Source organism: Phalacrocorax carbo, chromosome 10, assembly GCF_963921805.1.
Source record: "Phalacrocorax carbo chromosome 10, bPhaCar2.1, whole genome shotgun sequence".
Taxonomy (NCBI): domain Eukaryota; kingdom Metazoa; phylum Chordata; class Aves; order Suliformes; family Phalacrocoracidae; genus Phalacrocorax; species Phalacrocorax carbo.
In genome coordinates, this window is record NC_087522.1 from 12071051 (window position 1) to 12192946 (window position 121896).

Below are 121896 nucleotides of genomic sequence, written 5' to 3' on the forward strand. Positions count from 1 at the left end.
CTTTCAGAAATTTTAAATATCCATTGCTTTTATTAGGGCCTACTTTCATATTGATAAATGCTATTCTAGTTCCTTTATAAAAAATATTATCCTTTCTGTTTGTTTAAATTTATTTATATGCCACTGAGGCATACAACGAGGGAGGTAGTAACTTTTAGGCTTTGAAAACTCAAGTCTTTAAGCATGCTTTTATTAAGTAATAAGCATAATCAATACATGACAACAGCCTTTACAAAAAAAACCTCTTATAATCTGTTTAATCCCTAATCAATATCTTGAATAAGTCCCCCTGAAGTTTTCTTTGCTGTGTATGTAAAGAAAACCAGTATCCTTACTTGAAGGTGCCTTGCTTTAGAGCTAAGACGAAACAAAGAAAAATGTAAATTTTCTAAATAACTCCCATGCTATGTTGTGTCAAAACTACATTTTAAAAGTTGAAATTCACCCAGTGAAGAGTACAAACATCCTATCAAAGACTTTTTACTACCTGTCAGGCAAGATCTCATCTGGTCGCATATACCAGTTAAATATGAATACAAATCACTTCTTTCGTAACTATTTATGCAAATTAATTTTTCAGTTGGGTATGAGATGCTTATATTTTAAGCCTACCAAACTGATTAATGACTTGGTCAGCGTAAGTCCTGGTTCACAGGCAAAGCATCTGCAGATAAATACAACTTATAAAACTGTATTTATGCTTCCACCCTGTGCATGCTGAATGATGATGACAGTGGCAAGCGAATCAAATGGGAACTTTACGGCTTCCTAAATGCCACAACCTGAGAATATTTCATTAGTAATATTTACAAAATTATTTTTTCAATCTGGGATCTTATTAATTTCATAAGGAATATCCAACTTAGAAACAAAAGCAACACACTGCTCTTGGAAAGCATAAAAAAAGACATATGAAGTCAAACTGCTGGTGAACTAGGTGTAAGAAGAAGTTGCAGTGGAGGAGTTACAGCAAGGGTCAGTGGTGAATGGTGCTAGTTGAGACAGAAGTGTGTGCTTAATAGAACAGTCATTTACAGAAATTGCGTAGTCTGCAGTGTCCTCCTTTCCTTCCTAGGACACCTTTGTGTTCTATTCCATAGGGATCAGCACACATTATGTACAGCATAGTGGGTCAGAGAACTGAAGACGCCTGAGCTAGAGCTCTGCAGCTGAATCACAGCTGTATCAGTGTGAGTATGGGTGACACAACTGAGCCAGTTACATAGTCCTAATCCCAAGGAACAAGCAGAACAGGGACATGAAAAGGACAGTGCTTAAAAGGTAGGATGAACATGAATAATTAATTTTCAGGGAGTGCGAAGTGATGTGATCACCTTCAGTTTTCCCCATCTGTTGCTAAGCAGCATTCTTCAGTCACAAGCTTTGACTTACAAAATGAACAGCAGCCTCCGCACGTTTTGCTATTTTTACATTTTAAACCGTTCTTTTGCCAAGCTTTCATTATAACTGTATTTCAAAATGCTCTAGAACAAAATAAGATGAGCACTGAGATATCTGCATCCCTTGGGAAAAGGTCTCAGCTACTGCCTGGGATAAGTAGCCCATGGACTCTCCAGTCTCCAGTAAGGAATTAGGAGAGCTGCCATCTCCCATGTACCAAAGTAAGGGCTTTTTGCCTCTCAGGCCTGAGCTTTACATGAGAAATTGAATGTGCATCATGGAAAAGGCAAGAGTATCATACACTTTGTTTTGTATATCCATCATCAGTTTCAACATTCATTAAAAAAATCCCAGAATTTTTCCTGTGGTGGTGGTGAATTAATTGTATTAGTTCTTTCAATCTGTACCAAGGATGTTGTTCCAATCATCAGACACTCGTTTGATGCTCCGGGCATTCTGACAAAATTTAAAATTACATCAGCTACTTCTCTGTGTGAGAAATCATCTTTCTCATTTAACTAGTCATAAAGGGGTGGCTGCCAAACATCCCCACTGCAAACACCCTCTCCTCAAATGCTTTGATGCAGAACCAGAAATTTCAGAATTTCTTATTCTTGAAGACCAAGATAAGCAATTGACAGAGTTCAGGATCTTCCACAAACTGTGGGCTACTAATAACCCACACTTAGCTCCCACGTGTCTGCAATTTAAACACACTACACTGGTAACTTGCTTAAACAAAATGAGTAATCATTTTAAAGTGTGAATTGACCATCAGCTCCATCTTCTTTGATATTAATGAAATTAACAAATCATAAAGTAGAATAACATTGGTGGTCCCATAGAGTTTGTGGCCTGGAGCAGAAGATACCTTCCAAGGAGAGAAAAGACGTGTTCAATAGTTACAGCAGGTCTTTTCCTACATCTCTACAGAAAAGGCAGAAGGTTTTTGCAAGGTCTGCTAAACCACCACCAAGGTAATAAATTATACTATCTTCTTGCTAGTTTCTCTACTGGATAGCAGTAAATCAGACTATAGCTACCATCATTAGGGCTTCTTTATTTTGTTTTGTTTTTCCTCCTGGCAAGGGACTGACTAGAGATTCTGGAGTCCTCTGCTGAACCACAGAGGGTATCTTCAGCTCTCTAGAAAAACATTTCCCAAAGGGACATCCCAAAAGCTTCCCAAGTCTCCTAGGCTAACTGTAGTAGCATTTAGAGCCACACAGCTAACAACTGCTTCTCACACAGCACTGGCCCAAATCCACGCACATTAGTCTACATCTTTTTGTGTCCTTCTGGATGCCTCAGCACTCACAGAAGCAATTCTACCTAGCCTAGCCCCATCATCTAGCTATACCCCCCAGACTTTGAGCAGCTGCACTGTTCTGCCACTGTTTAGGCCACCACTGTTTTGGCAAGGAGTATTACCTACTGAAGAATATTTTTGCTTCATATAAATTAATATATCAGCAAAATAGCTTTAACAACCTGGGCATTTATATTCACCTACTGCCTGGGAATTACAGTGGACTTACACCTTACATCTACATGTTCCAACCCAAATTTTTTGCAGTAGTGAGAGTCAAAGGTGCCTTTCTCCCTCTTTTTGGTATACCTGGAGGAAAGGGAGAGGCTGGTTTTTTTATCTTTTTTCACCTCTTTTTTCCCTCCACCAGCTGCTGAATAAAAGGACAGGAAGCAGGCAACAAAACCTGCAGCCTACGGGTAGATAGACTCCTGTTGCCAACTCAATGTCATCCCTGCTAGCTTCCAATTTCTGCAAAACTGCAGGACTATGGCTGAGACATGAAAGAAGAGCAGTCTCTGGCATGCTTCCTGTTGCTTAAAGGCATGAGGAGGCAGCAGAGATGGAATACACGCATGTTCAAAAGTTGGGCTGCACCTTACACAAGAGGAAAGGCAGAAGAGTCTAATGCAGGCAAAATGGGCTCACACAAGGGATACAGGTACCCCATAGGAAGAAATAACTAAAAAAAGGGAAGCTGTTAGGAGGATTACAGGAAAGAAAAGAATGGAAAGATTTGGGTAAACTATATATCCAGACTACATGTACAGCTGGCAGATCGTACGAACCATTTTTGTCAAGCCATTCTTCTGTTTTTTAGAAGATAACATGTAACATTTCTACAGCAAATTACAAACTCCATTCAAAAAATATAAGAAATTGCTGTGTATGGTAATATTTCAAATACTACAGATACATCTTCTGTTAAGGGACTATAGAAAAATCTAGCTATAGAAAAAGTTTGGCCAATTGGGTTACAATTGATGACAATGACTGCTTTTTAAACAAAACACTATTATAACAACCTGTGCATTATTATCACCATTGAAAGCAGATCAAGTGCAGACCTCAGTACTTTTCACAGGTTAAGAAAAGGCTCAAGAAGAGTATTTATTTCTACCCTTAACTTTGAATTTCAGAAGATTATAAATATTTTCAGTCTTTCAGAAACAGAGACATTTAATGAAGGTTTGCCTTTAATGTTTGCTACTTGGTTTGTTTGCTCTTTAATCTGGGGAAAGTAAAAATACAGGTTCTAAACTTTTAATCTTAGCATCATTAACATTCAACCATCAAACACAAATGGAAAACTACAATTTAAATGCCATTAATAAATATCTATTTCTTATGACAGACTATTCAAGCTTCAGTGCAAGACTGAATTTGCAATTGTTATAAATAACTGCTGTTTGCTAGTGCTACAACCTAATGTCATAATGGCCAATGTTGATGAGTTATAATTCTCAAATGTAACGCTAAGTGTAATATTGTTTCCTTTTACAAGGACCCACTGGTGACCTCCAGTGAGCTCCATGCAACAAGGTCAGTGTGACTACAGTTGGCAATGGAGACTAAAACTGTTTGCAGGACCACTGCTTCCGGACATCAGGTCCTTGCTGTAAAATCACTGGGCTAAAATAATGGTAACTTTCTCTAAAGAACACCAAAAAATTATGGCAGAGGTAAGGTCAGCCTACTGTTTCTGTAACATGGCTGTTTCAAATTAATAATGGTTTATATACTTATTTAACCTACTAATTTAACCAGTTATCTGGTGGGAGGTTTTTGTCATTTTTTTTGGTTTTGTTCTTAGCTAATTTGTTGATAAATGCTGTCTTTTTCTCTTATTTCCTCGTCATGCAGAGATAAGAAATGGTACTGCGGTTTTCGCTAGAAGTCCATCTAGATCAACATCCTCCCTTTAAGAGTACCTACAATGAGACATTTCGCATAAACATTCCCGTCCTCTGTTTCCTATGGAACTATGGAAGTTGTTCCTTCCTATGGAAGTTGTTCACCTGTGAGAGAACCACCCCTTTTTAACTATGCTGCCATTTTGTAAAAGCCTTTGTAACAGGAGTGTTAGAGGCTTAATCAAATCCAAATACCACTGTATCAAGAAGTCATCTTATCCACATTTCCCCTCAGTTATTTGAAATAACTCAAAAAGACCTTTGGAGAAAGCAGTAATTTTCACATTGTATAGCATGTTTTGTAAATCTTATTTTGACCTCAGGCCTTTGAGGAATATAATGGAATGTAATAATTACTGCTCAGTTTTAAGCTAAGTGCACTACTATTCTGTAATCCTGCAAGTTACACAGCAAAACTATATTTACTCTATGAATTCTACCAAGACATGAAATATCCTGCATCAAATATGTAGCTGACACTTGGCTTTGGGAGCCAAGGCTAATAATTGCATTGATTTTTCTGCAGGTAGTCCAAATCTTTGAGGATATAACCTGCCTAAAATGATGAAAGAGCACAGATTGTATATATTTGCAAAAGACAACAATATCCCCTACTTTAGGGCCTACTCAAAGAAATAGGGATTTTTCTCTTTGGAAAGTGAAAATAAGGTAACCACTCTGCAACGTTACTAGAAAGTTTCCCCTATATCTTCTTTTACCCTCCAGCTTGGACATGATCAGAATTTCCTAACAACAAGCAACTCCTGCAGTCATACCCCATAGCTGAACTTATCTTGAGCTTTGATGTTAATTGTTGCTTTGTGGATTGTGGATACTACATAGATATGCTGGAAAAACTGGAACCTCTTTCTGACAGAAATACCTGGAGCAGTGAACAAGTATTACAAAACGCTTTTCTCAGCATCTGAATTCTAATGACATGTAATTAAACCTCTTAAATGTTAATCATTCAATTAACATTCATGTTGAGCAAAAAACCTCATACCCTATGTACTAACTGCAAACTGAACAGAAAAAACCCAAAGCGCTTCCCTGGTGCTCTCGGGTAAAGGCAGATTTACAGAAATTCTCTGCAATGCTTCATTTTTAATCTCATTTGCAGAAATTGATTTTATGTATATGAACATATTCTTTTCAGTACTTCAGTAAAGGTATATTTCAAACATGTTGTAAAGCAGCATTTAAAAAATTCTTAGCAGCTTCAAGATATTCTTATACCCATAAATAACAAAAATAAATAAAATTTCTTATGTTTAATATAATTAATTTACATGGCATTTCTGTTTGTAGAGAGGTATAATTGTATGATACACTTCATCTGAGTTGGTGACAACTGTGGTTGGCAAGGTAACATATGAGTAAAAGCTTGTCTCTGAAATCGCATAAATTTGGCCATGTTTTAAACAAAGTACTTCAGTTATTTGGGTTAGCAGATACAGGCTTCAAGTGCTTTCTTGAGAAGGATGTTACAAATGAACATCACAGTCCTGAAGATTAGGAAAACAAAAAAAACACTACTTGAAAATGTACACTAACATTTTTTAACACTTTTCGCTAGCGTTTACACAGAATGTGGTTTTATTGAGTGGTGTATATGAATTTCCTTCCCAGAAAGCTAGCTTGATTCTTGTATATAGTTACCAAATATTTATATATCAGAAAAAGAACAATAGACCAGAAGCCCTGCAGAATACACGCACTGTAAGACAATATTCCTATAAACAACAGTAGCAAGTTATTATTGATAATTAGTCAATCGGATGCACTGGCTAGTGCATTAACAGCAGTGAAATTCCATGTTCATATGAAGCTATACATACAGGCAGGAGTGACAGCAAGATATTCTTAGTATTTCTGGACAACAATGTCTTCTCTTTATCTACCCATATATGGACTTGTTGGTCTAGAAGACATAATAAACCCTCTCTCTTCTAATATGCTTGAGAAAAGAGCTGAGCTGATGGAAAGCTTTTGGAAAAAATCCGATGACTTTGGGGTGTCATATACAAGATTTTTACAGATACATCTCAGACAAGTACACTGATGATTTTACTACTACTTCTTGTATTTGATATGAGTTTGACATGTAAAACCACACAAAACTGTATGTGTGGATTTGATAATTCTTGTGCTATTTTAAAATTAATTGCAGAATATTTTAATTGTATGTTTTAAATAATGAATTGTCTTTCTTTAATAACAAATTGGAACACAGTGTTTACATCTCTAGAACAACCAAATTCTTTATATAAAGCCTGTACTGGAACTGAAAAGCATCTGTAGTTTCTGAGTAATTTCTAAAAAATTTTTTGCATTGTTTCATTAAATAAACAATCCTTCCCTAAAATATACAGCTTACAACTGCACAATGAAGCACATATTTATTATAAATCACAGCAACTATTTTAATTTGGGCATTAATTTGGCTATTAAAATACTGATACTGTGTCATTTGTGTTTTTTCATGTTTAGCAGTTTCTAATAGCAGGACACTAGTTTGAGAGCAACAGAGAGAGAGTCAGGTCCATCTTTTCGAACAGTAGCATTACTCTAGCAGTTAAAACGATTGTACCTGTTTCTTATGCTTACTTGTATTGTAAGAAAGGGAATATAGAGCTCATTGTTATTCTTGGAGGCAAATGCTGAGTGCTGTAGTTGAATTTTTCTGTAATAAGAAGGAAGTGTTGTACATGTTCATGCCCAAGACAGGAAAGGTGGTGCTCAAAAGACAAGAGCTATTGTGTGGAGCTGGACAATCTCCATAGAGTGATTTTATGGGAGAAACTGTTTTCAAGTAGTTATATGCTGCTACATTAAATGCATCTTCCATTTCACAAGCTATTATCACCATGTTGTTTTAAAAAGCACAAATACCTTCAAGAAATGAGTACCAACTGTGTTTAATGTCAACCTGTTAATACACCTTTGCCTCTGATACTTTTTCCCCAGGTTTTTAGTGTTCTATAGTGTTCCTTGTCACAGAATAGTCAAAGTAATTTCAATTCTTATATACAAGATAGAAATACGATTTGTATGTTATCATCACCTGAAATCACAGCCAATCTTCTTATGTTTCTGTTTTTTAATTGTGTTGGCTAACTTAAAGGAAAAAAAGGTGAAGAGGCAGATTGAACTTTGTCAACATAATCTCTCTGTAGTGATGTCTTGTGTTTTCAGGAAAACAAAAGAATTCTTTGTGAAAGGAAACCATTCCAAGAAGATTAATACAGCAAGTATTCCTGTTATTCAGTGCATCTGAAGGGGAAAAGAAGTCTTAACGTAATTTCTTTGGCCTAATTATCTGACATCTCATCTTCAATACCATTCACACCCAGAATTCTTTGCTAGAATTTACATTATAAATCTGTTTTCCCCCAATTACTTTCAGTTTTGTGTGCACTATTGAATTTGTAGGTGAAGATTTTTTGTTGTTGTTGTTCAATTATTAGTTTTCCTAAAACTCTCTAGACCAACTTTTTACTCCCAAAACATTAAAAAATTACATGTTATAGGAGAGGGCAGCACCAAATGTTCAGTCATTTTGAAGGATAATATGCATGTTCAAGGCATGGTCATTGGAATGACTTGATGAAGCCTCCTTGATTCGTTCTTAAGAGACTAAATGTAAAAAGTAGAGATGTAGCTATGTTTGGTTGAATCCCCAGTTTGTGTTTAAACACAAATACTGCTGAATAAAAATCCATTTGTAAACATCTTTAAATAATCCCTAAAAATTTCTGACCACGTTAAAAACCCATTTTCCATGCAAAAAAGCCTTGAACTAATGGTATTCCAATTGTTGTTCGACTGCACAGTTCTTTTTAATTGTATCAGTCTCACCTACTTCCCTAACATCTCTATTCCTTTTTCTGCTGTTTTTGTTAACAGCAATAGCTGTTTGGTCTTACGTAATAACCCCTCCTGAATTTAGAGTATCATTTCTCTCAGTTTGAGAAAATGATATTTGGACACAATAGACATCCACTGAATTCATATGTTTATAATTTCTCTGCCTTAGCTACAAAAGTTTTAGGACCCTCTCCAAATAACATAATGGCAAAGCAGGGCTAAGATCTTAATCTCTGTGCTATTATAATGCTTTTTTCCATTTTCTTAAAAAGCTGAAATTTCAGATATAAATTGGTTTTATGCAATTTCACTTTGTTTATAATCCTAATTTGATTAATTAAATGCTACACAGTAAATTGAGTACTTGTAGTTGTTGATATTTCTGGTTTTAACAGCAGACTCACATCTGAACTATTTTATTTGGAAGGTGACAGAAGTAAATCTGGAGCAAATTAGAGGTCTTAATGAGATCTTTACACAGTACATGGCTAAGTTTCCGAGTCACTGCTGGTTTTAGTTTGTTTCTGAAATCGGATAAAATCTGATTAGCTAACTGTCTTCTAGAGGAGTGCAGGAGATATGTGCCCTCTTTTAAAAAGCAAACCAAATAATAACCCTTCCAGCCCATCAAAATGATTTGAACAAGTAATTCTTTTAACGTCAAAGCATTAGTCTACAATCATATCAGAATGTTGTTTAGCGTCTTAAAACCGTAAGAAATTAAAACCTGAGTGTTGGTTTTGTTGTTTTTTTTTTTTATGGCTGCATGTGTTACATATGCCTGTGGTTTCACTTCTGAACAAACATCGAAAAACCCTTTGGAGTAGGGAACCATGTTTTGATTTGTTACCATGTAGCATAAGCACAACATAGTCTCCTAGCAAGCTCCTGGACACTAGTAAATTGCAAATAATAAAAAAGCTATATTAGAATGTTTCACTGAATGGCAGCTCCGTTCTTAATCTGTGAGTTAAAAAAATACAAACTGAAAGCAGAGTTGCATAATTATGGGCATGATGCAGTATACTTACAGAACAGTACTAGTATTAGTAAAAGTCTGTTCATTGGCAAGATATTCACTGCTGTGTGCAGTGTTGCACAACACATGCAACAAATTATTATGTGTGTGCATGCTCATATTCTACTTACAGAATAAATGCATATTTTTTCTATTGCACATTGTCAAGAGTACATCATCAGGTTTCTAAAACCTCTTCTAAGAAATGCATTTTTGTCCTCCTGATTTGTTTGATGTTTGATCGAATTCAATCACCTCAGACATTTATTGCCAAGCCTGAAGGGAAAAATACATGAGTTATGAGTCCCATGTTGTTTCCGTGTGTTTGCAGAGCCGAAGTTTGAAGCCGACCTTAAGTTTTGCTTCGAATTTCAAATTCGTGCGACTGCAGCACCTGAAGGAGAGCTCGGTGGGAACCGCCCCGGGCCGGGCCGCCGCGGCGGGGAAGTGTGCACCGCCCACCCCCGCCTCACCTCAGCGCTGCAGGAATCCCGCCCAACCCCGGGGCCCTCGGCCGGGCCCCGCCATCCCCGAGGCGGGACACGGGGTTAATCTGGCGCGACCCTCCCGCCACCAGCCAGGCGCCTCCAGAGGGAGGAAAACAGGCGGCGCCACGGCCGAGAAACCGCTCCGATGAGGGAGAGGAGCTCAGGCCCCGGGGACAGACCCCCAGTAACGTTTTCGGAGCAGCTCCCTCGACGTCCGGAGGCCAGTGGAACAGGACACAAGAGCAGCAGCAGGGCCGAAGTCACACTCCTCCCCGCCTGCCCCCTCAGACGACCCTTCGTTAGGGGACGCCGAGGGCCTTAAGTGCCCGGATGCGGCCGCCCCGCCCCCGCCCCGCCTCCTCACCCCCCGCCTCCCACACGTGTGAGGGGCCCGCGGAGCGGCAGCGCGCGCGGCCCTCCCGCCCCTGTCCGCGGGCCAACCGCCGGGGCGCGCTCCCGAGGGCGGTCTCGGCCGCAGTGCTCGCGAGAGGACATGTCCGCGGTGGCGGCGGCGAGCGAGGGTGAGCAGGCGGGGGAGGGGGGGGGCAGGCAAGCGGTTGTTCGGTGCCGCCGCCGCTCGGCCGGGCTCCTCCGCGCGGGGTCGGCGGGGGAGCGCGCGTCACGTGGCGGGCGGGGTGGTGGCGGCTTGCCCCCGGCGCGCGGCGGGATGGCAGCAGTGCCGCGCCCCCTGGGTCGGGCCGGCCGCCGCGGAGGGGACGGGGGGGGGGGGGTGGCGAACGGCAGCAGCCGGGCGGCCGCTGCCACCCGGCCCGAGGCGGGCTGCCGCCTCGCGCCGCCACACCCGCCGGGGGCCGCCTGCTCGCGTCGGGCAGAGCCATCTTACGGAGGCTGAGGCGTGTGAAGGGGAGCCCCGCTGCCCTGGCTCCGCTCCGGGAGGGGCGTCCGCCCGCCGCGCTGGGGGGGCCTGGAGCGGCGGCTGCCCCTCCCGGCCGGGGGCGGGCTGGATGCCCGCAGGGCCGGCACTGCGGACCTGGTCGCGGCGTCGCCTCAGCCCCGGCGGGCCGCGCTGCGGGAGCTCCCCCGCCCGCAGGTGGAGGCAGCCCGGGGCGGGGGGGCTGGTGCCGGCACCGCTCGCATCGCGCTGTGGGATGTGTCTGCCCTGGAGCTCTGCCCAGCCCGGCTTCTGCCGTGCTCTCGCTGATAGATTTTCCTTGTGGTGCGCTGCGGTCACGGATTTTTTAGCTTTTTAAAATTTTCCTAAGTAAGGCACGCAAACTCCTGGGCGAGGTGCGGGACCCGTGAATAGAAATGCGTAACTGCAGGGCCTGGCCTTAAAAATATATATATATTGAAATGAAAGTTTTCCCTTGTTCAAAGCGATGAATCTGAGACCTCTGGCCTTGATCACCCAACTTATGCAACTACAGTGTAGGTTCACTTACCTGTTAAAAGAGCGTCTGTGCTTAGACCAGGGACTGTTCAGGGGTTTGGTGTGTCATTTGTGAAATAGGTAGGTTTTAGATGGCACTGGGTTTATCAGCTTTGTGGGTGAAATAACAAGTGTATCTGCAGCAATTGTATGCACAGATCTGTATCTCAGATGCATATAAATCGGTTAACACTTGTGAGAGCAACATCAGTCAGAAGGGAGGGAGCGAGGTGAAGAGCTGTGCTGCAGTGCCTTTCCCCTGTGCCAGCAGATGCATTTGCCTTTATTCTGTTTATGTGGGATTTGTATTGGTTTCGAAGTATGCAGTGCAGAAAACTGCTGTCATGCTGCCTCAATGCAGTTGGGAGAGGTAATACTAGGATTTAATGGCTGCAGCAGGCAATATAGCTGAAATTAAAAACTACAGGATTTAAAGTGAATAATTGGTTTAATCATGAAATAAATATCAGAAACTTTTAATGCATATTTCACACACAGCACTGTGCAATCTCATAACTTTGCTGTCAATATGTCTGAAAGATTTAGACTAACATCAGTCAGCTTTGAAGAAAAAAACCCCACCTTACACTGTACTGTGGGTACAGCATGTTCTAAAGTACATGTTTATGGGGAGGTGATTACACTTCTTCCTCACACTATAGCTTTCCCTTTAAGATGGAAAAATGCCCAGGTTTTGAATTAATTGATGTTTTAAAGCTCTCAACAAAGGGACAGCTGGCACTTCATAAGATTATTTTCATAATGTTTGACATTTTATCTAGTTCCTTCCTGAAGTTTTCTTTCCTGTGCAATTAGTTAGGGCAAACTGTGATCTTTGTGGTATAACTTGCATTTAAAACTTGACAGAGTGCTGTCTGGTAATCACACCAGTTATTAAGAAAATAAAAAGATCTGGAAGCTGAAAATCCGTAGTACATTGTTGGAAGTGCAGAATTGCAGAACAACTTTCACGATTTAGCTGCATTTGGAGAAATGTAGAAAATTGGACTTAATGATACAGGTGAATTGTTAGGAGTCATACAGTAATGTGACAATCACCTTAATATTTATGAATTTCAATTCATGGGATTCTGTTGAATGAGTTATTAAAACCTTTACAACTGGAGGCTGCTATACAGATATTCAGCCAAATTTAGTGCTTATATGTGTAAAATCCTCAATAAATTGGAGCCCTTGCTTGTTAGCCTAGAAATAAAATTAGATGATTGATAAAATTATGAATTAATATGCTATTGGATAGATAATATATTTGATTGTGGCTTTGGTTTTGGTTTTTATTTTAAACAGCATTTAGATTACTGATTAAGTAATTATTGGAAGGAAGAGGGGAATACCTTTTACAGTAGGCCATTTCTTTTTTATAGGCCTTTTGGCATTTCTACCTTGTCGCTTTTTCCTCTTATGTGTGTTGATTTTGATTTGGTGTTTTACATGTTTAATTTTTAACCTCTTTCACTGGTATGTATAGAAACAGTAACATCAGCTTCAGCATGTAAAAACAAAAGCAACGCTGTGTGGCTGAGCAAATGTATGGGGCTTTTTAGGTGATACCTATGGGTTCAAAGCCAAAACTGGAAAACCTCAGTAATGTTGTATGAAACAGCATTTAATAAATGCCAGCCTTAAAGATAACTGTGGGGATTTTTTAAACTTTTCTAAATTTAGTATGCAGTGTGTCTGTATATGCATGTATGTACACACACACTCTAAAATATATATGAAAAGTTGATGGCAGAACAAGTATGTTTGTGTTGTCACAGCAAAAAGCCAAAATGCGGTTGTGAACAGTTCCCTTTTCTTTTTCTTTATCAAGGTTCCTTCATATTGGAATCTATAGAAAACTAAAACATATTTGTATTATCAAGTGAAGTTATAGTGTACAGGTGTAATTGGCACTTAAACTTCCAAGCGTGAAGACATTTCAGCTCTAAGGGATTATGCAAGCTGGTCTTGAAGGAGCTAGGACTGGTCTTGTCTACTGTAGTTGAGTTAAAAAGGAGTGGGTAATGCACCTCTAGCACTATTATTCTGGCCAGAGGTTACTGGAAAGACAAATAATTAGTGTGTTAGAATTTGAGCAGTAATATGAAAGCTGCTAAAAATTAGCTTAGAGCTTATTGAAATTACTCTAGGGATTTTTAACCTAATAAGATACTTGAACAAAACTGCAAAAGCTGAAAAAGAGCAGCTTGTATTCTTAAGGTTTTGATTCCTGAGGTGGAATAGAATATGTAACTTCTAAAATACAGAATCCTTGTGACATCTTTGTGATTTTTTTGTTTTTCCTATCTTTACTTTCCAATTGACCAGAAATGTGCTGAAACAGACACTATAGGAGGAGGCTGGAAATACAAGGTAAGTGCTATATCTTAAAAGAATTAAAACTTTCTAAATGCAGTGGTTTTTATAAAGCTGCAAAGTTTTCCATGAGCAGTGTATTGCTTTAAATTGTGCTGGTTTTATAACCCTGTTAACACGAAAGGTTTTCCAAGAGATACGTTCTCATCCAAACAGGAATTTGAGGATATGCAGTACCTTTGTTACATAAGCTAAGAACTTGTTATTGTGATGTTTTTTGCTTTGCCATTCAATATGAGTGGTTTTTAATCACCTCCTAGAATTTTGACTTAAATATTCTTACTTTGATTAAATAATACTTTCTCTTTTTTTAAAAAAGGACTGTCACGCTTGCAAGCCTTCACAGATTATGTTAGACTTTTTCTAAATGTACATAGTTTTGATATTGGTAGGTAAAACTTTGGCCTATATAGCATTTTATTTTTAAGAACTATTCTGCAGTGACTCAGGCTAGCCACCAGCATAGCGCCAGAATGCTTAACAGCACAGCACTTCCAAAGCACCACCAGTGCTTTGGAACCCAAATGCGTTTTTTCATTAAATAAATCCAGTTATAGATGAGGAAAGGGAACTTCTTTCTCAAAGGGAGTGGCTAAGAACATTTAGTGGGCGCTTACAGAATTGTGTTTCAACAGGTTCTAGGAAGGGACTCAGGCAGCTTAGTAAAATAAGGAACTTAGGTTATGTCAACTAAAATGTTCTCAGTTTTGGAACTGTGTGCCTCTGATGTTCAGCTGGTACCAAAACGTTGGCATTTCTGATACTGCCCCCTCCCTCCCCATCTTTTGTACGGGAAGAAGCACTTTGTTGGGGAGGGTGGGAGGGATTGTTTTATTTTCAGACTAATCCAGACAGAGGATCAAGCTTAAAGCCTCCCTGAAAATTTCTACTGAGGCCCCTCTAAGATGAAACAGCATTGGCTCCACTTGTACAGAAAAAGCCACGCTGTACACAACTTCCATGGTTATGAACTGCTCCAGAGAATGGAAGAAGAGCAAAACGTACAAAACTTTCTGGGTATACACAGAGGTGGTATGTATCTGGAGCATTGATGTATTCCAACAAACCCCAGAACTGTAGTGTTAGGCAAAAAAATCAGCACCTGGAAACACTTAAAGGTAGGGGACCTTCCTTTAACCTGAAGGTAAGGTGTGTTTCAGGGTTGCATTCAGGCTACATGAAGAAGAGCAGGTCTGATTAGACTTGGCAAACCAGTTCAATTCATGTCCTGGTTTAGTAAATCTGCAACCTTTGTTCCTTACTGGGAATATATCTGCTACTTTTTTAGCAGAATGCCTAAAGAAGAGATCAACAGCTGAAATTAAGTCTATTTGCACTTGACAGCCATGAATGTTTCATGTTTGCTTCTTTAAATAAAGTTGTTCTGTGGCTGGATTGAGCATAGTGAACCAGTATTCCTGGCATTGTTTCTTGAGCATTTTATCACCTGAAGTTTGAGAGCCTAAATTGCATAATATTAATTATGGAATAAAACTTTCTCAAACTTTTCTGTGGTAAAGATTGACAGCTGTGTAAAACTACTCTTCAGTGTTGTTGAGGCTCTGGCGAAGCCACAGCCACAAAAATCTTCCATATCCTGGAACTCCAAAGCAAATGCACATTACAGAATTTATTAGTGTTCAGATTACTGTTATTAAATCCAGATGTTAATGTAACAGTTTTGCACTTATGCAATAAACTGAATCTCTGTGATCGTTGTCTCAGTAGACAGTATTTTAAGATTTCATATTTGGGTACTTGGCTAAAACCATTAATTAAATGTTTGAAAACTGGCTTAAACCTGGGCATGATGCCAAAAGCAACAAAGTGAGGGAGAAGTCACAGTTAAGCTCATTTTTGATGTCTACGCCGACTAGTGAAACACAAATTTACAAAAGACTAAAAATGAAGACAAAAAACAAAAAAACCCTGGTTTTCTACCCTTCTCAGACTGAATTTCCAAGATAATTAGCCCTGATTTATATCCCTAAAAAGGACAGACAATTGTATTTTTATTTCCACATGTTGTTTCTAATGTTAGAAGTCTGCTGGAAGGCTAGGGAACAGTTGCTGAAAACTTGATAAAAAATTGTACATACATTAAAATTAGTTTGCCAGTCATTCTTTATTGTGTAAATGTAAAAGGTAGCTCATAAAAATTCAGCAGAGGGAGTTCAAATTGTTGGTGTTTTCCAGTAAAGTCCAGTTAATAACCATACAAGTTCTTATATTTCACAAAGTAGCAAGTTTCTCAATATTTCTGTGTGCTGGTTTTGGCTGAGAAGGGGTTGATTCTCTTCACTGTGGGGGTCGGGGACCTTTCCAGCTTCTCATGCTCTGCTGTGTTGGTGGGAGGCTGGGGGGGGCGGGGCCACGGCCGGGGCAGCTGACCCTGACTGGCCAATGGGATGTTCATTCCATACCATGTGACACCATGACCAGTATATTAAGGGGGGCAGTTTGCAGCTTGGAAAGGTGCGGTGTCGGGTTGGTGGGTGGTGAGCGGCTGCATTGCATGCCTCTTGTTGTTTTCCTTTCCATTGCATTTTTGTTGTGTTTATTTATTTAAACTGTTCTTAACCCATGAGCGTTACCCTTCTGATTCTCTCCCCCATCTCACCGGTGGGGGAGTGAGCAAGTGACTGTGTGGGGCTGAGTTGCCAGCTAAACCAGGGCAGTCTTTTTTGGCACCCAACCTGGGGCTCAAGGGTTGGAGGTAACAACAGCTGCTGGTCACAACACCATGTTGTCCTTTTTGCAGTTGGTGTTAAAGATTGGTGTTCGTTTGTTTAGTCTGCTGTGTTCTGCTGTGATTAGTAACATTTTGCCTACGAGATTTGTTATGCAAACACTGATTTTTAACTTTATCTGGTATTTGGGGTTTTTGCTGAAACCGTTACTGTACTTTGGATACCACCTTGTTGAGGCGATTAGCAATTCTACCTTCTCCTCTGAGAGGTTTTACATGGAGGAAATACAGAATGGTATCTTTGCAACTTTTTTCTATGATGTCTCTGCCTTTATTACAACAACCTTTTTGTATCTTGAACATCCTTGGGTGGTTAAGGTGCACTTATTTTTAGCTTTTGGGCATGTTGTTTTGGTTTTGACTAAGCAACTTAAGAATATCACCCAGAAATCTGCCCCAAGGCTTGACAGTTTTGAGTGGCAGGGCATGTGGGATAGCATGGGAAAATACCTAGGGCAGTGGGCACCCTCAGTGTTTTGGAGTTTCACCCCTGAAGAAGTGCAGAATCCTGAAAAGCTAGTAGAATATTTGGAGAAAGTATGTTGTTGCGCTGGGAACTCCAGAGACACACAGATAACTGCAACGTGATGGGGCCTGGCCCACGTGTACCGAGCCCTGCTCAACAGTATTCAGTGTGCTGCCAAGGGGAAGCGAAGGTCTCTGGATTGAAAGGCAAAGTGACAGGCACTGCGGCTACTCAAACCCCAGGACAAGCACTGCGGCTACTCAGACCCCCACGACAAGTACTGGAGCTGACTCAGAGAATCAACCCGTGCCAGTATCAGTCGCCCCCATGCACAAGACAAAATATTGGAAGCGGACGTCAACTCGTTTAGAATGGGATGATGAAAAAGCAGGGCAGTCACGGGGAGAGGAGAAAGAAGTCATAAATGAAATAGAGACCACCTGATCCCTATCCTTGAGTGAGTTGCGAGATATTCAAAAAGATTTCAGCTGTCGTTCAGGTGAGCACATTGTGACCTGGCTGCTCCGATGCTGGGATAATGGGGCCAGTAGCCTGGAATTAGAGGGAGAAGAAGCCAAACAACTGGGTTCCCTTTCTGGGGAAGGGGGCGTTAACAAAGCAGTTGGAAAAAGAACACAAGCCCTCAGCCTCTAGAGGTGACTCCTGTCTGGAGTGAAGTAAGGGTATCCCTTTAAAGAAGATCTTACATATCGCCTAGGCAAATGGACAACTATGGAGAAAGGCACCCAGTATCTAAGGGAATTAGCTGTGTTTGAGGTGATTTATGGTGACTTGGATGATCAACGGTCATCCAAAGATCCAGATGAAGCCAAGTGCACACGACCCATGTGGCAGAAGTTTGTACGGAGGGCACCATCCTCGTATGCAAACTCATTGGCAGTAACTTCCTGGAGAGGGGACAAGCCACCAGCGGTGGTGGAGGTTATTGATAGGCTCTGGGATTACGAAGCAAATATCTCTTCCTCGCTAGTCTCTGCTGTGGAGAAACTATCCTGAGAGGTCCAGCAACTCAAAGAAGATATGTCCTGCTCCCCACCTCTACAGAGTGTAGTGTCTCAGCTGTCAGGAATAAGCATCCTTTTGCTCAAAGGACAGTCTGATCGTAAGCCCTCTCTATCAAGTGACCTGGAAGAAGAATGATTTCAAATGGGGCCCTGAGCAACGACAAGTCTTTGAACAGATTAAACAGGAGATAGTTCATGCAGTAGCTCTTGGGCCAGTCTGGGCAGGACAAGGTGTAAAAAATGTGCTGTACACCACGGCTGGGGGGAATGGCCCTACCTGGAGCCTCTGGCAGAAGGCGCCAGGGGAAACCCAAGGTTGACCCCTAGGGTTCTGGAGTTGGGGATACAGAGGGTGTAAAGCCCACTATACTCCAACTGAAAAAGAGATATTGGCAACATATGAAGGGGTTCAAGCTGCTTCAGAAGTGGTTGGTACTGAAGCACAGCTACTCCTGGCACCCCAACTGCTGGTGCTGGGCTGGATGTTCAAAGGGAACGTCCCCTCTACACATCATGCAGCTGATGCTACATGGAGTAAATGGGTTGCACTGATCACCCAGCGGGCTCGAGTAGGAAACCCCAGTCACCCAGGAATCTTGGAATTGATCATTGACTGGCCAGAAGGCAAAGATTTTGGATTATCACCAGAGGAGGCGGTGACATCTGCTGAAGAAGCCCCACTCCATAACAAACGGCCAGAAGATGAAAAGCAGTATGCCCTGTTCACTGATGGGTCCTGTCACCTTGTGGGAAAGTACCAGAGATGGAAGGCTGCTGTGTGAAGTCTTACACGACAAGTAGCAGAAACTGCTGAAAGAGAAGGTGAATTGAGCCAGTTTGCAGAGGTAAAGGCCATCCAGCTGGCCTTAGACGTTGCTGAATGGGGAAAAGTGGTCAGTGCCCTATCTCTATACTGACTCCTGGATGGTGGCAAATGCCCTGTGGGGCTGGCTGCAGCAATGGAAACAGAGCAAGTGGCAGTGCAGAGGCAAACCCATCTGGGCTGCTGCACTGTGGCAAGATATTGCTGCCTGGATAGAGAACCTGGTTGTAAAGGTACATATCCCGTCCCCCATGCCACTGCCCGGAATCCTATCCTGGGCCTGGAAAAACAAGTCCTGTGGCAACATGGCACCCCAGAGAGAATTGAGTGAGACAACGGGACTCATTTCTGAAATAACCTCATAGACACCTGGGCCAAAGAGCACGGCATTGAGTGGGTGTATCACATCCCCTATCACGCACCAGCCTCTGGGAAAATTGAACAGTACAGTGGACTGCTAAAAACTACACTGAGAGCAATGAGGGGTGGAACATTCAGGCACTGGGATACACATTTAGCAAAAGCCACGTGGTTAGTCAGCATGAGGGGATCTGCCAGTCGAGCTGTTCCTGCCCAGTCAGAAATCCTACATACTGTGGAAGGGGATAGAGTCCCTGTAGTGCACGTAAAAAATATGCTGGGGAAAACAGTCTGGGTTCCTCCTGCCTCAGGCAAAGGCAAACCCATTCATGGGATTGCTTTTGCTCGAGGACCTGGGTGTACTTGGTGGGTGATGCAGGAGGATGGAGAAATCCGATGTATGCCTCAAGGGGATTTGATTTTGGGCAAAAACAGCCAATGAACTGAATGGCACAATGCGAGCTGCTATATAATATTGCGTGTCACCTCTGTGTGAGGTGACACCTCTATCAATGATATCATAGTATCCTCCCAATCCATGGAAGATGAACTTTGATGAAACAAAGTGCAGCAGTGATGGAACGATGACTGACTTGGTATGCAGCAACCCTATACCACACACACCATCTCTCCCATCCTGAAAGACTGATATGACAGATGGAGCCCAGAGTCATGGACTGGGTGAACTCAATGGACATTTTTATGGACATTTTACAGGGAGGGTCCATAGACTAAGGGAATGATGTCTGTGTATTACGTTAAAGGATGGGAAGGGGAGGGGTGATGGTTGGTAAGGTGGTATTGGATCGTATGGGACCTGGGCATGGTGTAAATGGTATGGAATAAGGGGTGGAGAATGTGCTGGTTTTGGCTGAGAAGGGGTTAATTCTCTTCACTGTGGGGGTCGGGGACCTTTCCAGCTTCTCATGCTCTGCTGCGTTGGTGGGAGGCTGGGAGGGGCAGGGCCACAGCCGGGGCAGCTGACCCTGACTGGCCAATGGGATGTTCATTCCATACCATGTGACACCATGACCAGTATATTAAGGGGGACAGTTTGCAGCTTGGGAAGGCGTGGTGTTGGGTCGGCGGGTGGTGAGCGGCTGCATTGCGTGCGGTTTGTTTCGGTGGTTCATCCCCCTCCCCCCTCCAGGGTTTCAAGCCTCTTATTGTTTTCCTTTCCATTGCATTTTTGTTGTTGTTGGTTGTTTTTTTTTGTTTGCTTAATTTTAATTATTAAACTGTTCTTATCTCAACCCATGGGCGTTACCCTTCTGATTCTTTCCCCCATCCCACTGGTGGGGGAGTGAGTGAGCAACTGTGTGGGGCTGAGTTGCCAGCTAAACCACGACAATTTCATATTTAAAAAAAAAATTATAGAGGCATAGAATTCCCACCAATGACATTCTGTCTAACTACATTGCTGGCACAATCCTTAATTTTATTCCCCTTTTTTAAAAATGGGAATGTATTGTTTGATGAAGTTGTGATACAGCAAAGATTTAAGCCTGTGTTTTTGAGACTAAATGAGTTGCACAAAGTTGAACACATGCTTAAAGCTTTCCAGGATTTAGAACCACATGTTATTAAAGCTTTAGGAAAGTAATAGTTGTGACTTAACATAAGCAAAGAAATCTGTGTATGAATGTCATTGGGGTGGATGTATTATTTGCATCACAGTGTTCCAGACACAGTGAATTTAGTGTATAGGTTGTCTCTTTAAGACTGATGGGTATTCGGTGTAAATTGTGAATTATGTTCTTAATGTTTATACTTAAATGTTATCTGAGAAAATGTGCAATGTCACCATTAATCTTGCATAAGTTGTGTTATCAGTATTTTTGTATGTTGTGAATTCGCCGTCTTTCTCAGCATGTTTCATTCTTGTATGTAGGTAACTGGAAGTGCGAAAGCAAAGGAGTTTTATCATCTTTGGTGGTAATCAGGCAGATGAGGGCCACAGAATGTCTGTATTGTGAAAATGGAGCTTGTGGAATATGCTGAGATTACTATATAGAAGTTAATGGGATCTTTATGTTCATTATGGTTGGTCTGAGTTGTACCATTTGTGTATTATTTTAGGAGTGTTTGAATGGACTAACAAATTTCAGTCAGCTATTTTGGAGCATTTGTTTTTTCATTATGGTACCATGTTACTTGATAGGTTATTTTTTAGGATTTCCTCTTTTAAAAATACCATATTAATAATATATTTTAATAGAAAATACAACATAAGACAGGTAACAAAAAGAAATGCCTTGATGTTTTGCTAATGATTTTCAATGTGTTAAGTTGTACTCTTTCTACAGCTGTACTCTTTATGAGTATACTTAGTATATTTATAAGGAGTTTTTTAAAGGCTCATAAAGTGTGTGAATCAGGAAATAATTACAAAAATCTTTTTGAATCTGCTCTTGACACCATTGAGTAGTGATGTGTCAGATTTTATATTGATTCAGATGAATTTTCTTGGAGGGCAGTATGCTTGTTCATACATTCTCCTCTCACAGTTACACCTCTGCTTGCTTCATATCCAACAGAAGGAAATAAGTTTATGTACATGCCTAGTAAGAAAATTCTGAATGTAGATAAATTCAGGCTGTCATTGATTTAGTATCACTGTGCAGCAGCATTTGCTATGAAATTGAATGCAAAATTGACAGTGAGGCTGTGAGTCTGTATGCCAGTTTTCAAAGTAGTTTTTCATTATTACATAGTGGGTTTTGTCTTTTTTTCTTTAGTAAAATTGCAGAATTTAATTTTTGTACTCCAGAGGAGTAGATGAACTCATCCTGGTTAATGTATTTTTGAAAACCGTGAAGTAAGTTTTTTCAGGTAAGAAATCCAGAATTTAAATACAATTTGCAAGTAGTGAAAGTCCTAATAATACTTGCCATCACTCAATGCTGAGGAATTGCTCCAAAAGCGAAGTTGATCAGTTAACAAATCATTTGTTTGGGACTTGCTGTTATTTAAAAACTTCCAATGTTTCTGTAGTTTGGGTTATCTAGTTTAGGTAAATATTAAGAACGATCACAACATCATCATACAACTGTGTGTGAAGTTACAGGAATGACTGAAAACATCACCATTTTCTAGTTAATATATTACATGCTGTAATGTCATTTGTAGTTTCTGTATAGCAGAAGGATTTTAATATCTACTTTATGAGGAAAATGCTTATTTCCTGTGCTTCTAGAAATACTTAATTCAAGAGAAGTTACCACTTTATTATACAGTCTTTATTTCTGAATTTGTATGGGTTATTTACAGTAATGCTTCTTTACATTCATGTCCAATAATACCTTACCTCAAGTGAAAGTATTTGAGTGCTCTTGTAAAGGGTTTACCAAGCAAATGCTATCAGTTTCTGCAAAATGTAAACCATTTTTATGGTTATAGGAATTACAAATCTTCCAATGTGAATCAAGCTTTAAATAATTTCACTCTACGTCTCTAGACAGTTTCAAACAACTTTCTTTGCTTCTGTGAATAACACAGGGTAATTGGTGATTTCTTCTAGAATCAGATCAGCATTGTGAGGCAAACTGTTCTGGCTGCGGTAGATCCAAGCTGAGTGGCTAATGACTCCCTCCTTGCTCTGCCAGATGTTCCACCCTTCCTCTGTTCTGCTGGTTTAACCATTCGCCTGCTCTTTTACCAGGGCCTGTAAAATGTGCCTGACTTTAAAAGCTTGTTGCGCAGAGCTGGGAAAATAGAAAGGAGGAATCTCTGGGAAAGGGTGAAATGCAGATGGTAGTAACCTACTTCAAACGATAGCTCATCTTTCTCTGCCCTGAGAAAGGCCTGAGCAGGAGCAAAGGTGGGCAACAAGGAGACAAACTAGAAATTTGAAATGGAGGATGGATAGAATACTAGAAGGTACTTACCTTTCTCTTTCCATTCCTGCAGACTAAATGAGATTGATAGTTGACTGGAGGCCCTTGAGCATAGGCAAAGTCAAACATTTGAGGCAGTAATGGGGCCAGAGGGTAGTCCAAAAGGTAGAATTCCATAGTGTCTCTTTGATCTGTCTGTGGGTTCTTGACATCTGTAGGTAAGCTTTTGAAAGCCTAAGCTGAGCCTTATGCTGGCTGGCTGAGGAACTTGGTCAAGAGAAGAAAAGGTACATTAAGGAAGGATGGTGTACAGAGTAGTTTCAATGGGTAAAGTGAAAGCTGAGCTGAGAATTGATTGTTATACATGGAGGATAGACAAAAGAGAGAATTCAGGAAGAGGGATTGAGGAGGAGAGCAGGTACTGAAATGATCTGCAGAAGAAATGAACTATGATTTGATGCCAGAAAAGAAATAATGAACATAAGGCAAGAGAAACCTGGGCTATAGTAATTACATCTGGCCAGATAATATTTAATACCTTGTTTTCATCCGATTATCAGTAGTTTTCCAAGAGGGGTTCTAATAAAATATTGTATATTTTTTTAGCGAAAATATTATTAATACTATTTAAGAAATGTCTTTGAGGAAAGAGTGGGATTGCATAGATTTTCCAGCCTTTTTAAACTTTTTTTTAAATGATTAAATACATTGTGTGTTTTAGTGTTAGTAAACGGATTTAACCAAAGTGCTTTGAAACATATCCTAATAAGTTACATTTGCTGACTGTTAAACGGGAGAAATAGCGTATCAGAAAGAATATTAAAGCAAGTATGTTTTCTGTTATGCTGCTGAAACCCAAAAATGTCTAGTATACAAATAAAACTGTTATGTAGGAGAGAAATTATGGCTTGAACTATTTTTAGGCTCATGAGTTTGTAAATTGACTTATTCTAGCTGTGATGTGTTCATGAAAAGAAATGTTCAGTAAGAGCTTTCTCATTAGCATTATGCAGAAGGTTATTGGGAAAATATACTACAAAATATTTCACCCTGTGTTTTAAGTTTGGGTTTTTAAAAATTTTTTTTATTGCTTACTGAAGCTCAAGAGGTATACTCCACATTTGAATACATTTTCAGCTGAGAGGGGAACTGTTCAGCCACATAACTTATTGAAAAACAATTAAGATGATACACATTGTCTTTTGGTAGAACCTCTCATTCCACCCATGTCAGGGATTTTTGCCTGCTCAGGTTTGTTCTGCTGAACTGTTTCAGTTCATGTTAGCCAAGTTAGCAAAGGTAAATCAGTTGAAACTTGTTAAGCTGATTGAGCTCTCTGTGGATAAGGACCGCCCATGCCAAGGGCTGACCCAGCAGTGTGGACAGGACCATCATAACCAGAAATTGGGTGGGGAAAATCATCAGACACACAGGTAATTTTGCCTGCCATTGCAATTACAAGTGGACTTGGTGGTTCTAACAGAAATGCCCTATATTTAGTTGCTATGCCGTTGGACCTAATTAGTCAATAACTATAATATATTTTTTTTAAACATTTGAAGTCGATACCTTATATGTTGAATTAAGGAACAACCTATATTAAGAGCTATTTAAGCTTTGTAATAATAAGGCAGTGTTGCACAGGAGCCTTCTATCTTAGTATAGCAGATTTTATTAATGGTGTCCCTTTTTAATGCAGAAATATCCTGTTCTTTCAATTGGGGGGGGGTGGAAGGGGTGCTGTAACAAACCCTGCCTGTTTGTCTTTTTTCTTTTTTTTTTACACTCATTGTATCAGTGTTAAATTGATTGTTTGTTTACTTTCATTATAAATTTCTAAATATTATTTTCCTTAAACATGATATTTGGAAATAATTAGTCTTAATTGACTGAAGGAAATAATTTATTGCAGTCAGGCTTCCTGATTTTTAAGTCTACACGTGTGAAATTTATATCTTTGAATACTAGAGGCCTTTTTTCTATGTTTGTTAAATTTCTGTTGAGTGGTTCCTGAGATTTTAAACATTTCAGTTTCTTTCTTCATCAGCTTGTTCTTGGTTACTGCCATTTCTGCATAAACAGGACTTTTTTCTCTCCTTTATAATTGAGGGAGATGAGAATGATGATTGTTCTATAAGGGGAAGGTTTAATGGCTATTAAGAGAAAATCCCAAGAATTACAGAATTTAGATGTGTTACAGCTGTTAAGTGTAGCAATTTGTGCAGAAATCTACTGTAAACAATTTTATGGTTACCATCCATCTAATTTTTATTTATTTTTAAACAAGCAGCTTTGTAGGGAATGAAATATTGGAACACACAATAGTTACAGATAAGACTTCTTTGAAAGTGGCCTTAGGCAACACAGACTCTCCTGACCCGGAGTTTCTGCGCTATTAGTCTTTAGCTAATTTCAGTATGGAAAATGGAATTCAAATTCGTTTTAGCTTTGGAGATCGTGAGAAATTGGTTCTTAAAGCATGGAGGGCATGGACTTGTGGATTATAGCATTAAACTGTTCAGAACATCAGAGTTTTCCAGCACCGTACTAATAACATACTTCTTCTGTTTATTTTAGAATATGGGTGTTGAACTGGGGATTAAGCTTGATCACTTATAATTTTGGTTCTGTACTTACAAAGAAACAGTAAGTGATATTCCTTCCTGTGGTCTTAACCCTGTTTACAGAGTGTATTATTGGTCTTGTTAGAAGTGTACTTAATTTGAGAAGTAAAAGATTTTGGTTTGGCTTTAGTTTAGTAAAGAGTGTTGTTTTGGCTTTAACAATTTTACTAATTTTTCTGTTGAAGTCCTAATATGATGTTTGTGATATATCTTCACACTTAATTTCCCATGTTGAGGAAGCTGGGGGTTGAGGTTTTGTGGTTTGGGGTTTTTCCTACTGAAAGCCTGTGCTTAAATGCATAGAATTTAACTTTCTTTTAGTATGCATCCTTATTGTATCTGTTAATTAAAACCCCCCCCCCGCAATCGAAGAACAAAAGCACTTCAATTCTTGGGAAGATACTGCAAGGTGTAAATCTGTTACAACTGCTATAATTGCATTCACATTCTGACCTTTTGTTATTGTTGTATAAACGATTAGCTCACTTAATATGACGTGGGATATGAGCAGTTGAGCAGTGGTTCACTGTTACCAAAGGTACCATGACACTTCGTTCTGTTTGCTTCCAGGTAAGGTGTAATAACTTTTCTTTCACCCCGCCATATCAGTAGGTGTAGCTTGGAGAAAGGGTCAGTTGAAGACTGAGGAGGGAAGAGGTGGTCCTCCTGAAGCCGTGAATCTAAATGATAGCTGGTATCTAAGTGATGAAACAACTGTGGTTGGTCCCTTTTAAGTGCTTTTTAGTTTGTAATAGAAAGTAATAGTTTTAAGCCAAGCAAATAAACATACTTGTCCAGTTCCAGTAGTAGCTTTGGCTATAAGAAACATGAAGTATATTGATTTCATTCTGAGTCTAGGGTAATGACAAATAGAGTGGAGAATAATTTATGTGTATCAAGTATCAAGAGCATGAAGTGGTATTATGGGACTACCAAATTTTATGTCACAGCCTCTGTTTACTTGAGAAAGATGGGCATTTCTACCCATACAGCATGCATGTGATGAATACATGCATTTAATATAGCTAACTGGGTTACCTTTGGGAGCACTAGGGGAGCCTTCAAAATCTTATGGCTGTAGCTCACCCAATGGTTTTGTCTAAGCAGGACAGCAGCACTATACAAATTAATCTTAAAATTTCCATCATCATCTTTAATTAGCCCTTAATTTTAATTTTAGTGCTATTCAAAATGTGTCACATCATCCAATGTATATCCAATTGTTGAAAAGAAGATATGGTCCCATGAACTTGTAAGTCAGACATGATAATTGTTTGTTACTAGGACTCTGTTTTCTTTCTAGTTAAATGAAATAGAGGAGAAGATTAAATATTTCCAATAACTTGCAAAGTAAAACCAGTCATTTGGGGCAGTTAAATACATATCATAATGCTCTGCTATGCTTTCTACAGGGAGGTTACGTGATCATAAAAGAGATATTTTAGATGAACTCGAAGCACTTAGTGTAAATCAAATAACGCATGGTAAATAGCTGCTGATTAAGATGTCCAGAATATTGATTGTTATCTTTTTTATTTAAACATTAATCTGTCACCTTTTAAGTTTTTAATTTGTCCATTAGTGGGTTAAATTTTACAAGTTCTAGTTTCAGAAGTTAAGAGTAACAAGTTGTCTGGTTTCCATGGGAGCTAATTTAAGTTATTGTTTGCATTGTTGATACCTGAAAGTAGCTCTGTTGGTACAAGTCAGTATGCAGCGAAAGGTTTGTGAGAGATTTTCTGAGTCGTCCTAAGGTTATGAGTAGGGACTGCTTAACTGAGTGTCATCTGCATGTGTGCACTGAGTTGCAGTTCAGGCATAATCATTTTGATATCTGCAAGATCCCCTAAATTGAAGTTGCTAGTAATCTGAAATTTTACGCTATGTTATTTTGAATTAGTGTCTAATTAGTATTTAGTTTATTGCTGAACATTAATAAGTGAAATTCTGTCCTGTTGAAGTCAATTGCATTTTTTTAAGAGGTCAAATATCAGTCTTTAGTACACCAAATACTATAATAAAAGTCTGCTAATCTCTGTAACTGTAAATAGAAATAAAAAGAAGCAAAGTATATCTTTTTCAATAAATTTCATTTTATAGAAATGATTGTGTAATGATCAGTCATGCTTATGAAGGAAGGTAGAAAGTAGAATGTTCAATGGGAAACAGTCTTCAGTTCCTTCCTCTTTGACTTGAATCCTAATGCTTTCCTTGCTTTGTTCGGTTCAAGGGCTTGGTTTACAGGCACTAAAATAAACAGAATAGCACCTGCAGCTTAGTCATAAATGAGGACATCTTGAAGTAGCTAAGCAAACAAATGAAATCATGGAGTAATTTAATATTTTCCGAAATGCCTTAGATGCTCTACCAACATTCATTTTTTAAAATAGATCAGCGTTTTGGCTATCAAAGGATTTTTAAACACATAAAGGAATTGTTAAAAATGATGATCCAAATTATTGATAAAAGTTACTAATTGATTATTTTCTGAACTGTCAGAATACCTCTTGTTTAAAGCTCTGTATATTTTACCTTTTTTAAATAAATGCCCACTTCTAGGATGTGACACCAAAATGTTTAGCAGTCGCATGATGTGTTCATCTAAATATTTGACTTCTACTCCAAACTTGAGCACGTTTGTGTGTTGATTTTTTTTTAAATACATTGTCAACTTCAATTACATAAATAGATTCTGCTGGCTACACTGTCTATGTTTGCTGGCTACAGGAAATGATGGAGCACATGTTATTTTATTAATTCCTTCCACAAAGTTCTGTCATGGTCCAGAAGAACTGAACTTGCTTTTTGGCAAGTCTAAGTTGATCTTGCAATTACTTGAACACTACTGCTAAGCACTTTGTATTAAAAGTGATATTAAGAACTTTTGGATTTTCTTATTTGGAATTCAGATAAATTCCTCCTTAAATGTTGTGCTACTTATGTTTTATTGGAAAAAAGAGACTTAATTTAAATGTGTACAGATCAGTAAGGATGAGAAACTGGAAGCATCATTTGTTTGCACACCAATCACATGACTAATGATGTGGTTTCTTGTTGTTTCTTTGTCTTGCTATATTTATGTATTATAAAATTGCCCTTGTGTTGTTTTCTAAGTTGAGTCTAAATTTTGTTGCTGTCAGTGTTAATACAGGCGTTTTAAATTTTAGTAGAGTATTAAAGCAAATTTAAAATACTGACAATCCACATCTTCATAGACTGCAGAATAGGAATGTCATGTTTAGATTTTTCTGAGCATTGCAAATGGAGTATTTCTGTGCATGGTGTGTGTGTAACATCTAAACAAGATATTACTTTGTTTTACCTTTCTAGTTTAAGGTATTTTTATGAAGCTGTTTATTTTATTAGAACTAGTGAGGGTATGTGCTGTAACAGCTTCACGTTTATTTAATCAAGTTAATCCAGCTGAATGATTTAGCAGTGCCTCAATATGAGCATTGTGCATTAAGATGAGATAAAATCAAATTATGTCTGCCTATAAGGTGATTAAAAGTATAAAAAAAAAAAAATGTTGAAGACTATCTGGATGTCCTTCCCTTATGACAAGTTGTAGGACAGTGTTTATTATACTTTCAAGTGTTGCTGTAATTCTTGTTACTATTAAGTGCACAGGTAGGGGCTGTTGGGAAGGATGGACTTAGTTGTGAGTGAAATAACATACTTTTTATTGTGATTCACAGTTTTCAACATGACTTAAGCCGTTATGAACTTTCAGCGACAAACAGTACTGCGCTGTAAGTTAAGTATAATGTGGCTACTACTTATACGGCATTGTGTCTGTAGAAGGTATATTAAAAGATGTTCTGGATTATCCAGAAAGACTGATAGATGCTAGCTTTGATGCTCATTTCAGATAACTTGCACAGCTACCTACGTGACCATCTCTCTCTTTCACATGATAGAATAGCAAAGCAGTTTGTACCCTTCTTTTAAGAAGGTTGTTGACTGTGGATTATGTTTAAGAGATAGCTAATCCTAGACACTAGTTTTTCATTTGGTCCATCAGACTGTTTGTTGATTTTGGTGCATGCTGTGAAGTTACTTTCATAACTGTGTCTTAAAGGAAGATGGTATATTTGAAAAGTTCTATATAATCAGTAAACAATGTAAACATTTCTTCTGTCTGAAGGGATTAGTTTTGTTTTAGTGATGTGAATATTATGCATATTGAACCTTGGCTTGCTTTACTTTTATAAGAAATCTAGCATCTTGGGTGAACTTTATTAATAACCATTTTAAAGCCCACAACGTGTGAACACAGGAGATAATGTAATAATCTACTTAAAACATTTTTATGAGACCTTGAAGTATTTAAACACTAAGCTTTACAACATTTGAGTTTTATCCTTTCTACTGAAGGGGTGTGTGAAGCCCAGATTTTACCAACAGTTATTTGAATAGGTTAGTTTTGAGAAGGCATAATATTAAAAAAGAATAGCTGAATCATCTGTATGGCCCTACACAGCAACAGGCTATGCTTTAGCTTCCCCACGCTGTGGGAGGCTGCCTCTGTTCATCACAGACCCCCACTCTCTGCCTGGTAATTAATTTGCACTTAGCAGGCCACATCTCCCACTATGAATGAGGTGCCTTCCCCCTCTCCCGGGGACAGAACAAGAGGAATGTATCATCTGGTATTCTGTTGACTCATCCTCTGCCTCTGTCCAGATATGAGTAACTTTCTGTACTTTACATAGTTTATGCTGTGCTTTTGCTGATGTAGCTTATTTCTTTTCAGACTTTAATCAGTCCAAAATATTAATACTTAAAGATTTCCTTCTAAGAATTGGTAAAGAGAATTTCAGTGTAGCATTGTCATCAAAATATGCGGAAGTGTTACATCAGTTTCTGGAGCGTCTGCTCAGTGGTACTGATTTAGCTACAGTTGACAGTTACAAAAATTTAATCTCAATAAATGATTAAATAAGAGAGGAAATTTATCTGAAATGTTCCTCAGTCTGGTCTTGACTCCATGCTCCTTAAGAAGCATGTCATTCCGATTAGTGGTATGGTGAGAAGCCTGATAGGACCTCAGTTCTGTCATATACTTCTGCACATTGTTTTTAGAGAAATGAATAGTAACAATGAGTTTCTGCTAATGCATAATCCAAGCTGATTACTCATAGTTAGTCAGCCATCGATATTTCTCATCTCTTTCTGCTTTTGTCTAAATTACCTTTGTAAAAATAGCGGTATGATTTAAGTCCTTGTTGCTGTGTATTTTACCACAAAATTTATCTTCATTAATTAATATACCAACACTGTATTTTAACTGCAGGATTGCAGTTTCTTTCGATATAATAATTTGATGTCAGTTTTAAGTTCAGAGTTCATATACTGTATCCATAATACTTTTAAGGAGAGAGGTTGTGTGAGGAACCAACCGCAGAAATTGTAAGCAACACCAAGTTGTCAGTAGTGTTGAAGCTGTCTCTCTTCGGGAAAAGGAACAGCATCACAGTGTGTGAAGTGGAAATCTAAAATGGTTGAATATTTTCTTTCATTAAAACTGTCTTGGTCTTTTAATCCACTGTGGAATACACAAAATGAGGGGTCCAAATCTCAACAGAATAAGGATTGTTCTTGTAACAGGCAAACTTAATTTGAGACATTTTCTCCAATCAGTGAAATTATGAATGTCAAAAATGAATTAGATTAATGTATTCAGTTAACTTACTGATAATCTGGATGATTATTAATAGCAAGTACTTTCTATGTCTATGTTCATTTTGTACTCAGTCATATATTCGTCTTTACTGGTTCTAAATGCTGTTTCAGTAAGTGCATTTGAAATCCACTGAGAAGATGAAAAACTAAAAAAAACAAAAGAACTTTTGTTAAAATTACAGTGCTAAATGCAAAAGGCTATTTTTTGGTTTCTACATCTTTACTACTTTAGAAACACCAATATATGATACTTGGTGTAAAAGACAGGTTAGTGATTTGGAGGAATAGTTTTAAGTGGCTGTTAGGTACTTTGTAAGTATTTCCCAAGCTTTTTTTTATTACTATTATTTATCTTTCAATATTGTAATGAAATATAAGTAGTCTTTAGAGTTTGGGGAAAAATTGTGTATGGACATGCAGAAAACCGTATTCAGAACAATTATAAAGGGAGCCTCAGTAGCTTTTCATGTAGGAATTTAGTAAGATCTCAGGCGTACAATAGAATGTTAGCACAGCTGAAATGAAATTGTGCATATATGATGTGTGCTAGTGTCTACCAAACAGAACACGCTGCATTTTAGAGGTCACAGAGAAACCATTGTATACGAGACTGAGGAGCATTATTGTCTGTGTAGCAGACACCTAGATTTGGTATTGCTCCAGGAGCTGACTTGAGATGGATTTCCTCCAGCCAACACTGCTCTGTGTTTCTTGGTTTTCTTTTTACCCCTCGCTGATCGGCAGCATGTCAAGAGGAGTCATCTTTTTGCATCTTTTCCTCTCTTTGAAAATGGGTATTTCATCCCCAATTCTTGTCTCTGGGAAGTTACTCTCTCAGCTTACCGTTACCATATTGTTCTGTGAGCTAAATGTTCCTGTGTATTTTGAATGTTGATGTCCAAGTCCTACTTGTATTGATTCTTTGGAAAAAAATGAGGTACTGAGCATTCCAAGGGTCTGACCACTGGGAGGTCAGCTAATTTGAAGGTAAGCAAGGAGGATTGTGTAGGCATATCTGTGCTCTTGATAGGGCCAGCTGCATTCTGAAAGGATAGTTCTTGCCCTTTTCTGAGATGGATAGAGGAATTGCCAAATTAGCCTCGTATCATAATATGTATAATATAATATGTATAATATAAGACTGGTAGCTGTTAAGCCAACCTGCTGGATGCGGTGCTTAAGCATTTTTAGATGTCTTTTTTTACTGTTTCCTGACACATTGGAAAAAAAAAAAGGCCAAAACCAACATTTTGCAGTTCTGGTATTCTTCCCCCTAAAGATTCTGATGTATCTAAAATTTGACTAAGTTTTATAAATGGAGAAACTTAAACCTAGGTGATTTGACTGCTGATGTTCAGACCATGATTCTGTAATAAATTCTGTACTGGAGCCTGGTTTTTCTAATACCTAATCTGGTGTGACTTAATAATTTGATACTGCACTGTGTATTGTGATGGAAGATCCTTGCCAGTGTTAGAGTGAAGCAATGTTGAGGTCGGCCATTTGACTGGCCAGGGTTTGAATGCAGTGTAATTATTTAACTGTTTTTTTCCAGCAGATTTCTAAAATAAAAGCTGATTTACTACCTAAGTATCATCCAGATTTCACAGTTTGTGCCAAATAAAATACCAGTTTGAGTGTCTCATGTGGCAGGGAAGTATATATTTTCCCTCTTCTAAGGTGTTTTCAAAGGAAATATACTTTGTCTTTTGAAGATAAAATGTTTAAAAATAAAAGAAGCGTTTGTCTTCAGCAGTTAAGAAAGATAGCAACCACCTACAATCTGTGAGAACACTTACATAAGACTCATACACGGTACAAGAGTTCTCCTCTGCCAGTACTGGAACACTGTTTCTATGGAGTTGTCAGATAAATGTGAACCAAAGCCTTGCTTGCAGTGCTGTTACATGTTCTGTTTTGATAATCTGTTCTGAAGGCTAAGTAGGAAAAATAATTTTGTTCTAGTTTTCACTGTACTACTCTTAGGTTCAAGGAAGGGTGTGGAAACCCCTGAGGTGACAACTGACTTCTGTCTGTTAGATTAGCCTTGTATAAAATGGTGCTTTCTTGGATTATGCGGACTGGAATATTGAGACTTTAATAGTAGATACTTTTTAGTTGTAGTTTTCCTGTACATATTCTTACTGTTGAGTTTCAGTTATGTTTATTAATACACTTTTGTGTATAGCTCTGCTTAAAGGCAAGGGTTACACAGATAATGGTTGCCATCTGTAAATGCAGATGGCAAATATGAAATAATTCTTCAAGATTGAGGAGGCCTCAAAGAAATGTGAAAGGAGAGGCAAACGTGTTATCTTTAATATAAAATATGATAGTATCATGGTACATGAAATTATAAACCAGAAGTTTCCCACTTTTTTGCATGATGACTGGATAAAGCAGATATTGTACAAGGTTTGATTTTAATCAAGGTGAACTAATGTTTTCTCCCACTGTGTTTGGACATCAGCAATACAAACACAAAAAAATCAGTTATATTAGAATTGTCAGAATGAAATATGGGGTTTGAAAACTGAAGATAGATGGGAGATGTTCAGCGTTTCTTAAGTCTAGTTTCATGTGAAGTAAATGCTGCTGTTTGTAACCTCCAGCTGATGATAAAGCAATTGTATGCATCTTCTCTAGCAGTTAAAATGAGTGTGCTAAAAAATAGTAGTTGCTTTATCTCATACATAGAACAGTGTAAAAAGATGCTGTTTACATAGAGATGTCTTTTTCTTTGTCTATTTAATTTTCTTTTTTTAAGTGTTTATCAAAATGTTTTTTATTTTAGTTTCAGAATTATTTTTGTCAATCAATAATGAAAACCTTATGCCTAAGACAAGCTAGTAATTTCATGGATGCTAAATTTAGAAGTTCTTTTTAGAAAGTTGAACAGCTGAATTCTCCTTTAGATTCTAATAGAAGAGAGAAGAATCCAATTAATAGTTTTAATTTTATTTTTGCAAGTCTTCAATTTGCCATCTTTATAGTATTGTTTAGATGTTCTGTTCATCAATTCAGTGAGGAGCTCTTGTTGATCATAGCGCATCTAAGCCAGATCTTGACGATGTAGGTCGCAGAATTCCCTCCCCCCCAAAACCCTTAATGTTGGGTGGATGTGCCTGTACTTTTTTGGGGGAAAGTCAAGAGAATTCTTTGTTCTAAGCTCAAAAATATTTCTGTAGTCTGATACGGTAGCAGTTCATCAGTAAAAATGAAAAGAAATGAGAGCAAATTGTGATTTGAGATATGACTGAGGAATTTATACTTTCTGGAAATTCTAGAGTGCCTTTCATTTAAAGATGATGTAGCAGCATAGCAACAGGGATGTTACAGTTTTAAAGGATCATTTGGGAAAATACTTGAATTTTTAACAGCCTATAGGTAAAGGGGCTTGCAGCACCCTTGCAGCAAGACATAAGAGGGCCTTCAGTGTGTAACAGTGCGTAGCAACCTCATCCTGCTCTGTCCATCAGTATAGCCAACTGCTTGAGGAAACAAAAAGGCATCAGATGTGGTATTTTAATATGCATGCTACAGCCTGTTTCAGTTTTGCTTCCTAGAGGCCTGTTCCTGTGAAATTCCGTAATGGTAAAGGATGGTAAACTGATAAATAGTGGATGTTTAGACTTGCAGCAATTTTTTTTTAAATTAACAACTTCACAGTGATTTAATTGTTTATCTGAAAAATTTAAGACAAGGAATCTGCAATATCTGAGACTTTACTGTGAATTGGAAACTTTCAGATTAGGTTGAGAGTTCTGCATTGGAGAACTTTTGTTTTAGGTATTTCTGAATGATCAAGTTTGTGTACTTGTGTGAAATCGCAGTAAAAACTGGGATCTGAGACTCGCAATCTGCAATTTCATCTGTTCGAGCAAAACAGCAAGAGGCAACAGTCACAGGTTACAGTGGAAGAAATACTGTTTGAAGTGGGGGGGTGGGAGCGGCACGGCATTCACAGTGGGGTTCCCCAGAGGTGGTGGAATCACCAGGTTTACAGGTTTCTCAGAACCTGACAAGACAAATCCCTGAGCAGCTGGTAGCCCTACTCGGGACTGGGGGATGGACTAGATGACCTCCAGAAGGTCACTTCTAACCTGATTTGGTCGGGTTCAGACCACAGATTAAGCACATTTTATGTGAGAAGTCAGCTTGTTTTGAGTTGTGCTGCAATCAGTGTCATTTAATATGTTGCATATAATTCTTGTGTGCCGTGTTCTTCATTGAATCTGGACAATAAACCCATATTTACATACATTCCTGAAACAAAAATTAAGAAATGGACATGTTTAGCAGTATGTTTTATTTAGCAGTATGTTATAGAAGTGATGAAAACTAAGCTGGTTTAATTTAAAGCAAGTTATTTAGTTATCTGTAGTGGGGAAAAGTGTTAGTCAAAGCTAACATGCGGCATAATAAAGAAGGTGTGTCTCCTAATTTCATCTGGATTTAATGGCATGAATACAGCTAATGTGGCTTACTCTCTTTGAAAAGTGACTCCAAGGCACAAGTCATAGCTAAAATTTGTGGATAAAACGCTGTGAATATGAGCAGATAAGCAGCTAAATTTTCCTTAAATTCTGCTCTGAAGAGACTTGCTTGGTTAATAATGTACTTAATTTGTATGGGTGAGTGGGAGTTTGAGGAGAGTGTAATGTCAGGAAATCGAATGAGAGCTGGATAAATTATGCTTCTAAAAGCTAAGAAGAAAGAAAAAAATCTTGCATAACAGTAAGTTAATGTGTCTTCATTTAATGTGAAAGCACCTATTGGTAACTATGGAAAATAATGGGAAAAAAAGAGAAGCATTTAACTATCGTAATTGTTCTACTGAGATATATATCAAGCAATCTTCTATTTCTTTCTTTTAAATTGGCATTTACAACAACATGATTCTTTAACCCATTTTGTAGTGTGGGCCGTTCTTCGGTGGTCATTTGGACATGATCCTTTTTTGTCACCTTGATGATTTTTAAAATATCAAGTAATGTTTGAAAGATTTTGGGTATGGTCATTGAAACACATGTTGCATTTCAATAACCTTTAAATACACACCCCAACATGTGTGGTATTTATTTTCAGTATACTTGAAGACTGAAATCTATGGCTGAGTATGGCCAGCAGTAGTGTTTCTTAAGAAAAATAACTAAAAATAAACAATTTAGCAATAATAAGATATTTCTTTGGCTTTATCAATCTTCATGAATTGTTAATATTTCATGTTTGAGTTTCCAGGAACCTGGGGATGGATTTAATTGAAGTCCATATTGATTTATTGAATTTTTAATGACTTTATTGATAGAGTTCTGTGAACTACAAAAAGCCTGTACCAGTAATTCACACTTACGGCTCTCCTCGCTGTAGATTAAGTACCATGTTAATGATAGAAAGGAAAGAAATACTAAATTGGGACTTATATTCCACTCTGTAGAGTATTTCACAGTAAGTAGCTAGTATGCAATAAAAATAATTTGAAAAAAACCATGGCAAAAAGTCTTCCTTGGTGGAGAGACTAATGATGAACTACTTCTAATATAGTTCTTCGGTATTAATGCAGGACTTCATACGACCGAAGTTGATTTTTGATCCAAAGGACAGTTGTGCAGTGCTTCAAAATATTAAAAGCCATTTGTATGGTATCGTATATTAATTCAGCATTCTCTAATAAAGCTACTGGAAAAAAAAAAAGAATGATTTGCTGATAAACAGGCCATGTCACTTTGTAGAAGGTATGGCATAGGAGCTTCTGGACATCCATACTGAGAGTTAACACTGTAATTTTTCTGTCAAAGTGAGCAGAGAAACTGTCCTGCTTCTCAGAACCAAATTACTGTTAAATTGCTTGTAAATACGTTGCTTAACTATATCTTTGCAAACCCGTAATATTTGTGGGAAATTAGTAGATAATGTGTATATCTTTAAAGTTTAATTTTGTGTGCAAAGGAACTAACCAAAACCAAACAAAAAAGTAATGTAAGTGAATTTTCTTTTTTTTTCCCTTGATTAGTTTTATCAACTACAGTGTGATTAAGAAACCACTTCCTCTCCCTATCTCCAGACGACTGAACACAATGGATCACTTGGGGACCGCAGATGCTGAGGACGATTCCGGAGCACTAGCCCGGCTTGCTCCTAGTCCACATAGCGAAGCAGTTGCCCATGAGTTTAAGGAACTCTCACTGCAGCCCAATCAGTACTTACCTCCCCTCAATGAACGGAAGAATGGTGAGTGCAAAAGCGACTGTTCTCCTTGCCTCTACATTGCTGAAATGTTTTCTGTGGGAATGAGGATGTATGTTTGCTTTCTTCAAATAACATTAATTGATCCTCTTCGCTTGCTCTTCCCAAATCATGTTATGTAGAGTTCAAGTGCTGCTGTGTTTGTTATAAAATCTGTCCTGGTCAGCTTCACCTGTCATGGCAGCTTGTAAGTCAGATTTTAAAACCCAAACTGGAATACATGGTTGAGGCATATAGAATGGAGTTGTTTATAGTTTTAAATAGTTCTAAAACCACAGCTAGTATTAATTTATAATTTTATTGATTTTTATCTATACATAAATCAATAAATGTATTACTTGAATATTTCTGAGAGTTGAAATAATTATCAAGAACAGGTTTTTTTCCTACAAAAATAATACAGAATTAAGTTTCACATTGTATCCCAGAAAGTTTAATTCACCACATAGTTTAGGGTTGAACAACAAAAGAAAACCAAGATTTAAATTTTGGGAATCTTTCCCGTATCTTTCCTCATTGTTGATGTTGGCATTGTGACTTAGGAAAAAAGTGTTTCCACTGTTACAGTAAGGATCAGGAAGAATTAGGTCTGAATCCAAATATATGCTTTATTTTTATTGGGGAAAAGGCAGGAACTTTTTTCTGGTGTGTGTTTTTTTTTTTTTTTTTTTTTTCTTTGGTGGTGTGTGCTTTTTCAACTATCATCTTCTAACAATGAAGACTTGTTTTCCAGTATTTATAGTAAATAGTGGGAACACTCAAAGTATGTAAATTAATTATTTGGGTTTTGAGGCATTTTTAAAAGCAGTTTAGCTATTAATTCAGCATTATTAAATAAGAATAAAACTATCTGAATATCCCAGCTTTAAAGCAGAAAAAAATGGGGATATATGTTAGTAGGCTGTATGTATATTGAATACCTGGGGACAGGTCCAAGTCATGGTATTCTCCATTTCAGAAAGATGTGGAATGTTGTCTGTAACCAAGATGCTCCTGTTCACACAATGAGGGACTAAGTCTATGATGCTTTGTGTACATACCCTCAGCATTAGACAGCACTCAATAACAACGGAATAAAGAGAAAATATGGCAGGAGCGAGACTTAGGCTTAGCTTATATAAATGTGGAACTACAACTTCTCTCAGTACCTGAGCTTGTCTTTTTAAATTGCTTCCTTATTTTTTTCCATGTATGAAGATCCTGAAATACAGAATACATTAACTGATATAAGGTATTCAAAGTATTTTAAACTAAGGGACCTGTAGCTAGTTTATTAATATTTTGTCTCTACATCCTTAAAAATTATTTTTTGTAAGGCAGAAAAAAGATTGTAATTTGGGAGATGGGAGTTTTTGTTGGCTCTTTGATGTTAAATAGGTATGTCTATACCAGAAGCTTGTTTTAAGATCGTTTACAACATTTTACCTATTTTTCAAGGAAGCAAGAGAAATATGTATTTAAAGCAAGCTATTTCATAGTGAAGCAAAAAATGCCAACAAAACTCATAAACATAATCAAAAAGATAATGTCATGGGGGTTTTTGCATCCTGTGTGTAATTACACCTCTGGAAAATTTGTTTGGTTTTAATTGCCTTTAAAACCAAAATGTATGACATGGGTGTCTATGTTGAGGCTAAATACGTCAACCTTTTCATTTCTGAAGGCTACTGCCACAAGACCACACTAAATTAAACAGGAATAATCCCTTAGAAGATGGCAAGTTTGTAAACTTCTCTTTTGACAAACCTCCTTATGCCTGTGTTAAGTACCTATTTAGACCCTTCCCTTAATTTTATTGTTTTGTAATCTTCTTCCTTTTACTAATAAAGATAAGCTGACAAATGAGCAGTAAAACGAGGCATGCAGCTTCAGGTGCTAAACTTACGTTTGCTCTTTAGTCTTTCATTTTTAGTTCTTCTGCATTGGACAGCTGGTTCTTTTCTTAGGTATTCTTCCCATAACTTGAAAGTATTTTTGTGCTTTCATGAATTAGTGAAATAATTTATAGGTAGGTTTTGTATTGCCTTCATATATAAGCTGCTTCTTGTTTACTTTCAAAATAAAAGGCAGTGGCAGGAGATTTTAGTGCTTAAGGGCTCTGGCTTCTTGAAATAACAGAAGAGATTTTCATAAATAAAGTGGTGGTGGGAAATGAATCATTTGAGAAGTTGCTTCTCACTTCTCTGTGCCAGTTGACTTAAGAACCATTGCCCTGTTACTCTTCTCTTCATTATCTAGCAGAATTCCTGTTATGACTTAGGATAATTTTGAGCATTTGTCCATAGTAAGTATCAGACCTCCCACAAATATTTTAATGCCTTCTGTAAGGAAGAGATTGTATGAAGTTCACATAATGGGCTGTGGCCTCACTTCATCTGGGTCTTTTGTGACAAGTCTAAGTCATCTGGCTGGGCTTGGCCAAAAGATTAGGCATCCTTTTCAAGGCCATTATTAGCATAACCCTATTGCTTTTGAAAAGGAAAAGGCTCAACAACCTGCAAGGCAGATTGAGAAATTGTATAATAGGAATTTTTAGAGGAATACAGTCTGATAGACATGATAAAGAAATATTTGATGGACACCAGTGTGATTTCCTCTCTTTTCAGTTTTATAGATCTTTCTAATGTTGTTTAAGCATCCTGCTGCTGAGAGAATGCTGCTTTAGTAGTATTTAAATAATTTCTAAATTCACTTAAGAGGAGCCTCCTAGTTCTTTTCCGGTCCATATGTGAAAAATCTGACAATATCTGACTTTATACTGGCTGGGTGCTTTTGTTCCTATATGAAATGGACATTTGTGTTCAAATTGCTTTCCTAAAACAACAAAGAGAGCTTTGGGCACTGTCATCCTCCAGAGCACCCAAACTATTGTTCACCTATAATTTCAGATTTAGTTAATTTCATTAAAAATAATTTTTTGTGGAAATTATGACAGAAGAAAATTTGCAAAAGTGCAATTTGAACATGATGGATTCATATTAAAAGTAGCGTTAATACTTAGCCTTTGTTTTTACTTTTTACCAAAACCGGATTTCTTTAGGAGTATTTTAACAAGTCACAATTTTATAAAGTCTGTAAGCATAAGAGATTTTAATAGACAGAAATACAACGGCAGCTAATACAAAAAAATAAAAAAAATTTAATGTTTTTTGTTGAATATTGTTATGCAGGAAGCATATTTTTATGCAGTAAGCATTATGCTTACTGTGGGCTTCAGTAGTGATCTTTTAAACCTTTTGTTTACTTGAATAAGTCTTTTGGCAGTAGTCCAGTAGAAGCCTGAATTATTCTAGTACTGTTCTGCATAGTGTTGTTAAGCTGGCTTGCACAAGTCAGTACAGAAACTGTGTTTCAGGCTTTTCCAATGACACTAGAAGTGTGGGAGGCTTATGCTTTGGTTTGGTTTTGTTTTTCACAGAGGTAATCACAGCAGGGTAACAGAAATGTACAAAGAAATTGCATGTGCATGCCTGGTGAGCCAGGAGTTATTTGAGATGTTATTACTTCATCCTTTTCTTATATTTTACTCCTCTTCCCCTGCCCACTCTGCCCTCAGAGATCACAGTTACAGAGCAAAGATAGCATGAGTGTTCAGGTGAGCATAGCTCAGTGGTTTTTTGGTGCAGAATCTCATGGTTTAGATTAAGCTCCACTGGACCTGTTGTCCCTTGAGTTACAAAGGAACACTTACGTGCTCGCCAACTCTGAAGGGGTTGTACTTACAGTACAGGATCAATAACAAACAATTGGAGGGCAGCAGCATCTTAAGCTTCTCTAGCCATTTACTACATGCAGGTGTTTACTCCCTGATTAAAGACACATGTATAATTTTGTTGGGGAGCGAGAGAGAGAAGGGCAGCAACGTATTTTTGTTGTCTCAAATGTCATTTTTCAGACAGACATCTTCCATCATAAAAAGCTTGTGAAACACAAATATGAACCAGTTAATGTTTCACATTTTAATAGCAGGGCAAGTAATGGGAGTTTTCAAGCTGATTTGCTAGATAAAGCAGGGCTGAAATACTTCAGCTGAACCATTTCTAAAGCAAACACTTTAATTATTTGGGGTTAGAACAACAAACCGATTATCAACGGTAACCTTGTGTGTGTGTTTGGGTGTAATAATAATGAATCATCTTCCCAGGTTGTTGTAATGCTGGTCTTCCAGACTGTCAAAATTTTAAGATTTCCCTTTTTCTTTTGAGCTGTTTTCAATTCAATGGCTGTGGGCATTACTGGTTTACTAATGAGATTCATTTCAGTTTCTCATTAGTCTGCATCTTTCTGGATAATTAAGCAATACATACAATGCATTGATCACATAAACTTGTGCCCTTTTTTTTGCGTATTATCGTGCCTGTTTACTGGAGGCCAACACTTGTTCCACTTGCCAAAAAGCATCAAAAGTTACCTTTTCATTGGTTCTTGCTTCTCTTGTTGCTTTCTTCTTACTTTTCATACTTGTCAGCTACTGAGCAGGCACCAAAGACATGCCTGTGATTTTGGCAGTCTAATGGCAACCACTGGTGTATAGTCCCAGTCTGTCATGCAAGGAGTTGGGCTCCTCACATAAATGGAAGTTGGGAAACAGCATGCCCTTAAGAAGCTCTTGGTTTGAATCCCCGCCTGAAGGACCCTAGGTTGTGTGTGCTGTATTTGCTTTTTTAGTCAAGCTGCTGTGTCCTTAGGAAGGACAGTGGTTGGGGGAGGAAACAAATGACACAGATGAGGCGCTTCTTTAGGAGCGGGAGGGAGAAAATTGATGACTAGATGTTGTTTAGCTGGACTGCAGTGGAGGACGAATGAGAGACTAGCAGGCAGCATGGCACAGCTGAAGTACTAGTCGGAACAGTATGCTACCCACGCACTGTACCACAGTTTCACAAGCTTCTGTCTGAGAGCCAGGAGGTGGCAAGGGAGGGAAGGATAGGCTGTCTGCTGCTGACAGCAGGAGAGTGGATGGGAATGATGCTGCTTGCAGCCTTCCAACCTGCTGTTTCAGAGCCAAAGGCTGGGAAAGGATTGCACACGCAGATACCATCAAAAAAAGGAAGCACTGCATGAGCAAAGCTTTTTGCATGCTGAATTAGTACTTTCCCAGAATTGGTGATCATGACACTTTGGCTGGTAGAGGTAGGTGCGAAGGTCTGGGTGTCAGGAGCCATGCAATCATAGTTGTTTCCAGGTATTTATAAAATGAAAAGGTCCTAGCTTCTGTGTTTTACAGCAATCTCTCTTGGCTTTGCAGTGGCTTTCTTGACTATCCCACTGTGCCAGAATCTCCCTGTGACAGTGGCTACTAGTTTCTAAAAAAGAGATGTGCAAGTTACTCTTGTGCAGTCGTCATTCACAGATGAGAGCCTGGTTATATTCTTATAAAATGGGTAGAGAATTGATTGTCTCCTATACAGGCTATTGAGTGTCCTTTAGCACTCTGTAGGCCTGCTTCAGCTCTTTGTTGTGGCTATAAATCCTTTCAGATTGTGAGTGTGCCTGTTCTCCGTCCTCTGCATTGTGTGGAGAAACAGTTTTGTTCTATCTAATGGAAGCCTATGGGTGTCTGCTTCTCTAATCTCAGAACCAGAGTAGATATGGGATTGCATTCTGGTTCTGTATGTCTTGTACTGGAGGAGGGTAGAAAAGGCTGTGATGTGTCTACCGTGGCTACCTGCTAGGATCTCCCTCTTTGATGGCTAGGAGCTAATATTCTATGGCAGATTTGAGCTGAGAAAAGAGTTAAGAGTCCTGGATGTTTTGTCAGGAAAAAGGACTTGGGACAGTGGACATTTTAAAGTAAAAGCAAGACTGGTAAAAGTTCTGTTAGAAGCCCAAAGAAGCGAGTACCTCTGGCTGTGTAAGAACAGTGACATCCAGGAGCAAAGACCTTAAGGCACTGAAGGTCAGATGAGAATGACAGCTTCCTGTGGGGCCACTAGAGCTTGTGGGTACCTGTAGTGAATTAAGGTGAAGATGCAACACCCACCCCACCCCCAAACCAAAACAAAAAAATCCCCACAAACCCAAAAACCCAAACCAAAATGAAAACAAATACTCCAAATGGTGTATATGGAGTCCTCCTAAGAGACCAGTCGAGCCAGCTGGGAGACAGACAGTTCTCAAAATAACTGAGTGAAATCTGCATCACACTTAACCTAATGATACTACCTAAATAATTTGATGAACAAAGGGAATTTTTCTGGCATCTCAGAGAGTCATGGATGTATTAATTTGCCTGTTATCTCTTATCTTCCGTTCCCTCATTATGTAGCATTGGTAACGTGCATTCTTGGCATAGCTTTATGGCTTCTGAACAAATTCTTAATCCTCTGTGCAGTTAATAGATTTGAAGCTGCAAATTTGATACTAGGGAACCAGGTGAAATTTGTTACATTCTCCTTGTATCTGTGTACTACAGGTTTTTTTTTTTTCCACTCTTCAGATCTGCAGTTAGGCATATTTTTCCTTTCCTAACAGTACATAGGTAGGTTACTGTGCTTAGAAGTTATTTTCTTGAGAGTTGGGAGAGATAAGATGGAGCAAAGATGGCTAGTGGGAAGACTAGACAAATGGAAAACTTAGTTCTGATTAAAGTAATAGATTGGCACAGAAAATAATTGGAAGTGTGAACTTAAATTCAGCAGTTTTGTAGTCACTAAGTTGAAAGTAATGAGATCTGGAAAACAGCATACAGATATTCTGATTAAGAACACCACCCCCAAAACACACACACAAAAAAACCTCCAACCACACCCAAACAACCCTGAAGTTAAGTACATTCTAAAAAACCTATCTAAGTATAAAAGTGTACAATTTATATAAGTTTACAATAAAAATAGATATGTTTGTGTCTATATATATAATATAATGTATATATAATATGTGTGTGGAAGAATCATTGCTCAGAGAGGTTGTAGAATCACCATCCGTGGCAATATTAAAAATCTGACGGGGCAGAGTCCCGGACAGCCCATTCCAGCTGACCCTGCTTGTGCAGGGCGTTGGGCTAGGTGATCTCAAGAGGTTGCTTCCAACCTCAGTAATTCTATGATTTGTCTTTCCTTTAAGGTTTTAATAGTCCCAGTGTAAATATGCTACTAAATATTCTTTTGTAAGAACACAGAGCATATTGTAATTGGTATAAATTGTCTCAGTGTTTTGGGTTAGGTTTTTGGGGGGTGCTGTGGTTTTTGGGGAAATTGGTTTTGGTTTTTTGTTTGTTTGGGTTTTTTTAACAAAAAATGTCAGTAGAAGACACCAATGCCTCTTAATGTGTGGATTCTTTTGGTCTCCCTGTAAATATCTTATCTGTTATGAGGTGAGAGAGCAAGCCAAGTAGGTACCGATTTCCCAGTAAGTCTGTCTTTGTCATTGGTACTGCCAGTTCCCACAATCCTAGCATTCCCAGGGCATCAGTCAGTGTCTACAAGGAACAGTTTTCAAATATTAAAGCATGTGAAAAGACATACAGGCCAAAACTCAGAGCTCTCTAGGGACTGTGACCTCTTAAATGGAATATATTCTGACATTTTCACAGGCTACATGAAAGAATTCCAGCAGGGTCATTCCATTTGGTAAACTTCTAAACAAACGTTCTGTCATTTTAGTTTGATTTATAGATTTTTATTTTTTTTAATTATCTGCTTATTGTGAAGAGATTAACATGAGAGACATGACCTGTGACTGACTGAATTTAAGGCATCTGGTATATATGAAAAGATCCTGTTAGAGGGCTTGGCATTTGAGTGATTACAGGAGATAGGGAAAGTATGTTTTCCTTTAAAGAGATCACTTGATCAAACTCTCTTCTTCTTTTTTTCCCTGAAATTCCTTGTGTATAACTAAATGCATAGCTAGAAAAGAATGTTAATTTTAAATTCCACCGTATAATTGTTTTAAATTGTTAGAAGTAAATCCTAGCTGCATATATTATTGTTGAAATGTTAGCTTGTGACACAGCCACTTTAAGATGTAGTACAAACGGAACTGGTAACTGATGTGCAGTACTTAGTGTGAGCCTTTTGCAAATCATAGGTAGCATGATGGATAACCAAATATTGTCCTTTAAAGTGTTGTATTTTTATACCTGGTTAAACATGTATACACAGTTAAACATATATAAACATATTTTTATGTATATTATATATATACTTTTTAAACATTTAGGTATTTATTTAGATGTCTACATGGGCAAGGCTGAATGGTAGGGAGTTTTCATTTAAAAAGTGAACACTGCCAACGTATGTCCTCCCATAAAAGGAATTTGTGCAGATTTTTAGTGGGAGAAGTAGAGCGTGCAGACTTACAAATGTAATATCACTGTAAGTGTTCGGGATTTTTCTGGGAAGAGTAACTGAGGTAGATGGTGACCATAACATGGATTGGGTCACTGTGACCACAATGGTGGAGAATAAGACAGAAGCCTCCAGTCCTTCTGAGGTAATTCCTTAGTCAGCACAGACTACACAATCCTATTTCAGAAATTACTCAAACGTTTCATTTGCCTGTTGGAAAAAACAAATATATACTTGATGCTTTACTAGCAAAAGAATATGAAGATGAGAGACTTGAATGCTTTGCGTTTTGTCTATCTTAAATACAAGCATAAGACTGTATGAGACTTACTGCTGAGTTTTTTGACAAATGTCTTAAGTGTTCAAAGCAAAGAACATATGTACTGGTATAGACAAAAAAGGCTTCTTTAACAAAACAAGGAGGCAGAATAGAAATCTATTTTAAGTGGCAGTTGCAGGGAGGAACAAACAAAAAACCCCAAAGCAAAAACCCCTAAGTTCACAGTTTGAGGTAACATTGTTACTGTTTAAAGAAGTAATAGAATAAATTATAACAGATTATTTAAATGATTGTTTTAGTTTGTCTAGTCAGAGCACTATTTTCCTATGTGAAGAAATTTTTGTCTAAAGTTTAAATTCATTTGTAGTTTGTTTTTTTTATGGGATTGCAAAGGAATGAGCTCCATATGATGTGAAGTGGAATGTACTATTAAAGCAGTTGTTGCTTAGTTACTTCATGTTTAATGAGATTGTAAAGTTGCTCACAGTTAGTGATCTCACCACATCACTTATATTGAAAGGTAACAGTGTATTCGGAGTGGGAGAGGAGCAGGCACTGTGGGCAGGGTACAATGTTGCTGCATTGTTCCTTCCTGCGCATTATCACTTTAGTGAATACCTATTAGGCACTTCCTCTTTTTAAATAATGCTTTTTCTGTAGCCTGAAGGTTGGCAGAACACTTGAAAGTCTGTGTTGTAGGAGGATGGAAAGAAAAAATATTAATTACCTTAGATGAAAAGCAAACAAATGTTTATGAAAAACTTGTGCAATACATTGCTATTAAATGAGATGTTACTGAATTTTGATTTATGGAACTGAGAGGGATGTTCCATTGTGAAGCCATTTTTCTTCATTTCATCCACTTGTATACAATATATACAACTTAACTTGTAATTCAAATGAGAGGTACTTCCACCCTCTGAAGGTGATGTGAATTCCAACGGAATTAATTTTTATTGAACCAAAAAGCTTGTTGTGTTTCTTTTACTTCAACTTCTGCTTTTGTTGCACTGATGCCATTTGTAATTGGGTTTAAACCTGTACAAATAGATACACCTGTACAAATAGACGCCCAAACCTGTACAAATAGATATGACATGTGCTGCTTAAGATTTTTCTTTTAGCCTAAAGAGATACTTATGTTTTGTTGTTTGATAGAAACTAGTGTTTCAGCCACAACTTTGTTTCGAGCTCATTACAGCTTTCTGTATTGTCCTTGGTGACATTTAGCTATTTGCACTGTTAAAAAAAGCTCTTTGGAAACAGGTACGTGTTCAAATCAGACACATTATACATCCAATATTTACTTTGGAAATATTTTGGGATATTTGGAAGTATACAGCAGCAGAAAGTTGAGATGAAAATTCAGCAATTGGAAAAAGTTTTTTGGCCTGTTTTTTAATGATGCCATCAATTTCAAACTACAATCCAAATCACAGCTACCTTTTAGAAACTGAACACAAGAGTGTTTCAAACTGAGTAGAGTTGAAAGACACCAAGCTTTTTTTGTATATATTTTATATTTCATGGATTGTGTTCTATTTATTGTGTAACTGCTACAATAAAGACAAGGCTTTAAAGAGTAGTCAAAGAAAAAACAAGTTGCTGTTGTTTCACTAGAACTTATTCTAAAGCATTTTTTTGTTATAAGACAAAATGGGTAATTTGAATGGGGAAGTATTAAGTTCCCACCATTTGAAGTCTTTCACCAATTCTTTTAACATACATGTGGAATTAGCATTCTTTAAAACCAACAGTGAAAGCAATGGCTGTACAAGGCAGTTTTTATATGTCAAAACAATGACCTTCAAGACAGATACTTTCCAAACACAGGAAGTATGTTTAAAGTATCAGCATGGTGTTGATGGCTGATGACCAGGCTTCTGCTGTTTTGCAAGAGCTTAAAAAATTGCTTTCAGATTTGAAAGTGCTGAAGTAAATCTGGGAAGTGGGTATGGTGCTTTAGCAGCCAAAGGTAAGAACATATGCAAACCTTTCTAGGAGAGTTACAAATTTATTTTATTTAGCAGGGAGAAGGGAGCTCTTAAACGGCAGGTGGATTGGCTCTCTGGGGATCGTGAGGAGGCACTTTGCCCTGATTCACATGGGACTTGCTCGTGACTGGAAGATGCCTTTGAACAACTGAGTATTGTTAGTTAGCAGATTAATTTAGTACTTGGATGTGCTAACAGTGTTTCTATTCCTTCTAGTACAGTTCTTAGGAATGTGAGAAAGTCGCTCATAAAAACTCGCACTTTTCCCATGTTAGAGTGCTGCAGCCACAGCTACTGAGCGGCAGTTGTGGGATGCCCCCAGGTGCCTGTGAAACTGCCTCAGAATTTTAGACTTTTCTAATAGACATGTTGAGACATGGTGATTGTTTGAAGTGTTATCACTAAAAACAGAACTGTACTGTTGATCACTCAAGTAACTGGTATGTCCAAATTACTAGTTGAGCTTGGATTAATATATATTCAAGGCTGCTGGGAAAACCAGATGATGTTGGAATATGAGTCTTATTATAATGCTGTGGGAGATAAATGTTGTTATTCTTATAGGGATTTAAGAGAAACTGTTCTGTGGGCAGAATGTCCAGGCGTTCTCAATATTCACAGTGTAACTGAATCTGAATAAAAACTATTTTTTTTCTTCCAAGGTATCTTTTCTTCCTCTTCACTTGTTATGGCTGCCCTCACCCCAACTATTCACTATTGTACAGCATTTATTGGCAACTACAATATTTGGTTACATGGAAAATATGCAGCGTCACTTTGACCATTGATCTCTCCTAATCTGCACAAGAATTTAATGATTCTAATTTTCCATAAATTCTGTGACTCGTGCTTTTCTTCATAAAGTAATTTGCAAATTACTGTTGAGATTTTGATCAGACTTCTCATCTGTTTTAAAATATTAATCTGTATGTTAGCTTGTATTAAACTGGAAAATGAATTTGAAGCAAAATATTAGGCTTAACTCCAAGTGGCTGAAGCACAAGCATATTCATTTCTGTGAATTCTGCTGTGGCATGGGTACCCTTAAAAAAGGGGAGGAGTGGATAGCAGGAACTCCATGCTGCTAAAGCTCATCTTCCTGAACAGGTGAGAAATACTCATGAAGGCTTGAACTCCTGTTACTCAACTGCTGTTATTGTGATCCCAGCATTCACTTGAGCACTGGACACTCTCTAACTTATATAAAGCACTACAAACAGATAGGAATGGATAGAACTGCCTTCAGAGCTATGACATTTGAAGGAAAATGTATTACCCCTTGGGTTCTTCAATTACACACTTTCTTATTAGTATGTTGATTTTTTAAATTTCAAAAAACTCTGTTCTCTGAATCGTTTTGAAATTGCTTCAGACCAAAGTACCACTTTTTCAGAAAATGTGTGAAGTTCACTGTACCCTTCCTGTAAAACCATGTCTGCTATTACATATTGTTACACTGTTAGAATATAATAAATCCATCCAAACTGTCAACTTCTGTGTTGGTACAAGAAAAATGTGGAGTTTTAATCTGGTATATCCATAGCTGTGTAAGATTCTATTTATTGACAGTGTCAGATTTTCATACAGGTTTCTTAAGCAGTATCTGTTTGTATTCTGTTTGTCTGGATATTTTTTTTTCTGAATGTGGGTATTTTCTCAATAGTAATTTTGTTTCTTATGCATAGTAAGTGTTCCAGCTGCTGGCAGTGAGGAAGTTAATTTGATTTATGAAGGAGTTCTTCCATAGTATTTTTTTTCTTGTGTTCAGTAAAAAATTCACTGCAAAAGCAAGTGTATTAGAACAGACTATAATTTGTGTTTAAGCAAAATCTAATATCAGCTGATAATTTTTATACAGATGATGTGCCAATAACAAATCTTTAAGCTGTGAGAGCTGCCTCAAATCATTTATGCTGCAAGAGTTTTTCTTCTGCCTGTGTTTTCAGCTCCTCAGATGTCAAGAAGTTGATACGGTCTAGTAAGCTCACGTCTCCGTTGACTCTGCAGTTCTGGGTAGATCTAGGTCTCTGTTCTCCCAGAAGCAGGAGGATAGGGAGAGGCTTTCAAGTCCCTCTGACTGTGTCATGCAGCCCCACGCCCTGTGGTATCAATTGCTTGTCCAAAGAGTGCACTGTGAAGGTGAAGAGTTGGTGCTGAATGCTTGTCTTGTAGAAAGATCCAAAGAGGCGAGGCGATTTTTTTTTTCTAGTTTCCACTTCTAAAATTCTGCATCAGGTGTTTGTTATTGTATATAGATCTTTCCAAGTCTGATGCCATAAAAGTGAAACGGTTTTTCTGAGTGGATTTGTCCTTTATGATTTCAGGCTGAAGGATTTAAAATATAAAGTAGGGGTGTGGAAGATATGTATGATGATAGCATTTTTAGGCCAAAAGGAAGGGAAAATGCACCTGCTAGAGTTACTTTTTGACATGTAGTGACTTCTTAAAATTATGTATAGTTTTTTCTCGAAGTACATGAAATGCAAACTAGTCTGCTGTTTCCCTCATGACCAATGCCAGATAATTAGAGGGGATCCCTTTCCCCAAAACTTTCCAGGTTGACACTGAAGTTGATGACTTTTGTATGATAAATGCGATATGCTGGAAAGAATGGCAGATCAGAAGCTGTGGGAGGAAATACTCCTAAAACTGCTGGGAATACTGAGATGTGTAACTGTAATGCAAAAAGGAAAATAATAAAATACTTGGGGTTTAGATATTTACAACCAGGAACAGGATTTCTCTTATATTGGAAGGAAAGAAATAGTCAACCGTTTTCCCACTTACCTCTGCTAGATAAATGTCTCTGAAACAAGACCTGGGGCTGGGGCGGGTGGGAAGGTTCCTCAGCATAACTTTTTCAAATGCCAGTGTGCAGCTTTGTTTACTGCTGAAACTTAATGAGTAATGAATGTGCCAGTCAGGCAGAGGTAAAGTATTTCTGCTGCCTGCAGCAGTGTTCAGAGTAGTGGGGGAAGGGAGAAGGAAGGGAGGAAAGCGAGAGAGTGTTCGGCTGTAGTTTGTCTTAGGTATCAGCGAATGCTGCTCCTTCAGCAACTGCTGGATTTATTTTTAACTGCTTGACTCATTCTTTGTCAGATGATTGACCATCAAGCTGCATATTAAAAAACGAATGTGCAGAGGAAGCAAGCGTAACTAAAGGAAAAGTGGGAGTGGTTGACTGGGAAAAGAGGTGGGATTTGGGAGTCCTGCTTCACATGCTCTGTGCCTGCTGCCTGAGTGAGTTACAGGCTCCAGAGCAGACTGAGCATACTGCAGGTCAGCCTAGAAAGTGAAGGATGATGGCTGCTTTCGGCTGCACGAAGGCGCAATTGCCCGTTTCTTAGGAGGAAGGACCTGGAAGCAGTGTTCGGGACAGCAGTGTACTGCTTGGTGACAATTGTAATATTTTTTTTTCCTATGCTGGATGTTGCCATTCTAAAGGATTCTCATCATGATCGATAGTTCCAAGAAGCAGCAACAGGGCTTTTCTGAGATTTTACCGGCAGGAGATGTTAAGCCGCTGAAGGAGAAGGAATGCCTTGAGGTGAACAGCCAGAAAAGTCTCAAGGAAGGTCAGTCACTTGATGGTTGGGGGACAGGCAGTGCGCAAGTACTGGGCAGATTCAGTTTACCAGCATTTGGAGAGTAATGCTATATGTCAGGAAGACTTTTTGTACATTAAATTAAGGTATCATTTTCCCTCTTAAAAATTTCTAAAAGCTAAGTTTAGAATTTACCTGAAACTATTAAAATAATTATAATAGCTTGATAAAAACTGTAGTATGACGAAATATGAGTGATTACTCTTTTCAGAGTAGCATTTAGTGCTGAATTCATTAAATACGCTGAAATTGTCCTGTAAATATTGCACAAAAGGCTTCAAAATGTCACTACTGAAATAAATATAATTAAATAAATGCCATTAATATGACACTATTAAAAATAAAACCCAACAAACCTTTAGTTTTAGACATGTATTACTACCTCATTTTCAACGGTGCTTTTCTCAGCTGTCTATCTCTAGAATTCCCTTCTCCCCCATACTTAGATTAGATTTGACTCTGCTTTCCAGATGTATGCTTTTTCAGATCACGTTATGTCTCCCTAAATGTTTTAGACTGTGTATTAAATGGATATAAAGCACAAGCATTAGTTTGTAAAATAGCAGCAGTCTGAGGATGTTTGGAGTGTCATTTAAAGCTGACAAGTAGTACTCTACCAGATTCATCTCAAGTAGTATTTGTTAGGCTGTGGCAATGATACTGCTGAGACATGGAAGTTGTGTTACTCTTCCTAGCTGGGCTGTGTTAAGGAGGAGAAGGAAGAGACTTCTTGAGGTCAGCTGCCAGCCCTGCACAGAACAGTTTGTTAGCTGGTGTATGCTAATACACCAGGTTCTTCACAGTTCAAGACTTAAATCTGACTTCTTCCTCAGAAGTAGACAAAGCTCCTTCTTTCCTTCCACAGCATTCTGCCTTGGCTTTTACTCCAGATCTCTCTGGATTGTCTGGTGATTCAGAGATTTCTTCCTGCTGCGGCAGGACTGCTGTTTTTCCCCCTTCTACATCAGATCATGCCTTTCTCAGAATTTCAGTGCTGTGTCTGGGGCTTTTGTTTTTGTTTTTAAACATGGATCTTAATAATGTTTCAAACAGCAAAAAGATAGCCCATATTCATTATTTAATTCAGTAACTGACAGTTTCTTTTTTTAAAAAAAACCAAACAACCCTTTTATTTAGCTCTAAATTAGGGCTAGGGAAAACACTGATTTTTATATAATGTACTGATTTTTAAGGCTTCTTATCGATTGGAAAGATAGAGAATAATAAGTTGATGCATGTGGCTGTGGCTGATACCATAGGCAGTTCTGCTTCCTTTACAGCAGAAAAGTACTGATTAAAAGACAGTGATTGAAGAGAAAGGGCCAGCAGTGGCTTCTTTGTCATGGTGGTTGCCTTGCACCTCCAGACAGGCCCAGGTAAACTTGCTGTTGCTACCTCTGGAGCTCTGTGGGGCAACAGGAACAAAGAAAGAAGGCAAGCAAGTTGAGAGGGACAAAGGAGTAAGCATGCTGTTGTGGGACATACTGTAGGTAAAAATCCCTAACTAATCTAAGCTACCAAGAAATAAAGGGAAGAAAGAAGTGAAAAAACGAGCATGGTGGATAGTGTAGGTGGGCTAATAAGTAACCACGGTAATCACTATGTTCAGTCTTCCTTGAATAGGTCAGTTATGTAGAAAATGGATGAAGGAATACACATTATGATAATGATGGTCTGTCAGAGTAGCAAAAAACTTGCAATTATGAGACACTCTTCTAGTCTAAATTAATGAATATTTTAGAGTTTAAATTATTCAGTGCATAAAAGATGTAATTGTTTTCCACAATCATGTCTTTGCTTCCTTTTCTCTGTTTTAGTACCTGTTCTCCATTTTCACTTTTCACCAGTGAATATTGCTTATCCTTTTCTCTCCCCTAAGTTTGGCAGCCTAATAATTAAAATAATGAACCTCTTTTTGAGAGTATGAATGACTACAGGATCTCCTCTTCCAGGCTTTCCTCTTTCTAAAGATTAGAAAAAACAAGCATTTTCTTTCTTGTAGGATACAAAACGGATTATTGAAAAAATTGCAGATCTGCCTGGTTTGCATCTAGGGAGGCTAAAACAGAGCTTCACCTTTTCAGTTTATAATGTTACAAAATGTGTAGTTTGGGTGTTTTGTACATTTTTTAAATATTCAATTGTAGTTAATTTCATCCTATTTAAATAACACTAAATAACGTTAAAGCACCTCTTATTTTACAGAACAGTATATTCTAAATTAGCTTGTGGTATTCTGTCTCTCTTCCCCCCCTTTCTTTTTCCTTTAATTCAGATGATGGTATGACTAGTTCTGCCACCTGAATAATCAACTGTTTTTTGTTAGGACACACAAATACTTAAGAATACTGTCTGAATGGTTAACACTGCAAAAATTAAAAATGTAATTATATTGGCAAACCCAGATGAAGTACACAGAAGGTCAAGTAATTCAGAAGGTGCTGCAGCCTTTGCTTCATAATCTGTTTTTCACAGTTTGATAAATCTAAAAATTTAGAGGTAGTACAGTGTGTTTATTTCAGCAATGAGTACCTTAAGAATTGTTAGGTGTGGTTCTTCTTTTACTTAGTATTTCTCTATAAGGACAGAGACTTTTGATGGAAACAAAATCCCAGCATTGTCTACAGTAAATTAACATTAAGGGCATTAGAAGGTTAGATTACGAGGATGAATTTTTTGTTTTGCTTAGGCTAATGAATACTCTTAGATACACACTCTAGTGTCCAATAGCACAGGAGGAAATCCTCTTAATTACCCTGTTTTCTTGTAAACAACTCATATGTTGTTGTTACATATTGTCTGTTCTGTTAAAACTGCTCTTAATTTTTTATCAAAATTACCTTTTTATGAGCAAGGAACAAAAATACATTTTGGCTCTGAGGCTAATACAGTGCTAACTAAACAGCTTTTTCAGAAATTCCTGTAGCATTGATTTCTAATGTCAAGTAAGTGGCTAAAACATTTAGAAAATTCAAGTGTAGAGTCTTGAATGAAATCAGGACATCATTTTGCACACAGTAAGAAAGAATATCATCAACATTGCATATATTAGGAATTTGGAATGTATTTAAGTTGCAGATTAGAAGGTTTCTAACTGAAGATTGAGTGGATTTAGGATGTCTTGCCTTGTACCCTAAGTTCTTTTAATATAATGATTGATGAGCTCCTTCAAGAGTGTATGACCATGCAGAACTCTTGAAGAAACACAATTAAATTGGTGAAATAAATCAGTATGGTGCTATCTCGGGTGGGATTTAAAAGGAGATTGGATCCCAGTTTGTTTGCACCGTATTTTTCATATACTAATCTGAGCTCTGAAGGTACCAGTTGCCTGGAGGTTACTGTATGGGGAAAAAAAAAACCTAACCGGGAAGGAAATTTTCTTTCCACCTGGAAACATAATTTCTTTCCTGGATTTGTATTGCTTTTTAGTTTTACTGTTTGGTGAGGAACTGGAGACTGGGAAGTGCTAGAAACAGGATACAGGGTGGAATGAGTAAAGCACAGGGATTTCTACGGCTCTTGCTGGAAATATCTTCATGCTGTCTGGTTAATAGATTACCAGATTTAGTCAGGAAGGATTTCTTCCCTTCCTCCTCTGCAACCAAATCAATATTGCATGAGAATAGTTTATTTAACAGATTTCCTGCTATTGCTGGCATGTTGCATATTGGTGATCTCTTGACCTCTACCTCTCTCCTGCAGTGGCATGTTAGATGTAAAGATTCTACTGTTGGTTTACTATGTTTTTAAAAAAAGCTTTAAGTTTTGCTTTATGGTATTTAGATGTGTTTTTATGACCCCTGATCAGTGGCAGTCTATCGGGTATGTTTCTGGAGACAGAGATAATATGAAAAATACTGAAGGCAAAAAAAAAAAGGTACAATTCCTGTCATGTTAGTTAATAAAGGAAGCACTATAAATTCAGCGTACTGATCCTGTGAGGCTGTGTTAAATTCTTAATATTATGTATCTACCATAAACAGTCTCTTTAATGACAGTGGGATAATGGTATGTCTTACAAGTAAATCAACACTTATTCCAAAAAATCTTCTTCTTCAGCATAGCACTTACATGAAGAATAAATATGTGGTAATCCCATCATAATAAACACATTCTTAAATACTTCAGTAAAACAAAGCCACAATGTATTAATTTGATTGTACATGTAATCTGTATGGAATTAGAGGATACAGCGGCTAACCAAGAGGTCTGAGGAAACTTGCTATTGCAACTAGAAGATTTCTTAAAGTTTTTTTTAAAGGGTTGGGATTAAGACTGCTGTTGCCAAAAGTAGGTGTAGTCTTATCCAACCCTACCTTGCCTACTGCCAGCCTCTTGTGTTGGCATTAGTAATTATGTAACCCTAAAGTGAGTAGGATCAGTGAACAGGTATTACTGAAGACTATTGCAATAATGTTAGTTTTCAGCCAGATCAGAGCCCTGACCTGACAGGCTGTGTCTTTGCCAGTGTTGATGCAACAGAAGCAGCTGGGGTTTGAGGGAGGAAGACACCATTGTCTTTTCATCAGTAATCCTGTCTTAGGTCATACTAAGTTATGAAACCACACTCTGAAACCACTGTCTGTTTTGTTGCTATGCTGGAGGCTTCTTCTTTCCTTTCATAAAGCATCCAACAAAACATGTATGTACCTCAGCCTTTTTAATGCAAACGCCTTTTTAATGCAGCAACATCGCTGTCACTGTAAGCAATCTGACTTATCCACTGAGCAAGCATCTGCAGAAATCTGATCTTGTTTTCTATATAGCAGAGTTGACACAATGCCATTGCTTACATCCCAGTTTGCAATCAGGCATCTTAGTGTAAATCCACCTTCCTCGGTGTTTTGAACTAATGTGTAATCTTGTGAGTTGGAGGATCTGCTTGCATATGCATTTTGTTTGCTGGCTTTACTGTGCCTAGGAAAAGCATGGAAAATGGAGGTAGTACCTTCTCAAGAGGGCTTGAGTGGAAATCATCTGTCATCATTGAATGTAATATGCTCCAGATTATCACAATGCAAGTCTGTAGTACATGTAGAATTTGAACACAAGCTTCCTGAGTCCCTTGACAGAACACTTCTTGGTTGACAGTAGTATTTGAGAAAATGCAAATTATTTTTTTTAAAAATGTAAGACTGTACTAAGAGGAATACTTGCAAGTTTAGAAAATATAATTATTAATATACTTAAGGTATGCAATTCTACAGAATACTTGAAATGTAAGCTGTAGTTCATTCAGACTTTCCACCTAAGATGGTAGTGATTTTTCTCATTTTAAAGATTTAAACACAATTGTGAAAAGTATAGATTTTGATTTTTTTACATATACATCCGTGTGTGTGTATATATATTTATCCCAGCAGACATTCCAGCAATTTGTTTGGAAGTGTGTGTATGTTCTGGCTTGTTTCTAAGCAACATGTTCCATAGCAATCAGATACAATACAGATTGTCCTATATCCTAGTCATTTAAGCTTCTCATCTGGTGATATTTTTATGCTTTATGTTTTTGTTTTAAATGTTAAGTTTACATTTTGCTGTCTTTCCCATCTAGCTTTTCACTTTCTGCTTTCAGTATGATGATGATACTTCTGGAAACAGTTATGTGTACATTATTACTGGCTTACAGACAAAAGCTTTAAATCACAGTGGTATAATTTAAAAGATTTGGAGGTCCTGCAGGGTTTCCCTCCAGAATTCTGAAGATACTATCTGAAGTGGCCCTCAGTAGTCTCCATTCCCCTGCTTTGCATTTATCCAGAACATTCTAAACTGAAATGAAAGTATGACTGAATAATTGCTTAAAATGACTATGTATCAGAGGCTGTTTCACTTTTCTTAATTATTTTGGATATAGTCTTAGGAGAAAAATCACATATACAATAATGGAAAAAAGAACATGAAAGATATAAAAATAAGTAAGGGATTTTTTTTGTGAAAAGTAAAATATTTTCTCTTTTTAGTTTTGAAAACTGAACATAATGTAACTTATTCACTCATGTTTAGATGGTGTCTGATTTCCTTAATGATGAATTATTTTAAAATAGAGAGTATTTAACCTACTGTACCACCATCTTCAGGCTGGTGGGAGGTGAGTATCACAATTTTAAACACAGTTTATCTTTAAAATGCTGTACAACTTATTTACAATCACTTCCAACAAATTACAGGTGGTTAAATATTTTCATGGCTTTTCCCTCTCCTTCCTTCCTTCGACATGCCATATAAATGAACACCATGTTACCAAATTTTTTTACTTTGGACACATACGGAATGAGTACTGCCAGGTGCAAACTAGTTGTCATATTCCATAACCTTCCTGAAATGCGTTCCTTGCATATCACCTGCTCTTTCTTTTACTTATTATACAAAACATTCAGTTTATTAAATTTTTTTGGTTTATTCACATTGCAAATACTAGTTGAAAAGATCAGCTTTTTTGTCTGAGTAAAACATTTAATGAATTATAGAGTACAACACCCCATACAGAGCTCAGGGAGACACAATCATAACATGGGAGAAAGCAAAACATCTACTTTGGAAAATTAACTAACGCTGCTTAGAAAATGCCATATAAACTTCTAAGTCCAAGCAGACGGTGCCTGGGGGTACGAGGGCAACAACTGAGAGAGGCACAGAGTTAAGTACTTCGTACTTGATTTCCACAATTCTGTAACTGTCACCCAGCGCTGTGAGGCTGGTCCAGAATTCTAATACAAAGCTGATGCTTAGATCACTTGTATAGTTCTCCACCTACCATCAGATAAAATACTCTCTTCTACTTTACTGCCACTCTGCTGTTCATGTACTTGTATTAATGTTATAGTCCTGATGCCAAATAACTAGTTATAAATTACTTCAGATTGAGGACACAATAGAATAGTTCATCTGCTGCAGTAGTGCTTCATTGCAACTGGAACGTTTGTTGTTAACATCTATTGCTCTGTGTTTCAACCTCAACATGTTAGAGACCTTGGCTGCGTAAAAGCTGTTTTAAGCTGACAGAAAGAAATGGAGGCTTTCCGTGTAACAGCTTTTAATTTAAAGGAAACAGCCGTTTCCAGCACTGTCTGTTTCCATGGCAGCCAGCCTAGCAGCCTGCACTGGAGTTTCTACTGCCCTTGGAAATTTCCAAGGGAGTATGCAGGAATGTTGGACATTAGTTTACCATTTTTACTTGCAGTTTTAAGGGCTTAAATAGCTAATATCCACTGGATTTTAACTTCAGAATAAATAATGAGATGATTACATACAGAACATAAAATACCTTGATGCATTATTTTTCTTCTTGCTGTCATTTGAAAGGACTGAATGCTGTCTAATGAACCCCTTCCCGATGCTTTCTTGTCTGTTTCGTCTGTGTAATTGTTAAATGTCAACAACTACTTGCTGTTTCATAGTACCTTCTGTAAAAAGAATAAATTTGATTTTAAATTAATAGGATATGTAATTACCAGTGTTAGATGTAGAATTATTAGTGCTGGAACTGTGCACAGTATGAGTTCTGGGTTTTTTCAAGACAAGAAGCAGTGGTGAAAGCTTGTCAATCAGTGTAGATAGCATTGCTCCTGCAGGACATCTATCAATTTATTTTTGGCCTCTTTACATTCCAGTGCTTGTGATTATATAGTACTACTTTGAGACATCTTTTCCATAGGATATAAATGAGAGATTTGTAAACTAAATAACTCGCTCAACTTTGATAATCGCTGTTTGTTCTAAGTGATTTAATAATAGACTTTATTTTCACTGATTCTATTATACACACTGAACAAGACCTGACTGGACTGCTATGTTTCTTACCTTTCAACGGGTCTTATACAGGATGTGATGTGTACTTGCTTAAGTGCCTATTTTTGCCAGCTTTCTTGCATTTGAACCAGCATAGTGCTTCATCAAGCTATTGAGGATCTGCTTGGTTCGGTTATTTTTACTCTTTATGTCCTTTTAGGGCACAGAGTCTGTGAACCTGAACAGTACCCTTTGTCTGAAAACAAAAGCCATTAACTTTATAAAATTTATTGCTATATAGAAATAATTTTCAAAATAATGAAGCTCATTGGTTAACAGATAATATCTCCTTTATAGTACCATCATCTCCATTCCCTTGCATATAGAAGTGTTAATTCCCTGGTATACTGGAAGAAACTGTAAGAGTGGGAGCATCAGCCACTGGTACTCGGTTTTTCAGGTGGTCAAAAATCTATACCTCTGGTGAAGTCAAAAGGCTCCTATTGACCTTATGAGAGTCAGATAACCAGATGTTCTTATTGTGAGGAGGGATTATGCTTTTATGTTTTGTCAGTAAGTATTGCATAAGCTATCTAAGATTGAATGATAGGTTTTTTTGACTGAAGAAGACACATGGAAATTTTGGAATCTCTTCACCTCGTGGTAAGGGGTTAATCTTAAAATCGTACACTGGCTTGAAAATAAAAAAGAACACCCTCCCTTCCCCCTCAGTCAAAACAGGAGTTTGACTGGCCTCTCTGAGCATGGCTTTTATTCAGAAGCAGTTCAAAGACAATTTCTTAGAGCTGCAGTGTTGTGAAGGGGGATTCCTGCCAGATAATGTGAAGTGCAAAATATTTGTGCCATCTTGTAGCAACCAAATTTGCTCAGTGGTGTTAACATAGCCCTTCTTTTGCACATACACTTTAAATATGAGGAACAGTATTACTGGCGTTAACAGTGTATTAACATATCTAAATCTTTGTCAGTTTTGGGCCTTTATTTTAGAGATTGTCTTGTATGATTTTAGATGTTAAGCAGGTAACTGCCTGATTTTAAAAGTGTAAAAGTGAGAGGCAAGCCATCGGGCAACAAGCTTGAACGGATTTACCCCGATAAGAACAATCTGTTATACACAGTGTTTGGCTAAGTACCACCTCATGGGGAACTCTGTTTTGTAGTACCTCATGCCTTTTGAATTCTCCCTTCCCTGGATTCAAAAAAACAAGCCAGGAACAAAACCCAACCAAACAACAACAACAAAAAAAAACCAACCCAAAGCACTAGAACAAATACAGTATAATAATTGGCTAATGCCTCAGTGGTTTTGAAATTTTTTAGAAACTGTGCTCTTCTCTCCTCTGTCCTTATTAGATTTACCTCTTTGTGTGTTACTGACTGTTCTAGAAATCTCTTGCTATATGGATTTCTATATACATGATAAGCAAAGTCTGTATTAGATTTAATTACATCAGATTTAAGCCTACCTCCAGTCTATTCTGTAGAGAGTTTCTCACTGAAATAAATCAGCAATTCTTTGCCAAAAGTGCAAAGCTGTGCTCCATTCTCACATAGGCCATTCTTGTCTTTGAAGATAACTTCATCACATTTCCCGTATTGAAAACTTGTGATTTAGTTTCCACGACTCCCACTTTCCCTATCTTTCTGGCTGTTCTTTGAGTTGCTTTTTGTGGGTCCCCGTTTCCTTTTGAGCTCTTCACAAATCTTATTCCTATTCCCTTCCTTTATACCCAGTTAAGGATACAAGTCTGTAACTTGTACACTCAGTTGTAGGGCTCAGTCCGTCTAACTTAAGTAACAATATAAAGGCTTTTACTGCCTGTAGTGTGACCACCTGCTCTGACATGCAGAGCTGGAAGCCAAATATCCTCTTTGACTAGACGTAGCTATGCAACTCATACAGGTGTTACCATTTCTTTCTTACAAACATCTCTGCCTTTTACTTTTTGTCACTGTGGGGGCTAAAAGTATTTTAGGTCCTTACATCTTTTATTGAGATATAAATATTAGCTTTTTCCCTGATCTGTATGCTTTGGAAAAGCAAAAGGTTTTTTTCAGCTTTTTAAAGAAAGGCACTTAGGGTTTTTATTCACAATTACTTTCTATTTAGAGACTTTCTTTAATAACAGGTTCAACTGCTCAATATTTATTTAAACAAACAAAAAAATCAGAGACCAAACTTTTTCTAACCTTCTTAATTTTGGAGTTGTTTGCAAATGCAAACATCTGGTTTTCATCCAACTTTGTTTCGGCTTAACCTTGCTCTGGTCAAGTCAAAATCTTCAATGATTATCATCATACACCATCTTTCTAACTATGAGTCATCTCTTCTTTACTATTCCCTCTGTAGTGCTTCTCTGTTAGTCATGCTACAGCCTGTCTTCTTTACTGTGTAATATATATATATATATAAAGTTCCTGATATTTGTTTAATAAGTTCTCTCTTCTATAGCTCTTGTTTTTTCAGTCCTCCCACGGTTTTTATGACTTGTCCAGATAACACGTGGGACAACTTCAAAATCCTCCCTTATTTGCTTTGTGATGCTCAATGTAGGTTAACAGATGATGGGTAGGCAACTTAGTGTTATGAGAGCCAATAACTATTTGTTTTATATATATATATACGAGCTAAAAAACACTAAAGCCTCACACCTGAATGCATATGGTTTATGTGCATGTACGTTCTTACTGGTCTTCTCATCCTCCTGTTTTTTATAGTCCGCTGTGTATTCTCTTGTAAGACTATACATTGTTTAGGATACGGCTCACTTCTTACTCTTACTGCAAAGCTGAAGGTGTAATACATTTGTAAGTTATGTAACAGGGCTTCCCCTCATCTACATTTGGAATTAATGCTCATTAAGAATTAGTTGAAACCAGTTGGAAAATAAGAGACAAGCTACTTATATTCTTACCACTATTTTTGCTGACCAATTTATTTTAGTCTCCCTCCCCCATCTCCTGGGCGAATACTACCTATCATGGCCATGGCCAAGCAGCATTAATTTTCAGGAACTGACAGAAATCGCAGCAGCCACAAAAATAAGTAAACACATCTACTAGGGTGTTCTTTTACAGCGTTAATGCTTCCATGGTGCAGGGCTGTGTGTGATTGTGGTGTCAGAGGGAGGCAGAGTCTTACCCCCTTCCTGATGCACATCACACTGGATAGCACAAACAGGGAGCCGCAGGAAATGCGTCACACTTGAGTCCATACCAGTGCGCTCACAGTGTTCAAAGTTCTTCCTCTTTGGACACACACATGGTTTATGTTCCTGACACCTCCACGTTACTAGTACTGTTGAGAGAAGGTTCAGAATGGGACCTCGACACAGAAACTTTGGTACATTATTTTTGGGGGGTTTTCGGATGTTTTGTTTGTTTCCGAGAGCAATTTCAGCAGCTGAATGTGCCTCAGGCAGACTCTAATTTTGAAGTATAAAGTATACTTTAGGGGAATACAGGGAAATACGTGTTAGAAGTGTTGGAGCAGTTATTAAGCTTACTTGTATTGGCAAAGTGCAGTGTGAGGCCTTTCTGGTTTTTCTTCCCACAAATGAAAAATTAAAATGCAAGAATTGCTAAATGCTGAACTGGTGGGATGTGTTTAGACTAGTCAATCCAACTGTATGACCTAACAGTGAGCATCGTTTGTCTTGGTGTAGCAGAATGCCAAATAGAAGTCTGATCCTGTTCATATGAAAGATGAAAAAGTCATGGTGTGAGAGTGATGTCAGTATCTGGATCTGGGAAAGCCAGATCAATCTCTAATTAATAAATAGTACATTTCTGATAAAACTCTGCTCCTTTATATGTAATTTTAACAGTTAAACTAATTTCTTAAAAAAAGCACACTCAAGCTATTTTTTCCTGCACAAAGGCTTTGCACATCACACTTGCAGTGATACTACTTTAGAGTTTTAAATAAGTCTGGTACGATGAAGAACAAGTACCTGTTGTCTGTAGTAGGTTTCATAAAGTAGCTGGTGTATGCACATCTTACAAAATAATTCTCCAATTTAGCCAGCTGTCCAAATTGTTGAATTAGTGAGGGCTTCCAAATTGTTGATACCAACCCTGCAAAACGGTGTGGTCATTCTGTAGTGCGAAGGTCAATTTGAAAGTCGTTTAACTTTCCCACTTCTGTTCACTAATATCTGAAAGCACCACACCAACAATGCTTAGCTAGCCACAGCTGAACCAGCTACACCTACAAAACAGATTTTATGATAAAGCTTAGGATTAAAAAAAAAAAAGTCTGAATAAAAAGCCTATTAGAAATTGGAAATACAACGTACCACAACTGCATTTTTTTTCTTAATAGATCACTTGCCTGTCGTATGTTGGTAGATGACTCACATCAGTGATAACATTCCTTCACCTGTTGTAAATTACCAGCATTTGCTTGTTGATCCACTGTGTTCCAGGTGATGGAATTGAAAAAAATCCTAATTCTGATTTACTTACTGTGTCTGACAATGTATATCAGCTCTACCCTGGGCATAACTGATGTTGGAGCAGGTCATTTTTCTTGAAGACCTTGAGCCTGAAACAGAGAGGTGTATGTTTAAAACTGACTTGTAACTAGCTAAAAGATTTGGTAGACATATTTGTAGTGTGTTTAGTGTTCCAAGAAAGCTGAATTTAAGTATGGTGTAAATTTGGACCAAATACAGCATGGATGAGATTCCTGCCCAGAGCAGGACATGCTTTTCAACCCTTTCCATGCCTTCCTATTTGTGTAGAAGGAAGCATAGTGTGAGCGAAGAACAGAAGAAAGTCAAGTTTTAATCTCCTCAAGACCAAAATTGTTGGGTCTGAAATACGGGAGTCTTGCCGTGCTGTTTATAAATTGCCTCTCATCATTTGGATGGGTGAAACTTAATTTTTTTTTTTTTTAAAGGAATTGCCTGTTTAGTTTTAAGAGGAACTCTGAGCTTTCTTGATTTTTAGAGTTGTAAGCAAGAACATAGCAGAGTTTTTGCTTTTGTGTGAACACCACACTGGTTAGTGAATTTCTCAGTGCTTTGTGCTAGTGCAGTAAGAAATTCTTAGAAGTAGCCCCAGAAGCTTAACATCATAATATTATATCATATGCATAAAATGCATTTCCATTGAAATGTGCATTTCTTGAAGTTTTCTGTAGGAATGGGCTAAGTCCTGATCCAATACATTATTTTTCTTAATTCACACTTACTTGAAAAAAGCTTGTAGATTTTTTTAAAGTTGGGTGTACACTTGCATAAATGTGTGTTTGCACACACTTATTTGCATTTTTTGGGGCAGATTAGACCAATGGAGTTAGAAACCCACATGGTTTGCTGCAGAAAGATTTGAACCTTCTTCACCCATGCTCTGAACTTACTGGGAGTATATAGCCCTCTATACTAGGCTGCCAAACCCATCCTAGGAAGCGCTGCTGGAATGAGTGTTTAATGGCACCATTTGCATTGGTTCAAGACTTTAGGCAGCACAAGTTTGCATCCACTTGTAAGAGATATCGTAAGAAGAGGTCACAGCTTGCCTGGAGCCACATGAAATTAAGGAAGACCAAAAATAAATCATTCAAGATTCTTCGGTTAACTTGTTACAGTCATTTAATATTACTTGGAAAATAGAATTTAATACTTAAAGCAGGTTATTTTCAAGTTTCCAGAGGAACTCAATACATTTTGAATGACTTTCCATCAGTTTACATTTTACTGTTGTTACTTTTGCATTCTCCCATCTCTGTCCTTTCTAATTCTTGTGAAACAATATTGTAAACTCTGAACAGAACTGCCATGCCACAGCCCTGAAATGTTTGAATTTAAATTCTCAGTGTTTGTGTGACACAAGAAAATAATGTCCTTGTTTTCAGGACTTGCTATTCCTGGTCTTAATGCTTTAGCCAGAGGAGTATCCTTCCTGTACTGTAGAACAGGAAATAAGCTGGTTCCTTTTAAGTTCTGAAAACAATGAACTTTGTCCTTAGCCTAATTTTTTAGAAATTACATTCATTTTGATGTTTTGGACAATGCGTTAGTTTTGTTTCCTTGTGAAATACAATGAGAATAGCTTTTCATAATCATACATCCGTAATAAGCTATCAAGGCAGAATTTAAGAATGTAAATATTACACCTTTAATATATTTTTTCCTTGACCAAGCATCTTGGCCATCTCTTGTTCAAAAGATGAAGTTTCACATTGGGGTAACGGCTATATGTGTCTAAGAAATAATGAAGTACTGTGATAAATTGATACAGAAACAAAGGGAACAATAGAAGAAACAAACTACTATTTTTTTGGTCGTCTTTTTCCTGGGAACATTTTAAAAAAAAAAGCCCTAATCTCTGAAAGTATAAGGCCATTATGTGCAGTTCCTGGTGTAGTATTTAATGTTATTAAATATCGGTTATTTGGTTATTGGTTAATATCGGTTAGTCTTATGGTAACAATAAGATGAGAGCCTTTGTACATTTTATTAAATGTAATGGAACACAAGAAGTTACCTCTGAAACTGTAAACAATTTTTCCAAATTTGACAGTATTTGACAGTCCTTGAAATATTATAACAACACATACTGCAATTAATCAGGAAAGCAGCATTTTCTGATGTTCAGAGAGAGGATAAGGTCTGTTCCTGACTGTATCACTTTTTTGTTGTTTTATGTAAGCTGCGTAAAATCTGACTTCAGTTTCTTGTGTTTCAGCAAGACTTCTTTAAATGTATAATAAGCCTTCATATTAAAAAAAAATCCTTACAGAAAAACAATCAACCAAACACATACAGCTTTTCTTTTAAAATGTTCTGCAAACACAACTTCTGTTTCAGCATAGTGCCGTCATGTAAGATTGGTTTGAGACATGTAAGAAGGCTTATATAGTCATTACGTGTTGCAGTTTATGGTATAAACTCTTTATACCTCACTGTGTTTTTCTAAATCTGTTATCTAAGAGCAGTGTTAAAAGAGGGGTGGGGGCGGAATCCTAGGTTGAGATGTATACTTAATACCTCTTATGAGGCCTTACTGATAGGAAGAGTGGATGTATGTATGAAATACAGTCCCTTTATCAGGTGTGACCAAAAGCAGCAAACTCCAGTATGAAAAGGGATTGGAAGCAGTCGCTCCGAACTGTGTTCATAGCAGTTGATCCTCAATGATAGGTATCTCAGAGGTTACTGTCAGGTCTGAATACATATAGAAAAAAATATTGTTATCTTTTGAATGTGTTTTGTTTCGTACTTTCAGAGGGACGGTATGCTTACATATGAACGAATGATTGTTTTCTTTTGTTAGTACTTCAGCTGAGGCTACAACAAAGACGGACACGAGAACAGCTGGTGGACCAGGGCATCATGCCACGTAAGACTTATGCTCTTTCTAGTAATTTGTATTACTATACTGTATTAATTATGAACTGAATATATAAAATAACGAAGATAAGCATTTTTGTGAGAATCATTAAAAATAACTCTATAGTTTGAAAAGACTTGTGGGATCCTTTTGCTAATCTAAGTGAGCATGAAGTAAATTCATCATGCTTACCCAATGTTTCACTTAAAATAGCCATTGTGATGAAAACGCAAGGCTTTGCAGACATAGTCTGATTCTCTTTTATCTTCTGTCTTTAAATTATGGCTAATCTTACTGAAATAAATTGGATTATATAAATGAGTGGACATCAATAACAAAGCCAGCAGTCTTGGCAAGGGTTGCCAAACAAAAACAAAGGACACATAGAAGTTGTGGGTTATGCACCAGCAGAGGTGTCTTCTGGGCCAAATCTTGCATGATGTTACAGGACATGCGGCAGTGGGTTAGGCTGGGTGTCGTACACTGAATCATCTGACCTAATGCGGAAGCTTCAGTGCCTAGGCCATTCTGACTATGAATACGTTTCCAAGAATATGGGAAGTGGCTCTGTTTTTTTCAGAAAACTGTTTTGGTTTTAGAACATTTTTTTCCAGTTGCCAGAAGTTCCTGATCAACTTGCCACATCTGGCAAACTGTCCAAATTGGTGTGCTTGTATTCTCTTCCAAAACAAATATGATACAGTGGTAAAAATTCAATGAATGCCTCATTTCCAAGATGCAACCTTTGAAAGAGTTAAGATGCTGCTGATCGCCTTTGTGTGAGGTGTCTCACTAAGGCAGCAACGTCACCAAGTTCATAAATACAGTTGGAGATGTACTTATGATTTCAGGATTCTGTAATGCTGAGCTTCTGACTCCTGGCCTGGCTACCTGCCATCCTTGACAGCTATGCAAGAATTTCAGTTCTTCAGTAAACCATTTTTATCTTTAACTCTTTTCTACCACTGGCATTTAATTGCAGATCATAGTGCTTTGACAAGCAAATAATGTTTGTAAATTTGCATGTTTGTTACATTTATTGATTTCTGTCTGTTAGAGACAACGGTTGTTTCAGCAGCAGCACTTATGATACCTAAAATCCATTTAGGAGTCACAAGAGGGTCCTCCTGAATACAGATATTTAGTGGCCTAGAATTCAACTGCAGTTAAGTCTTTCTTAGAGATGTTTTGGTGTTCCTCCACTTGGGCTCCCAATGACTGTGCTATGGTTTAGCATAACGTCTTCTGACTTGTTTTGGAGATCAGCCCGGCCTCAGAATGAGGGGTGCACAGAAAACATTGAGAATCCCCAAGTAGACAGCATGGGATGAGACTGGGCTCAAGATAATAGGTCCAAGTTATCAAAGATTCAACTATGAAGAGTGATTTTTCTTAAAACAAACAAACTCTGGACATTGAAAACATATCAAAATTATGTCAAGGTATTATGAATAGCCCAGTATGCATGGTGAACTCTAGCTTGAAAGCACAGTATCTTAAAGCTAGTTTCTTCTGGAAGGCTTCTGAGTATGCAGCAGACTTCAGATTGTTTTGCTAAAGCATCTTCACCTTCCCAGGTCCGTAGTGTTAGATTATCTTCAGAAACTGAATGATCTATTTCTTTTTGAGTAAAACCTGGGAAAAAACTTCTAAACTGTCAAAAGTGTTAAAGATTTTGTTCTGCAGTATCTTATCTCTGCCAAAAGCATGGCAAATAATATGGCTCATGCCTGCTGCCGTTTCACTGCCGTTCACCAATTGAGATGAAGTACTCCACAGTTTATATTATTTCTAGCTGAACAGGTTTTTTTACTCTTCTTGGCTATTTAGCAGCTAACCATCATTCTGTTTTCTAATCCTGAACATTTGAGGCTTCTACAATTATTTTTTTTAATCAGTACAAATTGTTCTTAAGGGAAGGTCCACTTCTCTAGTAACAGTAAGTATGAGGTACGGACAGACAGTAAATACAGTGGAATAAATGAAACAGTATTTCAGCATTCTGAACCTTACCTCATAAAATTTCTACTGTGGAACAGTTTTGCTAAATAGACCCCAGTGTACAGAGTGAAAGTTAACTGTTACATGGTAATAGCTATTAAAATCAAATATTCCAAGTATTCTGTATAGGCGTGTTGCTCATCTCTGTTAAATATAAGCAAATATAACTAGTGTGAGTCAAATGTAAGCCTGCTTTGGTGCAAACACAACTCTGAGATGGTATTAAGCACCCATACACACATACTAATCAGGATATTTCTTCTGGAAATCACTTCCTGTCAATTTAATTCTTACTCTTCCTTCACAGCTTTGAAAAGTCCAGCTGCATTCCATGAGCAGATAAAGAGCCTGGAGCGAGCCAGGGTAAACCACTTTGTGTAAACTTGTTATTAATATCTGAAAATGGATTATCAGTTGTATGTGTTACTAAACTCTCTGAGTACATGAAAAATTATTACCATTACAGTAATCACATGTGCTTTTATCTTGGAAGAATCCATTAAAATGAAATATTGTTGTCAGATCTGAGAGGAACTTTCTTAGTCCTTCACAGATCAAGGGGTAGAGGGATAAACTTACGGTCACAAGGTAATACATAGCAACCTCCAGTTAAGGATAGGATCCCTGGGTAAATGATGCTTGTGCAGTATTCCTGTAGCAAATCTATACTACTGTGATTTTGTGTGGTGGTACGGGATCAAATCCAGAAACATTCCCAACTTGTTTGGGGAAGATAGCAATTCGTTAGCAGTGCTTAACTGGTAGAAAAACAGAACAAATCAAAACAAACCCTTCTACTGCCCATGTTCTGACAGCGATGTCCACCTATCTGAATACAACTGCAAATATTCATTGACTGGACACGAGTGATTTATCAAACTACTTTGATTTTTCTAGTAAACAGTAGTTAATGCTATTTTCTCATTTCTTTAAAGACTGAAAATTTTTTGAAGCACAAGATTCGCAGCAGGCCAGACCGGTCTGAGCTGGTCAGAATGCACATCCTGGAAGGTATGTACCCAGCTGTGTGTGCCTTTGGAGCTGCTCTTAGAATGAACTTCTATTATGCACTCTCTTTTCTAAATGAATTAGGCTTTGATAGGAATTATTTCTAAAGGTTTATATGCTCTACTTTGCTACTTCTATGGTGTCTGGTGTAATCTGTATTCTACATGTCTACAATAATAGGTTGCATCTATGGCAGTGAAAGTATTCTCAACTGTTTTCTTGCACTTGTGTATTGCTTTTATTCTATAACTGTAATTTTACCACGGTGTATGTACATGTAGTGTACCTGTTGCTTCAGTTTTTTGCATAACCTAAAATAACCTGACAGCTTCGCACTTACCACCCTCCCCAACCCTCCCCCCAAACAATCTTTAATAAACTGGACTTTTACCCTGCTGTGTTATCTTCCTTGTTGCTCAGGTCATTTGAAACATTAGTCTTTTTATGAATGGGGCTATATTACTGTGTTTCACCATAATCTTACCAAATACAGAAATTACCAAATAACCATAATCCAGGCCAGTTTAACAGCCATTAGTTTTCAAAACATGCATTTGGATACTAAACCCAGATGGGAGTCTCCATATTGATAGATCACATCTGAATTGACAGACTATCTCAATTTTTTCATTGAAATACAATTTTGAAAACTCAAATTTGTGCTAGAAGCTGTTTTTAAAGGTAAACTTTTTATGATGTTTGTCAAGAGAGAATCAAAAAATGAAATGATTAATTAAACCTTTACCATAGCTCACACTGGTAAACCATTAGAACAGCAAATGCTGTCTTCAGGTTATAATTAGCATTTGTTATTTTATATTTCTTGCTTTCTTGTTGGACGTTATACAAATGTCCACCAAAAGTATTACTGCTATTAAAAAAGGTTATTTATAGAAAAAATATGATCATGACTATGAACAACATCTACTCATATAACCTTATTTTGGTTATTAATTTGAGGATTTTCAGATTAATATTTGCCTGCTTTTGATAAAAGTGGAACGGTTATTGCAAAGACAAGACACTGTTGTTCATCATGAAAGTGGGGAAAAGATGGAACAGAATATTTAAATCAATGTATCTTTTCAGAGACCTTTGCAGAGCCTTCGCTACAAGCCACTCAGATGAAACTGAAGAGAGCTCGGTTGGCAGATGATCTGAATGAGAAGATTGCTCAGAGGCCTGGCCCTATGGAACTGGTAGAAAAAAATATTCTTCCTGTAGACTCCAGCGTTAAAGAAGCAATTATAGGCAAGTAGCGGTCAAAGTTTATCACTACTTACTCTTTCAAGTCTGAGTCCTAAACTCTGTCATAATTTAAAGTTATCCTGGTTTTGTCTGAAAATAAGTTAGAATTATATAGTTGGAGTATAATACTGTCTTTGAAAAGACCTGTTTCTTAAAAAAATTAATACAAAATGATCAAACATATGTGGCCATTACTCAGTCTGTCATAGGTGTCTGTGTGCATTCTACATATGTTGAACAGACCTTTTAATCTCTTACTAAAACAACTTCTGCTATGCACTTCGTTTCATCAGTTCCTTGAATACGATTTAATATGGCTGTCATTATCTTAAAAACACAATAAATACTTATGTACCACATGTTTAGAGTGTGCTGAAAACTGATCATTTTCTAGCAATTAGCTAATTCTGCCACCAATGTCTAAATCTGATTTGTGTAACTAAAAAAAAATTGGTTTGATTGTTTCTTTGTCAATATTCTAGCAGTTGGACAAGAGAATTATCCTCAAGCTTTGGATGATTATTCATTTGATGAAGACAGCAGTGATGGTTTATCACCAGATCAGCCAGCCAGCCAAGAATCCCAGGGTTCAGCAGCTTCCCCTGGTGAGCCAAAAGCAAGTGACTCATCATCACCAATAACACCAAATGCTACTACGTCAGCACAGGTACAGTTTTTAAACATTGAAACAAAATCTTCACAGTATGTGTTTTGGTCTGGCACTATAGAAATGCGTTAGAGTTTCATGTGGAAGTGAATACATTTGATGTTGCAAGGGAGTGTCTGGGACTCCATTTTCCATTGGGGAGTGTGCAGCGTAGAACCCTTGCTTAGCAGTTGGCAGTGATGAAATTCCCATAGACTGTCGTAAAGCCATAAATTCACTGAAATTCATTATGGCCCATAGAAAATCTACAGCTTTCCCAGAAGTTGCTTAAAAGGTCATATCCATGGCTTACTCCAGCTGCTATTGATTACCTAATGTCTGTCTTCATTCTGGGCAAGGTCTTGAACTCATTTAGAATTAAACTTAGCTGAAACAACAACAGTTGACGTCAGTTCCATTATCTCCAGAAAAGTCCATAAAAAATAAGGTTTCCCACATAACTGCAAATGTTCTCTCCTATAGTTTTAAAATGGTGCCTAAGGAATTTACTATTTAAGAAATGAAAATAACCTTTATGTTGATTTTTCTATGAGGTTTTTAGTATTTTCTTGAGTTACTTATAAAGAAAGGGAAGTAACTAAGTTTGCCATGGCAGGTAAAATGTTGTCTTTAAATCTCCACACATTTAAATTCTCTACTATAAAGAACAGTGGATTTGAATGAAAACAAGACTGTTTTCACAAGAGTTGCAAAACTGAGTTTTGAAAGAGAACTCTTCTTAAAACAATTTAATTTTGCGATTTGAAATGGACAGTGACATCACCTACCCTATCTTTAAACACATTACAAAGTGCTGATGTGATATAATTTGCCAAAACAGTAGTGAAAGAAACATCATGTCCTACAAGTGAATTTCTCTTATTTCCTATTAGCTACTGAAAACACAGGGTTGTATGCATAATCATACAGTTGTCTGGATGCTTTCTAGAATATTTTGTACAGCACTTGCTTCACAGCTCTTTATCTTCACCTTTGAGTTAATCAGGAAGTTTATTCATTGATGAGGCACATGTATTTATATAAAGGCTACTATGTTGAGCTTAAATAGATTTTTTTATGAAGTTTTCTGTCATACCTCAGCCAGTAATTTTTAACTAACTTAAGCCCAATTAAGAGGAATAAGGCTTTGCTTTTAACTAGATTTCTGCAACTTCCATGTAACTTTTTCTCTGGATAGAGACCCAGATTAAGGCTCCAGTGGAGGAAAAGGCAAGCAAAGTCACCACACACTGTCTGATGGCAGCTAGCTTGAACAGTCAGCAAACTCCAGACTAGCCAGATTTAAGGATACTCATCTCCACTCATTAACAGCTGGTTCATTTGGGACTGAGCTAAGTAAATGGCAATTCGTGCTTATATGCTGAGCTGTAGTTGCCTAGAGGAACCACTAGTTTGTGTTTGTGTGTTGAAATGAAGAGTGACAAAAACTTTGCCTTGTATCAATGCTGAATGAGTTGTTGAAATAAATTTGCACGTCTGCTGAGAAGCCATGTATGCTAGAAAGAAGTCCTTGATCCTGAACTACTGTTTCTCCCAGTGGGCCCATTTTCCTGTTGTACATACATGCAAGCAGCTATATTATCACAGAAAAAATAATTTGATGCATTTTACCATACTATCCATGTTTACACTTGAATAAATTTAGTGGAAAGACTTGGGTTTTCATCACAATATTATATATATGAAGTGATTTACAAATTTAATAATATTGCACTCAGCTTTGTGTACTTGGTGTCAATATACTATGCATGTGTCAGCAAACAGAAGTTTCAGTAATGTTGTCATTTTTGTTTAATTAGCTGAAATGTTTGGATTAATTTGAGCAGTATTCCTTAAGCAGAAAGTGTGAATTTGATGAAGTTCAAAAGCTTTAGGACTCTAACTTGCTTCATTTTGTGCAAGTCTGTTCCTGGTAACAACAAGTTGTTTTAGCTTGTATAACACAAACATTAAAATAGTTTATTTTGAAAGAATGTAAGAGTGTATCAGAATTTGACCAATATGTGAACAGTACTACTATAAGAGTGTAATATTCTTCAGGTTAATGTTGATCAACTGTAACCCGTACTGGATTTTTTTCAGGAGGACTTCCTAAGAGTGCTCCTTCATCACTTTCTCCACTACACAAAGGAGAAAAAGATGCATAACTTTGCAGTTCAAATTATTTTCATGTTTCTCTTTTTATTGAGCAGTCTTTTGGAAAACACATTTATATATTTAAACTCTCAGAGGATTCATAGCAAAGCCAAGGCACATAGGGAACTGTGCTGCAGTTTATAAATTAAGACACAAACAGAAGGCAAGACAGAACTGAGTATTGAGTTCTTACTATATAAAGTAATGTAAAATTAAACAGTTAACTATAAGTATTATTTGTGCTTCAAAGATGTTACTGTCCTAATGACCGTGGATGCTTGACAGCTGAGCGGTTCAGGATCTGGGATTACTCTCCTTGGTTTTCTTATTACTATATTAGATAGAAAAACTATTGGAAAGCTCATATTCAAAAACAATGCTGGGCACAAAGTACAGCACATCCGTTTTATTTCATTGTTGCCCAGCATACGGATTGAGATGTGAATTGGGTTTCATGTCAAGAGAATGTAATTTGTGTTGAATAAATTGAAAACAAACCACATTAAATTAGATTCCTAAGTAAAGAGTTAGGTTCCTAATGGAGAGTTAAATAAAAGTACTCAAAGCAATACATACCAAAAGCTTTTCAAGTAGGAAGTGTAAGCTAGATATGTCATTGCAGCAACAAAATAACAGCACTTGAACTTGGTTGAAAAAGCACTTCAGATAGAACTTCAGTCCTTTGCTTGTGGATCTCATACTACAGCCGCTTCTGTGCAGAGATCTAAAATGCGAAGCTGCTCTTCTGCAGAATAAAACTGATGCTTACCTTGTTCCTTTTGAAATAGAGAGTAACAGCACAGCATGTTTCTACAGGAGATGTGTCTGGGAAATTGCTCCTTCGTTCTTTTCATTTCCTTTGACACATTTTACATTTTATTACAACATAAACTACAAAGAATGTTTTGAAAACAGTGGAGTGCAGCCAGAGTTCTTTTCAAGGCTTCTTCCTCCACACGTTTCCAGGCCTCAGAGGATGTAATGTAACTTTGAGAACCTTCAGCTCCCATTGACTGATGAGCTAAAACTTGCTTTAACCTGATGTGTTTGCATCTGGTAAGGATTAGGCATTTTAACCACACCACTCTGAACAGATCAAATTGCAGCGTTCACAATTTTGAAGACATTAAACAGTTATCTTCAAAACAGCTGAAGTATTTTGCTTGATGAGACAGAATATGACTGTTTCCTTAATATATTCACTGTAGCTTGGTGACCTGATAGATGCTTGTTTGCAGTTAGAGGAAAAGGTCCAGAAATATTATCTGTAACTGCAAATAGAAGATCTGTTCAAAGGAAATAATCTTTACATTACTTTATGAAGTAAACAAGTTAAGAAGTTGAAATCTGTTAATTTAGGATTCTTTAATTTAGTAATTAATTTATTAATTAAGAAAAATTCTTAAAAATTTATCAAGTAAATTATCTGCATGGCTCATTGCCTCATCTAACACTTGCAGGTAAAATTAGGAAGTCTGTAAAAAGTTTTATTTCGTGTAGCCATTAATCCTTCATAGTTGAGGATAACAACTAATGTAAGGAAGAACTCATTTACTCTATGGCAAGAGGAGAATGTTTAACACATAAGTTTCAAGCAGTATAAATTAAAGGGGTAGGGGGCAAGGGTTGTTTGGTTAGTTGTTTTTTAAAGTTACTAGCTTTTCCATTTTAAAGAGTTTTGTTCTGCTGTCGTTATGGAGGGGTTTTCATAGCCTGCAAAGGGTTGCCGAAGAGGATGTTTGAAGTCAAGTTATTTGAGTTCAGGAAGGATCAGGATGATGAATGGTAAAAGGGTATGTAATGATATGCTGAAGCGTCAAACATTTAAGATGCTTTTTAGGTGGGACAACAGGATGAGAAAATTTAAGAACCAGTGAAAATCGTCAGTAGAATTATCCTGTGCTTTATGGTAATACTGTACAGGAGACTTTCATTCAAAGACAAACTAAGTGCTTTTTTACATATTACTGCTATAGCTAGAATAAGCCTTTTAAACCTGATAGCAACAGGAGTGCAGTATGTTGGAATACAGCATCCAGCACCCTTTTTTAAAGGCTAAATCCCTCTAAAGTCACCTGTTAATTCTTACGCAAGTCCGGCAAATAACAGATACCGTGTAGATACCAGATGCTTTCCAGAGCAAACGCTTTGAAAGTTGGATATAAAAATAGAGGCATTTATATCTTTAGCCTGCCACCATAAACTGACACAACTCCAGGACAGGCGTGCGTGCAATGTTTCAGTGACTAGTCACGGCATACTAAATCTTGCAGTTTAGTAAAGCAGTATCAGGAGCTTTTCCTCTGGATGGCTGCGCTACAGAAGGATCAAACCCACTATACAGTTTAGATAGGTTACAGCAAGCTAGCTATAGCTCCCTCTTCGCAGCAGATGGTTGGAGACATAGCAAAATGTATAAAAGAAATGCAGAGATAGAAGGGAAAATTATTATAATTTAATTGTAAGCAAAAGTCAGAGACCTTAGTGCATGCAGACTTGCAGCTTGATAACTGCTGTCCCAGAAATAAAAAGGACCTAGGACATAAAGTTGCAAAACGTGTACCAAGTGTTTTTAGCAAACTTATTTAAGTCCTCAGTGGTACAATCTCATGGAAGAATAGTAGAGGACAGGAAGAAATGAACTGGGGAGAAGTACCTGTCTGCTTAGAATGCAAGGTTTTAAAAATGTATTCTGAAGAAAAAGGATATTTACTGGCAGGAATATAAGGGAAATGGATGAGCTTTTATAAAAGGAATATTGTACTAGGTGATCTAATTGCTTTCTTAAACAATGGAAATACCGATCTCATCTGTCTGGATTTAATACTGTACGGTATTAAACACTAGCAAAGCTGGAGAAGATGGAGATTAGCAGAGATAAGACAGAAAGAGGGAAGTATTGTGTTGAAAGGAAGTTGGTAATAGTGCTCTGCAGGAGTTGATTTGGGGACATTCTGGTTTCGTGTTACCATTAACAACCTTGACAGAAGAATGGGTCACGTAACAAAAGTTGGAAGACATAGCCAGCACAGAGTTTGATTGTTATAAAGCAGAAAGAACCGGTTGATTTGGCTTTTAGCAGAGAAATGGAATTCCAGTAGAATGGAATAGTTCTTAAAAAGAAAAATACACACCACCTCCCATTCCCATTGAAAGAAATGCAGAAACCTGGGGACTCTGACTCAAGAGAGAGCTGAGGAGGAAGGCAGATGGGGTGCAGTGGTCACCAGTGAAGTGACTGAGCTACTGTGTACTCCCTCTGTAAAACTGCAAGTATGTCAGACAAGGTAATTCCAGTAGGAGTGTTAATGCCACTCCAAGGATCCAGTGAGACCCCATATGCAATATCCTATACATTTCCAGTTATTTACATCCAAGAAAGACTAATGAAAACTGTAACACAAATAGGAAAAGATGATCAGAGAAAGAAAAATCTTTTATGAGAAAATAATAAAAATTTGTGTAGCTAGAAAAACAAGGGCTGAGATCTGTGTATGTACAGAGTCTAAACCCCATCAGAAGGATATTCACTACAGAAGGAAATACGTTTTAAATCAGAAAATTTCAGCACAGAAAAAAATTGATATGACAAAGTTAAGCTCAATGAAGTTTGGTTATTGTAGAGGAAAACTTTTGGCAATTTTCTGGTAGGCATGGTGGTGCCAGGAAAAGAAGAAAACTAAACAAGTCCTAAGCCTATATGGCATTTCATACGTTTATAGAAGAAATCTCCTATGTGATGTTTGTAACAGCATGGGAACAAGCTCAGTGAAGTTCAGGCTACTGGGTTGTGCCTACACAGCAATATAATGGTGCTGGCTGACAAATACAGAAGAAATGCATGTCCTGGCACGGTCAGAGGTGTGATTGCCATGAAAATACAATAGGAAGCGGTCTCTTCAAGATGCATCTGCTCTGCTGCTGTGTGATCGTTCTGCAACACAAAGGTTTTTTTCGTATGTTGACGTTTGACCTTGAAAGAGAGGTTTTTCCGACAGTACTAGTTTGAGCGGCAAGAGTCTGACTTCACAAGCAGAAAATAGTGAAGGCCTCAATTTTGTACTAATAAAGCAGTGTTTTCTGTAACTTTGGTGGGCTGCTTCAGTATGCATGTAGGTGTCTAGGGTCAGATTTTAGTGTTGCTCCAAGCAGAGTAATAACAAATTGTGCTATCTCTGCTAACAATTGCTAACAATGCAGTCCATTCTTCCTTTAAATAATTTTAACCCTTATATCTCATTTTATTTATAATTAATAAAATTTTGTTTGAACTATTTTTCCATATGTAGTTTCGTATAAAAGTATAGAAGTTAGTTGTATCCTTAAAATCTAATTCTTTGGTACCAGAAGCCTTCATATATGAAACTTAGTAGTGCTAACAAGAAAAGAAAATTGACATAACCTTTCCCTGTAATTCTGACTGACTACCTTGAAGAAGGGGTTTGGTTTTTTTATCCTTACGCCAGGAGCAAAAGTACTTTAATGACAACTGTCAGCTCTAGAAGAATTTTGCAATTATAAAGTTAAGAACTGGCATCAATTAGTTAATCAGATTCTGGGCTACCAATCAGAGACAAATACATGTTATAAGCAGTAAAATGTTCCTGACTTGAATGGGTGAGGTTACTTTTGACGGTCCTTCCAGCTCTTTTTTTCATGATTTTGTAAGAAAGAAAATGCTTTCATGATGTTTCTTCATTTGTTTTCATGTATGTAAAAAGGAAAAAAGATTTCTGCAAATGAAAAGAACAGCATAAAGGTTATGAAAACAAAGCCCTTCCTTTGTTTTATGTTGTTAACTCCTTTTTTGTTATCATTCTTTTTACCTGCAGAAAAACCAACAATAATTAATGTTGGAAAAATATTTATTATGATATACTACAAAAATTGATATTAAAATCAATTACTGTTTTGCTTTGGTGAAACTAGAAGTAAATCCTGTATTAGTAAAACAGATTTTGGATACGTTTACGTGCAGGTATTTAAAATGCAAACCAAGAAGTCAAGGAAAGAAACCAGTTTATCTTATTTGCTGTATTTAAGTGTGCCAAAATGTAACGAGAGAGTCTTGTTTTCACCATTCCTCCTAAAAATATTTTGTGAATCTGACAGATAGTAAATTGCTTTAACCTTTCAGTATTTTTTCAGTTATTCAGATGGTGGATGTTTTTAATGTTTCTCTTTTTCCTTATATTTTAATACTAGTATCCACCTTTAACCTCTCCAGTTCCTGACTTTCTCAAAACTCCCTCTACAATCGAACAGCAGGTCACACGTTCTACTGCTACAACCACGCTGGCGACAAATACTGTATCTGCAGCAAAGCCTGGGCCAACGTTAGTAAAGGTAGGTATCTGTAATAATGGCATCTGAGGACTATATTCTTAATCTGTGTCCTTTCCCAATGCTATATTTAATGAAAAGAAAATACACATTTCTAGTATAAATTAATATAGTGCCTATAACAACAACTTTTATTAGCGTTCAGGAGAACATACTGGATTGTTGACTGAAAGCTTTAGTATGCTAAGATCAACCATTAACACTTGCAGGGACTGGCTCATTATTTCAAGAGGTCCTTAGAGTACGGTTGACAAAAGCTTTCAAGCAGAATTATGCATTACATTGCTATGGAAGTTTTAGGAAATAGGGACAATAGATTTTTGCAGTATTGAGTTTCTACTGTCTATTGGTGAAATTAATCTTTCCTAATCTAGTTTTTTATGGAGAATAATGTGATAGGAACAGAGGTGACCACATTCCTAATCTACCTATAACCACACAGCATTGTTCCTTTCCCACAACTATTTTCTTAATTCATTTGTTGTATAAGCAGAATGCACTGTGTGAGAGAAGTCACTGTATCCTTATATTTGAGTATCAGAAGAATATACTTAAGTCTCTTTCCTGCACTGACCTAGCCAGCAGCACGGAAAACATGTTCAAATACGATTAGAGAGGGGGTTGTGTTAGATGATGTCTTTAATACTTCATTTCAGCAACTTTGCTGAAGATACTCAGCTGTATAATTATTATATGCCTGTAGACTTCTACCTAGCTATCTTTAATTAATTCTCAGGTAAATTTACAAGGCTGATCTCTAATAGTCAATTTCTCTTATAAATTTGGCTATATCCAGTGAAAATCACTGGACTTGTACCAGCTTACTTAGTGCAGAACCTTAATGACATATTCAGATATCCTGCAAAACAGGCTATTTGTGTAATAAATGAGCATGGATCGACACAGGATTTTTGCTTTGATACCTTCTGTATGACTAGGTAACTGCCTTCAACTTCTCATTTAAAATAATTTCAAAGGTCTTACAAAGGAAGAGGTTTTTACCACGCATGCAGGTACTTCTAATACAGATACTGCTGAAAGTTTTGGAAGAGTAATCCTGTAATTTATAGGACTTTCTGTTCATGCTTTTTAATCTGGACCTGCAAGTACTTCTGACCTGCAAGTGTTTACAGGCAGACTCTAAGATACTAGCTTTTACTTGTACAAAGTACTAAGTGGCTTTAAACTTACCCATTTAAGAAGAATGCCTTTTTGCAATGACAGGTCATGACTAGCAGAATCCCTTAGCTTCATTTGTGCCATCTATTAAAAAGAACTTCAAAAACTGTGATCTGATGATCCCTTCTTGTGCACAGTATAAGCCAGCTGGAGAATGTTACCTTGCCATGGATGGCAAGTGATCCTTTTGGGCAGGTTTGCAGGGCTAATTGTATTCAGCAACTCCGCAGTAAATGCGCTCCTGTATGCTTTGTGTTTGTAACTTGCATAACTGCTTGTAAATGACATGTCTGTTATAGTTGTTGCAATCTTGTCCGTACATAAACAGCAAAGCCACCCAAAGAACCCAAACGATAAGCATCGGAGCAAGAAATGTAAAGAACCGAAGCCAAGGGTGAAAAAACTGAAGTATCATCAATATATTCCACCTGATCAGAAAGGTGAGAAAAATGAGCCACAGATGGACTCCAACTATGCTCGTCTGCTACAACAGCAGCAACTGTTTTTGCAGCTGCAGATCCTGAGCCAACAGCAACAACACTACAACTACCAGACAATTCTACCTGCACCGCTGAAGTATGTGAGGCATTGTTTGTGTCCTTTAAAGAAAAGATACATACATCAATTATAGACTTTGTGCTTTAGAAGTAAATGTGTTTTGCAGATGTTAAGAGATGGTTGGAACCCAAGGAAACTTAAGTGGCAGTCTGCATCACTGTGGGTGTTTAATACCTCATTGAAAAAACATGATGAGGTGGTTCTCTTGTTAAAATACTCCTGAAGTCAGATAAGCCTTCAACTGGTCCTAGTTATTTTTGTGTGACATGGAAACAGAACCTCCTACCTGTCAGACGCATTTTTTCTGACCAGAGGCATATTTGAAAATCAAGAGCAGTCATGTGAAAGCAAGAAACTTTTTGACACCATTTTCACTCAGATGTCACGTAGGTAGGCAGAGCAGAAGAGAAGCTTACAGACAGTGGCTTTTACAAAGACACATACTATTGTTGTGGTTTTATTGTCTTTTTACTTCAGTTTCACAGACCACATTTTTGTAGTTTACAAATAAGAAGAAACAGTCATTTTAAATTAGGTAAAATTTGTACATTGTTTATAGCCTCATCTCTAATGCTTATCTGAGTTCCTCATCAGTGTTGATCTTTAGCACTTTTAACAGTGAGAAGTATACTTTGTGATTTATAGGTAGACGCAGTCAGAAAAATAAATCTTCAGAGTTGCCAGCACCCTACAGCAGAATGAGAAGCTATCTGCAGAGTTTCCTTCTCACCGTCTAAGACCAATCCTTTCCTAGAAGTGCTTACAGTAGAACATGCCACAGTCACATAACCCTAATTCGAATTACTTTCACCTGTTTCGCTTGTTTGTTTGTTTTGTTGGTGGGTGGTTTTGGTTTTTTTAATGAGTTTTTTCCCTCAGCAAGTGAGGCTAGAAAAGTTAAAGATACCATCTGTGGTTATATTTATAATTACCATGTATCCTAATGTTTGGACCAGAGATATTTCTGCCTGCTTACCCACGCTTCTTATGTCCCATTTACTGACATTTCAGAAACATTTCTTCATAAATCAATTGAAAAAAATAGAAGAGCTGACTTATGGTGCCTACTGTAAATGATGGCATTTTAAAATTTTTTACAGTTATTTTGAGATCCTTGTATGAGACTATTCTTATAAGTACAGCTGATAAAAATGCATCATCTCCAGAGTAAACTGCCTTCACATCAGTCCTTACTGTATATGAACATTGGACATGTATGTAGGGTTGATACATAGAGTTTAATATTGTGGGGGCTTTTTATTGGTGTCAGACAAAAAAGTAACTAGTTCCGCTAGCTGACGATTAATTTGTATAAACTGATTCTGTGGTCCATAGTGTACTTCAGGAATTCCATGACAATAATAAAAATTATGAAGCATAAATTAGTACACTTAACTGAAGAGAAAATAAAATATCAGCATACTACTCACAGTTGTTTTCTATTTTGTGCTCTTTTACTAAAAATAATGTTTGGTTTATGTTAAATATGTATTTGTTAAAAAAAATTAATTTGTTCATTAACTTGATAGATACTAGATTCAGAATCACAACCGCTTGACTGAGAACATAAATATATTTAGCACTGACATTATTGTCCCCCTTTTTCTTACCACTTGAAGGCCACTGAATGACAAACAGAGTAGCAATGGGAATACGCCACTGAATACTTTGAACAACAGTACACCGACATCAGCTGCCAGCTCACCAAGACAGAACAGTAGTGTTCCTAGCCGGAAACCAGGACCTCTGCCTTCAAGCTTGGATGACTTGAAGGTAAAAAATAAGAGGGATTTGACCATTCTTGTGTGTCACTGTAGGTCATAACTTGCAAACTGTTACTGTCAAGAATAAGCCTGGATGTTATTTACCAATGAAAACTGTACTTTTCTCTTAACTGTTTAGAATAAGTTTGTCAAAGTTGTTGTACACAACTCTTCTGGACTTAAATATTTGTTCAATTTAGCCTCTGCACATGCAGATGCATATCTTTTAGAAATAGCATTTCATTCCCAAAGAATTAGAAAATTTACAGTTTGTATATGTACATGATTTGATACTTTGGGTAAACTAGGTATCAGATGTGCGCTTCATGTGAAGTTTTGGCCCAGGCAGATTTAAACACTAGAATGGTAATTTCATCATGACAATTTTAGTCTGTCAGTGAAGAGGTTTAGTTAAGCTGTATAAATCAAAAGATGCTCTAATAATAACATATTCAGAGAGATTACTGCTATAAAGCCAACACAGAAATAACACCAGTAAAAGAGAACAGAAAATAAGAGATCATCTTACTGGAGTTTAACACATCATCTGAAAATGAACACTAAATTTCATAAAAGCTTCTTGAAGTTATAACTAACTGTGTGAACTCTGTTTAAACTGCAATATGAAGGCATTGCATAGGATTTTCTTCCTTCAAGAAATACACTGACAGGAATTAATACTGTGAGGGACATAATGAAAATGAATCTGAAGATCTGACTGTAAACCCCCACAAGATTCCTTTCAGTAGCAGCTACACGAATGTGCCAAACCTGAGTGGAGGAGTAGGGACATCTAGTGGGCAGTGTACTCATTTCCCCCTCCCTTTACCAAGGGGTTGCGTTTCTGAGGGATGGGAGTGAGTGGGGTTTTTCTAGACTTGAGGGGCTAGAAAACATTTTGGAAGACAAGATTCTCGAGACAGTAATCTATGGTTGTCAGTTAAAGCTAATCCTTTAATATGAAACAAGTCTATAAAATGCAATTCAAACACCAGTGTTTGAAATAAGCTTTTTAAACTTTAAGTTATTAACTATTAACTTTTAAAAGTATGTACGTTAATATCTGAATTTGTGCTTTGCGGTGATTAAAGCTGTTCGCTTACCATTTCTGCATAACTTACTGGTATCGCTGCTGATGTGCTAACAGTAACATAAGCCATACTTACAGACCTGCTGGTGGTGGTTTCAACACTGAATCATCTAAATCAGTTCTGATTAAGGATTCAGAAATTCATTGCTGAAAAACAGAAAAATTGGAATGCACTCTCAAGCAAGTGTAGAGGATACCAGACTGGGGGAAACACTGATAATCATTGTTAGGTAGACAGTTACTCAGCATAAAACTGCTGTGGGTTCTCAGAGATGCAAATGGATTGCTGTGACTTTTAATCCTTTCCAAATCATGAAGACCTATAATTTAAAATTCTAGACTGGCAAAGTACTGAACTATTACTGAGGTCACTACCTTTTATTCTTTTAGACGTTGTTCTAACACACATACAGCCCAAACACTCTACAGTTAGAGTATGTATATCATAAACAGAAGCCATTCATGGTGACTGTTCTTTTTTAATCGATATTTTGAAGTACAGAATTAATTTACACTCAGCGCATTTGCACTTTACTTTGTCTGTAATCTTACTGGAAAATTGAGAACATTTTTCTATCAGAAATTAGATTAATTTTGACTGCTTGTACTTTTTATGTTTGTAAAAGAAACCCAGATGGCCCATAGCTGTAACTGTTCAGTTGCTAATTAGAGAGAGAGGGAGGTCTTCTGTGTTTGATGGGTCTACTGAATCATCCAACAGACCTGATAAAGCTTCTCAGAAACAGATCTATTTGTCTTGACAGCGTAACAAAGGAGTTCAGCATGCTACTGTTCAGTGCTTTTATCTGCAATGCTGTCATAGTGTATGGGTTTGCTTCAGAAGTTTTTAGCCCAGAAAATTAGAGCTGTATGTTTGTTTTCCTATTTTGAATATTTATGAAAAATCAGTGTAACTTCACTACTATTCATTGTACAACAACAGAACACTGCTAAGGTTTTGGCCACTTAAACAATGAAAGTAAGTAGCAGGTCATGGAAATGTGCTCATGGATCACGCATGCTGTCAGAACCCAGAGGTGTAATAACTAGCAAATATGCTGAAAAATAATTTTCCTTAATAGGATGTAACAAACTAGAATGTATATATACGTAGTTTTAAATTTTTTTTCTTCTTTTTTTTTTACTATTGTGCTCTGTTTCATTTCAGGTAGCAGAGCTTAAAATGGAGTTGAAATTGAGAGGATTACCGGTGTCTGGAACAAAAACAGATCTTATTGAGCGTCTGAAACCCTATCAAGATCTTAATAACAATGGGGTTGCTACTAGTAGCTCTGTTACAGTAACCACTTCTACTGGGGCCACAGGTAACACTGGGGAGGTGACTGTGGCATTTCCTGTTGCAACACTAAATAAACCAGTGGCTAATACAATATCCAGCTTTCCTCCAGAAAAAACATCTACTGGACCTGGCTGCAAAGTAGTAAATACTGAAAACATTAGCTCTCCTTTGCCTATATCTCCTTCCCCTTCAGAACAATCTAGTCTAAGCACAGATGATACTAGTATGGCAGATACTTTCACAGAAATGATGACCATGGTGTCACCATCCCAGTTCTTAAGTACTTCACCACTAAGAGCAAATATGAGTGAAGATAGTCAGAATCGCAGTAGTGGAAGCATCTCAACCATGGAGTTTGATGTCGCAGAAAAGGACCGCAAGCTTCAAGAAAAAGAAAAGCAGATTGAAGAGCTCAAAAGGAAACTGGAACAAGAGCAAAAACTTGTGGAAGTACTGAAAATGCAACTTGAGGTTGAAAAACGCGGACAACAGCAACAGTCTCAAGCTTCTGGTAACTCAGCTGCTTTGGAACAGAAACAATTCAGTGCTGCTGTCAAAGATGAAAATGCTCTTACTGCCTGTTCTAGTACAAGTCAATCTGTACCCGTAGCTAGTCATTCTTTAGGACAATCAGTATATACTAGTGGCCAGAATCCACTTGCCAAAAAGGCAGTTGTTATCAAGCAGGAGATACCTGTGGCCAAAGCTGAACCTCAGAATGCCATTTCTCAATTTTATGTTCATCCACAGAGGCAGCCGCAAACTGCCGTTGTTGCCCAACCTCAAGCTTTATTAACTACCCAAGGAACTGCGCAGCTGCTCCTTCCACTCTCTATCCAGGGACCGAATTCTACCGCTGCAGTGCAGCTACCAGTTGGAAATATAAAGTTGCAGGTAAGGGTGATTTTATTTTTCATCATGTATACTGCATGGCCCTATCTGCATAATTCAGTATAAATAGATAAATGTGGTGGTTGTAAGATGAAGAGGGAAATTTTTACAGTATGTTATCTAACTGTTACAAAATATCTCAGCCTTCCAAGTTTATATTTCAGTTCACAAAAGTGCATTGTAAAACCCATGTCCTGATCTTTGTAAATTTTTCTAAAATCCTGCCAGAATTCTGTAAGAACTCTAAGCAGCTTGTTCTGGTATTTCACTTCACTGATATTGCAGAGTTTTCCTAACTACCAACTAAAATTGTTCTTTCTGAGGTTAGACACGCTTCTTGCCTTTCGGTGGCCATTGAAAACTGCTATGATCTTCTTAGAAACAACCTTTTTCTTGCATCATCAGTTCTATCTTTCCTGGTTACTCAAACCCAGTTCTTACAGCCCTTTCTTACTGGTTATGCTCTAGCCCTTTATTATTTTCATTGCTCTTCACTGGTCCCTCTCCAGTTTTCCTTTATCTTTCTTAAACTCTGTTGGCAAAATAACCACCTCCTTTTAGCTGGGAACTCACCAGTACCAGAGTAAAAATTCTGTCTCTCATACACAGTTCACGCTCATCCTTCCCAGAATACATGCTATTGCTATTCTGCATAATCTGTGCAATAGATATTTACATGATGTAATTCACTGAGATATGAATAATGCAAATATTTTATCTTCATCCTTTAGGCTCAATCACAAGCTGGAATACAGACCCCATCACAAATACCTGCTCCTATTTCTTCCTCTGGCCTGGTCCAGACAGCACCTCAGATGCATACTCCACAATCAAACCAAAATACCATCACGCAGCATGCACTTGGTCAGACCCAACAAATCCGAAAGGTTTGTGGATAGCAATAAGCATTACGATAAATAGTTGTGTAACCTAATTCTAGGCAGTGCTTTTAGAATCTTTTGTGTGTCATCTGCGGCATATATAAACGATCAAGTCACCTAACATCTCTGTAGCGTGTTTTCCTCTGTGATACAATGGGCTTGTAACGCCTCTTTCCAAAATTTTAATCTGTGCAGGACCTTATTTTTCAGTTGCAAGTAAGTACATAAGGCTAAAGGCTTTTTTATCTGGATGGTACGCTTATGGCACCACTCCTACTATGTTCTTCCTCATGCTTGGCACAAGTGGTATACCAGGTATTCCAGTCAGTTTCTCTTATTTGCCATTGGCTTAAAATGGAAGATTCTTGTAGGCAGTTCTTAAGAGAAAGCTTTTACCTGTGGTTTCAGAGGTTTATTCTTTTATAGGAGTTCCTTTTAGTTTTCCTACTTCCCTTGGTGATTTCGTCCTTACTTACAAAGAAAGCTATGGACTCAGATACTGAGGACAGCAATTCTAGTGAGTCGAAACCCCACCATAACCACAATACATCTCTTCCCGAGGAATGCAGGGAATGATTCAGAGAAAGATCCTTCTCTTCCTCTCTGCCCAAAACAATCAGCTCTGAAATTTCCCATTCCACGAGAGATGTTCGTCAGCACTGGACGTGAGTGCCAAACCAGTTGTGTTCATATGGCAACTGATATCAACCCATCAGCACCAGTCGTCACAAAATAAAAAGCTTTCTCCTTCTTTGAGCCTCTTCCAGGCTGACCTCTATTATTAGGAACTCAGAGATTGGTTTTGGACCTTTCTTGCTTCCATATCAGTGCTGTCGACTCTAAGGCTCCTATCATTTAGGAGAACAGTGTTTTTCAGCCTGCCCCAAGGACAGGATAATTCAGAAACAACTGAAATTTCAAGATGAAGAGGGTTAATTTTTACAGTATGATATGTAACTGTTGCAAAATATCTCAGCCTTCCAAGTTTATATTTCAGTTCACAAAAGTGCATTGTAAAACCCATGTCCTGATGTGATTTGGGTTTTCTACCTGTGCAGTGTCCTCTAATCTGCTTCTGCGAAGGCCCTTGTTCCGGGGAAGAATTTATCTTAGATGATGTATGATTATGGCCTGCCATCCTCTAGACAGCTGGCTAATAAAGAGGAACACAAGTAAATGAGCATCATCACTCTTCAGACTGCTTGTTCAATTGCATGGACATTGAGCTTATCTTACGAAAGTCAAAACTGACATATATCCAAAAAGCAGATTTCATCCAGGTTCTCTGGGGTTTGGTGAGGGGCCAGTCTTACCTTGCGAATTCGACAGGTCCCATATAGAAATTTTCCAGTCATCCTGAGGCACGTACTTGTGCCAGAGACTAGCAGTTTGCTTCCTTTGCTGTCTAGACGTTCCTTGAAATGACTGCAGGAGATAACCAATAATTATACCCTCTGGTCCATCCCCTTGTTCAGAACAGTTGTCGTGGAGACCACCTAGCTCCCAGCAGACTTTAGTCTGCATCTGGCCATCCTGGAGCTGGAGAGCCTGCCTATCCCAGCTGTTTTTCTCTCACACCTACTGCCATCTTTTACACAGGAAACCAGACAGCGTAATTGCACTGGTTTTTACATCAGAATGTAAAATACTGATGTGGTACAATAGATCAGGACAGCCTTCCTGCATTCAGTACTATATCCACATCTCTGCTCGTTGCAGTTCATGAGGCTTGGATATTTCAGCAGGCATATGGAGCTAATGAACTGCAAGCAAGTAATGCTACTTATTAACACTTTTTAGTGAAGCTAGTCTTCCTAGTAGTGATCATCTCCATAAATACTTGTTTTCCAGACCAGTTTACCTTGAAGCCATCTAGACTTTCCCAGGTAGCTCAGCTTTTTATGCAAACCAGGTGATTACTCCACTTATTTTCTCCTACACACTCGAGGTGTCTCTTCATATTCTATCTGCCACATGGCCCTTGGTCTTCAATTCATTCAGTAATAAGGAGACACTTCCACAGCTGTTCACCTCAGTGGTAGACAGCTGGAAAGTACAACAGTTCCACACAGATGATCCAGGTGGCTAACAAAAACTGTATTAAGCCACCTCACAGCAGACTTAATTTGGTATTCACACTGTACTCCACAAAGCTAATCCTCACTCCATTCCTGATGTAAGATTTGGCACACTTTTGTCATAAAGGTATCTGGGAGCAATACTGAATTTAAAAGAACAGTCTTATATACTCATACATTCATAGCTCCTCTTCCTTTCCCTTTAACTTGAAAATATGAGAAGTAAGATACTACTTGGAATCATTTGCAATGAGTGTATGGGACTCCCAGTTGAAGAAATAAAAAGTTTATATACCAGTAACAAAATTTACAGTTGATATCCGTGTTGGTCAGATATTTTTGCCTCTCCCTCACTACTTGGATATCTGTAGTTAAAAGAAATTATAATTATAAGGCACAAACCAAACCATGCTGTCTTAAAATAGGCAGCACAGGACAAGTGTTGATACATACATTGGTTTATATCAGATCAAAATAAGTTCGTTTTATTGACTGTCCACTAGGTGGGGAAATCATGCGTATTAAACTGGTTCATACTCTTCTGAATGTATTTTGGAAAAATCACATTACACTTCCTCATGCTTCCTGGAAAATCACAGGAAAATATTTTTAGTTATCAGTGATGAATGAAAGCATGTCACAGCAAAAAGCTTCTTTCAAAGAGTAATTGTTCTAGATTTACAAATTATTCCACTGGAGGGAAAAATCAGTACAAGTTACACTTCCTTAAGAGGGATTTTAAGCAAGCAAGTATTTAAAAAGAATATTTCTTGAGCTTTAATGTCATTTCCCCAATGTTATTAAAGACTGATATATTAATCCTTTACAGGTTTTTCCACCTACCACATCAAATACAGTATTTTCCTATCAGACTGCACCAGTTACAACACCTTCACAATCTTTTATTAATAAAACATCAAACTCTAACATTCACAGTGGTGGCAATCAGGTTCCCTCTGTGCAGAATGGACCTGCTACTCATAATAAGGTAAGATTAGCCCAACAATGTTCTATAAAGTTCAGTTTTATATTATTATTCTTAAATAAAGATGTGACTATGTACATACTGCAGTTCACTCCAGGAGGAATAAAGTTTTGCGGATTTTAATAATGCATATATGTATGTATGTGTGTGTGAGAACTTATTTTATCCCTCTGATTACCTATGCTATTATTATTTGTAAATACGTGGATTGGTATGACAAACTAGGATAATCTGTAGAACTTGATACATCTTGAATTCACTAGAACGTATTGTTTAGTCATTACTTTCTTGTTTCCCACAGCCTGGCTCTCCATCTCAAGCCCAGCCTTATATTGTTCAACAATCCCTCTTCAACAGCACAGTATCCAAGACAAAAGATCCCCCTCGTTATGAAGAGGCCATAAAACAGACTCGCAATATTCAGACATCACACCGTGAGGTAGGTATTTTCTCCTCTTTAGTCTATTAAAAACACTTTTTTTTTCTTTAGAATTATCAAAGCCATTGCTTATTTTATTTTTTTGTCTGGTGTAAAGGTTTTCTAACATACCCTGTTCATATTTTCCTAACTGTTTTTAACCACAGGACTTCTGTTTCAAGATTCTTTTATTAAAGCAACAGACGTGTAAATATGTTTTACAGTATCCAGTTGGTGATACATATATATAATTGGGATAATGCTGCTATTGCTACTTAACAGTAACTATCATTCAACTGACTTGTTTCAAGGATGTAAGATATCCAAACTTCTGACTTAAATACTAGTATATTTTTTTCTCTTTTTCCAAAGTCAGTAAACTGGAGGAGAATGTGTGTGAGTGTGTTTATACATGCTCAGGCAAACCTATATATACTTGAGCATAGGTGCCTGCTTCAAAAGAGACTATATGTAGTGAGCTTGATGAATAATCCTGCAGAGTGCTTTGTCAGTTCACCTTCATGTTGGAGGGAAGTTGCAGACAAAACTAATGAGCATCCCTAACCTCATGCATTTCAGAACTATCCCCAAACCTTGTAGTGACTTAGTATTGGTTGCTTGTTTCGTGATGGCAGACATTCAGGCAGGCGCATGGATATCTAATGCCATTTCATATGTTCTTGACGTGTGAGACATCCTGACAGTGAAGGCACACAGGTTGTCTCATGCGACTCTGTTGCTACCAGTTAGCAAACTGCCTCCCCAGTGGCCTCTTCTCAGGAACTAAATCTCCTGATGACAAATTATTTCCCATCTCCGGAGTATAACCAATGTTTTAAAACACTGTTTTAGTTTTGAGACCATCATAAAAGTCTCAACTTTTCCTAGACCGTGTTTGAAAGAATGGGTTTGTGGGCGTTTTGTTACCTTTTGCTTAATATTCAGGAGATGGATGTTTAAAAGAAACCGTTGATGAAAGCTTCCCCCCCTTTAGAAAAGAACGTGAATCTACAAACTGTGGGGGAACAAACCAAAAAACAACCCATACCTAACAAAATGCATCTTGCTAGATGGCTATTTGCAGGATATCTCTGAGAAAAAGCAATTCAGGGTGCACCCCCAATGTCCTGCACTTACTGAAAATTCTTACCCTGCTACAAAACAGGATTAGTAATTCTTCTTATCGCTAGTTTTCTGCACCTCTCTTCTAGGTTGCCTTCATGAAATCTTTGTCTTGCTTTTCAGATTTTTTCCCTATTGCTTTCTGCTGAAACCAACCACAGGGATTACAAGTGTCTCTCCAAACTATTTCTCTGTTTTCTAGATTGACAGTTTCATATGGAGAATTTTAATCTTGATCATAGGTTAGTACTTATGTACTATTGAGAGAAGCTAGGATCAATCAGCTCAGGAAAAATTACTACATGAAAAAGAATAACCCTTTTCTCATGCACTACAGCTTTCCAGCGCACAAAGTCAGCAGATGGACGATCTTTTTGATATTCTCATCAAGAGTGGAGGTAAGCTAATTGGCATCTATATGATGTAGTGATTTAGAACCTGATATAAAAAGTCAGCCTGCTGTGGAACTTCTCTGCTTGTAAATTAGCCCAGGCAAACCTTTGCAATAATCCACACAGCATTCACACAAATACTGCATCAAGCTCTGGGGCCCCCAACATAAGGAGGACATGGGGACCTGTTGGAGCGAGTCCAGAGGAGGACCATGAAGGTGATCCGAGGGCTGGAGCACGTCTCCTATGAGGACAGGCTGAGAGAGTTGGGGTTGTTCAGCCTGGAGAAGAGGAGGCTCCGGGGAGACCTTATAGCAGCCTTCCAGTACCTGAAGGGGGCCTACAAGAAAGCTGGAGAGGGAGGAGGGACTTTTTACAAGGGCAGGTAGTGATAGGACAATGTGTAATGGCTTTAAACTGCAAGAGGGTAGACTTAGGTTAGATATAAGGAAGAAATTCTTCACTGTGAGGGTGGTGAGGCACTGGAACAGGCTGCCCAGAGAAGCTGTGGATGCCCCATCCCTGGAAGTGTTCATGGCCAGATTGGATGGGGCTTTGAGTGACCTGGTCTAGTGGAAGGTGTCCCTCCCCATGGCAGGGGGGTTGGAACTAGATGATCTTTAAGGTCCCTTCCCACCCAAACCATTCTGATTCTATGAAAATAACACCTTAGGTTAGCACAGATGTATTCTATGAAAATTGGAAAAGTTGAGGAAGTCTGTATAATGTATATTGAAATTATACAAAAAGTAGAATAAGGTAAGGCTTAAAGTGTGTTGATACTAAAATTTCATTAAATATAACCACGTATTATCAACTCTAAACATGAAGATACATTACTGGAAAAGGTATGTATGAACTACGTAGAGACATTAATGAGTAACAACCTTCTGTGTCAGTTAAAATAAGGGAGCTATCAGAAAGAAACTGAAATAACTGACGTAATATACAAAGTAGCTTTTCAGTAAAAGGAGGCGGCTTTCAGGCATAATTAGGCAAAGAGGCCATTATAGTACTGGGAAGTGTTCTGGTACCCAGCAAGTCAATTAACTTAATGTTTTGTACTGCTGTCATATAAGGATCTTGACAGCTGTGAATGCCAGGACATAAGTGATGATTGTAGGCTATTAGAAGATTTTAGCCATATTCTAAACATTAAAGTATTTTCTCTTTTTTGAAGCAAATAGCAGTCAGCTGAAGAAAATGGAGTGTAGACAGTGACAGACCGAGATAAGTGACCTGTGCAGTGAACAACTCAAGCTAAATGCAAAAATGCTTTCAGTGCTTTTATTAAAATATTGCATGGGTAGTTCAAAGTTCTACCTTTGGAACAGAGGATGTAGGAAACATTGGTGTGCTTGCTTAAATATTTACTTCAAGTGTTACACTACTAAACCTATTGGATCTTAAAGGTAACAACCGCTCCATGTTTGCAAAGTTGCCGTAAAAAAAAGCAAACATTTCCTGATCATCTTTATGAAAAACAAAGTAAAGCATTCAGGGCTCTTGCACTTATGTAAGCTAGTTCTATGCTGAAAAATGTTTAGTGTATTAAAGTACTTCAGGAAAGGGTCTGTTTAGTAATGCTTTGCTTTTACTAAGCAATCATTTCAATAGATGCTCTTACAGGTTTTAAGAATGTGGTTTTTGCTTGGCAAACTGGTGCAAAATATATTGATCAGGTATATTTTTGCTGGCAGAAACATCATCTGTGCTAGAGGATTTATTTGCATATTCTGGTCTGTCTAATCTTATTTTTGGACTCCATTTGCATATAAGAATTCATTGGAACTTACTTTGCTTTATTTCCTTTTATTGTTACTGCCACTATATTACATGGAACTTCTGGATAGAAGAGTAGTTTTAGATTATAGAATCAGGAATAAATGCATCCTAATCCCATCAACTGATCTCTTAGACTAATTCATCAAGGTGGACACAGTACTAAACAGGGATGGAACTGAAAATTATTTCAGGTACTCTCCTCTAAATGAGGAAATGTGTTGGTTCCATAATTATTTTAATTAGTCAGAAGAACTAAAAACATAAAGGAGGTAAAGCTAACATCTAGAAAATGGTTCCCTTTTTTCCATGAATGTAAATATTCTAATTGGCTGAAGTATTACTGAAAGCAGAACTCTGGAACTTGTTTTAAAATACTTTGTCATTTCATAGAGCACCTGACATAGTCTGACACATGTAATGTTTGTATTATCAGAACAGCAAAGTGACTCTTACTCCACTGAGTTCCCTACGGATGCATCTCAAAGTGGGCAAAAATGGGGTAGAAGTTGTAAGCCTGTGGATATATGTCATTATCTTCTCTGAATTCAGTATTGGGGTTTTCTTATTACAGAGATTTCCCTTCCAATAAAGGAGGAACCATCTCCCATTTCTAAAATGAGACCAGTAACAGCCAACATCACTACAATGCCAGTGAATACAGTGATATCCCGCCCACCACCACAAATCCAGATGGCCCCTCCTCCTGTGTCCTTAGAACCAACAACCAGCTTGTCTATAAGTTTGGAAAACCAACTTGAAGCCCTCTTGGATGGAACTTTACCATCAGGTAATGAAATGCCTCAACTGACAAGCAGTAATGAGGACAGAGAGTCATTTTCTTTAATTGAAGACCTCCAGAATGATCTGCTTAATCACTCCAGCATTTTAGATCACTCTCATTCACCCATGGAAACATCTGACCCCCAGTTTACCACAAATAATTCTTGTCTGTCTCTTGACCTTCCCGATACAAATCTGGACAATATGGAATGGCTAGACATTACAATGCCCAGCTCCTCGTCTGGACTCACTCCTCTCAGTTCTACTGCCCCCAGCGTGTTTTCCACTGACTTTCTAGATCCACAAGATCTACAGTTGCACTGGGATTAAGCTATAGCCAATGAGAATGTGACCTGCAAGTCTCCTTACAGCAGAGGTCCATTATTATAACATTCTGGTTGCAGTTAAGATAAATTAAGACAGTAATGTTGGAAGAACAAATGCTTGAAGCTAATTCCTTATTGATTTTTCAAGTTTACAACAGTGAATTACTTTATGCTCCTACCAGTAATGCAGATCAGGGCCCTCTGAAAGCTGTATTTCACAAGTCAAGAAAGGATGATTGTACTTACTGATTAAAAGTACCCCAAGGTAAATGCATCGCAAATATTTAAGAAGTCATGTCTCTGACTTTGTAATGCTTAAGTGAGCAACACAACATGGCTAAACTTAGAGAGAAAAAAGTGAGATTTCAACTGTCTGTATGGACACAATAAGCAAATGTTTGGGGGAGGGTGAGGTATCGCTGCACTTCATTGTTCCTGTGGGTAGCCTGAGCCAGGTTTGAAATGACTTGTGAGGGCAAAGGCAAGTAGAAGCACTGGCTGGTTCAGTGAAATTTCATATATCTAGTCTCTTAATTTGTTCAAGTTGTTTTTATATTTTGCTTTTGTGGTTTTTCAAACTCTTCCCCCATTCTTTAATCATGAGGGAAGAATTTAACTGCATCCAAAGGGACATTAAGTGTAACTGCAAGAAATCCACTGTAGCTACGCCAGGTAATATTGAGAACACTGAATTTTGTATAGCAATGCTCTGGATTTAATAGCTAGGTTTTAATGTGTATATCGGAGAGTTATTTGTATACTCTTTTAACTTTGTATAGCTTATTTTTGTGAACAGAGGGGAACAGTGGTCTTCAAACAAGATATTACTACAATGGAAATAATAAATATCCTTATTTACTTTGTGTTTGAGGATATTAGATCATTGAATCCAGTATCTCAGCATATTAGAACAGTATGAGAAAGTAGAAAGGTTTAATTAATGCTGTTGTGCACTACAATCCTGCAAGCATCTATGCGAGAAGAGCCCCAGTGCCCTCAGTAGATATTTGTAGGATCAGACCGAGTTGCAGGGGACAGTACTGACAGGACAACCATAATTTCTTAATGAATGCTGTATCTGTTGAACAGATTTGTCTACCACTTCATAACACCAGGGAAGCTTAACGGAGAAGATGCTCAGTGAGAATCCTAAATAGCACACCCTTATGTAAAATTATAAAAGGTTAATAAGCCGTATCAGGATGTACTGGTTTGTGACAAGAAGGCATATTTCATACCTGAAACAGATAATAGCAAAAATTAAGATCTTGCGTGGCAGCACATGAAAATATTTTTTAAAGCGCTTAGTTGGTTTTTTCAGTCTGTTGTGAAAGCAGTTGGAAAAACAAACAAAAAATGCAAATAGAAGTAAAATACTTTGTAATTCTATAGTTGTCTCTCAGGTAATAGCTGTTAAATGTTGCCATAGATGATACAGCCTGATAATCACACACAAACCTGGAATTATTTCCTATTAGGGAATTCCTAAATTAAGATAAAAGGAAACAGTCCCCTATTTCCTGAACAATGGAAACGTGATATCTTTTCTAGTCTGAAAAGTGATCTCGTTGCAGAATTCCTTCTTTGCCATCTTCAAAAAATAAGTTTTTTAGGAATAATGAAAAAATGCTCTGAAGCTTTTGCTTAATTCTTAAAGTATTGATATGTATCAAAGAGTATCAAAGAAATAAAAGCACAAAGTAGCTGTTAACTATTTAACAACCTGTATCACATTTAAAAAAAAAACACAAACCACAAAAACAAAAAAACCCCACACTCTCACAATCATGTTACCATCAAACGAAATACTTCTGTCAGAAAACTTTGTGGGATTAACGGCAGATTTATGTCTTCAGATACACAATGAAGTCTAGGTTTACAAATATTACAGAATTTCACTGGCTTCAGATAAAATAGTGGATTATATCATTGATTAAGGGTTTAAACTGGCATCATATGTTTGCATCATACCAGTTATCAGCACTTTAAATCATTATATATCTTCAGTAGTTTTACAGGCCAGGATTTACTTTAATCTGAAATCAAGTACAGAAAAACAATCTATGAAGATTTTCCCAACAAAAGATGAAGTTGAAAGACACATTTCCTTATTCCTTCTTGCGGTGCCTATAATACTTGAGTACATTGTTACACGTGGACTGTCTGCCTTAAATTTTGATGGTATAGGACTCTTCAATTACACTTAAAAAATACATTCAACCTTTTGCATTCCTTTTCATCATATTATCTTGGGAGCTAATACTCTGAGATACTAAGTGCCCTCAGCTGTTATGAGAATAAGAATTAAGGACTCTTGGTCAATAGGAACAACTTTGAATGAAATTTAGCGTTCTGCAGTACTGTCAATTTATTATGTGTGATACACCAGACATCATACCACGCATGTGTGGTTCGAGTTAGCCCTTTTTGACCCTGCCTTCTGATTAAATAAGAGGCAAGTAAATTAATTTTTAGAAGACAAATTAACCTAGAGCAACTGTACTGTCATTTCTGATGTGCATGTAAATAGAGCTTAAAACTGGCAAAGGCATCTTGCTACAAAACTATCCTTATTGGCAGCATAGAATATTAACTAATCCATAGGAATCTATGTGCAGAAATAAACCCAAACAGCTGAGATGTGTTGTTATCAGTACGGTATAGCTTTCTACTCTAAAAGTCTATTTGAAAAAAAACCTAAAAAAATATTAAGGGATCATTTTAGTTTTTGAAGTACAAATACTTTAGTGTAGGGAACGTGTGATTACTTTTTTGTACATTTCAGAATTATGTATTAAACCTTGTATGTAATGGTTTGCTTTAGACTTTGTTCTGAAATGTGATATATTTGCCATAGTTATGTATGCCTGTTACGGCAGAAATAGGTTTTGCTTAGACTTTTGTGTGTGCATGTTCTACATGACAATTTTTGTAGCACAAATACATCGTAGGAATTTAATCATGACTGTGCAGTTTAACTGTACAGAACTGAACATATTTCTCATTAAGAGAACAGTTGCAAAGGAATGCACTGGCACTAAATTTGCCATGTAATGGCTGCGATACGCTAACAGAACACATCCTATCAAATGTGGTGTTAGTAGAGCCTGCAAAATAATTAAGAATATGATTTTATCAGTGTGAAAATCAAAAGTTGGTGTTTACACTTCTAGACACGGAGAGAACTCAGATGTATGTTTTACAAGCCTAATGTTAATCAAGAGGAGTCACATCCTGCATTTAATACAGAAATGGTATTTTTTTAATGCACTTTTATGCCATTCAGCATTAGTAAATAGTTAAGAAATCATTGTCATAAATTTAGCACTTCTCTCTGATAATAAAATGAATTTTTGGTTTTGGCAGTTGTTCTTTACAGAAATTAGAGTCTAATCCAGCAATGTGGGCTTGCAGAATCAGACCTTTAAAAAGCTGAGGCCACGGCTTTTAGAAATAATGACTACTTCATACTGAAATTTCTTTCTGAGGTATTTCTAAATTCACCAAGAGAAGTTATGTTCAAAGAAGCAGGTGATGAAAATAGAAGTTTCAGTATTAAATTTTTTTATGTTACATAATCTCAAACATTCAGATGCCTGAAAAGTGTAGGCACTGTAATTGGAAGCCAAGCACAAGCTGCTGAACTGCATTCAAGGCAGAGAAAATGCAGTCACAGAATACATTTAACTGGAAGGGCATTATGTAATCAAAATGCAGTAAAGCTCACCGATGTAAACAATTATTATGGATGCCATATTCAGTGTACTATAAACTTAAAGCAAATTCTGTTAAAACTGGAAAAAAATTTCTTCCACTTATCTCTAGTAAATGTTCTGTTAAAACTCTTTATGTTGTGGCCTATTAAATTTCCTTTTGATGACTTCTAGACCATACTACAGATGGTTTTTTTTATGTGAGATAAGTGGAATGGAGTTGCATATAGTATATACATGGCCAATAAAGAGCATCCATTAAAATCTGAAGTAATCTCAAATATTCCTTTTATACAAGTGCAAAAAAGAGACACCTACACCGTTTTGTAGTGTCCAGTACTGAATATAAAGACTTTTTAAGTTAAAAGTGCATAAATGTATTTGTAGAAATCTAGCCAAAAAAAAGCCATTCTAGCTATGAGAGCACATTCTCAATAAAAAGCAGGGAATGGTTAATAACTATATAATCACACTATTTTTGTAAAAAATACAGCTCAGATATTCAAAAGACAGCCTAAAATAAACTATAATAATATAAAAATTTAAATAGGAACCAAAGCATTGCCATTTATATTGCCAAAGGAGGCACTTTGTATTTTGAAGCATAGGAAATGAAATCCCCAGAAGTATTACCTGTACTTTTTTAAAATTAAGGATGTAGATATTTTCAAAGCTGTATTTGATGTTTAACAGTAAGGATTTGGTTTTGTTGTTTGAAAAGTTTGTATTACGTAATAGCACAGGCTTTCTTCCAGATAGGATTTTTCTTCACAGAACTGCTTGCAGTAGAAATAACGCTAACCCTAGTAGGTGTCTCTCTTCTTATTTTCATAGTCATAATTATGTCTTAGCATCTCATTCTGTGAAAAGAAGAAGATAGACACCCGTCTCTAGGGCCCTCTTCATTTAAGCACTACTTTACTAAATGCAAATTATGGCAATCAGGGCGTCAGTTTATGTATTGCCTTTCTATAAGAAACCATGATGCCTTTGTATTTGCTGTTTGCACCCCTAAAATCAATTCCATATGTTTGAATGCCATATGTTTTGCACATTGTACTGTATATATGTAATGCATATTGTATTTTTATATGTGTACTACATTTATCAAATATTTTGTACATAGTGGCAATATTGTAGCTACTGAGGAAATGTTTGATATTTCAGCATTTTTGCTAAGTGTCTCAAATAAAAAAGGAAAACTGTGTTCGTTTGTCCATGCTTACTACTAGAAAGTGAAAAATACCATGAGTAGTAATAAAAAATTCTCACTCTTAGAACAGAGGCCAAATGTTTCTGACTCATAAGTACCTTTCTCACAAAAGGGAGCAAGAATGAAATCTGCACTTAAACTCCAAAAGAATGATGGTTTGTCGTCAAAATCTCTAAGAACAGGTTTCCTGAACTCTCAAACTTTAGGTTTGGACTTTTTTTTTTTTTTAAAGCAGTATGATTATATTAATTCCTTTCTTGTTTTTTATTCTGTTCTCAAGAAAAGGTAGGATAAGAACCTAGACTTCTCAGTGCTTGTCATTTTAAAAAAGTCCTAATGTATGCACAAGTGTAACTGTCAACACTCAGGTAAAATATACGTATGTTACTCTTCAATATATTCTGAATGAAGTGGCTTCATAAAAATTAAAACAATTGTAATCAATGACCTTTTTAAGTGCCTCATAGGCCGTACAGTCCTTACTTGGTAATTTATTAATGGATTTTCATCATGTGCAGCTGCTGGGCTTTACCGCCCCAACACCTCATCTACTAACTAGTTCATTGAAAAATGACTGTTTCTTAGGGTTTTAAGATTGGGCTGAGCCAAATCTTCCAAGAATAGTACTTTTTAGAACGTATGAACAGTTTGGAAAGGAGTGCTTTTCCTAGGCTACCCAGAGAGTAACCGTGCGTTAACTGCACAAACCTAAGAAGCTCTGACAGTGTACTGACAATATGTCTCTGCAGTTAAGTAATTTTGGACATTTTCTGTTCTTTCTCAGAAGAGCAAAACACCTTATTTAAAGAGTCTTCTAAAGTCTAGCACAGAAGAGGACTTTACAGTTACATAATGCATGCATTGACCATGTATGACTGCGTTAGGGTACTAAAGAGACTACTGAACACAGACTAGTTTAAACCCATCCCCATCAAAAAGAAAAACTGATCAAAACTTGACATGCTGTGGTAAGACTTGGGAAAATATGATATGATTCTAGTATGTATTTTTGCCAACCCCAGAGTCTTGAGTCTGTAGCAAAATTCTCCAAGGATAATCTCTTGGGTTAGTCCACACCTTTGGCTGGTGGAGAGAGCTACAACACTGAAATCGTGTATAAAAGCAACAGCAAGAGAGATATGGGGCTCTAATATTGTTCTGACTCACAGTGCCAGAGTGAAAAAGGAAGAAGGAGATACCTAGAGTTTCTTCCTCCCTCCACATGATATTTTTTTTCATGGAGAGAAAGAGGGCAACTCAAAATACAGACTAAACGAAGCATTCCAGAGAGGTGGACGTTCCTATTGTGAAACTCCTGTGTCACTGCGCCAGAGCACACTGGCGGACTGGTTCCACCGAGCTGCTCAGATCAGGCCACACAGATACATCTCTCGAAAGCTGTGCCTGTGCGATCAGGCCAGCTTCTGAATATTCCCCAGATAGCTCGACCTCATTTGTGAGTCAAATGCAACATTTTGTTCGCTTACGCAAATGCGCCTCTAAGGTCTCTCAGAGCAAAGTCAAAAACTATTAAAATATCACTGCCGATTACTGGGTGTATTTCACCTTGCAATGCAGATGCCTGCTCCTAATTGAGTTATGCCACCACAGATACAGAAATAATCCCCAAGTAAGTTTATACGGGCATTCTTATCAGAATACTGCAATTCTTTTTAATACTCTACAGCACTAATCTTGAATTTAACAAGAAAGTAAACAGTCTTTGTACAACATTTTTCTGATTAGAGGCTACCTGTAATTCTGTAACAATACAAAAGATTTGTAAAAAAGTACAAAGAATAAAGCTATTCTGTGAGAAATTAAGGAATATTTCAGAACTACAGTAAAGCAAAGAAAGGACTAGAAAATTACTTCTGATTTAGAGAAGATTACACCCCCTTTCATTCATTACTTTCCTGAATTTTTCCAAGGTTTTCAAGATGTGCTGGATTGTGAGGTTTCGTATTTGTGTTTTGTATTTGGCTTGTGTTCTAGAGGACCGCTATGCATTTCTTGAGCTATGAGCTGTTCAATATGCACAAAGCTTCTTTCCATGATGAAGTTGCTTCATTTAAATATTTACTATTATAATACCTCTTGTGGAGGCAGTCCCCATACTAGATCACCCCCCTTTCCTTATTAAACTCTGTTCTACACTAATGACATCAGAACCTGGCCAAGTATTTCAAAACCCATAAATTAGTAAGTAGTACCCACAAAACTGAACAAATTAAAACTTATTAATATGTCTGTAAATTTAATAAATACCTTTTCTTGATGAACGTTACCAATTTTAAAAGTTAGCAGGCTGTATGTGCCACAAAGTTACCGGCAGGTATCACACACCACACACGTGCACTGCAAAACAAGCACAGCACTTTTTGACTGTGTGTTTGTGCATTACAGAATTTATAGCTAGAATAAATCAGAGATAAACCACTCCTTTTTGTGCCAGCTGGCAATTTGAGGTGTTGATTGTTTTACAAAGACCAAGAAATACAAACACATAAAACCCTCCCCACCAAGCTGTGGTCGTATTAGTATCATCTTGCTGTTTACATCCTAAGGACTGCTGAACCTTGAGCTAATCTGAATGAACTTCTTTGAGATTCAACAAGGCCAAGTGCTGGGTCCTGCACTTTGGTCACAACAACCCCATGCAACGCTACAGGCTGGGGGAAGAGTGGCTGGAGAGCTGCCTGGTGGAGAAGGGCCTGGGGGCGTTGGCTGACAGCCGCCTGAACATGAGCCAGCAGTGTGCTCAGGCGGCTGAGAAGGCCAATGGCATCTTGGCTTGTATCAGGAATAGTGCGGCCAGCAGGAGCAGGGAGGTGATCGTGCCCCTGTACTCAGCACTGGTGAGGCCATGCCTTGAGTACTGTGTTCAGTTTTGGGCCCCTCACTACAAGGACATTGACGTGCTGGAGTGTGTCCAGAGAAGGGCAATGAAGCTGGTGAAGGGTCTAGAGACCAAGTCTTATAAGGAGCGGCTGAGGGAGGTGGGTGTGTTCAGTCTGGAGAAGAGGAGGCTGAGGGGAGACCTTATTGCTCTCTACAACTACCTGAAAGGAGGTTGTAGCGAGGTGGGGGTCGGTCTCTTCTCCCTAGTAACAAGCGACAGGACGAGAGGAAACGGCCTCAAGCTGCGCCAGGGGAAGTTTAGGTTGGACATTAGGAAAAAACTTCTTCACCAAAAGGGCTGTCAGGCACTGGAACAGGCTGCCCAGGGAGGTGGTGGAGTCTCCGTCCCTGGAGGTATTTAAAAGAAGGGTAGATGTGGTGCTTGAGGATATGGTTTAGTGGTGGACTTGGCAGTGATAGGTTAGCTGTTGGACTCCATGATCTTAAGGGTCTTTTACAACCTTAACGATTCTATGATTCTATGATTCTTCCACATGCTAAACCCTGGTTTTCAATAAAACCTGAATATATTAAACCACCTTCTACAAATGCCCATCATCATATTTGTCTTTACTCTGTACAATATTAAATGCAAATACTCCTGCCTATTAGCTTGTTGTGTATTACACAAATGTTGCTAAAGAGTGACATATTTCTTAGAATATTTGTACTTTCTCAAGTCAGAGATGTTTCCTGGATAGCAAAGAAGTCACATGTTTCCCCACACCCTATACTAGTCTACACCCCACCAAGACCTTCCTAAAAGAGCATCAAAGTAACAGACGAGCATCTGAGATGCAACAGCTAGAGGTATGGGTGGTTTTTTTTTCCTTTAAGTGCTTATCTATAAATTCTTTATAGAGTAACTCTTAAGAAATAGTTCCCTTCACATAAAAAAAATTACCTGAAGATGAGTCTCCAGTCTTCACTGCAGAACAAGGACTGCAGGGCCACTCTACCGTAACACTGCATCATTCTTGAATCCCTCCAAGGCAACTGCTGTTGATCAAAAAACAGTGAACAGAACCATTCTTTCATAAAGCTAGGACAAAACCTAAGCTTAAGTAACTGGTAACTGAGGAGCATTCCAGCTACCCCATAGCAAGTCTTTATAAACTCAGTTATACAGCTGAACAAATTCTGTATAAATATGACTGTTCCCCTGTATCTCCACGAGAGTCGGAGATTTCTAGAAAGGCCTAGTTTTGTACATTAAAACAGACATCGAGGACCTACATCTCGTAAGAGTGAGGCTTAGGGAAGGAAGGAAGGAAGGAAAAAAAACCAAACCTGGTGATAATCTCCTTCCAATAAAATTTGTGACATTATCTTTTCAGCAGAGTCTTGAAAAGACTTTCCTTTAGGCAATTAATGTGTTTTAAAAAATAATTTGTCAGAAGTGAACACTGCATAAGGAGGGTTCAGCATAAAGAAAAAGGGCTTTCACAGAGCGTTTGAACAAGGGTAATGACCAACATAAAAGACACTTTCAAACAAAAGTGGCCAGACGTCAAAAGAAACCACAGGAAATTACACATTTTAAAATCAAATGTATATTTTAGTTATAAAAACTAATGTTCTGATAAATCAGCTCACCATTAAACAGCACTTTATTTAGATAGATAGTAACATTTTTTCCAGACGCATTGCCGAAGTTAGGCTCAGAGAGTAGGCAACTTTTTTTAAACCCAGTGAAGTATTTCCTCATAATCTGCTGAGAAAATCTTTATGATTTAAAATCGAACTTTCAATCTTCCCATACAGTTAAGGAAGAATTTTAGCATTAGGAGTTGCTTTACCATTGAATTCTATTTCTGGTACCAACCGAATAAATTTATTAAAAATGTAGTGTATTTGAAGAGACACAGCTCATTAATTCCCCTCTGCTTCCTCCCATCACAAAATTACTTCTCAGCTCACAAAGGTACAAAAACATGAATAAAACGAACACAGATGTGATCTGCAATGACAAGTTAGAGCTGGCAAGTATGATACATAAAAAAGCGTATTTTGTAATAAGCTAGTAGGCCAGAAGTGGAAGGACATCAGTCAAAGATGACTTATTAAAATCTAACTCCTTCCCACTGCCAGCTGGGTAATACTAGGAGTAACTCTTCTTCAGGCAGCTAAGGTAACTGGCCCTCTGAGTTCACTGGGAGCACTGAGTTGAGGCAGTTTCCACTCCTACACGTCACCACACTTCTGAAGTGCTGCAGTTATCACAATGATCAAGACAAAAAGCAGAATATGACAGTACTATCCTGGCTTCCCAGCTTTCCATAGTCCAGATGAGGGTATGTCCTTCAAAGCTAGCGATGAACAAGACTAGCACATAAAATGCAGCAAGTGTGCAGGTTGGCCAGGCCTGGAAAAACAGAAAGAATCATCTTTGGAACAGCTACCCCAGGGTAGCAGCAAACACACTTAACATGGGCTGACTATTCAGTAAAGTCATTTAAATTAGACACCTTTCACTGCAGGTGAAGCTAATTCAAATTGCTCGGTTTGCTGAAACAGAGGCACGCATAGATTTATCATGGAGAAGCTGACAAATGGCAGCCTTTAAAGAACAGAAATTTGTTCACCCAGTCAAACCACCAGGCATGAGTTTTCTTGATGACAGTTCAAAGAACATCCTGAATGGATACAGAGATACTAATCTTTTAATGCACCAGCACCACCAAATTAGTACCGCTGATCTCAACCTTTACAAAGGTACGTCTGGTAACATGTTTACATGCTTCTTCCACCAGAGGAAAAAAAAAAAAGCACACCTGGTTATAACTGGGGTCAGTACCCCTCACAGGTCAATAAACAGAATTCCCTCACCCAGGGAGACAGAACATGGGCATCCAGCAAAAGTTTCACAGGGAACAGTAAACTAAAGGCTTTGTTTTCAGGTCACACTTGTAAATATTTAGGAGACCAAATCTAGAAAAACATGTATTTTAGTATCTTTTCTGCATGTCACAACACTGAATTTTTTCTAGGGAACAAGTACCAGGTGCTTAGTGAGTTTAATTTAATATTTACCATTTCGTTATCCGAACGTTTTGCCTTTCCCTTCATTTCCCGGAGGAGGGGAGTTTTACTCCCGCTTTTTTCCCCCTACATCTCTAAGCTGTTCTTCCTGGTCTGGGACTCCCTGGCTTCCAGAACACTTACTAATCCAAGAGCAGGAGTGCCACCCTTCGGTGAGGCACCCCCCGCCGCAGCCAGCCGCCCGCCCCAGGCAGGGACACCGCTCGGCCGCCGCGGCCCGGCCGCCCCCGGAGGCGGCAGCGCCCCAGAGCCCCGTCCCTCGCTGGGACCGCCGCGGGAGCGGGGGGCGCCCCCACGGTGGAGGAGGGGGGAGGGACGCCCCTCAGCCCCGCTCCCACGGACGGCGCCCCAGCGCACACCTACCGCGGGGACCCGCCGCTCCCGCGCCGCCTGAGGCAGAGGCGGCCGCCCGCGCCCGCCAGACGCAGGCGCGGGCGGCAGGGCGGGAGCGGCGCCAGCGATAGAAGGGCGTCGGGAGAGCGCGTTAACGCAGGCGCGGTGGCCAAGTGGTAAGGCGTCGGTCTCGTAAACCGAAGATCACGGGTTCGAACCCCGTCCGTGCCTTGGCGGAGCCGCGCCGTGGCAGCCTTCCCCATCTCTTTTTAAGGAGCTGGCGCCGCGGCGGGACCCCCGCCTCCCCCCCGCCCCCGGGGCAAAGGGAGACCCGCCCGGCAGCGCTCCCGGAGGGGCTGAACCAGCCGGTGCCCCTCAGGGCCCGGGGCGCCCCCGGGAGGGCCGGGCGGCGGCGGCGGCGGCGCTACCGGCGCAGGCAGGGGAGGGGCTGCAGCCGCGGGGCCCGCACGAAGCGGCCAATGCCCCGCTCCTCCCGCGGCTCGCGTCGGTCAAGGCCGCGCTCCTCTGCCTCGCGACGCCGGCTGCCAAAACCTCTCTCCTCACATATGCATCAACAGAGGCGTTTTTCTTCACACCACCTTCCTTGGGGCCTAATCCCGCACTTAGAGACCCTCGTGCTCAACCTGAAGAAACAAAAGTAGAAGGTAGTTTCACACGTGGGGGCCGAAGATGCCAGCCGGCGCCCAGGGCCAGCCCTGCCACCTGCGCCTGCTACCGGCGGCCCCGAAGCACGTGCTGGCGCCCACCGCGACGGGCCCGCTCCTGTGAGGAGCAAATGGCGCCGCTACAAACTGCTGTTTGAAGAGATGTTCTCCGCAGGCTGCAGCTACCGAGGTCATCCCGGTTCTTCTCACTGGTCATCCCTGGGCCCCCAAAATTCATTTAATTAGCTATTAATCTCGTTCTGTCTTCTGGTTAGTAAAACATGAGGTTTCTTCAGCTGTATCCCCAACCACTTAGAAGGATTATTTGCAATCTAGTTAGTATTCACTCTACATTTCCTATTTTTGTAAACTGAAGAACCACCTTTCACAGTGAGAGCGGGCAAGGGAAGGTGGGGCTGGGTACGCCAGGAGATGCGCAGTGCTCGCCTGTCTCCACGCACAGGCAGGCACCCGGCAGGGCTCCAGGCACAGCTGGTCCGGCACAATCGCAAGCAGGCCGCAAAGTCCGACTCGGACACTGACGGGAGCAGCCACGAAACCAGCACAGACAGTTAAGGGCTGACGGCGCTTGAAAGCACCCTAGTGATGTAAGTAGTAACAACACTACAAGCTGAAGGAAATCTTTATTGATTCATGTCTGGTGTTTGCTTACCATTTGAAGTTTTGCTGACCTTTGGTTAGTCCACACAGTCAGTTTTGTTTTCCTCCTGATAAATCTTCCTCTCGTATTCTGCACCACTGTTGTCTAGAATCAAAACTGTACAATTCCTGTATGAACAAAAATAACTGTCATTAACTATTTACCCTAAATTTTGTGAAATCTTTTAAAATAAAATACATATTGTGTTGGTAGGTCAAAATCATCATTCAAGTTGCATTTTGATTTAAAGAAGGGCTGTAACCATTTATTCTGTATAAGGCATGTTTTTCGCACAGATTTAGCATTATGAAGATTATCTGACTGTACTGAGTACATGTAATTAAGATTTATGGTTTTTGCACATAGTTTACTGTCAATATGCACAAGTCTCCAGAACTGCTCTTTAGCTAATTTCGCATAACTTTGATGAAGCATCAGCAGAGAGGAAATCATAGTGCATACCTTCCAGTTCATTTTTGAACTTGAAATTTCTAGTATGACATCCGTGACAACACTGCCCAATCTCCCTAGAGAGAAGAAAAATGTAAACTATGGATTTTGAGCAGCGCCAGTTTCAGCACAGAGCACACGCAAAACTACAACCCAAAATGTTCTAAATTGGTTCATATTTCCTTACGTGGTTTTGCTCACAGATACAAAGGACGGTGAGGAACAGCCATGTCCCTGAAGCTGCCTTCACAAGAGGGTTTTCAAAACGTAACATAAAAATCAAACTCATGGACCAGACACCTATCTGATAAATACTGCTTTCAACAGCCTCAGGGATAAACCTGGAGAGGAGCGACCCTGCCTGTGATGAGTAACGCTTTCATAAATTCTTGCTCGTTTTTTAGAAATACAAGACTACGCCCAGTATGCATGAGAGCTATGGCTGCATCTCACCCACCTAACAGTGGTTTGAGGCCTGTGAGGCTGTGTGCGTGACGCACGTAGATATCAGATAATACAGAGCCTGTTCTTCTATAGTTTGCAGACGGAACTTAGATTTTGCTAAATAGCATTGCTACATTATTAACATGATAATAATCTTTCTAAGGAACATTTAAAGACATGTCTTATGGTTATTTACTTGAAATTAATTTTGTAATTAGAAAAATATCCACAAATCACAGCATAAGAGAAGCTAGTGCAGACCAGATATTGGTAACTCCACTAGCAGTTGAGGTAGAATTAGCATACCACCCAGGTTTACTGCCATGACACAGACTCATCTATATGACATCAAACCTTTTTGAAAGTGTTACTATATTTGCTTTCAGCTTTCTCCTTACTACACAACACAATCCCCCAATTTTTAAATCTCTCCTTTTAGGTCACGTTTTCTATGCCTCTGTTCACATCTCTAATCATCCTTGCCCCAATCCCGCTGATCCTTTCCAGTTGGTACATACTCTCCTTGAAATGAGGACCCAAAGTGGACACACGGTGCTGCTTACCAACGCTGAGCAGCGCAGAGCACTTCTGTACATCATGACTTACAGAAGGACACCATGAGCGGTAAAAGTAGGAGTTTGCATTACAGGTACCCAGGAAAGCCTGAACTGCCGTAGTTACAGCGCTATGAGAAGCTGCATAGCTGCCATCACATCACACGATGTGCGTCATTACCCATGAGCACAAACTAGCCGAACTGGCACACGTGGCCCTGACCCCAGACTGGACTGTGTGACATGAAATTTAAGTTTCCACTTCCTCTCTCACCACGTGCTGGCAGTGCTGCAGTCCCCCTGCAACCCTGGCCCCACCGGGGGCCAGCCCTGGAGCTGGAGCGCGGCTGTGGCTCCCGGTGTCACCCAGCACGGCAGGCACGGCAGGGCAGGTGGACCACAGCAAGTGGTTAGAACAGCAGCTGGAGTCCAGTGGGGCTGAACCCCAGGGCAGAATCTGCAGTAGGGAATCATGTGAAATGAGCCCTCTCCTTAATCCAGTTTCTAGCATCCATCATTGCATCATTTTTTAGAAGTTATTTAGAACTCCCTCACAGTGTGCAGTCTTACTGGTGAAAGGGGAAGGTGAAGCAAATTTAATTTAGTTCCATCATTTTTGTCATTTCAAGAGAGCCTTTTGCTGCCTTTTTGAGTTAATTGAATTTTACATGTGACAACCAGTATGACCAACAGAGGACAGCACATCCATTTCTTTTAATGATCAAGAGATCCTGAACTTGAAGCTGCCATTCACTTTTTCACTCAGGAAATGAGTGACAGGCAGAGTAGAGCAGTGTGCCATAAGTAAGCCAGACAGCTTAAAAAAGGCCTTTTTGCAATTAACCAGAGCTGTTTTGAATTCCAAGAGATTACTTAAAATAAATCTACTTCTAACCGGGCATTATCGCTAACGAAACACTGTGGGTGCACTTCTCTGAAAGCCAGGTCTGTATTTTGGAGCAATTGTTCACTGAGCACTGCGACAGCAGTTAAAACATACTTAGGAGTCAAAGCACACTTAGGACTGTCAGATGAACTCTGCTAATTCCCCTTCAAAACTGCAGACAGAGAAGGTGTCTATAACTAAGTTTTGATTAAATATGAGTGTTTATAAAACACTGAAGTAAAGCCCTACTCCAATGTTTTTATTGCATTTGATTTGGGGGCAGAGAAGACTCTGCAAGTCATAATGAAATTCAAAGAACAAGCCCAAGGATTTCATGCGGCTGAGGAGAATTTCATTATGGAAATTCAATTAACCTGCGAGAGTTGCACACATTGAAATCTATTATCTTTCCCCAAAAGCTGGCTATTGTGGTTTTTATAGCAACCTTTGCTATGCCTGGATAAATAAAGCTTTATTACAAACGCACTGACATCTTTATATAATTAATAGCATATATAATGTCTTCGTCCCTTACTGCTTTGCAAACTTTCTTTTCTGCTTCCTATGAAATGTATCAAATAGTGGTTTTATTTTAAAAGATATAACTAAAGAAGCATTGGTGTTAGACACAAGCGCAAAGCAAACATACCGATTTAGGAGACACATGAGGAATAATAGTGGCTCATGACAGCATGGGGGTCTGCTGCAAGTGCGGATTTACATTTGTCAGTCAGGGCCTGATCCTGTGAATTGCTGAGCAGAATTAATTAATAGCCACTTAAGATACCATTAGGTCAATGGGGACTGACAGTGCTCAGCAGTTCTCAGCATTGGGGCCTTTAAATAAAAGCCAACCTACAAATTCCCGTTCATGCGAGTAATGATACTGCACACATCTAAGGTAGTAACATGAATTATTCACATCAGCGTAGCGTGGAAGATGCAACCCGCAAAGCCTGTTTAAAATAACACACAGACATTAGTGTTCCTGTGATACACAGGAGGGTTCTCATTTGGCCCATTTTTCACTCGTACGCGGATTCCTTTTATTTGCTGTGTGCATAGGTCTGACACAAGGACACGGGGGAAAGTAAATACGGAAGATAGACATCTATAAACATCAGTAGAAAATGAGGAAAGTGGGTTACTGATTAGCTTTCTTCCCATATGAAACTCCTAGATCGTATCAGAGAAATGCGAGTTAAGTGCTTTAGCATTTTTCTGGTTTTTTTTTTTTAACCATTATCTGATCCGAGAAGCATGAAAAGCACTTTATTGCTCACTTGGTTTTTCTTTTCCTGTGCTTGGAGCCCTCTGCAGGAAGTGAAGCTGAATTTCACAAATCTTCCCTTTCTGACGTCTCCCGAATTTCTAGGAATGCCCCTTCCCTCTTACTGTATTTGGAGGTAGTTTCTAGGAAAAAATAAATAATTTTCGGACGGTCTTGGACTCACCACACCTACTCTCGGAGGACTCTGGGCCGCGGGTCTCCCGGCACGGCCCCCGCGGAGTTGGGGAGCTCACGGCTCGGGCTCAGCAACTCCCGGCGCCGACTGCGCGTCTTTGTAGCACTGTTGGAGGAATGAGCATGGAGAGCGAGTGGGAAGAGGAGAGGTGTCTTTGTGGCAACAATGAGTGAATCTCCTCTACTTGGTTCCTGGTGGCTGCTCTTCTTCCCCCGCTGCACTTTTTTTTTTTTTTTTTCTTTCCCCTTTTTTAAAGGAAGAGGATCTTAAGGAAAAAGGAAAAAAAAAAAAAAACCCTTGTGGATTTTTTTTGCCCCTCCGCTTCCCCCTCTCCCCCTCCCCTTGATGTGGCCTCTTGTTTAGCTCGTGGCGTGACCGTGATGAAGAAATGTTTCTGGGCGCCTGGCAGGGTGATCTTTTTATGTAATGAGTCAGGATTTTGCCAACGGAAGGAGCCGGCTCGGAGCGAGGACCGAAGGGCTGTCTCCTTTCAAGAGGGGGAACCTGCCAGGCGAGCGGCACCCTCTCCTCGGGATCCCGGCTCGCTGCGGGCGTCCGTTTGTCCGCGGCTCGCGGGGGCACTGACAAGTGGTAAGTTGCGCTCTCCTTCCGCGCCCCCCGCCCTCCCGCCGCCGGGGCGACGCGCGGCCCCGCGCACGCCCCCGCCGCCTCCGCGGCCCGCAGGTGGGGCCGCCGCCCCGCGCCCCGCGGGCAGCCGGGGCCGCGCCCTGCGGCGGGGATGGGGCGGCTCCGCGCCCGGCCGGGCACCTGGCCGGGAGGCCGGGAGGGCGGGGGGGGCGGCCGGGCCGGGCCGGCGCGGCTGCCGAAGGGCCGGGACCGGCGGCCGGGGCCGGGGCTAGGGCCGGAGCCGCGGCCGGGGCGCGGGAGGCCGCCCCGCGGGGCCGCGCATCGCCGGCCGCCCTCCCGGCGCGGCCCCGCGCCCACCTGCCGCAGGCCGCGGAGGGGCCGCCGGCGGGCGGGGAGGCCGGGCCCGCGCCCGGCGCGGAGCGGGGCCGCCTGGCCGCCGCGGCCGGCACCCTCGGGAGCCACAGGTGTTCGGTCCTGCCGGGAGCCCGGCCGCCGGCCCCGTCCCGGTGCCCCGGGCGCGCTGCGGGGGCCGACTTTCGCCGAACGCAAATAACCGCAAAGAAGCGTGCTTGGGAGAGGCGACGATACGTAGCGTTTGATAAGCGCGTGGGAAATAAGACCAATCTTCCAAATCCTCATAACCCTAAAGCAGTCAGTTAATTCCTCTTTCTACAGGCCATGTATTTCATTTTAACATTCCTACTTAGCCGGAATTTCCATCAACTTCTCTGCGTTCTTCCCTCAAGATGCATTTGCCGATTACACAGCAGTTCAGCGAGGACAGCATTCTTTGGCTCGGTACTTCGATTAGAAAGAGCCGAGTAACTGTAACAGAGGCTTTTCAAGCGCAGTAATTAGTTTCCTTTTTAGTAACTGACAGCACTTACCTACTTCAGTCATCCAAGTGTAAACTATAGTGCTTTTAAACTTGGATTTTATTTAGAAGTTCTGTTGGAATTATATACTGAGGATTTAGAAAGTATGTTCCTTTTGTCCCTACTTTTCCTCTCATCTTTGAAAGAAGTTATTAAGCAACATAATGTAGGGGTAGTAATGTTTAGACACGCAGCTGAATACTTGAAACTACCACTATTAGTGGGAAAAGACCTAACTGTTTCACGTGAAGTGAAAATATTTTCGAGTTTATTGTACAAATAACAAACAGAATAATGGGAGACATCTCTGTGTAGTGTGTCAACTTTAGCTTGAAATATAGTGGAACAGAGAAACGAGTTGTTACTTTGAAAGAAATCTTAATAGGTATTTTGAGTGCTGGATCTAATAAATAACTGTTACTCTGGGTGAGTTCCTTGTCATTTTAGAGACACAGAAGGTGCTGCTTACCTACTCAATAAATAAATCATAAAAAGTGACTAAAAACAAATAGTATCTGTTAGCAATTCCTGCTGTCCAGAAAGCGAAGGAGTGTGTATTGTGACTTGGCTACAATATTCTCTTTTATTAGTCTGAAAATTACCCACTTTATAGGCAATGATTCTCTCAGTTGATTGGGCATATCTTACTTAAAATTGAATCTCAGAAGGTTGTGGTTCCAGAGTCGGGGTTTTGGGGGCGAGATGAGCTTATGTTTTATCCAACTGGCCCACAAAGTCCCGCTTTTGGTGGTCACTTTGTTCTGCAAAAGAAACCAGTATATTATGGCTCTTACAGTGGACATTAAATGTAGTAAACTATTGTTGCTTTTAAAAAAGGCTACTATACACTTTAAATAAACTATAATACTCTAATGTTGTCTTCAGCAATAAGAAGTGAATAGAAAATACTGTCATTCTGAAAGTTAAACATAAAAAAAAAGTTTTCTAACTGTTGGTGGAATTTTTCTCTTAAAAAGCTAGTGAAGGCTGAAGAAAATGTTATATTTCAAAGAGTGGTCATTCGACATAGGTGAATTGAGAGAAAAGGAAGTAAGCCCCTAGAAAAGAGAGGCAGCTTAAAGCCCGCAAACATCATATAAACACCAGTAACATTTGTATTGTCAGTCTCCTCCATTTTTTGCTCACAAAGTGTTCAGTTTTAATGTATCTCTTCAACTAGCTGGTTTTTTGTGAGTGTGTGCGTGTGCTTGTGTGTCTACATGCGTATACTCTGTATCTATGAATCAATTTAAAGATTCCTAATTTTTGTACTGATAAAAGTTGTAGAATATATTTGTATGAGTAAGGCACTGTAAAGCTGTTGAAGTTCATATTACTATTTACATTTTGCTATCAAAATCCTGAAGAATCTAAGCATAATTTTTACTTTAAAATTATATACTTCTACTTTCCCGATGGGATTGTAGTATGTGTTGAAAATTTGTTAGTAGATAAGCTGAACTTTCTTGTGGTTCTGAATATACTGTACCCATACTTAAGACTGAATGAAACACATTACACTCACACAATAGAATTTATACAACGGCTTATGCATACAGCACATGCACACAAAATACATACACGAGCATCCTCTCAGCTGGTGCAAATGTGTCTGTCATAGTTTGACGTCCTATGCCAGCTAATCACCTGCTTAAGTTACACATAAACACCTAGGCATTCACACTGTGGTCACATTATAATTGCAGTCAGATTCATTTTAAGTGCTGACCTACTCAGGTTGACTGAATCAATTTGAATATTTCAAAAAGGCCTGGAAATTCAGCTGCAGTTACACAGTGATACACTGTTAGAGTGAAGTTGTTGGTATGTGATGTACCACATAACTATATGCAGGATCTACATATTCATGCAAAGGGAGATCATGCTGAATGATCAAGATCTTTCTATGGAATTCTGGTATTATACATTGCATAGCAATATAATCGCTACACATGTGAAATAGGACATATCCAAACCTCAGTGCAACAAATTCCTCACTTGCTTAAGACTGAAATCTGATGTGGAAGAGCTTAGGGTAGAATTGTGCTGCTAGTATGCATTTTAGCTACTATTTTGCATTAAATAATGCTGTTCAAAAGCAGCATTTATGAGAAGGTTAAATTTTCATGAACAAACTAAGCTACAAATTTAACTGTAGAAATTTTTTATTTTTGAATTAGAGTACTTAGTTTGTGAATACATTCTAGACCAGTCCAATACTACAAGTTGACAGAATTGGATTGGTTTAATTCCTGTGGTCTCTTCACTAGTATTCTGAGAACACAAGAGCAGAAAATCAGAGATTAGAAAGTGGATCAATGTGAGGATTTTGCTTTAAGGGAAAAAGAAACAACGTACATACCAAACAGCAGCAAAGATCAACTCTGCTCTGCTGAAATACAGCAGTTGCTTCTCACCAACTATTACTTTAAAGCTCTTAAATTAAAACATGTAATGTTGTATAGCTACTTGCTATAAGATGTGCTTTACATAGCCGTGCCTTAACCAGCTATTTTTAGATATTTTTTTCAGATAGGTTCTATTTGATTCTCTATTGAAGATACACAAAATTCAAATGCATTTCTTCTAGCGCCAATAACCCAGCTATAGAATTAATAAACTATTTAAATGACTAATGAGCAGTGTTAAAGAACACGGTTACACTTCTGGAGGCCTTCCTCATACAAAATTTTTAGTCACATTTTTTCCCATTAGTAAGCTTACAGAAAGAGCTCCTGTTTGTCTCTAGCGTGCAGGACAACTGTCAGTTTTCTACTACTGTGGGTATCACGCGTATCTATTAAACTTTAAATGTAAGTTCATTTCATATGTGTTACCCAAATTAATGATGATTAGACAAAACAATGATAGATTCCCTAAACATCTATAGTATAAAAATTTGACCTCTTTCCCTCACACTGGTTTTCCCACAAGGTTTGCATGCAGCATGGGGTGGTGGCCTCAGAGTTGAGACTCCTGAAGTGCATTGCGTATCCAGAGTATTAATAATTAAATACCTGGGATCGGTCTACCTTGCTGTTTGAAATGAAGAAAGAAATTTACAGAAGATAAAAAGTAGGTGGTATGTTTGGAATCAAAATTAATTTTCCTTGAAATGAAAATGGTAGTGAAATATTGAAAAAATAATATTTAGAAAGATCAACTCCAATTATTTATTGCATCTATAATTTACAAAATTGAAAGCCCTACTAGCTATGTTTCTATTTAAAATAAATGTAAACCTACATTTTTAGAATTACTTTTTTGCATTTTTAAGCAAACCTTTAAAAAAACAGCTTACAAACACTGAATCAGCAAAGGATTATCAAATGGCCTAATCTGTTTACTTTTGAAATTTTATTGAAAGCAGTGAAAAGATCAGGATCTCCACCAGAATTCAGTGGCGTGGTTTGGGGATTGGTCTGTAGCCTGCATTTTCTGAAGCAGGGCCTCAACCTTTGACATCTCCTGACCTCGTGTTGCAACAGAAAAGTTTTGTGACTCCCCTCTGATCTAGCCATATAAAAAAACAGAGGGAGGTAGTGACCCTGAGTTTGGAAACTTATGACCTGGAACAACTAAAAATTTTGCCTTAATAAAGGCTACAGAATCAATCGTCCCTTCCTATGCAGCTATCCAGAGTTTTTCCAGAGCAAGAACACAGACACCTAAGGTATGACTTTTAAATTGTGTCCTGTTCTTTGCTCTGTACATGATACACATCAACACTGCCTGTGTAAATCCTGGCCTCGTGTCACAAAGAAAGTCTATGCAAACATACACCAGTATGTTCAGAATGTATTTTGCAAAGGTATGACTCAGAAATCCTTTTTTATTTGCCTAAAAATCACATTTAGCAGGTTAAGAAGGAAAAAAATTGGACTTTTTTTGATGGTGTCAAAATATTAGGGGAAAAACATTGCTATCACCTGGAAGCTGCACCCGTAAGTGGAAGTGGTAGAAAAGTGGTTGTATTATATGAACTTCCAAATCCACCTCAGACCATGCAGCTTGAGACTATAAAGTCTGGTGAAATTAATTAATTTAAGGCATCATTTGCCATATCACAGTGCACATCGGTTAATAAATACGCAAATCTCTTGTTGCAACGTTGTATGCTTTTTGCAGTCAAACAGTGTAGGGAATTTGGTAAAGGTACAAACATGGAAAAGAGAAACAAAAGAATCAGCTTTTTCTGCCTGTTGTCAAAATGCCCAAATAATTTCTATTTACAAGGTTTCAGGGCAAGGGCAATGTTTATCTAGGCGATGTGTGAATGGATAGGCGTTATTCAGCTTGTGGATGTTTTCAGGACATTTCTACAACATGTACAGAATAAATAAAGATAATAGGAATAGAAATAAAAACACATCTATTACTGAGGTAACTTGCTTTGTGAGCTAGCCAAATATGGCTACATGTTAGCAGAAGGTTTCAGAAGGTTATCACTGTATTCTGCTTCTTGTTGGATATAAGGCTCTTCCATTATCAACATCTTATTTTTCACACTGGAATCATAATTCTCGAGAGACAAGCTCCCGAGTTTTGAAATATTTTTTTTCTTTTCCTGTTTGGAGCACACCTGCTCCTAGCTGAGCTCAAAAAACGTCTTAAAAATTATCATAGAATCATTAAGGTTGGAAAAGACCTCTAGAATCATCAAGTCTAACTGACGTATCTGTCCCATCTGATTTCCTAATATACTGAATGCTTACATTGTTGATACACGTTAATAACTTTAAACAAAACTATTCTGATGTTTTCAGTTAACACTGCTGTAATATTTTAATTTAGCTGTTAATGGGCGAGACTACAATTCACCAGTGTAATGTAATATTGATGCATTTTTGCTATTCTAAGTATCTCAGCTTCAGTCAGACAGTCCAAATCCTTTTAGTGGAATCATGGCCTTTCTATATGAACTGATATAAAATAGTAGCTAGACACCAAATTTTTAAAGTAATAGCTTTTCTTTTGTTTTGTAGGTCAGGATAAGAATTAAAACAAAACAAAAAAGACAAAATGTGTTCTGCCAAGGCACATATAAATGGTTTTAGGAAAGGGTGAGAAAAATCAGGATGATTCAGGATTGGCCCACAAGGGTCACTAAAAATAACGGAATGCAGTAATTTTACTGAAGGGATACTTCTATTTGTTACATATTGTTACAAATGTCTATTTGAGTCAACATAATCTAGATTTTTGTTTTGCTGCTGCTGTTTGTATAAAAGCTTTCTTTTGTAATAAAAGGCCTGTTTCAAACCACACAAACTGCACACACCTCTGTCAGTAGGTGCCTGGATGCTGGTGTAAGTCAGCAGTATCTCCACTGAAATCACTGGACCTACATCAACAAAAAATACAAGTGAGATCACAGTAAAATTTCATACACCTGAGGAAAGAACTGGGTTTATTTTTTATGTTATAACACAAACAAAGAGCAAATGTATTACACAGAACACCATATGAAAAAATACATGAGGAATTGAGCATTGCTTTTTTAAACAATATTATTATATTTTATACGTTATGCTACAAGAATCCGTTGAAGACTATGCCTGCTAGGTGCCATTTAGTGTGGATTATTTTAAGAGTAACTTTTCATTAGGCATATCAATTGGATAGGTGTAACTAGAAGTTCAAATGTGCTGCCCATTTTACTAAGGAGATGTCTAAATGTGGCGCATTCAGTCTATACTAAACTGGATTCCTCTTTGCATTTTTACTCTGATAGGACTTTCTGTATTTATGGAAAACTGCCCACATGGTTGGCTGGAACATATTTTAAAATTCTTTAAAATGATAGATGTTATATGATTTTATTATGTATCATTTTCTTCTATAAACTAATGTTCACACTGTCACTAAAGTAAATCCTTAAAAATGGGAGATGCAGGTCAGCTGTTAATGATGATTAGTTTTTTTCTTTTTGGGAGCTGAAAGAAGAAAAATGGTCCTGGATTGTCTGTGCTTTACACATAATGGTTTTAGCTTCCCAATACTAATAGTATTCCTAAGATAGCTGCTTCAGAATTCACTTTGGTGAATGGACAGAACCATTTTATACCTCCAAAGTAAACAAGTTAGCGGCTATTTGAAAAACTACAATTTTCTTATGCAGGGGACTAACAGGAAATTATGAAATCCTGAAGCATTGTTGGAAAATTGTTCTAACTTAAATAATTTTTCTTTATAGTTTCATTCTTGATGTTCCACAGCATTCACTACTTCCTGCATGGCTCTTCACCGCAGGGAAAATGAGGGACTTTTGGGGGCAGATGTGTTTCCATTACACTATCATAATGCCCCTAAAAATCCTTATTGCTCTTGCAGTATTCTTCTGTGTTGCTGGGCCTGGTGTGACCTACTTGAAGACCTAGTTTATAAGTACAGCTTTTCTCTAAGAACACTTTTAAAAAAACCACTGAGTTTTATTTTGTTTATCTTATATTATTTTTAGTTGTGTTTACTGTTGCTTAAAATATAAATGGCAAGATTTGCAACCACCTGTTGGTAAACAAATGTCATAAGTCATAAATCCAAGGGACATGCTGATAACTGCGTGATATTATGAAGAGGGATATATTTTGGCTTAAGAGTGAGATCTTCACTCTTTTGGTAAGATTAACTTGTTTTTATCAGAAGAATTTAGTGTATATGTCTGAAAACATTATGCGGATTTTGCAAGCTAATTTGAATGACTGCTACAGTGGACCTCACTTAGAATATTAACTGCTTTTAAGGACATATGTCAGGTCATTTATCAAATTAATAGACCTGCCCAGTACTTTAACTGAAATTAAATGCATAAAAATATTAAAATAAAATTTTCATACATTCCCCAAATAAATTTACAATTAAACCTAGAAAAGACATTGTGGGTTCTCAGCTATTCTATGCTTATTCGACCCAGAAGGTCTTTGGGTGGGCATACCTCTTGCTGGGTCTTTGAGGCAGGAGGGATAGCGCAGTCCATTGGGAATGCAGTTGTGCTGTATTGCTCCTCTCTCTACCCCTCTGGGTGAGGGAGAGAGATCTCCGAGAAGGGAGTGCCCACACTTAGTCTCTCAGGCACAGTTTATTCCTGCTAGGTGGCAGGTTCCCCTGAAGTCTGCAGAATTCTGCAGTTCTTGAAGGAAAAGGCAGAACATATACATGTAAACATGGTTTGTTTTTGTCTGGGTATTGCAGCGCAATATATCATCAGTTTAACGTGCAGTGCTGGTAACATTTATTTCGGTAGCTGTGTGTAGAACAGTAATATAACTGGTTTGTGTTAAATGTACCCTTGCCTTCACTGGCTAGCTTAAAAGAAATAATAGATATACAGCGTCATATAGCGGTGTCTAATATCTTTAAATAGCCTTCAAAATATTTGGTGACATAGGAAAGAAACTAGCTGGATAGATTCTCCCCTCCCCTTTTATATTAAAGTTTAATCCCCAAGAAAATCCTTGTCTTCATTCTGCTAAATGAGTGTTCCTAATTTTTCAGGCAGGAAAATCTTACAGGTTAAGTCATGTCCTATAGGTCACCAAGCAAGCTTGCTGTTATGACTGGAACCCAGAGCTTTTGATGCCCAGATAAATACCACAGTAACAAGAAAATTACTTTCTAGTAGGACAGAATGAGCCATGTTGCACAATATTATATTCACAGGTCAAAACGTGCTGGCATATGCATTTCAACATAAAACATTTCCACATGCAACAGCATTTCAAATGTATGTACAGACAGAAAGCAGTATAAAAACTAGTCATTATACTAATTCTAAATTTTCATATCAATACTTCAGTGATTCTATTTGGACCACTGATGGCAAGATGATTCCTAGCACCTTCTGACATAAATGAAAGGTGTTGTAACACAGACTGGCTCGAGGCTTATGCAGCCTTTAAATTATAAAGTTACTTGCAAGGTACTAGATTAATTAAATTACTAATTTTATTAGTAAAGTTCTTTGCCGTCTGTGTGCGTGTTTAGCAAACTTTTTACTTCCAAGTAACACTCCTAGCTAAAGACTCTGCAGCTAATTGAAAATGTTTAAAAAAAAAAAAAAAAGTATGAGACTACAAATATTCTATGAAGTTCTGTAATATTAAGGATCAGTGAAGAAAGCACTCCCAGAGCTATAAATTGTATCACCTTTATATAGAAGACACTGCCAATATGAACAGACTTGAATTTTAATTCCTTTTTAAAAGTCTTTTGGGAGCTATGCTAGTCACAATACTATGTAAAGAATACTGTGATAGATTTGAGCATTAAAACTGATCTGATTTTGTATTTGTCCTATGTTACAATCTTACCTTACATTTAATCTTTCACGAATATCAGAATATTTCTTTTCCTAACATATGAAATTTTACGAAAGATTGCTTGCATGTATAATTTGTAGATTTCAACAGCTAATTCTTACATACATACCTACTTATACACATGCAGGACCTAGTAAAAGTCAGATTCCCTGTGAACATATGCTCTGTAAATGTTTAAAAATATATTTATAATATGACACTGCTATTGACACAAATACTTGCTTAGACCTAGCAATCCTGAGATTAAATTCAAGGAAGGGAAACAAAATCAGTAACACTATATTCCAGCCCTTTTTATATGTAATAGGAGTCACCTGACATACTACTGTCATTTTTTTTTACACATTTTTATCACTGAATAATAAGCATTAGAAAATAAGAGCCAAGCACATGGTTTGAGATGTGTACTTAAACCTTCAAATTCTTGCATCAAATTGGTTTTTAAGTATTTACATTATTTTGGTTTCAAATAGTATGTCACAAAAACCTCTGGATCTGATACAGCCCCAGAGGAAGGACTGCAAAACTCATCTGTAAAACTCTGCTGAAGCTAACAGCACTTTGTCTGCGAATGGGCTGTCAGTATGTTTCAATATTAAATATTTTGTAAAAGATAATTTTGCTGTCTGGTTGTTTTTTAGATATGAGCAAAGCAAAGATTTCTATTAGCCTCTCCTTAGGGATTTTAATTTCTTTTAATTATAGGACCAAGAGTCATTAACAGGAACCAATGGTGTTTTTCTAAAAGTTAGAACAGTAGCAACTAGGTAATATTTTTCAAATAGAATTTCCACAGTGGAAAAGATATTAAATGTTTGTTATGTGCCAAGAAATGAGTAATGCAAGAATACTTTCATTCTTTTACAAAATGGAAGAGCATTAACAGCATTTTAGGTTTTTATTATATTTAAAGTTTTTGTGATTAGCAACAGTCTCATAATAGATAAACAAAAATAGCAGAAAAGACATGCAGTTATTAAATAGGCCGAAT

At 38.2% G+C, this 121896-nt stretch overlaps 1 protein-coding gene, 4 long non-coding RNA genes and 1 other non-coding gene across 11 annotated transcripts; 4 read left to right on the forward strand and 2 right to left on the reverse strand.

Annotated features, from left to right (window-relative positions):
* The first annotated feature begins 10376 nt into the window (after nucleotides 1–10376).
* MRTFB (myocardin related transcription factor B) lies at nucleotides 10377–99716 on the forward strand. Of its 2 annotated transcripts, XM_064461877.1 has the most exons (17): nucleotides 10377–10520; nucleotides 13721–13765; nucleotides 37350–37567; nucleotides 66789–66854; nucleotides 69154–69209; nucleotides 69782–69857; nucleotides 70944–71105; nucleotides 71585–71769; nucleotides 79111–79251; nucleotides 80756–81003; nucleotides 82605–82758; nucleotides 85007–86032; nucleotides 86761–86916; nucleotides 89818–89976; nucleotides 90275–90412; nucleotides 91851–91911; nucleotides 94262–99716. In XM_064461877.1, the coding sequence occupies exons 3-17, from the start codon at nucleotides 37414–37416 to the stop codon at nucleotides 94798–94800; spliced, it is 3321 nt and encodes a 1106-aa protein (XP_064317947.1). In that variant the 5' UTR covers nucleotides 10377–10520; nucleotides 13721–13765; nucleotides 37350–37413; the 3' UTR covers nucleotides 94801–99716. The 2 variants fall into 2 exon arrangements, with proteins under 2 accessions (XP_064317947.1, XP_064317948.1); XM_064461878.1 differs by lacking the exons at nucleotides 10377–10520; nucleotides 13721–13765; nucleotides 37350–37567 and adding an exon at nucleotides 51359–51722.
* LOC135315209 (uncharacterized) lies at nucleotides 89373–103866 on the reverse strand. Its single transcript, XR_010374658.1, has 3 exons — nucleotides 103528–103866; nucleotides 101991–102080; nucleotides 89373–89573 (listed from the first exon to the last, which is right to left on the reverse strand). It is a non-coding gene; the product is annotated as an uncharacterized LOC135315209 (long non-coding RNA).
* Nucleotides 103867–103925: 59 nt separating this feature from the next.
* Nucleotides 103926–111250, reverse strand: LOC135315205 (uncharacterized). 5 transcript variants are annotated; one of them, XR_010374652.1, is made up of 5 exons: nucleotides 110942–111080; nucleotides 107787–107851; nucleotides 107356–107441; nucleotides 106528–107263; nucleotides 103926–104988 (listed from the first exon to the last, which is right to left on the reverse strand). It is a non-coding gene; the product is annotated as an uncharacterized LOC135315205 (long non-coding RNA). The 5 variants fall into 5 exon arrangements; XR_010374655.1 differs by having other exon boundaries at nucleotides 106528–106642; nucleotides 107337–107441; XR_010374653.1 differs by adding an exon at nucleotides 110308–110411 and having other exon boundaries at nucleotides 106528–107441; nucleotides 110942–111032.
* LOC135315208 (uncharacterized) lies at nucleotides 105807–107550 on the forward strand. Its single transcript, XR_010374657.1, has 2 exons — nucleotides 105807–106174; nucleotides 106577–107550. It is a non-coding gene; the product is annotated as an uncharacterized LOC135315208 (long non-coding RNA).
* On the forward strand, nucleotides 106158–106229 carry TRNAT-CGU (transfer RNA threonine (anticodon CGU)). The gene has a single exon. It is a non-coding gene; the product is annotated as a tRNA-Thr (tRNA).
* Nucleotides 111251–111582: 332 nt separating the features above from the next.
* On the forward strand, nucleotides 111583–121522 carry LOC135315207 (uncharacterized). The gene is made up of 3 exons (XR_010374656.1): nucleotides 111583–111715; nucleotides 115522–115669; nucleotides 115955–121522. It is a non-coding gene; the product is annotated as an uncharacterized LOC135315207 (long non-coding RNA).
* Nucleotides 121523–121896: the final 374 nt, after the last annotated feature.

Coding starts and splice junctions, on each gene's coding strand:
- MRTFB (XM_064461877.1), top strand. CDS start 37,414: ATGGATCACTTGGGGACCGCAGATGCTGAGGACGATTCCGGAGCACTA. Junction 37,568..66,788: donor CCTCAATGAACGGAAGAATG/GTGAGTGCAAAA, acceptor TTCTTTTGTTAG/TACTTCAGCTGAGGCTACAA. Junction 86,917..89,817: donor AGACCCAACAAATCCGAAAG/GTTTGTGGATAG, acceptor AATCCTTTACAG/GTTTTTCCACCTACCACATC.